The sequence below is a fragment of the Ovis canadensis genome, chromosome 1, assembly GCF_042477335.2.
Source record: "Ovis canadensis isolate MfBH-ARS-UI-01 breed Bighorn chromosome 1, ARS-UI_OviCan_v2, whole genome shotgun sequence".
Lineage (NCBI taxonomy): Eukaryota > Metazoa > Chordata > Mammalia > Artiodactyla > Bovidae > Ovis > Ovis canadensis.
Window position 1 is genome coordinate 266060592 of NC_091245.1, and position 142753 is coordinate 266203344.

Sequence of the window (142753 nt, forward strand, 5' to 3'; positions counted from 1 at the left end):
TTGGTCTGTTAGCTGGCTTCAGCAGGAGGCAACAGAAGAAGTGGGTCGATGACGCCCTGCCCTCTCCCTTAGGGAAAGACAGAGGCCCTTCCCTTTGACCTTGGTAAACCCTTGAGGTTTGGGACACTGGGGAGGGAGAAGGACACTCTCGGGACACAGGACAGGGACTTCCTGCTGATTGGACAGGTGGCTGCTTAGGAAATTAGTCACAGATTTACAAGAGGCATGGCCCCCATCCAACTCTGAGTTTACAGAAAAGTCTCTTCCCCTGAAGGATACACCAGCTCTGGCCCCTAAACTAGCATTTTGAATAATTTTAAAGCTTTCCTAGGCACTCTGGAAGCCACCCAAAATAAATGGGAGTGTCCTCCTTGCAAAGGGCTTGCAGTGAAGTCAGAACAGTGGGATCTACATGTGTTTGCTGCTACAGGTCTGCATACGAATTAGGCTGTTGTGTCCTATTTCTGGAACTGAGATCATCAGTTTGCAGGGGAATCTACTCACAAAGGCAGACTTACTACTGAGTCAAGCCAAGCCAGGAGGTCATTTGAGTGCGTGAATCAGCTCGGTATTGACTTAGGTTCCCAATGTTACCAGGGCAGTCACCTTGAGACCCCTGGATGAGAACACACTCTGAAACCCACCCAGAAGCCCACACAAAAAGAAACCAACTGGCGGGCGGCCATACCCATTCACCAAAGAACTGGGGTGATGATAGAATGAGATTCTCACAGGAGTGAGGTGGTAAGCAGCCTCTCCCAGTGGCAGGTCTTAGCATCGTCATGAGTGAAAGTGAAAGTCGGTCAGTTTTTCCAACTTTTTGCAACCCCATGGACTATACAGTTCATGGAATTCTCCAGGCCAGAACACTGGAGTGGGTAGTCTTTCCCTTCTCCAGGGGATCTTCCTGACCCAGGAATCAAACCAGGGTCTGCTGCACTGCAGGCAGATTCTTTCCCAGCCAAGCTACATGGGAAGCCCCATCATCGCAGGTGGCTGGACCTAAAGTACGCAAACCCCCACCTCACCCCACACTGTCCTACTCAGAGCATCCTCAGCTCTGATGACATCACTCCATTCCTCTTTCAATTGGGCCTGTGCACCAGGACGAGCTCTGAGAACGAGGAACGCGTGGTCTAGAGAGAGCCAAGGTCCTGGTGCAGCAAAAGGGCCCGAGTCCCCCAGGGCACGTGTCAGTCACCAGGAGCCCTTACCAGGTGAGTGACCTTGAGGGGCCAGCCCGGGTCACTCAAAACCTTGTAAGTGGAAGATGGGTTAGAGGGCAGGAAGTTTGACAGCAGCCACGGTCCTGCAGGAGAGACAGGTTAGAGGTGGCAAGAGGTCTGTCCCTCCCAGCCTCAGAGCCCCGGTCGCTCCTGTTCCTGGGGTGGGTCTGGCCTCCAGCGCTGAGCCAGATCCCCAGGGCTGCAGAGCCAACTGCTGGGGTCACCCCCTGCTCACATGGGCTGCATGGGGCAGAGGCCTCCTAGGGTCAGCCCGAGGCAGCCCTTGCCTCAGAAAAACCATTTCAGCATCGGCAAGACCCTTAGTACCTCTTTTCATGCTAATTAAGCCAAGGTCAAAATTTCAATACAGGCCACCAGCTTTTTAAAGGAGAATGGGACTGCCAGGTCACAGAAAAGCATTCACCCCCTGAAGACTGTTGAATGTCCTCTCGGCTCCAGGGCGAGGGGCACCCTGCTGAAGGTCCCCACAATCCCCTCTTTCCCCCAAAACGGCATCATATAGTGGGCAGACGGCAGCAGCAACAGGGCACAGGGGAGCAAGGGTTACAGCAGTGCTGCTGCTTCTCAGGGGACAACGAGACAGCCCCGGGCTCTGACGATGGGCCAGACCCCAGAGGACTCGCCAGGCCTGGGCTAACCATTGCTCTCGCGTTCTCATATTCTCCTGTCAGTCTTCAGAATGTCTCGGAACAGGGGTTGCCACTCTTTTTGATCAACAAGGAGGCAGGCTCGGGAGGACATGCAAATCACCCAGGTCTGCTCAGCAGGAATCACAGAGGATCCGGGGGTTCCGGTACTCTGGGGAGGAGCTCCCCACCCCTGGTCCAGAGATCCAGGGATTCAGGAAGAAGCTGTAGGTGACACCTGAACGGATGGGATGTAAGAGCTGATCTGGGGAGAACAGAGGGAGGGACGTTCTTGGCTGAAACGAGGAGCAAAGTCACAGCAGAGTGTCTGGTGTCTTTGGGAGATGTGGGTGGAGAAGGACAGGACAGATGGTAGATGCCCGGTGTGCCACCCTGGAGGTGGCGGGAAGTCCCCAAGGAGGCCAGCCAGGGAACTGATGGGGGCAGATGGGCCTGATAGAAAGATCCAGAAACCCACACTCAGGAAGGATCGGGAAGAGAAGGGAGGCAGGGGACCAAGTAGGAGGCCACTAAAATGGACAAGAGAGGACGGAAGAACAGCTTGACCCACCAAGACAGTCAGTGTCCATGAGAAGGTGACAGGGGAGGCCAGCTGAGGACCCTGGAGAGCAGGGTGACTCCGCACCACCGAGGAAGCAGACCTGAGTGTTTGTGTGGGCCCCGAGGGCTCCCGGCACCACACCCAGAAGGAAGACCCGCTCCTCCCCATCCAGCCACTTCGAAAGCAGGAGAATTGCTGTCCCTTGCACACAACTTACCATTTAACTCTTCCTCTGTTCCCCATTTTATGGCAAAAATACCATCACAGCATTTGAAAAACACTTTTAAAAAAATGCTTAGAACCCTACCACCCTAAGCAAACCATTTCGCCTTCTCTTCCTGAATCGGTTCAACCCTCTGCTAGGTTTCACAGAGCTTAACATGGCATGTAAACCCTGCAGAGCAGGAGCCGGTTCCGTCCACAGCCAGGCCTGCAGCACTGGGTATGCGATTCATGCCGACAAACAGGTCGGGCCTGGAACGAAGGGCCAGTGTGTCCTGACCCACCGCCTCTGCAGATCCTGCTCTGACACTGGTGGGCTCGTAACTTCCCTCGGCCTCTACAAACTCGTCATCACTGTCGGCCTGGATATTCCCTCTGGCAAATGTGCCACAATCTAATTAGCTGTCCCGATCTTTGGAAATTCAGGTCACATCTTTATTTCTTTTTTTAATCTTTCTATTATAATACATACCTCCTTTCTAAGCCGATAAGAAATCCAGAAAGCTGGCGGGAAAAGCAGAAGAGTTTTGATTACCTAAACGTGTAAAACCACATTAGGAAGGTATTACAAATGAAGAGAAAAGCTTGTAGAAAATATCTGTAAAATATACGATAGTCAAAGGGTTACTATCCTTTGTATATAAGGAGCCAGTGGAAATCAATGATGAGGAAAATCTCAGCACCCAGCTCGTAGGCAACAAGATAACAGGTAAGAGCAGATGAGGGCACCTGTGTCTCCACAACCCCCCTGGGATGGCCATTGCGAAGGGGTGGATCTCCACCTTCTGACCTGGTGGGGCTGTGCCTTCTCTCCTGTGCCACTTGAAATATTGACAACTAGTAATAATTTTGTAATTAACAAAACCATAAAAAGAAGTAAGTCAATATGTGCATAAATCAAATATTGTACCACCGAAACTGACACTGCCTGTGCATGAAAGCTTCAGACAGGCTAAAGGGCATATCCTTTCTCTCACTCTAGGTGCCTCCTGGCAGATGGCTTTCCCAGAAGGGGAGAGCAATTTGGAGGGGGGGGTGTCCATTTGTTATACAGACAGAAAGCAGGCTGATTCCTCCAAGAGCATCCTGTGTGTGTGTGTGTGTGTGTGTGCACTTGCTTAGTTGTGTTCGACTCTTTGTGATCCCCTGGACTGTAACCTGCCAAGCTCCTCTGTCCACGGAATTCTCCATGCAAGAATACTGGAGTGGGTTGCCATTTCCTTCTCCCAGGGATCTTCCCAACCCAGGGATCGAAACCGAGTCTCCTTCGTCTCCTGCATTGGGAGGCGGATTCTTTACCATGGCGCCACCTGGGAAGTAAAGCATCTTACCCTTGACCTGTTGGTTGATGTTAGTCCTCTCCCGTAGTGCTTCCAGACCCCTTTTAACATGCTCCAATCCCTTGAACAAGGCCTGCCCGATGCCTTGTATGCAGTAATCACTAATGCATATTGCTTGTTTGACAAATTCACTTTGTGGTCCCTACACGCCCGGATCAGAAGAATCAGCACAGGAAGTGGTTGGATTATTTTCAGAATAGTCATTAAAAACACCAGTTAGAGCCAAGAGAGAACAGGCAGAGGCTGCCCTTGGAGCTTGTTCCAGCAACAGCCCGCTGACCCACCCAGTCCAGGGGCACTGCTTGATCTGGCCTGGCCACACTAGACAGACGCCTCCTCCCACTGACAGCTACCCGCTCTGGACTTTTCCTGAGGATTCCGAATTTCCTTCTCCATCTCTCCATCCTTCTTGAAGGTCACCTTCCCTGGGGGGACAGGGCAGGCCCTCCACTTTCTCCTCACTGTGGCTCAGCTCCCTCTCGCCAGGGATGAAGGGCTGGTGTGGGACCCTGAGACCAGCATCCAGCTCCTCAGGCCACAGTCTTGGCCCTTCTAATCTGTAGTGAGTCTCTGATACCTTAACTTGAAGTTCTTTTTTTTGATGAGGTTCTTATGACAATTAGGGGTGAGCTCTGCATACAATGGCAACCCACTCCATTATTCTTGCCTAGGAAATCCTACGGACAGAGGAGCCTGGCAGGCCACAGTCCATGGGGTCACAAAGAGTTGGACATGACTGAGTGGCTAATACTTTCTGCATACAAGGATGGGTCCTGTGCAAGCTGGATGACACTACAAGGTGTTTCAGCACAGGGGGCCAGAGATGGAGGCTAGACCTCCCGAGGGGCTGGCTTTTCACCTGCATGAGCTCCTTGACTTCTGTCCCATCCCTGGGAGATTCAGGCATAATCTGACACCGCAGACAGTTGGAAATGTCCCTCCCTGTGGCTCCCCCAGGACTCTGAACTCAGTGGCCAAGTTCCCACGAGACCCCCCAGGCCTCCAGCTCCACCCCGGCTCCTCATCCCAGCCCCCGGACCACCCGGCAGAAGCAGGCGCTTCCTTGGGCTCTACCTTGATTCTGGGAACTTTCATTTACTACAATTTTGGTGGCCACGCCAGGATCAGGAATAGAGGTCAAGAATACCCCGGGACAGATGTGGTGTATGCAGAGGGGAGGGCTAGCTCCTGGACCCTTACACCAGGGGCCGTGCAGGGTGAAAGAGTATGAATTTAGATAGAATCCCATTTTTACGGAAGGAAAGGGAGACAAGACACAGATATAATGTCACTGTAAGCACTGACCCTTAATGAAAGAGTGAAAAGATCTCCAAACTGAATGCAGAATCCAACCACTTCTTGGGACTTCGCTGGTGGCTCAGCAGATAAAAATCCAGCTGCCAGTGCAGGGGACATGAGTGCAATTCCTGGTCTGGAAAGATTGTACATGCTGTGGAGCAACTAAGCCTGTGTACCACAACTACTGAGCCTACACCCCCAAGCCTGTGCTTCACAACAAGGGAAGCCACTGCAATGAAAAGCCCACACACGGCAAAAGGAGTGGCCCCCGCTAGCTGCAACTAGAGGAAAACTAGAGGAAGCCTGTGTGCAGCAATGAAGACCCAGTACAACCAAAAAAAAAAAAAAAAAATCCAACCACTTCTCATCCCCATGGCCCAAACCACTGCCACTCTTCCAAAGATTATGGTCTCCCCTTGGTCCTTCCCATCAGGGCATCTCCACCCAGCAGCGGCTAAACCCAAAAGGACCACCTCCCTCCTCTGCTCAGCCTCCTGCACGGCTCTGTCCAAGAGAGTGGAACCACGCCCCTGGTATGGCCCAGCCAGAGGCCTGCCACTTCCTGGCTCTCTGACCCCACACCCTCTGCAGGCCCCACTCCACCACCCCCACCCTTCACTCCTACGGGACAGGCCTCTGCCTGGGTCTGCTCCCTTTGCTGAAAGCCTCTTTCCTCTGGTGGAAATGGACCCCCTGCTCCCTCTCTAAGCCTGTGTGCTCCTGCCCAGCCACCCTCCCAGTGTCAGCTCTGCACACCCCACAGCACACCCCTTCCCCACGTGACGTTCCCCTTTGTACTAGTTATTATCCAACATGCTACATGTTGCATTTATTTACACTGTCTCCTCTGTTTCCCACTAAGACGCCAGCTACTCCAGGCCTGGGATTTCTGTTTATTCTCCACTGAATGCCCAGGGCCTCAATCAGCGCCCACACACAGCAAGGGCACCACTGATAGATGAAGGAACCTTGGCTCCCAGGGGGCTCAGGGATGGAGTAACTGGACACAGCCTAGTCAGTCAGATACTTATGGGGCAATTACTATTCTGAATATAGAATCAGCCAGGCAGTATAAGGACCCCACCACCACCAGTGGTGTCACAGGACCTCAACCTCTGATCAGTGCTTGTGACCCTACAGAGCTGCATCCAGCCTTTGGGCTCTAGAATAATATTGTCTGGGTGAGCAAGGTCAGATGACAGTAAGACATGGAGGATAGATAAGTACCGGGCTAATGAGCCATCTGCCGGGCAATAAGGTTTCCATGCCAGGCAGCACAATAGCTCTGCAGATCAGTCTCCAGATAAACCCAGAGAACATCAGAACGTTTGACAACAAAACTAAGCTCTAATAACAGCACTCACTCCAATCTTTGGGGATGCTCATGTGTATGCTAAGTCACTCAGTCGTGTCTGACTCTGTGCGACTCCATGGACTGTAGCCCACCAGGCTCCTCTGTCCAGGGGATTCTCCAGGCAAGAATACTGGACAGGGTTACCGTACCATCCTCCAGGGGATCTGATACATTTCATAATTGTGAGTCAAGTGGCCAGCTGTGACCACCGAGGGGGTTTGATCCTCCAACCTAAAGTCCTCCTAGTTCCTCCTCTCGTCCTCAGCCACGTCTAAAGCAAACCATGTGGTGCCCAGGCTCTGACATGGTCCCGTCACTGCACTGGAGACAAGAGCAAAACCATCATCATTCCTTGAGAGCCAATCAGCCCTCCCACCTCACTCCAGAGCAGGCAGGGGACATGAAGTGACATATGCTGGACCATCCAAATCTGAAGATGATGACCCCCACGCTGCACAGGGCTCCAGTCTGGCCAGCTCCCCAGACAGCCAGGAGGAGTCTGGAAAGCCAGTGACCATCCACTAGGTGAGGGCCAAATGGTCAGAAAAGGAAAAGCAAAGACCACTGGTTGTGGCCATGGCCAGCCTAGCCCAGGCAGACAGGCAGGGAGGAAGGAGACCATGTGCCCCAGACACTCTCTCAGTAAGCAAACCCCAGACATTCAACAGATGGAAAGCAGTGGCTTGGAATTCTCTTAAAATGAAACAATAATTGCATTCTCTGTCTGGTTTTTACACTGGCTTCCAAAAGCAACAGGCACTGAAAGCCCTTCAGCATCACCGCCCTCCCCCAAACTTGTTCCCACCCCCAAGAGAACTGGGGAGCTGCAGAGGCAGTCCCCACTGGGATCTGCAGGTCAAGAGCTGCCTGTAATCCCTCCCTTTTTTCCCCCACACTCCCTGTAGCAATTAACAAGGGGGGTGGCGACCAGAACAGTGCTGAAGCCAGCAAATAGCGGGTGGCTACACGAGGACAGAAATAAAATTGCCATTTCAGCTCTGGGTTCAGCTGGAAGAGGCGATCACTCTCGAGGGTGTACACAAACTTAGGGGAAGGAGGTACCTGAAGGAGAAGGAACTTTTCCCATCTCCTACTGAAATTAAATAAAGATGGCTCTCACAGCAGGGAAAGATGGACCCAGGGGATTCCCCCAGGCTGAAGTGGTCCTTGGGTCACAAATAGCTTAGGGACCCATGCCAGCCAGGTGCCTGCTGATGGATGATGGAGCATCCACTGGCAGCAAAAGGGTCCTAATGCAGCACTGTCTTTGCAGGGAGGTGACCAGCCCTGCAGCCAGGGGGGGTCGCTATGGGAATCTAGTCACCTGAGAGGTGACCAGCCCTGCAGCCAGAGGGGGTCGCTATGGGAATCCGGTCACGTGGGCAAGCGACTAGCTTTGCAGTCAGAGGGAGTCACTCACTATGAGCACCTGTCCAGAGGGCAATCGGAGACTGGCTACCCACTTGGCCCTGATTCCCAAGGCGGCTGGAGTCAAAGGGACGATGAGGGGGCGTGCCTTAAAGTGGGAGGGGAGGAGAACGGAGTGTAAACCGGGGAGAGAGGAGACAGGGGGCGGGAAGGAAAAGGAGGGGAGGCGGAGGAGGAGGAGCCGAGCCCGCGGCCCCGCCCGGCGGCGCGCTGGTTGGCTGGCCCCCGCGTCCGCCCGCCGCCCGCCCCCTCCTCCCACGCCCCGCCCTCCCCGCGGCGGCTGGCGTCGAGAAAGTACAGTAAAAAGTCCAAGTGCAGCGCTCGGCAAGATGGGAACCGGCTCCTCCAGCTACCGGCCCAAGGCCATCTACTTGGACATCGATGGACGCATTCAGAAGGTAGCCCCCTCCCCAGCCTCCCGCGCCGGGCTGCGAGCGCCCTCCCCGCGCGCCCCTCGCCGTGCCCGCCCGCCGGCAGCTCCTCCCCGGTGACCGCGCGGGGTCGCGGTGGCGGGTGGGGGCCGGCCAGGGGGCGCCGGCGGGGGAGGGGTCCGCGGTCCAGCGCCCGCGCATCCGCGGAGGCGGCTGCGGCCTCCGACAACTTGGGCGGGGGGCGGCGGGGCTCCGCGGGGCAGGTGTCCCCACGCGCGGCCCGGTGGAAAGGGGCGACCGCAAGGGGAGTATTTTTTCCTTTCCTTGGGCAGAGCTTTCTTTGTAACAAATCTGATTAGGCTGAGTTCCGACGTTCCGAGGCTGGCCCATTAAGCCTTTCATTTCCGGTGGAAGGACCCTGGAACAGTCGCCCCAGGAGCCGGTGGGCAGACCCGCGGGACGGACACCCCGGACAGGGGGGGGCGGGGGGTGCCTGGAGCTCGAAGCCCCTGCGGGGGCCTGGCACCGCTTCCTGCCTAGCGGGGAGCAGGTTGGGGTGGGTGTCGCTGGAGGCTGGCACGGCAGGGGCTGTCATCTCCCACCCCTTCGGTTCCCCATCCCAGCAGGTGGGCAGCCCTGAGCCTGGAGGGGGTGACCCGGGCTGCTTCACCTCCTGGGGACTGCAGAGAGACCTGATGACCCTCCGGATGAGCTCTGCATTCAGACCATCTCCTGCTTCTGATTGGCAGAGAGGGACAAAAAGAGCTGGCTTGGAGGACGCTTCCCTAAGCCCCCTCTGAGGTCCTGGGGGGTGGGGGAGAGGAAGGCCACAGTGAGGGAAATGCTCCAGCTGGACACCAGGGAAGCCGTGCATCCGCCACAGCTCACTTTGCTCTTCTCAAGGCGCACCCAGAGCCGGGAAGCAGGAGGAGATGCCCCAGCCGGGCACAGAGCAGGCTCCAGGGCTTGGGTGTCTGGGGTTCTCAGACACCCTCTGCCAGCAGCCTCACTCTCGCCCCATCCCCTGCTTGATCCCAAGAAAGGAGAAGTATGGGCTCCCCTTCCTCCCCCCCGTAGCCCGCTTCATTGGAACCAGATAATGGGGAGCAGGGGCTCTGAAGCGAGGGCAAGTGGTCACCAGGCGCAGGACTCCCCCAGGTCCCCTGGCTTCCAGGACTGGACATCTGTGAGTGCACAGGAATTTAACAGCCTCCCCAGAGGGAGAAAGGGCCCTCCGCTGAGTACTCCCATGCTCCAGCATGGGCACGTGTGCACAGACATGCGCACATGGACACACACGTGTGCACATGCATCCACACACAGTGTGCACATAAAATGTGTCCACACACATACACACAGGCGCACACATGTGCACACACCGCATAGAGACACACAAGCGCACACAGGCAAACATACACACATACACACAAGCACACACAGGCGTGCACCACATATAGACACACATATACACACAGGCAGACATACACACAGGCACACACACAAGCACAAACACACACACATGCACACACACAGGCAAAGATGCACACATACACACAAGCACACACATGCACACACCACATATAGACACACAGGCAAATATACACACAAGCGCACACACACAAGCACAAACACACACACATGCACACACACAGGCAGAGATGCACACATACAAACACACTCATGTACACACACAGGCAAAGACACACACATACACACAAGCACACACAATTTTTCTATCCCAACAGAGGAAAATTATCAAAGCTCGACCCCTTTTATCTTTTGAAAGAGGTGAGATGAGATGCTGTCAGCATCAGAAGTGACAGTTCCCTCCCAAGAATGTCCTGAAGGTTTCCTGGAGAAGTCCAATGGGATGTGGGTGCCAAGTGGAAGACAGGCTTCTGAGGGAGGGGAGCGCTGAGTGGTGGGCTTGACTCGGCTGTCCTTGGGGACATTTTGCTGCTGAGATACTCGAGGTTCTGGTGATCTCCACAAAAGCATCCAGGCAGGCAGTCCTGGGAGACAGTGAGCACCTGTGTTCAGGAGCGGCCAGATCTGATATGGAGTGCCAACTCCACCGCTTTCTGTTATCCTGGACACCTAACCCTGAGCTCTCCTGAGCTGGCCTCCAGGCCAGTAAGGTGGGACAAGAGCATTGTCTTTGTAGACTGTTGTGAACAGTGAAGGAGGCCATGTAGACTGAGTGCCTGGAACCCTCTGGAACACAGCAGGTGTGATGTTCTCTGTGGTTGGTCCATGCCCTTTGATACAAATGAGAGGAGGCAGACCGTGGTCCTCAGACCTCAGCCATCACTTTCACTGCTGCTTGACCTTGCTCTGTGTCCTCTGCCTTTGCCGCTGGTGCTAGGGGACTGGGGGGGGAGGGCTCCTGGCTGCACCTTTAGCCCTGGGGAGAGCTGGATCATCTGGGGTTCCAAGGGTGTGCTAGAAGTCCTAACCCCCAGCCTACCTCACACTGACACCCAGCAGCTCAGTTGGGACTTTAAATCCTGGGCTGAGAGCTCCTACAGAAACGTTTTCAGTGGCCGCGGTTTCTTAAAGTCCCAGGCGCTGGATTAATTCCCAAAGTTCCCGGCATGCCGTTGTGCTCTGTCTTCCTTTCATCCATCCCTTCTCCTCTCTGGGGAAGTCACTCTTGAGGGGAGAGCCTGGGGAGGCGAGGGGGTGGGGGGTGGGGGGGTGGGGAGGTGGGGACCGTCGGCCCTCGGCGGCTCCCACGTTGTTTCTGCACTCCGTCCCTCCAGTTCTCCGGCTTCTGGTCCTTCCTGTTCCCCCCAGGGAGGGCCCAAAAGGGGAGAAAGAAGGTAACATTCAGAGCAGCGGCTTCTCGGACAGTATCTGCTCCAGCACGGCCTGGGGGGCAGATCTAAAGTTGTCCGAAGGGATGGCCTGCCAGCGTCCCCTCTGAGGATGTACCCTAGGGATAATGCTGTAGGTGTTCCAGATTCTTAGAGAAACTGGTGGCTCCCTGGTGACTGGCTCCCTGCTTCCTTGGTATGAAGGAGACTCGAGCACACAGGTCACATCACCCCCCCAGGTACTCAGTGCGGGGCCGCCACAGGGGTCTGGGGTTCCCTTGAAGGATCCATATTCCATCTGCGGGCTTTTCCTGCAGAGGCTGTGCATAGGTGGCTTGGGGGCGGGGTGGGCAGACGGGGCTAATCTTCCCGGGTCTGGGTCCTTCCTGGGTCTACCCAGAAGTGGCCTCCAAGGGGACGAAGAGGCATGCAGGGAGCCAGTCCCTCCTCGGGGCCTCCACTTCCAGCCTCTCAGATCTGGATTAGTTCCCTAACCTCCCTCAGTCACGTTTCTCCACTGCCGCGTGGGGATGCTCGTCGTCCTGCTTGTTGCAGGAATCAGAGTGGACAGGGCAAATCACTCAGTTATCCCAAGTGTTCACTGAGCAGCTGCTCCTTGCTGAGGGCTGGGGTCCAGGGTGAATGGGGCATTCATGGCGCTCAGTGAGACCCACCAAGCCATGGCCCCTTTGCATACCCTCCCCCATCCTGCTCCCCCCGGGAGGGACAGACTGAACTGCTGCTGTTGCAGGGCGCCCGGTGAGGGACGGGACACAGCAGGACCCAGCTTGTGGAATGGGCTGATGCTGGCTACGTGTGGGTTTCCATGAAGAGGCTTCCTTCCTTAGGGAAGACCAGCCTGGTTGGGAAGGGGCCCTTTTCCCAGGCCAGGCAGCCTCAGGAGGACCCGGCCTGCGACTGCTGAAAGGCCAGGGCGGCAACCTCGCGCAGCCAGCTGCATCTCCACACACCCGTCCATGTCTCCTGGTCCGCCACTTGTCGGGGGCACAGGTGGGACCTGGTACCACTCGGCACCAGCTGAAGGTGGAGGGAATGGGAGCCGGGAACCCTCCTGTCAGGACTCCCCTCTGGAGCTGATGCATCTTACCCCCACCCAGAGGGCTTGCTGTTTCTCTCCAAGGTTTCCCCCACCTCAGAATCTGCTCCTTTCTCCCACCCGCCTCCAGAGGAGGGTTGGGCTTGGCTGGGTTGCTTGGGGCAAGACAGATGATGCCACTGGCATCAGGGAGCTTGAGAGACTCCTGCCTGGTGGCACGTCTGGGTGTGGGTTTGCCCACCTTCTGAGGGAGGCCGAGTGAGGCCTTTGTGGGATCCCTGGCCCTGGGCTTGGGCTTAGTGAGAAGCCTTGTCTGGGCAAGAGCAGTCATTCTGGGGACCATCATAAGTGGCGCTGAAAGGGATCTATTGGTGCATTGCCTGTCTAGCGATGTCCCCCCACCCCACCACCGCCACAGGAGAGCCCCTCACCAGGTGCTCTCAGCCGCTCTGAGCTGCATCCCCACCTCGCTCTATAGCTGGAATCCAGGTCTCAATGGGCATCGGCCGCTTGAGTTCTGCTTGGTTGTTTCTGCCCTGAAACAATGGAACAAATGAGAAAAACCTGGAAGGAAGAGCAGACAGAGCCCTGGGAAGTTGTTGAAATGTCAGCAGAAGGCTGTTCCCAGTTCCCGACGGTTGGTTGTGGTTGGGTCCCCCCACCTCCGTACTGGGACTGCTCCCCCTCTTGCCCCTGGAGCTAAGCCCTCCTCTGCCGAGGCTCCTCTCCATGTGGTGCCTTCCTCTCAACCTGGCTCTGTTGCCACTTGGGGCCCCGGGCCCTGCCCTGGATTCCTCGGGAGCCAACAGTTAGCCCCTGTGGACCTTCAGGGCCAGGCCGCCATCCCCTCCCCAGCGACTTCCCTGGGGCTCAGGCCCTCCTCCCTGCTCTGGGGGGCCTGGCTCTGCCTGCCCTGCTACAGGCTCTCCATGTACCCCGTCCTGCTCCAGCCCTGCTCCCTCCAAGGACGTCAGCCTCGCCGGCCTTTGGCACAGACACAGGCTTTGGCCTTTCAGGCTGGCTGCTCATCTTCAGGGCAGTCCTGTCCTCTGTTTGTTGAAGGGTGCCCCTGCCACAGTCTTGTCCAGTGTGGTCAGCGTGGCGAGGCCTGGAGTCCTTCCCTGGCTCATGAAATGTCTCCCCTCCTGGGATGTCTGTCCAGCCACCTGGCCAAGCCCAGTGGAGGGTCCCTTTCAACCTCAGACGTTTGCTTGGCTCGCCTCTCACTCAGACCCTCCCTTCCCTGCCCATCGTCAGGGTCTTGGCTCATCTGTGCAGGGATCGTCTGAAAAACCCTCCATAGTTCTCTGGGCTTTGCTGCTGTCTGGGTCCTCACATAACCACCAGGTGGATGGCGGCTCCCCTTGGTCGTCCTCCAAAGGAAGTCCCAGCAAAGTCATTTCAGTTCAGTTCAGTCGCTCAGTCGTGTCCGACTCTTTGCAACCCCATGCAGCACGCCCGGCCTCCATGTCCATCACCAGCTCCCGGAGTTCACTCAGACTCACGTCCATTGAGTCAGTGATGCCATCCAGCCATCTCATCCTCTGTCGTCCCCTTCTCCTCCTGCCCACAATCCCTCCCAGCATCAGAGTCTTTTCCAATGAGTCAACTCTTCGCATGAGGTGGCCAAAGTACTGGAGTTTCAGCTTTAGCATCATTCCTTCCAAAGAAATCTCAGGGCTGATCTCCTTCAGAATGGATTGGTTGGATCTCCTTGCAGCCCAAGGACTCTCAAGAGTCTTCTCCAACAACACAGTTCAAAAGCATCAATTCTTCAGCTCTCAGCCTTCTCCACAGTCCAATTCTCACATCCATACATGACCACAGGAAAAACCATAGCCTTGACTAGATGGACCTTTGTTGGCAAAGTCATTTATCTTCCTTTAAATGTTCATCATGTAAGAGCTTTAAAAGGATATTTTGAAATGGTAACACAAGCTATGGAGAAGGCAATGGCACTCCACTCCAGTACTCTTGCCTGGAAAATCCCATGGATGGAGGAGCCTGGTAGGCTGCAGTCCATGGGGTCGCTGAGAGTTGGACACGACTCAGTGACTTCACTTTCACTTTTCACTTTTGTGCATTGGAGAAGGAAATGGCAACCCACTCCAGTGTTCTTGCCTGGAGAATCCCAGGGACAGCAGAGCCTGGTGGGCTGCCGTCTATGGGGTCGCACAGAGTCGGACACGACTGGCGCGACTCAGCAGCAGCAGCAGCAGCAGCCACACAAGCTAATTGCAGCCAAGGAAGCTGGAGAAAGGGGGTCATTCCACACCCTCTGGGGGTTTCAGTGTAAATGGGGGCAGCCCCAGTCATCATGGGGCAGAGACCCTGCCCCTCGCCCGCAATGACCCTGTCTCCAGCTGGGCTGTGAACGTCTCCATTTTCAGTCTCTCTTCACCACATAGATCAGCCGCTAGGGTGCAGCCACCTGACTCCAGAGGGAACATACCCGTGCTCCCCAGTATGGCCTCTCAGGCGCAGGGTCTCATGCGTTCTAGCCCGAGGCCACAGGGAACCCAGGAGGCTGCAGATCTCCCTCCTTCCCACGGGCTATGGTTGGAGGCCTCTTAAGCCAGACACTTCCTGACACCTGGAGGCCCTGGGAGGGGGTTGGCCGGGGGCCCGAACCCCACTAATGCCATTGGGGTTGACGGATAATGATGTGGAGACCTTGTAGGCTGAGTGCAGGGGGCAGGGCTGCTCTCCGCAGTCACCTACGTGGTGGGCGGAGGCCCTGGTGCTGGACACAGCATCTCAGTGCCCAGCTCTGCCAGGGGAAGCCCCCAGGGAGGTCACCTTCTCCTTGATGAGGTGGGTGTGATGCTGGAGCCCCGCCCCCCATGGGGTGATGCAGATGGCTCTGAACACCACCCACATGGAGCCCAGGGCAGAGCTGGCCCCCTGCAGAGGCTCAGTGAGTGCATCTTGTCCCCTGGCCCCCCTCCCTGTGCCCGGGACCTATCCCCTCGGAGACCCTGGAAGGAGCCTGGCAGTGCCTCGGTGTCAGTTCCGTATCTGTGAGCCCACTACGACAGATAATCTCAAAGAGGGGGCAGTGCCAAGGCCCTGAGGCCCCGGGGCCCACTGCCCAGGCAGCTCCTTCTCCAGCCTGGCAGAGGCGATGCCTATTGGCAGCAGGGCTACCTCATGCCCTGAGCGAAGGCACCAGTGGTCTCGCCAGAGCCCTTGTGGGCTGAGGGGCTGCTTGGCCTCAGAAACATGCAGAATACAGCCCCGGGCATCAGGGAAGAGGAGCACAGGCAGAGCGCCCTGTCAGAACCAACGTGCAGATAAGAGGTGAAAGGGATGCCTCCAGGATGCTGAGCCCTGTGCCAGCCATGGGGGCCCAGACACCAGCCCGGCTATGGGCAGCGGGAGCTGAGTGGACAGGTAGCCTCGAGTCACTACAGGCTGGGACCCTGCACCTCTGTCCTGGGTTTACTGTCTATGATTCGCAGGCTGCACTCCTGGGGCCTGGGGGGGTGGGTGGACTTTGGCAAGAAGGTCTAAGAGGGTCCCCAGAGGACTCAGAGGGACCTTAGGTGTCCTTGTGACAAGTAGCCCAGTCCCACCCCACTGAAGGATTTCTCCATGCTCTGTCTCCACCCCTCCCCACTCGGGACAGACAGGCCATGAGATGGAAGAGGGGCCCCACAGCCCTTGCCTGGGTGGGACAGAAGCCTGGGCTCCAGGCGGGGATGGCTCACAGCCAATGGAAGGGGCACGTCAGTGGCCCAGCTCGAAAGGCGTTGACATGGAGCCTCTTGCTCGGCTCACCGGGCTGTTTCCTCATGCTTTTGTGGCTATTTGCATTTCCAGGGTTGTGAGTCTTTCTGTGAAAAGTGTATTCTAAGACCATGCACACCTGAAGATACAGCTGCAGGAGTCTAAAAAGTGCCTGCATGTCTCCCTGGGCACCGGTTTACAGCTGCGCTGTGGGTCACTGCACAGTGCGTTCAGCTGCCTTGGAGATGGCACCGAGCATTTTCAGTCTCAGAAAAGTAATGTCTGCCGTCGATGGTGTGGTCGCGTGCCTTGGCCCTGCTCCTGCCTGCCTGTCCCCTGCACCGGCTCCACCACCTCTGCCAGGTGCCACATCTCCTTCTTGATTCCCGGAGCTCTTCACCCAGTGGGAACTTTTGCCCAAACAGAAACTTTCAGCACCTGACTCTGTCTGTTGGTGCTCAGTTGCCAAGTCCTGCCTGACTCTTTGTGACCCCATGGATTGCAGCACGCCAGGCTTCCCTGTGCATCCCCAACTCGCAGAGCTTGCTCAAACTCATGTCCATTGAGTTGGTGATGCCATCCAACCATCTCATCCCCTGTCACCCTCTTCTCCTGCCCTCAATCTTTCCCAGCATCGGGGTCTTTTCCGGTGAGTCAGCTCTTAGCATCAGGTGGCCAAAGTATTGGAGCTTCACCTTCAGCAGCCGACCTTCCAATGAATGTTCGCAGTTGATTTCCTTTAGGATTGACTGGTTTGATCTCCTTGCAGTTCAAGGGCCTCTCAAGAGTCTTCTCCAACACCAGAGTTTGAAAGCATCAGTTCTTCAGCGCTCAGCCGTCTTTATGGTCCAACTCTCACATCCATATATGACTACTGGAAAAACCATAGCTTTGACTGTATAGACCTTTGTCGGAAGAGTGATGTGTCTGCTTTTTAACTCAGTCTAGACACGATTAAAGAAGACCCTGAATGTTCTGTTCATTTGGGTTCAGATTCCCTGCCTAATACTTTTTTTTAATTTTTAAAAATTGTAGTAAAATACGCATAACATACAATGTTACCATCTTCACCATTTTACGTGTACTGTTCAGAGGCGTTAATTCATTCGCGCTGTTGTGCAACCATCCCCACCATCCATCTCCAGAACTTCCGCATTTCCCCAAATGAAACTCTGTCCCCACTAAACACTGCCTTTCTGTCCCTGTCCACAGACCCTGGCACCAGTGGCTCTGTCTACTGTCTCTGTAAATCTGACTTCTCTGGGGACCCCCTGTAGAGGCGGGGGTGTCATATAGTATTTGTCCTTTCATGGCTGGCTTCTTTCCCTGCGCATCACATCCTTGAGGCTAATCCAAGTTGTGGCAGGTGTCAGAATGCCCTTCCTCTTTAAGGCTGAGTCAGATTGCCCTGTGGGGATGGACCACATCTTGCTGACCCATTTATTCATCAGTGAATCTGCCTGCTATCTTGTAAACCTGAATCATTTCCCCTCTTCTCTCCTCAGTTTGCAAAGAGTAGGTCTGTTGCAGTGGTGCATTATTGTGTCTTCTGGAAAACGTTGTGTTCCCAGAGTCCTCCCGTTTTCCAGACCTGGTTGTGTTCATCTCGGGCGGGTGTTTGCAGCGTGGTCCATGAAGTGTGATGTATTGCAGGCGGGGATGAGAGTAAACTGTTCAGGGAAGACAGATGCTTTTCCGATTGCGATTACACTCAGTCCGTTTACCGGCAGCATGACATCAGCGTCAAGAGCATCAATTCAGGGAGGGGTGCAGTTTGTGTGCGTTTGTACCTGTGAGTGTGCAGGCAGGTTATGTGCCTCAGTGTCTTCATCTGTGTGCTGGGGGGAAGCAAGCGTCCACCTTGAAGGGTGGCTGTGATGAAATTCAAGTGTGTATGCCCTGTGCTGAAATGGGGTGGCTCATGGTATGTGCTCTGTAAGGTCACGTGGTTTTTATTTTTATTCATCTGTGTCACGGATTTGAGTTGCCAGATCTCTGTGTCTTGTTGGGGGAGCCTTCCCGAGACCCCTGGCCTTGTGTGTCTCCCCATCGTTCCAGGCCCAGGGCCGTGTCCAGGCATGCCCCGTGGAACGAAGGGCCGGGCCAGCCCCACGGGTGCGTCCCGCTCAAAGACACTGGTGACTGTGTTCCCCAGATTGGCCCCCAGGCCACACTCCTTCCCCCATTCTTTCCAGGAAAGACGAGACCGGGAACGCCTTTCATTTATCCTCCGACTGTTTGAGGCGGCGCTCTGTGGGGACTGCAGTGAGGAGGGAGGGTGGGAAGAGGGGACATGACCCCCCAGTGCAGGCTCTCGGCTTGGATGCACCGGGACCACCAGCCCGGGTAGTGACGCGGGGCAGCCTGCGTGTCTGCACACGCTCCAGCTGCATTAGCGTTTCTAGGCCTCTGGTTCATTTATTCTGCTGGAAGGAGTTGTAGAGATACTCACAAACACTTAACAGTAATTTTCTAGGCGGAAGAAGCCTTTTTGTGGAAGTGAGCCGTGTGTGGAGCATGCTTGGCCAGTCACTGGCCCCTGTAGCCTGGGGGAACTCGCTGTCTTCCTTTGTCCACTAACTATACCCCCAAACCCAGGCCCTCCGCCCCTCGAGTGCAGCCTGGGAGAGCTGCCTGGTCCTATGGGTGTTCGGGGTAGGGGAGCTTCAGGGAGACAAAGTCAGAGCCCACCCGTGGATGGTGGGAGTTAGGACCATTTGTCACAGGCAGATCCTCCTCAGTTTAGCCCAGAGAGAACACAGCCGCAAGGCAAGCGGCCACCACCCTCCCATCACCATGCCCAGCCCCGCAGGCTCCGGGTACCCGGCTGCTGTCCAGGGGACTCAGGCATCCCTGAGGCCAGCTGCACATCATATTGATTCATTCTGTAAGCAGAACAGTTAGCGGAACCCAGTGACTCAGGCTGCCTTTATCCTCACAGCTTCTGCCTTGGGGAGTTTTTGTTGTTGTTTTTAGTTTCACAGCGTTACAAATCACAGAAAAAGAGGCCATGCATTTGACACGATCATCTAGAGATCTTCAGCAATCTCTCCACCTGCAGTTTACATTTGCAAAAGCAGCTCACGCTGAGTGCCGTTCCTTGTTACGTAAAGGCTGACTGTCAGCCGCAGCAGCCGGGTGTGGCTGGTGGCTTGTCTGGAGCCTGTCTGTTGCACGCCCCAGTTCCAGAGTGCTTTGGGGAGCAGCCCCCAAGATGTTTTTGCTCAGAGTTGTGTTATGTAAGCTTCACAGGGGGAAAAGTTGAGATATGGGCAGTGCTTAAAGACTCAAAATTAATGGTCATACATACTCTAAAAAAAAATCTCTCAATGAAGCTTCTTATGTAAGCCTCAAATGTCTTACCGTCGCTGTTAATAACAGAAAAATCGAAAGCTGGGAGCAAATACAAGGAGCACTGAAACGTGTGACTCCAGGGATGGCCCAGGATGCCCCCTGGAGCCACGAGGATGTGCAGCCGTGGCCCAGCATGCATGGGAGGCCGATTCTGCATGTGGCGTTTTGAAGGCTGAGCCACAAAGAGCAGAGATGAGAGATGGCATCTGTGCCCTCTGGGCAGAGACGCACAGAATGTTCCAAGGAATGAGGGTGTGGAGGGCACTTCTGGTGGCCAAGTTATAATGGGGAAACGTGTAGAAGCAGTGAATTCCCTCCAGGAATGTTTCTTGAAGCAGCGCTGGTGGCACTGATGGAAAAGGTGGATGAGACGGGTCACAGCCTCGGGGAGTGGAGAGCACACACCTGTGCAGGTGACGCCTGGGTGGCGGAGGAGCAGCAGCCTTGTGGGTGGGTGGAGGCCGAGGGCGGCCCTTCTCAGCGCGAGACTCAGGTGCCCATCCCAGGCGCCTAGGGTGTTAAGCTCTGATCATCGGGATCCGAGTCTGTGGGCTTCGGTAAACAAGTCTGGAGGGTGTGGGCTTCATGAACTGCCAGACGCAGCTGATGTTCTGAACTACGGACATGTTGAGACTTCCTTCCACCTGACCCCTGCTCCCTGCGCCCCCATATTCCCCCCCCCCCGGAACGTGACGGAGTGTGGAGCTCCACACCCTGGTTTTCCCGACTCATCTTATGCCCAGTCGCTCTCCTTCCAGTCCCTTCCCCGAAGCCCAGGGCCTCTCTTGGGATGGAGGACCCTGGGTCTCTCGTGTTGGTGCTGTAGCCGGGGCCCTCTCTGGGTCTGGGGTCTCTGACTCCGTCTCCAGCCCTGCGGTGACCCCTCCAGCTCCCACCCTCCTCTGCAACACCAGGCTTGGCTTCTGGAAGGAGCCATGGGGGTATCAGCTTTCAACCAAGTGCCGTGAGCCCCAGGCATTAGACTTTAGGAGCAGTGTACCCAAGAGGAACTGTTTGGCTCGGTGCAGAGGCTGCTCGGGTCACACGGCCTCCACATGCTGGTTGACATGGGTGCCGTGCAACCTGGGACAATGTGGGTCTCAGTGTGGCCCGGGAGACACTGCCCGGCCAGTGTTTCCTCGAGGACAAGCACCCCTGAAAGTTCAGCAGCACCGAGCAGAAACCCTGATCTTTGGAGGCACTTATAGCACCTGTAGGGGGGCCCTTTGGGGTTTTCTCTGGGTGGTGGACACTGGCCTCTGGCTGGATAAGAAGCTGGACAGTGGGGTTGGAGGCTACCATTGCCCATGCCCAGAGACGTTTGTTTTCTCGCACGAAAACTAGTTTTTCTTTTTCTTTCTTTTTATTTTGTATTGGAGGCTAGCTGATTAACAATGTTGTGATAGTTTCAGGTGAACAGCCAAGGGACTCAGTCATACACATACATGTATCCATTTTCCTCCCCACTCCCCTCCCATCCAGGTGGCACATAACGTTGCATGCTCAATTTTTCTAATGAAATTTCAAACAATAAAAAGAAAAGGAAATACAGCAGGGGATGGAGGGAAGAAGGAAGGCCTCTCTCCACTGCACTTGGAAGCTCGTCGGCTCCCCCATGCCCCACGGCCAGCTGTGTTCAGCAGCCTGCCTTCCCCGCCTCCCATCTCGATGTGATCACCGTTGCTCACCAGGGTGTCTGTGTGATGGCCCAGGTTCCTCTGGCCAGTTCCTGTCCGCCCACGTTGTCACCTCATCTTGCCTTGTTCCTGTGGGTTCCCAATGTTTTGGTGAGTTGTGTCAAAAGATCGGCCATATTCTGACCGCACCCGCCCCCCCAACAACCTGTGAATGGACTATGTTTGGAAATAGGTTATTTGCTGATGTAAGCAAGATGAGATGAGATGGGGCTGGACTTGACTGTCCTTGAAGAAGAGGGAGGTGTGCCTGTTCAGAGAACAGATGGTGGAGGCAAAGCCTGGGCTGATGCGTCCACAAGCCAAGGAGCCCCGGGGGTGCTGGCCACTGTCCAAACTGCAGAGAGAGAGCATGGATCCTCCCTGAGAGTTTTCAGAAGGACCCAAACCCACCGCCACCTCTATTGCAGACTTCAGCCTCCAGAGCTGAGGATGAACTTCTGTGGGTTTAAGCTGCCCTTTTGTGGTATCTTGTTATTGGGTTGACCAAAGATTTCCTCCTGGTTTTTCACATCATTGTACAAAAAAACCCAAAAGATCTTGGCCAATGAATACAACAGCCCCAGGAAACTCATACAGTTGCCTAATTTTAACTTAATTACCTCCTTAAAGACTTTTCTCCGAATACAGCCCAGAAAGCCTGGACCCTTCTCTGGAAAAGGCTGAAAGGCACAGCTTCCCTAGACACCCCAGATCCCCGGATCCCCAATTCATTCCTGCCAGGAAGTGATGATGGAACCGGATGCCTGCTTCCCATGTCTGCTGAGGTCTGACCTGAGCTGGAGGGAGGGGTCCTTCCCGCCTTCTGGTCCTAGGTCTCATTTTCACATGGTTTCTTCTTGTCTTTTGCCCTTGCCCAACCCCCGCGTTCTTCATCTGCTTTGAGACAGGGTGGGAGAGACTGAGTGTTGGGACCAGGCTCCTCGTGGATGGTCCCCAGGGCCCCAGGTCCTCCCCGGCACCTTCCCTTTTGCACTCTTCCCTGCCCTGGGACACCTAGGAGCCCTGAGCCTGGAGTGGATCCCCGGGACCACATTCAGAGTTCTGCTGCAGCAGAGCACTGGGCTCTGAGTCACGAGCTGCCTCTCACTGGGGTTAGAGCTCGAGAAGGAGAGCAGATTCGAAACCTTGGGAAACGTCCTCACCTCCAGCCCTGTCTCAGCACATTTCTTATTCTTTTAGTTCGTCGCTTTCTGCATTTTCAGTCGCCTGTGATCCATTATTTATAACAATGAAGACACCAGAAGTGAAAAAAAAAACAGAGTAACCCAGAGAGATGGCAAGAGTGCTGAGTGGCTCAGCCGTGACAAATGGGTTTCATGGGGAGAAGGCGGCTGCCGACTGGGTGGGAAATGGGCCCTGAGATCCCACTGAGCCCGAGGAGGCGGGGGTTTATAGCGTCTGGATGGCTGAGTCCTGCTGGTGAACATCCCTAACCAGGACGGAAGTCCTCCAACTGGGCACTGTTCCCTCCAGCCTCTCCACCTCCCTGCCCCACACCCACAGCAGCTCTTACGGAAGCAGGGGAAATCACAGCCTTTGACCCTCCAAGCCATCAGTGTCTTCTCTCTTCAACCTGTCCTTCCCTGGTCCAGTCCTGAAGCTTTATCCCAGTCCTGTATGCACTCCACACTTCACATAGCATCAAGGACTCCTCACTGTTGTTCAATCGCTCAGTCATGTCCCACTCTTTGCAACCCCATGGACTACAGCACACCAGCGTTCCCTGTCCTTCACCGTCTCCTGGAGTTTGCTCAGACTCATATCCATTGAGTCGATGATGCCATCCAACCACCTCATCCTCTTGCCTTCAGTCTTTCCCAGCATCAGGATCTTTTCCATTGAGTCAGCTCTTTGCATCAGGTGGCCAAAGTATTGGAGCTTCGGCTTCAGCATCAGTCCTTCCAATGAATACTCAGGGTTGATTTCCTTTAGGATTGACTGACTTGATCTCCTTGCAGTCCAAGGGACTCTCAAGAGTCTTCTCCAACACCACAGTTCCAAGCCATCAGTTCGGCACTCAGCCTTCTTTATGGTCCAGCTCTCTAAAGAACTCCACCTGCAAAAGAGATTCCAGCCATCCCAGAATGAAGGTCAAGGGTGCCAGATCCCTGGGGCGTCTGTAGCAAATCGCCACAAACAGAATAACCAAGAAGAACAGAAATGTATTCTTTCTCAGTGCTAGAGGCTGAAAGTCCTAAATGAGCTTCACTGGGGTCAGAGTCAAGGTGTTGGCAGAGGCCCTGGGGGAGCATCCGTTCCCTGCCTCTTCCCGCATCTGGGGCTGCGGGCAGATCTCCGCTTGTGGCCATAGCCCTCCAGTCTTCAAGGCCAGTATCCTCCAGGTCGTGTCTGCCTCACACTCTTCACATCACTGTCTCCTCTGTGTGTTGTTAGCTCTCACCCCGCTTCCCTGGTGACTGTGATTTCACTTAGGCCCACCTACATCATCCAGCGGAGAAGGCAGTGGCACCCCACTCCAGTACTCTTGCCTGGAAAATCCCATGGACGGAGGAGCCTGGTAGGCTGCGGTCCGTGGGGTCGCCAAGAGTCGGACACGACTGAGCGACTTCACTTTCACTTTTCACTTTCATGCATTGGAGAAGGAGATGGCAACCCACTCCAGTGTTCTTGCCTGGAGAATCCCAGGGACAGTGGAGCCTGGTGGGCTGCTGTCTATGGGGTCACACAGAGTCGGACACGACTGAAGCGACTTAGCAGCAGCAACACATCATCCAGGATTGTCTCAGGAGCCTTGATCTAAGCACACCTGCAGAGACTATAGGGCAGTATTCACAGGTTCCCGGGGTTGGGGGGAGGGTAACTCTCAGGGGCATGGACTTCCCAGGTGGCTCAGCAATAAAGACTCCGCCTGCCAATGTCGGAGTCAGCTTTGATCCCTGGGTCAGGAAGATCTCCTGGAGAAGGAAATGGCTACCCATTCCGGCGTTCTTGCCTGGAGAATCCCATGGACAGAGGAGCCTGGCAGGCCACAGTCCATGGGATGATAAAGACTCGACTTAGCAACTAAACAGCAACAATGTGTGGGGTGTGTTCAGTTGCTCAGTCATGTCCGATTCTTTGCGACCCTATAGACTATAGCCCGCCAGGCTCCTCTGTCCATGGGATATTCCAGGCAGGAATACTGGAGGGAGTGGGCCATTATTCAGGGACTGCAGGGATGTCAGCTACATGGTTGTAAACACATTCCAGCTTCAGCTGGCCCCACGTTTCCTGGGCTCCGCAGGCTCTCTGCATGTGGTCGCTGTGCCCTAAACCCCACGGGATCGCTGGTCTGGAGTGTGCATGGGGCAGAGCGAGGGGGTCGCATCTTCCCTGCAGCCCCAGCCCGTGCCCGTGCTCCTGTGGTCCACCCGACCCTCCCAGCCAACCCTCTTTCACAGACATGTCCCGTCTGCCCTTAGTTTCATGTGTGATGTGAACATCACCGCATCTCCTGCCCCTGGCAACAGGTGACAGGAGGGGCTTAGATGTCTCTCTGCTTCCCCAGCAGATCTTGCTCTGCATTTGATTGTATTAACTCGTGCCATGCGAGACCAATGTGCCTCTCAAATGCTCTTGCCTAACAGACGTTTATTGAAGGCCTCCTGTGTGTTGGACCCCAGAGAAGGTGATGCTAGAGAGGTGATGTGCTTCAGAACATCAGCCTCAAGTCACCCTCCCACCCCCTGGGTTGCTTTTCCCATGGCCCAGGTTTCAGCAGAATGGAGTTTGCCTCCACCAGTGTCCCATGCTGCTTGTATGATCTTGGGCCTCAGTTTTCACATCTGTAAATGGGGCTGGTACCTGCCTGGCACACGTTTGGATCACGCTTAACACATCCCAGAAGTCTTGGGAAGTGTTCTATAGAGGCTGTGTATCTTCCCTACGTAGCAGATGAGGAAGGTATGCATTGAAGAGGGTAAGGCGTTTGCCCATGACCCTGGAGTCCATGAGAAGCAGAGCCGGTAAACCAGGAGGGCTGGCTTCAGGCCCGTGTGGCGACTGTGCCTCTCGGGGAGAAGGAATCTCACCCATGGGGTGAGGTGGTCATCCCAGCATGTGGGGCTTAGGGCAGAGGCTGCCCAAGGGAGCCCCCCAACACCCTGAAGCAGGTGGAGCTGGTGTTGTCCACTCTGAGGATGAGATGTCGGAAACTAGAGATGTTGGGAGACTTGCCTGCAGTACATAGTTTATTCGAGAAGGAACAGAGTCAGGTCCCGATGCCCAGCCTGGAGGCTTTTCCTCGGCGGGTTCCTCCCGGCCTTGCAGGCTCTGCAACGAGGTTGGGGTTTGGGGCCTATCTCTGCAGTCACCCCAGGCTCACCCTGTCACAGCTCCAGGAGGCTTTGCACGGCATATGCTGCCTCCCAAGTGCATCCATGATTCCTGGCCTCACCCACCGCTGGTCTCCGTCATCTGAGATGGTTTATCACACTGAGCCGCCAGCTCCTCCCCGCTCCCTCGCTCTGACCATCACCTGCCACTGGACTGGCAGCCGCTCTTCCTTTTCAACCCTGCTCACTTGCTATGTGACCTCGGAAGAAGGGCTCCTCCCCTCTCTGAACCTTAGTATCTGCAACATAGGAATAACAGTCCCCACCATTAAAGCTTGCTTTAAGAATTGAAGACAAATAAGTGGCAAGAAAAGGGGACCATTCTCTCTTTCTTACACATACACACACGTATATACACACACTTGTTTTCAAGTCAGGATCCACAGGGTGCATCTACTTGCCGTCACCCTTGGCCTCTTTCTATCCATTTTTTTCATCCCCTTTGCGTTCCTTGTCATTTATTTGTCAGGGAGGACATATTACTTACGGTCCTCAAAACATGCCCGAAAGATAGATCTCTGACATCTGAGAAATAATAAGGGAAATTGTTGTCAGTTTTCTTTGCATCTGACAGTAGTACTGTGGCTTATCTTAAATCCTAAGAAAGAGATCTTATATTTTAGAGACCCACGCTGAAACACGAGCACGAAATAATATGTCCAAAATGAGCTTTCAGATAACCCTGATGGAGGGAGAAGCTGGGAGACAGAGAAGGCAGGATGGATCTCGTGTTGCTAATTGTGGAAGTTGGGAGGTGGGCACTGAGGTTCCGTTATGCCAGGCCTTTGGCTTTTGTAGTAACAGAGCATTTCCATTATGTATAAAAGTTCTCTTTTTTTTTTTCTTTTCAGGGAACGTACGTAATGTGTCTGGTTCATAGTAATAAACGGTAGTTTTTTGTTTTTATTTGATATGTTTTCAAATGACAGGGCCAGAAAAATACCTCTTAAATTGGAAAGAGAAATGAGGCCTAATTCAGATTTTATCTTAGACAAAGAAGCTGTGATTGCCTGCCTGGCGGTTAGCAGTGATCCATTCTGAATGTGACACTGTTGTAACATGCTCTAGAAACAAGGGGCAGGATGGAATGAACATTATATTCACCTTTATGTATGTAATTTATAATTTGAGGTAGACGGCAGAGGAATCGCAGATATACATGGATGGATGGGGAGATAGCCTACAATCTTTCCTCTGGTGAAAATGTGTATTTCTTGAGGGAAGGTAAAAAGAAAGTTAAATATGGGATTTGGATCTTGGTCTCTTTGTAGCTTGTTTTATATATTAAACACTCATAATTCCCAGGTGCTGAAAAAGCAATAAAAATTCAGCTTTCAATTCCCCCAAAGATAGCAAAACCACCACTGAGTTGGCGTTCAGCTCTCCTAACAGCTGGCCTGGTAAATTCTAACTCGTGGAGCTGGAGCATGGGCATCGGGGCCAGACTGAAATACTCTGGTTTGCTTTGAGGGAAGACGGAGCCCTATAAAAGCTTAATAGTTTATAAAAGCTATAAAAATGAAGCATGGTCTGATAGACAAAGGAAAGGAATTTGGATTGGTTTGTCTTCTTCCAAGAGTGGGGTCCAAATCAATATTCACTCCAAGTAGGTGGTTAGAAATATCAGTAATTTAAGAACAAGGCAGACAGAATATAGACACCGCTAAGGGGGAGTGACAGCAGAAAAGAGGCCAAGTGACCACCTCTGCTTCCCATTAGGACCAATGTTAAAGTCTCATTTCAGCACTGCACGCATCTCTGGACTTGGAGCCAGGTGGCCAAGTTTATATCCAGGACCACACAGACCTGGCCAGGCCAGGTTCTCTCTGTGTCAGAGCTCTCATGTGAGAGCTGAGGGGACGATGATGCTCCAAGCTTAGGAGGTCCCTCCAAGGACCCAGGGTCACAGGATGTAAGACGCTTGGCTCAGGTTTTGGCCAGAACGTGAACTCAACCACGTTAGATGTTGTTGGTGGTGTTGGTGGTGATGATGATGGAATACGGGATGGTGGTGGTGATGGTGGAGGCAGAAGAGGAGGAGGTGGTGGTGATGATGATGGAGTATGGGATGGTGGTGGTGACGGTGGAGGCAGAGGAGGAGGAGGTGGTGATGACGATGGAGTAAGGGATGGTGATGGTCACGGTGGGGATGGTGGTGGTGACGGTGGAGGCAGAGGAGGAGGAGGTGGTGATGACGATGGAGTAAGGGATGGTGATGGTCACGGTGGGGATGGTGGTGGTGACGGTGGAGGCAGAGGAGGAGGAGGTGGTGATGACGATGGAGTAAGAGATGGTGGTGGTCACGGTGGCGAAGGTGGTGGTCACAGTGGAGGCAGAGGAGGAGGAGGTGGTGATGACGATGGAGTAAGGGATGGTGGTGGTGATGGTGGAGGCAGAGGAGGAGGTGGTGGTGATGATGATGGAGTAAGTGATGGTGATGGTCACAGTGGGGATGCTGGTGGTGACGGTGGAGGTGGGGGTTGGTGATGATTCAGGTGATTGCAGTGGTGGTGTTTAACCTAAAACCAGCAGGTGCAGAATTTGTTCTCAGCATGCTGACATAGGCAGATGCTTGGGCACCGATATCCCAACATAGGAAACCACCCAGAGATGCTGACATGTTGATGTCAAGGCTGTGTGTCCTCGGCGCCTCTTGCTTGGGGAAGTGGCCTTGGCACGGTCAAGGGGGTGCCTCTCCATCTCCAGGGAAGATATCTGTGAATTTCAAGGGGCCCTCCTGTAATCACAGCTGCCACTTAGCTGAGCACTTACTGTGTACCGGGCCCTCTGTATGTCATGATGAAGCCTTCACCCTGGTATGACAATGCTCACTCTGCAGGGGAAGAGTCAGAGCCTCAAGGTTAAGAATCCTGCCCTGGGCCAAGCTGGAAAAGGAGAAGCTGGGCCTGTAGTCACTCCTCTGACTCCTCCCCATCCACCCCTCTGCTCTGCATGTGTCTGGAGCAGTACACAACCCTGGCACCAGCTCAGGGTCATCCTGGCATGTGAGACTCTGGGAACCTCAGGGGCTGCAGCCAATCCAGGGCCCACTCCGTCAGAGGGAGCCAGCTAAGGGCAGTCACTCACTTACTGTCCTTGCTCTCAGGTGCCCCCTCTGCCCTGAGGACCAACAGTCAGTGCAGTGATTTGTATAACTTTAGCAACAGAACTGGTTTTTTTTCTCAAAAACTTTACATATAGTCCTATAATATAAAGCTTATACAAACAGTTAACTGACTGTATTCAGTTCAGTTCAGTCGCTCAGTCGTGTCCGACTCTTTGCAACCCCATGTATCGCAGCACGCCAGGCCTCCCTGTCCATCACCAACTCCCGGAGTTCACTCAGACTCACGTCCATTGAGTCCGTGATGCCATCCAGCCATCTCATCCTCTGTCATCCCCTTCTCCTCCTGGCCCCAAACCCTCCCAGCATCAGAGTCTTTTCCAATGAGTCAACTCTTCGCATGAGGTGGCCAAAGTACTGGAGTTTCAGCTTTCGCATCATTCCTTCCAAAGAAATCTCAGGGTTGATCTCCTTCAGAATGGACTGGTTGGATCTCCTTGCAATCCAAGGGACTCTCAAGAGTCTTCTCCAACACTACAGTTCAAAAGCATCAGTTCTTCGGCACTCAGCCTTCTTCACAGTCCAACTCTCACATCCGTACATGACTACTGGAAAAACCATAGCCTTGACTAGACGGACCTTAGTCGGCAAAGTAATGTCTCTGCTTTTGAATATGTTATCTAGGTTGGTCATAACTTTTCTTCCAAGGAGTAAGCGTCTTTTAATTTCATGACTGCAGTCACCATCTGCAGTGATTTTGGAGCCCCCCAAAATAAAGTCTGACACTGTTTCCACTGTTTCCCCATCTATTTCCCATGAAGTGATGGGACCGGATGCCATGATCTTCGTTTTCTGAATGTTGAGCTTTAAGCTAACTTTTTCACTCTCCTCTTTCACTTTCATCAAGAGGCTTTTTAGTTCCTCTTCACTCTCTGCCATAAGGGTGGTGTCATCTGCATATCTGAGGTTATTGATATTTCTCCTGGCAATCTTGATTCCAGCTTGTGTTTCTTCCAGTCCAGCGTTTCTCATGATGTACTCTGCATATAAGTTAAATAAGCTGGGTGACAATATACAGCCTTGACGTACTCCTTTTCCTATTTGGAACCAGTCTGTTGTTCCATGTCCAGTTCTAACTGTTGCTTCCTGGCCTGCATACAGATTTCTCAAGAGGCAGGTCAGGTGGTTTGGTATTCCCATCTCTTTCAGAATTTTCCACAGTTTATTGTGATCCACACAGTCAAAGGCTTTGGCATAGTCAATAAAGCAGAAATAGATGTTTTTCTGGAACTGTATTAGTACTCATTTATTCTGTAAATTCAAATGTACAGCCCCCACTGGAGAATTACTGGGAACAGAAAGGTTCCTTGTGTGAGCACTGAGTTTGGAATTGGGGTTTAGGCTGGCAGCCACAGGCTTACATTGGCATCAGCACCAGTGAGCTTCATCTCATTTCATTGACCCCCAGAAGTCTGCATGAGGAGGGCCCTGGCCTGACCATCCTGCAGCCATGGACAGGCCTGAAAACCCCAGCAGGGCGGCCCTACAACTCTCTGGCCAGGAGACATGTAGATCCGAGCCACTAGGGTCTCAGGACAGCAGTCGTGGGCAGCCTCGCGGGTGCTGACTGTGTGGACCTGACACCCAGGATGACATCTCCCTCCCCAGATGTGTAGGTATTTAAGTTATTACAGCTGCATAACTTGCTTTAGAGGGGCTTCCCTAATGGCTCAAATGGTAAAGAATCCATCACAATGCAGGAGACCAGGGTCCCTGGGCAGGAAGATCCGCTGCAGAAGGGAATGGCAATCCATTCCAGTATTCTTGCCTGCAAAATCCCGAGGACAGAGAATGATGTGGGCTACATCCATGGGATTGCAAAGAGCTGAGCATGACTGAGTGACTAATACACACACGCGCACACACACACGCACACACACGCGCGCACACACACACGCACATACACACACAGTTCAGTTCAGTTCAGTCGCTCAGTCATGTCTGACTCTTTGCAACCCCATGGACTGCAGCACACCAGGGTTCCCTGTCCATCACCAACTCCAGGAGCTTGCTCAAACTCATGTCCATCGCGTCGGTGATGCCATCCAACCATCTCATTCTCTGTCGTCCCCTTCTCCTCCCACCTTCAATCTATCCCAGCATCAGGGTCTTTTCCAGTGAGTCGGTTCTTCACATCAGGTGGCCAAAGTATTGGAGCTTCAGCTTCAGCATCAGTCCTTCCTATGAGTATTCAGGACTGATTTCCTTTAGGATTGACTGGTTGGATCTCCTTGCAGTTCAAGGGACTCTCAAGAGTCTTCTCCAATACCACAATTCAAAAGCATCAATTCTTCAGTGCTCAGCTTTCTTTATGGTCCAACTCTCACATTCATATGTGACTACTGGAAAAACCATAGCTTTGACTAGATGGACCTTTGTTGGTAAAGTAATGTCTCTGCTTTTTAATATGCTGTCTGGGTTGGTCATAGCTTTTCTTCCAAGGAGCAAGCATCTTTTAATTTCATGGCTGCAGTCACCATCTGCAGTGATTTTGGAGCCCAAAAAATAGTCTGTCACTGTTTCCATTGCTTCCCCATCTATTTGCCATGAAGTGATGGGACCAGATGCCATGATCTTACTTTTCTGAATGTTGAGTTTTAAGCCAACTTTTTCACTCTCCTCTCTCTCTTTCATCAAGAGGCTTTTTAGTTCCTCCTCACTTTCTGTCTTCAGGGTGGTGTCATCTGCGTATCTGAGGTTATTGACATTTCTCCCGGCGATCTTGATTCCAGCTTGTGCTTCATCCAGCCCAGCGTTTTGTGTGATGTTCTCTGCATATAAGGCTTCCCTTGTGGCTCAGCTGGTACAGAATCCGCCTGCAATGCTGGAGACCTGAGTTCAATCCCTGGGTTGGGAAGATTCCCTGGAGAAGGGAAAGGCTACCCACTCCAGTATTCTGGCCTGGAGAATTTCATGGACTACACAGTCCATGGGGTCACAAAGAGTCAGACACGACTGCGCGACTTTCACTTTCGCTCACTCTGCATATAAGTTAAGTAAGCAGGGTGACACTATACAGCCTTGACATACTCCTTTCCCTTTTTGGAACCAGTCTGTTGTTCCATGTCCAGTTCTAACTGTTGCTTCTTGACCTGCATACAGATAGGTCAGGTGGTCTGGGATTCCCATCTCTTAAAGAATTTTACACAGTTTGTTGTGAGCCACACAGTCGAAGGCTTTGGCGTAGTCAATAAAGCAAAAGTAGATGTTTTTCTGAAACTCCCTTGCTTTTTCGATGATCCAGCGGATGTTGGCAATTTGATCTCTGGTTCCTCTGCCTTTTCTAAATCCAGCCTGAACATCTGAAGTTCACGGTTCACACACACACAGTTGCTTTATAATTAGTATCTAAAGGAGTTTACATAGACCTACTTAAAGAAAGGAAACCTGTCACAGCGCTGGCAGACCAACGCCCCCTGTCCTCACTCCAGAGCAGTGCTGCTCAATCACCCCCCTTCCCAAATTTGGGACATAGCTCCCGGGAGATGGTCTTGCCCCACCTGCTGATCTGGACCCCTGGGGGACCCGCCCAGGCTCCCTGCAGCCCCCTAGGAGGACTCTACCTACACCCATCCTGGTCACTGAAAACCTCACTTGGGTGGGGTCTGGAAGATGCATGGGTGTGACGGGCATTAGGTTAGGGTCTGACGCTGTAGAGATTCTTCACCAGGAAGTCCCGCTGTGTGGGCGGTGAGTCTTAACTGGAACTGGTGGGGAGTGGTGGTGAGGGTGGTGGGAACCACCTTCTGTGCAGCCCCTTCTGTGTGCATGGCCTCGGGTCCCCCAGGGCCCATGGCCAGTCCCTCCAGCCCCATCTCAGCCTGAGTCCCTGCAGCTGGCACAGAACCCTGGGACCTGCTTCTTTGTCCATCCCGGGAGGTGCCCGGCTTCATCCTCCCCACCCTGTCCGCCCCCCCCCACAGGGTCCCTGCCTCTCCCTCCCTTCTGGTTTTCTCTGGTGCTTCCGGCTCACACAGCAGCTTCCCCCATTCCTCTCCAAATGCTATTTAAATTCTGAATTTTGTCCTCTGGCTAACTGTCATTTAATTTTCTCATCCTCTTGGCTTAAAGCCAGAGTATTCTTTCCAAATAAAAATGGTAAAGACCTTTTTTTCCCCCTCTCCCAAGATTCTTATGTAAATGCAGCGCAGCCTGCTGTTAGGAGGGAATATTCATAAGCCAGGTCTGTGATTGATTATTAACATCAGCGTCTAGATCTAGATCCTTTTTGGTTACAAAAACCCCACATATTCATTGTAGAGTATTTGAGAACTACAGAGCAGTATAAAAAAGAAAAGAGAAGAACCCTTTCGCTCACCAGAGAGGAGAAACTGCTGCAAACATTTCAGGACCTCTCTTGCTGGTGTTGTCAGCAAGATGGAGAGGGACAGGGTCATCTTCTTTAACATAATTTTTTCTTTTGATCATTGTCACTCAGCATGACAGAAGCAGCAGTGTTCAAAATCATGGTTTTAATGTATAATGTTACATCGTGGAGACTTAGTTAAGATGCAATTGATTTGTTGTTTTGAGACGTTTAGCTTAATTCCATTTCTCAGCAGTAGTGAACACGAAAGGAACACCTCTACTAGCTCTTCGCTTGTGAAGGGCCCGTGCAAGGCAGTGGTTTGGACCCAAGCCTGGGAAGTGACTAGAACACTGTCTAGCACTTCATAAATGTGTGGGGTTTTTTTGTTTGGTTTTTTTTGCCACACAGCCCAGCGTGTGGGATCTTAGTTCCCTGACTAGGGATCGAACCCATGGCCCCAGCATTGAAAGTGTGGAGTCTTAACTACCAGACCACCAGGGATGTCCCCATAAATGCTCTTATTATTATTAAAGTTTGCTGTTAGTTTTAGTTTTAGATTAAAATTAAAATTTTGATTAAAATCTGTTTCTGGAAACGAGATTCTGGGTCAGAGGGCACACATGTGGCCACAGTTCTTCCCAGCAGGGCCACCTGGGCACGTATTCCTCAAAGGGTGTCCCTCTCTCCACCCCCAGCCACAGCTGGTGTCTTCACTTTATCGGATAAGCCCTTGGGGAAACATGGAGATTAGCGTGTAGCTGTAAGCGATACCATGGAGGGATCTGGGCCCTTCGCCCCGTTTCCCCCCAGTGTGACATCCTGCAGAGTTACAGTCTGGCGTCATGGCCAGGATATTACAGTGGGACAGTCCCCCGCCTTATTCAGACTTCCTCATTTCCTTGTGCTTGTTTGAGGGCGTCTATGGAGTTGTACAATTTAATCACATGCGTAGGGTCTGGTATCCTCCCCCAAAGTTATGGCAGAAGACAGTCCAGCCCTTTCACAACCACACCCACCTCCTTCCTCCACCCCGACCCCTACCCCACCCCAGCGCTGTCTGTTCTCTCTAACTTTGTCATAGCAGAAATGTCATATGAGTGGAGCCATCCAGTATGTAAGCTTTGGGGGTTAACTTTTATTCACATAGCGTACATCCCTTGGGATCCGTCTCAGCTGTCTAGATCAATAATTCATCCATGGTGCGGATGGACCAGAGTTTGCTTAACGTTCACCCGTTGAAGGACATCTGGGTTGCTTCCAGATTTGGGCTCTCCGTCCCTTTGTCGTTCTTGCCAGTGTGATGATTTTCCTTCCATTTCTTGGAGGCCAGCGTGGCTATTTTTAGAAGTCAGTACCCTCGTTTGGTTGGGTGGAGATTTCTGATGTCAGTGGGACATGCATAATTCGTCTTCATCAAGATACAAGAGTAAATACAGCTGTGGTGAAGTGTTAAATTTAAGATGCTGGGGGCTGAGATCCATAGTCCACGTGGATGGAGCAAGGAGGGGACCAGAGCCTCCAGGTCTGATCAACAGAGGAGGAAACAGAGCTGGGAACCACCTGGAGCAGCAGAGCTCGCCATGTGCCCTTGGGAAGGACAACCTGCCTTTCTCCCCTCCCTCCTTCAGGACCTCACATCCTGGTGTCTGCAGACTCCCCACCCCAACCACTCTCTTCTTCAGCTGTAGCCGTTTAAAATCACTTCAGGGAAAAAAAAAAAAACTGCACAAGAATTATAATTAGGAAGATTTTGCTCAAGATTCGTTACTCCAAGTTCAAAGATGCTCTGTGAAATTTGTTGCTAAGGCAGTTGATAAAAAATTTCACATTCAGCATGAGCGTCACAGCAAGACAATGAACGTAATTGCATGTTTTACAACCAACCCCCAAAGCACAACTTACCTGACACAGATAACGTTTAATGACTTTGAAAGGGAAGTAATGCCATCCTGGTTTATGAGCCCTGTGAGATGTCTCTCTCAAGAAAAAAACTGTAGCCGGCCTCGCAGAGAGAATTCCCAGGGACACACTACTCTCTCGGGAGGTCTCCGACCAGCCCTCGTCCTGCCTGGTGCCTGGTCCCTGCCCAACATCCACACACTGAACTTCTCTTTAGTGATTGCAGTGGGTTTTGGCTTTCCCAGACTGCAAAACTCAGCCCAAACCTAAATTGCCACTTGGTTATCTCATTTGTCCAGGACTGGGAGCATTTCATAGCATGGAGCCACAAATGTCGAGTGAGAAACCCACAGCTTCCAGTGGTCACTGACTTTAAGCCAACCCAAACTAGAGTTTGACAAACCCAGCAAGAAATGTTCTCAGCAGCTGCAAGGAAGTGTCTCAGATAGAGTTAGGAAACCGAGCTCAGGGCACCAGGATGTGGAAGGGCGATCAGAGGTTGTCTTAGCTCTCTCTCAGCTTTCTAGGTTGCTCTGCTGTCTTAACCACTGCCCCTCGCATGTGGGCTCCCAGTTACTCAGCAGGGAAATAGTGTCCTCGGCAGCCACATTTGGGCCGAGTAGATGCTGAAATGGCCAGAGTTAATGGGGCAGGGACCATGACAAGTCATTTTCACCTGTGGAGCCCAAAGGGAAGGATGCTACACCCGATCTTTCTTGTGTTTGAACGCCCCAGCCACTGCCTCCAGGCTCGTTCTGTGCCCGGACTGCCTGGAGCCAGCCCTGGACTCCTCCATCCGCCATCTTAAAGAGGGGGAAGCAAAAAGACAGAGAGCAGGTAATGGACATTAATACCAGCATTTTGGGAAACTTTCTTTTAAGAAGTTCCCCTGTGTGAGTTTCACATGTGGGTTTCAAATTGTGTGTGCCGGGGCCATAACCCTCAAGTGCGTACTGCAAAAATCAGAGCTGACACTGGTGAAGACGGAACACAGCATCTTTTCATAGCAGCCAAGACTGTCATGGGGCTGGCCGGCCATGTACCGACAGACAGGGGCAGGGAGTGGAGTCAGAGACCCAGCGGACAGCGTCTGAGCTGCATAAAACCCTGTGTGTCACAGTCCAGGAGGCTTCCCCACAGCAGAGTCCATTGCTGAACTGATGGCCTGGTCACTGCACCAGCCACTCCAAACTGGAAGATAGGACTGCTGCTGCTGCTGCTTAGTCACTCAGTCACCTCTGACTCTTTGTGGCCCCATGGACTGTAGCCCACCAGGCTCTTCTGTTCATGGGATTCCCCAGGCAAGAATTCTGGAGTGGGTTGCCATTCCTTTCTCTGGGAGATCTTCCTGATCCAGGGGTCGAACCCAGGTCTCCTATGTCTCCTGCACTGACAGGCAGATTCTTTACCACTGAGCCACCAGGGGAACCCGAAAAATAGTACACTTTGGGCTTAATTCTGCACCCTTCAGATTCACACACATGCACGCACACGCACTCACACACGCAAACACGGCAGGTGAGCCAGATCACAGCCTGAATGGAGAGGCAGACTCAGGGGAGCCCTGGAGGGGTCCATGAGCCAAGGTGGGGAAGTGGACGCAGGGCCCTCTCAGGAGGTGGAAGACCCTCCCTGTTGGGACAGGTCCAGCACGCATGGGTGGGGCTGCCCCCGTCTGTGGGTGAACCTCAGGGCCTGTGCAGCTCCCTCTGAGGCCTAGAGTCCCACCCTTCCCCATTGCTGGGTGACCTGTGTCCTGCTTCCTGCCCACCCCATCAGAATCGGTTTCCACTCCGGGTCATCTCAGCCACTTTGTATTCACGCAGGTCCCCTCTCCCGTACAGTGTCCCAGTGCTGAAACACGTAGCGGTGTCTCCTGGCAAGACGTCCTGGTTGGAACCTGTCCCGAGGAACGTGAAACCCCTCCTTTCTGGCTTGTTTGCAGGAAGACCACAGAGTGCCCGCCAGGAGCTCCGCTGGGCAATGATCAAATCTCTATCCTCCTAACCTCGAAACCAGAAACTCGATTATCTAAGCTTCCTGGGGGCTTGGACACCATCCGTCCACCTGCTTTTCAACACATGGACAGCAATGTGTGGCTGGAACATGGGAACTTGGGGGCTGCTTTCTGCATCCTCCCCTCCATGAACCTCTGAAGGGGGTCTCCCAGGGGACAAAGAGGAAAACACAATAGGATCCCATCCCTGAAGGAGACCTCCAGACTCAGAATGAACAAAAAGTCACCCCCAAGCCTTTAGAAACTGCCGTCCTGTCTCTCTAACCCCGAGGCCATCTGGACACGGTTTGGCAGCGCTCTGACCATCTGTCGCACAGTTGCCAGTGCTGGTTTCTAAGTGTGTTGGTGAAGGTGCTGTCGGTACCAAGAAACAGAGCCGTGCTGGTGCCAACTCGAGACACTGGGCTCTCCTGCCGCTCCCCCTGCCCCCTGTGATCTGGCCTCCCTCCCCTCTCTTCTCCAGGGCCATTCCCGCAGTGATCTCACGGGTGGCCAGTGTGGTCGGCCTGGGTCCCTTACCCTGGGACTCACCCCAATTGCCACCAGCTCCAAATTGCTTAGTAAAGTCGGAAAGATCCCCTGGAGGAGGCAGTGGCAACCCACTCCAGTATTCTTGCCTGGAGAATCCCATGGACAGAGGAGCCTGGCGGGCTACAGTCTGTGAGTCGCAAAGAGTTGGATACGACTGAGCAACTAAACACACACACACACACAAAGAGCCTGTGTTTGGGTCACATGTGTGCACTGACCAGAGGGATGCCTGGGCTGTGGTCCTGGCTACCTGACCGCTTGCCGGCTGGACCCAAGAGACCCTTGTCCACCTCTGTGTGTTGCTTCCCATGGGGATCCCTTGGAATGGGGCTTGGTAGGTGGTTGGCACTCCCTGAGTGCCCATTTCCTGACTCTGCAGGCAACCAGTAGGTTCCAGCACCAGAGTTCCCTGTGACCTTCCCAGGTCCCAGCTGAATACACAGAACGATCAGCGTTCTGCAGACAAGAGGCCTCTGGGTTCTCATTTGTTTCTCTTGTCTTGTGTTCATATTGCAGAGCTGCCAGTCAAACCCCATGGAAGGGTTGGGGTGATCCGTCGTGCTTACTGATGAACGGCAGCCGGTTCTGCCTCTAGTCGGATGGCAATATAAAATCTTTATTCCTCTGTTAATCTTGCTGTCTCCACATCTCACTTACAAGTTTCATTTCACCAACACTTTTTTTTTTTTAACTGCTGTTTATTTCTGGATCGAGGATAAGGGATTTGCAGTATGATTCAGCGTGGGAACAGAGAGCCTTGTGCCCCCCTGACCAGGCTGCCTGGGGGATCTTCCCACGACAGCCACTCATTTGTGGGGCACGGGCTGCTTTCCCACGCCAGGAACAATCCGTCTAGGCCAGAAGCTTCTCCTGGCACCTGGCAAAGAGTTGGGCTGTCCGGGCGTGCCCCACGTTAGATTTGCGTGATGCTGATGTTAGGGTTCATGTGATGTTCCACCCCTAGCTTCTTACCGGTATTGTCCCCACTAAAGGCTTCTCAACTCTTAATAATAAGGTGAAAGCCTGATCAAACACACATGTAAAGTGGCCACACATCAAAGAATTTTACCCTAACAATGTCTTAGCTGAAGGAGGAAACTGGTAAGATGTCACAACTGGTTCAAAAGAGAAATCAAAGAACCGGGCATTTCTGTACAGTAGAGGCATGCTGAAATGGATTTACAAGTGGACACAGCATGGTTTCCCACTGCAGTGGAAGACACCCAATGCAGTCTTTTCTGCTTATTCCTGATTTCCTTCCAGCCCCCCACCCCCCAGCCCGGTGTAAAAAATAATCTCTAAGCCTGTTCTGGACACAGGAGAAGGCTGGTCTCCTCCCTGAGTTGAGCTGAATCGGTCACAAGGGGCAGCAAGAAAGGCAGTGTGCCCTGTGGGCGCTCCTGGACCTGTTTTGCTGGAAGCCTTCATAATTGGGCTTTTTACAGCTTCTATTATTTGCTATCCCGAGGCTAGGAAACCATCACAAAAGACTCTCGCCTCTAGATTTCAACAACGGTGCTTATAAAGTTGAGCAAACTCACTTCTTGCCGAGGTCCCCCGGATATTCCAGGCTCTGGGTCTGTCTTCCCTGGGGAGGGCCTGCTCAGCCATGACTTCCTGGAGCCACACTACACTCCTGACCAGCAGCTGGTCATGACCTGCAAGCCGCCTCGCCCCTTTCTGGAATCTCTGAGCAAATCGGATGTTCACAGGCAAAGCTGCCCTACCCTCCACCCCTGCCTACCCCTGCCCTTTACTGGGGTCTGGAGAAAACCCACAAAGTCAGTCTGCACCAGACGGACATGAACTTCAGAAAGGTTCAAACGGGAAAGTCAGAAATGGCCCCTTGTCAGTAGTGGGGTGGCCGGACTCCATACCTCACCCAGCACGGACACAGCCCTAAAGCCAAGGCGTGAATGAAAGCCTGTGCCAGGGGCCCTGGAGGTGTGCTGTCCTGAGAACACGGTGGATGAGGCAAGACCCTGCTGGCAGTGGAGCTGGGAGGCCCCATGGAGAAGCTGCGCCAAGTCCTGATGGCTGGGAGGAAGAGAGGGGAGGAGAGCCGCCGGCAAGCGGGCCCCTGGAACCAGAGAGGGCGGTGGGGTGGGGGGGTGCCCGTGGACTAGAGTGAAGCGGGGCTGAGAGCTTGGCCAGGACACAGGCTCCAGGGACCCACTCCAGAACCTCAGGAGCGCAGCGGGGAGGTGGACCTTCCTTCTACCGTGGACGCACAGGGCAGCAAAGGCTTCTGCCCAGAAAGGCAGCACCACCAGGCCTGAGATCTAGAAACTGAGGCAGGGTGCTGGGGCGGGAGCCTGCAGGGCCAATGCAGGGGTGCTGCGGGGGTCCTGGTGGACCTGCTCTGAGCCAGGACGGTGGCCGCTGGGTGGACAGTGCCCATCAGTGGCCCCGTCACTGGGGAGTGCAAACACCGCCTGGGGTGGGGGGTGGAGTGGGCAGCCTGGATGGCGGTGCTGGCTGTGTCTCAGCGTTGCCAGGCCAGTGGCACACAGGAGCTGTGGTAGTCAGGGAACGGCCACGTTTGTGGGGAAAATATCTGCTTGCTCTATTTCACTCTTTCCAATTAAAAAAAGATGCAGACTGATCTGGCTGAAAAAAAAAAAACGATGCTCTGGGCACTGAAAAATCCCCACTCTGTTCAGCATGGCTCTGCCCACGTTCAGTGGAGTGGCTCTGCCCGCTCCTTTTGGTGAGCAGAGGGGCCTTACAGCCATTCCCAGGGAGAACACTGAAGGAAAACAGCTATTGTGATGAAAACAGGAGCCTGGGCGGGGACTGTCCGTGCACCATCCAGCCTTGGAGAACAACCGCAGGCTGTACTTGAAGCCCCCTCTCCCAGGGAGCGATTCTGGAGCCCACGCTCACAGTCGAGACCCCTCGGACAAAAGGTGCAGATGTGAACGTGTTTTCTCTCCTGTCCAGCGGGGACTGGACACCCAGGCCGGGTGCAGATTTAATTGCATTGCGTGAAATTCGTTCCCTGTATGGACCCACGGTTCCAACCACATCCTTTCTCATTGTGATTCCCTGTCTGATTTAGTCCTGCAGCCCCAGTCCCCAAATCCTAAAAGGCAATCTTTTATTTTTAAGCTAATGACCTTAAAATTGTTTTTTAACATAATGGCCCCAGAGGTCGTTGGAGCTCCCCGCACCCACCCTGCAAGATGGGGTATCATTAAGCCGAGGTTGTGATGGTCCATCAGACGTCACCAGTGGAGCGCAGGGCAACATGTCACCTGTAAGTGAGTTTACCTGGGTGACAGCATTGTTTCTCACAGTTCTGCAACGAACAAGAGAGTCATGTTTTTCTCAGCTTGTAGAAGTCAACTCAGCGAGATGTGCATATAGCATTCCAGAGCCCACAGTGATTTTGGTTTTTCTTTGTAAGATTAACCTGCAGGTCGGGAGCAGAGAGGACCCCCTGGAATCTGACATCACTGTGGAAACCAGCTGCCCACTCTGCCCACCCCTCACAGCCGTGTGCTTCTGTTTTTGCAGGTGGTCTTTAGCAAGTATTGCAACTCCAGTGATATTATGGACCTGTTCTGCATCGCTACCGGCCTGCCTCGGTGAGTGACTCAGAGTCACCCCACCAGAGGGTTGCCTTTAAATTCACCTGAAGGGGCAGGTACCTGGGAGGCCGAGTGGCTGAGTGTAGGGGATGGGAGGCCTGGAAAGGTTGATGGACTCACCTTGCACCTTGCACATGGGACCTTTCAAATCAATGGATGAGTCCCTGGAGGTTTCGGCCACCGTTGCTGGCTGCCCACCAACAACCATAGCTGTGTTAGCGGAGTGAACCATTGGGCAGGATTAGGCAGAAACTGCTATTTTAAAAGTTTCTTTTTTTCTTTCTTTCATTTATTCTTTTATTTTGGGAGAAAGGATAAAAAAGAGTGGTAGTGTTTAGGCTGTGGTCCCCCAGATCAACATTTAAGAAAAAAGCTGATGTCAGAAATAAGTTGAAAAGACCAGAAACGTACCCTTGAGAACCACAATCAGCAATTTGTTCTAGCAAGTGAATTTTCTATCCTAACTTCTTGACTATAGAAGGTAATCAGGAATAACTTTGGCCTGCAATTAACTTTAAAGTTACGACTCAGGTCAAGGAGGGTGAGAAGGAAGGACAGTCAGGACCTTTCAGAGTCAGGTGAGAAAAGGAGAGTCAGGTGATAGGTTACATGCCTGAAATTATAGCAAGTGGCAGCTTGGAGCAGCAAGAAATGGCCCACAGTTTGGGGCATCTTTTGATAAGCAGTGTGCTAAGAAATAAATATATATTTCTTTTTAGAACAATCCTGGGATTCAGGTGTCACTGCCACGGCACAAATTTTAAAAATACACAACTGAAAACCAGAGTTAAGTCATGTGATTAAGCCAACACCTTGGGTGAGAGGCCCCCCAGAGATGGAGGTTAGAGGAAGATTCAACTTATCCTCTTAAAACTGTTTAGTAGGAGAGCTTTCTGCCTGTTTAGATGGACTCCCCCAGGAAATAAAAGGGAAAAGGAAACCCTGAATTCATCACCAGCTGATATAAGTGTTCCTTTCTACTTTACCACAGTTTTATTGAGCCTCCTAACTCAACAAATTAGACTCTCTCCAATTCCCATTTCAAATGACTTACACATCTGCTGAGCACTTAAAACTGCACGCGCAAACTGTAATTCTGCTACCCAGCTGAGGGCCAGAGTCTTGGGGCTGAGCACTCAGAGTGCCTTGGGCAGGACCGCCTGGTGCTCAGGTTCCTACCTCAAGGGAGGCCCAGATTCAAGTGTGCACCTAGGAGACAACATCGGGGTGAAGACAACGGCTTCTCCTGTCTTCCAGGAACACCACCATCTCCCTCCTGACCACGGATGATGCCATGGTCTCCATTGACCCCACCATGCCCGCCAATTCAGAACGGTAAGTGGCTGGCAGGCTTCATCAGCTCTTTCTCGCCATGACTGATAGCTCTCTGCAGGCACGGCGGAGTCTCCAGGGCTGTTTCCGTAATGCGCGGATGCAGGGAAATCCGCGTTTAAACCAAAGATGGGAGAGTCAGGTAGGAGACTTCTGGTTACCGTGCGGAACTTGTCACTTCCCAGGAAAGCAGCAGCTCTAAGCGTGGCCAGGGGCCTTGCTGGGGGCCCACAGGCGCCCTCCGAGAGGGCAGCTACACGTGGGGAAGCCGAGAACTAAGTGACAGCGTCAGAGCCGGCCCCTGTCCACCAGAGCAGGAGATTCCCTGACCAGAGCCCCTGGTGACACTGGGCATTGACCCCTTGAGCAAGTCCTGGAGTTGTCAAGTGCTGCCCACCGACTACTCTGCCCAGTGAGGGGAGGAGGCCTGGGCACTGGAGGAACGGAACCAGGAGACGCCGGAGAGGTAGAGGCTCGGGCAGTAAACACATCTGTGAACAGCAATAGAACAGCCTGGCTGCTTGTGGCCAGAGGGAAGACAAGGACTGAGCAGGGCCACCCACTCGCGCCCCGCCCTCTGCCCAGCAACCGGAGTCCCCGGTGTTCCCCACTTTATATTTTCAGTGGGGCCAGGCAGAATCCAAACTGCATTCCATGCAAGGCTGGGAGCGGGAGCGAGATTGGGCATGGGATACCCCTGGGGACCCCTGCCTGTTGCTCCTGCTGCTCACTGCATCCCCCTCTGAGCGACACAGGTCAACCCAGCCATCTGGGTGGACTGATACAGCTGCTCCAGCCTGCAGGAGGGGGCGTACCCAGGCAGACCTTCTCACGTCCCAGCCACCGGAGGGCCCCTGGCTGCCTGATGGCAGTCTGGAAATATTTAGGCTCCAGGGATGCAGTCCTTGGGACCTCTGATGTAAGTGCCCTAAAGTTTCCCCCGACCCAAGGTGTGTGCACATCTGAGCTGAGCAAACGTCAGTTATCATTCGGGCCTGGGTGCAGGGCGCCCAGTCACCGGCAAGGACTGCCAGTGAGAACTGCCAGGCTTTGGTGCAGAAAGCCAAGGCAGTAACAAACCCCGGGAAGTACAAAGTCCTGTAACGTTCGAACCACCTCCACTGTCCTTTGAGCTCAGTGGTGGGCGGCCAATACTGTCCTGCCCTGAGCACTGGGTGCTTCTGCCAGGCCTCCCCTCCCCGTCCTGCTGTGTCCATCAGTCTCCTGAATTTTTAATTGCATCATCAGGAGTTTCTGCTCCCACGTGCTCTGGTGCTGATTACGCTCTGATTATCGGCTCCGGGCTCCCCGGAAGGAAGAATGCTAATTGAATCCCCAAAGACTCCAAGGACATTGTTGTAAATTGCAGCACCAGCTCCAGCCTGACCCAGATCTGTATTCATGAGGAAAGGCACGAGTGATCTGTCACCCCCGACGTCCACAAGATAAAATGATGTCATCAGAGGGGAAGTGTCCTGTCCGTGCGATCTGGTCTCTGATGGAGCAAAGCTGCGTGTGTCCTGAGTTAGTTAAAGCAGTTTGTAGGTTGTCTATTCTGTTTTGTCACTTCATCATATCTCGTTTGGCACTTTATTCTGTGCCAGCCCTTGTCAATGGGGTGCAGTTTTGTTCCCCAGGAGACGCTGAGGGAAGTCTAATGTTTTGGCTGCCACAGCGGGGACAGGTGTCTAGCACCCAGGGGGCAGAGACCAGGGCTGCTGCTCCATGTCCCCGAGCCCAGGGCCAGGCCCACCCCCGACCCCAGACTCACCTGCCTGAAGGTTAATGGTGCAGAGGCTGGGAACTGGTATTAGTGGTCCCCACAGCTTTCTCTTTGCAGACCTATGCACTGCCCCCAGGCCACCAGCCTCGTGTGCATCCCCAGGAGCTGGTTGAAGCAGAACCCCTTCTCTCCTGCTCCCCAACCCCTCCATCTGGTTCCCTAGGTCTGGGGTGGGGCCCCAGAGCTGGCATTTCTGCAGGTTCCCAGGTGGTGGTGATGTTGGCCGGGACCCCTTTGATCACCATTCTGACCACTGAGCATCTCTGTCTGCTGCCTTCATCCACTCCCTGCAAGTGGGGTTGTGGACCTTTTCCATTTTTGGAGCTACCCCCTCCAGCTTTTCCCCATCTGTGCTTATTTTCTTGCTCTCAGCCCTGAAGAGGCAGTATTCCCAAGGTTTCACACCCGAGCCCCCACCCAGGTCTCCCATCTGCTCCTTTGCCTCCTGCTCTCCAGTGCCACCGTTCCAGCTGCCCCTGGGCCGTCCTGCCCATTTTATATGTGCGTAGTGTGATCTAGCCCAACAGAACAGTGACCGTCAGCCCTGCCTGAAGGTTTAAACCACCAGGGATCTTCAAAAAGGTGCTGATGACCAGTCCCCCACTAGGACCTAGTGAATTCAGATTTGTGAGGGATTTATTTTTAAAGCTCACCTGGTGATTCCAGGGTTTCCCCGGTGGCTCAGTGGTCAATAATCTGCCTACAGTGCAGGAGGCCCACGTTCGATCCCTGGGTTGGGAAGACCTTCTGGAGAAGGAAATGGCAACCCACTCCAGTATTCTTGCTTGGAGAATCCCATGGACAGAGGAGCCTGGCGGGGTACAGTCCCTGGGGTCGCAAAGAGTCAGACAGGACTGAGGGACTAAACCACAACCACAAAGGTGATTCGAACATGCAACACCAGAATCACGGATGTAAAGTGTGGGAAACCTAAGGAACTACCCTTGACCCTGGGCGGGGGCTTAGCCCAGCGGTGACCAGAAGGTCATGTCCAAACACAGGGTTTCCCTTTTTGGAAAGTGCTGGATGAATTTTGCTCCTTCCCAGAAGATAGTCACATCAGGTTGTGTCCCTCCAGCTTCCTCCATCTCTGAAGACCCTGCAGCCCCTCAGCCTTGCCAGCCTGGTCAGCGCCTGTCCACCCCCCACCCCCACCCCCGCCAGCCTCAAGACTCAGGAACCATCTTGCAAGAGGGGCTCCCTGGGGGCACCAGATGATCCGCCTCACCTGCCTTCTGTCCAGTTCATGCTCTCATGGGGCGCTTTCACAGCCTTTTCTCCAAATTCCAAGGACTCTTGACGGTGATCAGCTGGATACCAATCAGGAATCAGGGTCCCAGTTGCCCCGTCTCTTATACTAATCTTTTCAGCTCGTTTCAAGCCAAATTTCATGACCTTCTGACTCTCTCTTCAAAATACTTCTTGCCTTAATGATCAGCAAATGTTTCAGACTAGCAATTTAAATAACCTGGCGTATATTCACCTAAGTCTGAGGGGCTCCTATCAAATAGTGGGCTGAGTGGCTTCCTCTTTCTTTCAGAAATGGTAAGAAAGCTGATTGCTAACCACCCGATTCCTGAAAACCAGCAAACGCAAGTAGACACGTCCCAACTTTGCTCAGATCCTGCTGAGAGGGACCGAGCATCTGGTCCTTGCTGGACTGGGGACATTCTGGGTCCCATGATGTCCCACTGACAGGCACGTTGCCTCCTGAGAACACCTTCTGTTTCTGCCACTAATGCTTCAAGACCCTCATCAAAGGAGAGAAACAGGCGCTTAAATAGTTCAGGGAAAGATGGGGTGCAGGGCAGAGCATGTGGAGGAGGGCACAGCACGCGTGTGACACAATCGCTCCTTTAGGTCCAGTTTTAGCCAAGCTGTGATGCGCAAGGTGTCCACTGCATGGAATGGCTGAGCACTTGCATGGGTGGCGTATGGGACCACCTACGCCAGCTGGGAAAACGCCTCCTGGATTCCATCCTGGCTCCCACTAAACGTGTTTGAAAAGACACAGTTACATTTCAGAAAAAGACAAATACAAGTTCAAGGCAAGTGGAAAGTGGTTTATGTTGAGGGAGAAATAATGAAGCTGCAACTCATTTTCGGGCCGAGGCAGGAGTTTATTCAATTGTGGAAGCGCCGTGACTGGTTCTGAGAACACCCTGCCATTGAGAATCAAGAGGATTAAGGATGGAGGAGCCAAGTGTCATTTTGCAGGGCCCAGCTGTGGTCAGCGTGTGCTGGGATGCACGGCTCTGCCTCTCCCCCTCACCCACCTCCCTCACCTGCTCTGCTGGTTCACCACCACTTCCTGCACCCGCATCAGGCCTGTGGGGAGGAAGGGAGGAGAGACAGTCTTGTGGCCACAGAGGAGGGGGAGAAAAGAGAAACCGGGATAAGGGGGAGGGAGGGAAAGCACCAGGCTCCCTCTGTCCCCACGGCCCCAGCGTCAGTGCTGCTTATGGGGGAGGGGTGCAGAGGGAGGAGGAGAGGGGGGTGGTGACGGTCACCTCACCGTGGCTCTCCAGCCTCTCACTTGGTTACCCAGACCCCAGACCCTCACTCCTCTCCTGGGTGGGGCCAACACATGGCCCGGAGCATGCCACAACTGGTTCACAGTCAGCTCCATGCACATTCGTGGGGTTTCAGCGAGCCCCCCTCCTGGAGCTCTGTCTCCCAGAGTCTGCAAGCTGATGAAGCTGACGCCTGCTAGGGTGGGGGGAACCAGGGAAGATGAAGTCACCCTGTTCAGCCTGTCGGTGTTGAGGACCAAGACTGCTGGTACTACCTTGGCCGGCCCCTCCCCGCCACGAGCTCAGCAGGTGGGACCACACTTCACACTGCAAGGGTTCTGAGGAGGGTGCTCTGTGATCTTCCAGGACCCAGATACCATTACTGTGAAGCCTCTGTAGTGAAGGTATCCACATCCCAAATAACCAGCTTCCAGGGGTCTTTGGAAGAGGCCCTTTCTCTAGGCAAGGTGCTTCCATGAGGAGGTCTGGGGGCCTTGCCCCTCCATACGCTTTTCCAGGAGGAATCCCTCATTGGGAGGCCAAGATTTGAGACCCTCGTGGAGTTGTCTGTCCATCAGCCATAGTGCCACGCAGCTGTTATTTTTATACTTTATCGGCATTTTACACTGCAGACAATTTTTTTCTGTGGCCTGGAAACCATTAAACCACAGGTATGACCCCAATTAATGCTGGTGGCAAAGGACCCACCTGCCAATGCAGGTTAGACGTAAGAGACGTGGATTCGATCCCTTGGTCAGAAAGATCCCCTGGAGGAGGACACGGCAACCCATTCCAGTATTCCTGCCTGGAGAATCCCGTGAACACAGGAGCCTGGTGGGCTGAAGTCCGTGGGGCCACACAGAGCCAGGCGTGCCTGAAGGGGCTTAACTCACACCCAGGCTCGGTGTTTGGTGCGCATCCTCCCAGCGCCTGCCCTTTCTTCCTCCAGGGCTTAGCTGGCTGTCTGCCTGTGACCCTGTCTCTTGCTTCATCTCCCTAATGAGGTGTCGTGGGCATCCCTCCACCTCGGTACTTGTACACTGTCTCCATCTCTTTAACAACCTTGCGACCTTCCACAGTTCAGCTGATGCATCTTCCACCCCCAGTGGAGACGAGCCTGAGTATTTCTTATTCATTCGAAAGGCAGCAGCCATGTCCTTTCAAGGTGTACTCGACCGTGGAACGTCGGGTCCGTGAGGGCAAAGCCTTTTTGTCTGGTTCGCTGTTATGTTACCAGAACCCAACCACACTGAGCACTCGGTGAAAAAACTGTGCTGAATGAATGAACAAGCGGCATATGAAGATACCCCAGTAGGATAGGGGTGCCCAGACTCCAGGACCTAATACCTGGTGATCTGAGGTGGAGCAGATGTAATAATACTAGAAGTAAAGTACACAATAAGTGTCATGCACTTGAATCATCCCAGAGTCCCCCCCCTCACCTCCCCCGTCCGTGGAAAACTGTCTTCCATGAAACCATTCCCTGGTGCCAAAAGGTTGGGGGCCGCTGCCATAAGAATCAAAAGAGTCAATGCTTTGATTCCTAGATTCACCTGATGAGACAGTGGATTTTAAACTTGACTCCATGCAGCTCGGTTGCTCTCCCCAGGGTGCCGGCAGTCCATACTCCCACCAGCAGTACTTGTCAGAGTCTTGATTCCCTGTGCCCTGTAGCACTCTTGGCATCAGGTTCTAGAATTTTGCTAAACCGCTGGGTAAAAAAATAGCCTCTTTGTTGAGGTGCCTCTCTTTATTTTTGTTAACTGTTGTCAACCATTGCCTGTTCCTATTCTTTGCCTGTTTCCCATTGACTTAATCATCTCCCCCCACCCCCTGGGGGGTCCTTGTATGTCAGAGACCATGACCTTCAATCTGGTGACATCACCAATATTCTCTCCCCACCCCCGTGGGTCTCTTGATTACTGGTGATGACATCACCAAGGTGCCAGTGCATTTTCACCTGAGTTATTGACACCATCCTCTCTTGTGTGCATGGGGGATGCTGTCACCAGGAGCTCAAACCAAGCCAAAGTGGGAGAGCCTCCTGCATCAGCCAGGTGTCAAGGCGGACCAAGGCAACTCTGCCGTCCCCGCCGCATTCAACGTGCTTGTTTTATTAGCCAAATATGAACATAACAGAGGGGGTCCATTGTTGAAATAATATATTTAAATGTTGAGAATTTCTCTGAATGAAGAAGCTCAGAACCACCAAAGAAGCTCATTTTTTTAAAGGACCTAATTCACTGATGAATTCTAATTCAGCCCAAGTGCTTATCTTTTGGGCCAGATGCGCGTGGACATCTTTGACGGCGTCTTAACAGTGGAACTGCCTTCTCTCTTGCAGAACTCCCTACAAAGTGAGACCCGTGGCCATCAAGCAACTCTCTGGTAAGGCCTTGCTATCATTTTTTAAATTAAAAAGACATAGGAAGCTGTAGGCTGCCCCTGGATTGAATATGTATGAGTTAAGCGTTGAATTGAAGCCCGGTGCCGTCACAGAATGTAAAGTCACATACTGCTGTTAAGGCAGCCATGCTGAGTCCCCCCCAGGTGCCCAGCCCCCCAGAATGCCCTGTCTTGACAACCTAGCAGACACGGGTGACACCCCACTCCTGTCTCCCTGGGCCCAATACCTGTGCTGTCCATTCAGACTGTAACGCGAGAAGTCCAGCCCTCAGGATGCCTCATAGACTCAGTGGTGTTGGTTTGTTAAAGTCCCATTGCCTTCTGGATCTTGGATCACTCCTATTTACGTATGACATGCGTAATAATATGCTCCTATTTAAGTGTATCTTTTGATAAGGCTTTGAAAGTTTTATCCATCCTTGTCGACTGTCACCAAAACCAAGACCAGGAATGTTTTCATCACCTAAAAATGTTCTCTTGTGCCTCTTCCTGCTTAACCCCAGTGCCTCTGTTGCAGGTCTGTGTCAGCCACACCCTCTCACTGAGACCACAGGTTAGATGTGTCTTTCTGAGACTTTCATAGAGAAGAAATTACACAAAATGCACCCTTTTTTGACCCAAAGTTGTTTTTGAGGCTTGTATGTATCCTTCTTTCCTTTTTATTGGCGAGTACCATTCCAGGTGTGGCTGGTCCGCAGCTTATTTATCCATTCACCTGTTGAAGGACATCTGGGTTATTTCAGGTTGGGAGCGTTTATGAATAAGGCGACTATGAGTATCAAAGAACAAGCATTTACAGGGACATAACATTTTTATTCCCCTTGGAGTCAGTGGGACTGAATGGATTACCGGGTCATGTGGTTTAGTACATTTTTCATTTTATTAAAAAAATACATATATACTTCCATGCAGTTTCTTTCCTTCTAATGATCCAGATCTAATGTGCTCTCCTTCTTCTAGCTACTGAAGGAGGAAGCTTGGCTCATTGATTTTAGATCTTTCTTTTTTTATATAATAACATAAAGCTAGAGATTTCCCTCAGAGCATACTTTAGCTATATCTCACAAATTTTGATGTGTTGCATTTTCATTTTTATTCAGCTTAAAATATTTTCTAATTTACCTTTGTTATGCTCCGAGCCCGTATCTCCGAACCGACCAAGAGAGCGAGCAAGTCCACCACGGTAATGCAAGGGCAAGAAGGGAGTTTATCTCTAGCGCGCTAGGGCCCAAGTCTCATCCCACACAAGGGAATCCGACAAGAGCCCCGAACAAAGGAGTATGGCAGCTTATATACAGGCAGTTCTTTGTCTCAGTTACAGGAGTAGCTGGCGTTACATGATTGGCCAGGCAGGATGAGCGCATATCCTGTCTCTTTCTGGTAAACATGACTCAGGTCCTAGAGCCCGTCGTTTGGTCCCTAACACCTTGTAGTTCTTTTTCTGATCCATTTGTTATTTAGAAGTATATTATTTAATTTTCAAATATTTGGGTATTTTCCAGTCATCTTTCTGGTACTGATTTCTTTTTTAAAAATTTCTCTTTGGCGGTGCTGGGTCTTCGTTGCTGCGTGAGGGCTATTCTCTAGTTGCAGCATGGACTTAAGGCACTGCCTTCTCTTGTTGCAGAGCGGGGGTTCTAGGTGCACGGTCTTCAGTAGTTGCAGCTTGTGGACTTAGTTGTCCTGTGGCATGTTGAATCCTCCTGGACCAGTGATGGAACTCATTGCCCCTGCATTGGCAGACAGATTCTTAACCACTGGACCACCAGAAAAGTCCCTGGTATTGATTTCTGGTCAATCCTTTGTGACCATATAACTTCAGTCTTTTTTTATTTACTGAGATTCATGGTGTATCTTGGGACTTCCCTGTAGCTCAGATGGTAAAGAATCTGCCTGCAAAGCAGGAGACCTGGGTTTGATACCTGGGTTGGGAAGATCCTCTGGAGAAGGGAATGGCAACCCACTCCAGTATTCTTGCCTGGAGAATCCCAAGGACAGAGGAGCCTGGCGGGCAACAGTCCATGGCATCGCAAAGAGTCAGACACGACTGAGCAGCTAACGCCACCACCTTGGTGACTGTTCCATATACACTTAAAAAACAGTGTGTACTGTTGTTACTGGGTGAAAGATTCTATAAATGTCAGTTAGTTCAAGTTGGTTGATAGCGTGTAGTTCAAATTTTCTGTATCTTTACTTATTTTTTGTCTACTTGTCCTGTCTATTACTGAAGGATAAGAATTGCAATATCCAACCCTGTTGTGGATATGTGATTTCATTTCTTAGTTCTCTTGGGTTTTGCTTCATGCTTTTTCTGTTTCTGTTATTGGGTACATCCTTGGGATTGTTGTGTCTTCTTGATGAATCAACCCCTTTATTCTTATAAAAATTTGTGCTTTACCTCTGGTGCTTTTTGGTGACGTCTTCTTTACCTCATGTTACTATCACCACTCTAGCTTTCCTGTACTCAGTGCTCCTAGTTACATCCCGTTCCCTCTTTTTGACTTTTAACATGTTTATATTTGAAGTGGATTTCTTATTAGTTCTGGCAATTTCAGCTTTTTGGTTATGTTTTTGAGCCCTCTACAGTAAATGTAATTATCCATATGTGTGTGTGTGTGTTAGTGGCTTAGTCGTGTCCAGCTCTTTGTGACCACATGGACTGTAGCCCTCCAGGCTCCTCTGTCCATGGAATTCTCCAAGCAAGAATACAGGAGTGGGTTGACATGCCCTCCTCCAGGGATCAAACCGAGGTCTTCCACATTGCAGGCAGATTGTTTACCGATCGAGCTACCCAGGAAGCCCAGTTATCCATATAGTTGGGTTTAAATCTACTGAAAGTTTTTAAGCTTTACATTTACATTATATTACATTTACATTAAATGTAATTATCCATATAGTTGGTTTAAATCTACTTTCTTGTAATTCATTTTCTATTGGTCTCATTTTTCTTTTTTGATATTTTCCTCTCTTTCTACACTTTTTGATGCTGAACATTTCTTAATTCCATTTTTTTTCTTCCACTCTTGACTTATGAGCTGTGCTTCTTTGTTTTATCCCTTTGTGGCTGTTCTTGGTGTTCAATATGTAGCATCAGCTCATCACAGTCTGCCTTTAATTATATTACTCCACTCTACAGAATACAAGGTTCTCAAAACAGTGAGCTTCCGTTTCTCCTGCCTCATTCTTTGTGCTTTATCTCATACTTTTTACTCCTACTCATGTTCTAAACTCCATAATACATGGTTATCATTTTTTGCTTTCAATAGTCAATTATATTTTCTCTCATGTCTTTGTATATCCATGTTTGCATTTTTTGTTTTGTTGTGGGTCAGCTGGATTTTGTTTTGTCCCATTAGAGAGCATGGGCTTTGTCATGGCAGATAGTTGAGTTACTTACAAGTGGGTTTGATGCCTTTGAGACTTGTCTTTTAGCTTTGCTAGGTCAGTTCTGGAGAACCCTTGCTCCAGAGAGAGTTCCATCTGGTGGCTGAGGCGCCATCCCTGTGAGGTCTCCACTGACCTCCTCTGACCACCACACATTCTGCATTCCAGCTCCTTGAAGCTCAGATATTGGAGATGAGGCTGGGGACACTGGATAAAGGTCATGGAGGCCTTGGAGGCCCATGAGGAGTTGCTGCCCTGATTCCTGTGTTGGGAGGGCAACAGAGGCGGTGAGGAGTGACCAGACTCTGACATGTCCTGAGGGAAGAGTCATGCTTATCTCCTGGCCGGGTGGAAGTGGGATGCAAAAGAGCGAATTGTCAGAGAAGCCTTGAGTTCTGGCCTGAGCCACGGAGAGGGTGGCACTGTGGTGCTGGAGAAGACTCCTGAGAGTCCCTTGGACAGCAAGGAGATCAAACCAATAAATCCTAAAGGAAATCACCCCTGAATATTCATTGGAAAGATTGATGCTGAAGCAGAAGCTCAACTACTCTGGCCACCAAATGCGAAGAGTCGACTTATTGGAAAAGACCCCGATGCTGGGAAAGATTGAGGGCAAGAGGAGAAGAGGGTGGCAGAGGATGAGATGGTTAGATAGCATCACTGACTCTATGAACATGAGTTTGTGCAAACTCCAGGAGCTAGTGAAGGACAAGGAAGCCTGGCGTGCTGCAGTCCACGGGGGTCACAAACAACTGGATATGACTTAGCAACTGAACAGCAACAACATGGCGAGGGTGGAACGGCAGCCCCATGAGAGTGTGAGCTGAGGGTCAGTCTGGGCAGGGGGAATGTGGTTTAGCCTCTTGGACCTCAGTGTCTGGTAGACAGGCCTGGAGGAGCTGGCACATCTGAGCTGGGTGTGATGCCTCGGCACTGGACCTTCAGCGTGGCGGGTGTTCCGCAGCCACAGACCTAATGAGCTCCTCCGTGGGTGGCGCTCCACAGCCACGGGCCCAATGAGCGCCCTTGGGAGGAGAGGACTGCGAACTGAGCCCTGAGGCCCCACCCTGGGGACTGGATTCCCTGGGAAGGATACTCGCGACTTGACACCACCAGAAGAGGGGCCTTTTAAGAAAAAAGAGGAGAAAAAAACACAAGAGCAGGTGGATGAGATAGGGATGAGCTTCAGGAAGGGAAGACAGGGCCTGGCAGTGTAATCAGGTATTTGCAGGACTGTCTCTAGGGGAAGAAGGCAGAAGGATTTCCGTGTGACTCTCTGCCCTTTGGAGCTTGCTTGTGGGAGTTTTGACTCTGTGGCTCTCTTGTGCAGACAGCCTCCACCTCCCATCCAGTACCACCCAAACCGGCTGCCCATGGCCTCCAGCCTTTACCCTGGCTCGGTGACCGGTCCTGGCCGCACAGCCCTGAGTCAGGACCTGTCAGGAGTCTCACTTGCCCTTTAGTCATCAGGCCACATACACAATGGTGGGAAAAAGAACCCCGGGAGAGGACATGGGAGCCTTGTGCCCAGACTCACAGGCAGCTACCAGGCCTCTGGGCCTGTCCTGTCCAGAGACCCCCGCCATCTTTGCTGAGTCACACATTTCCATAAATGCTCCTGACAGTCCTGGTGGGGCAAGCAGTGTAAAAATGCCCCCCAAGTCTTGCTGCCCTGCGATCCATGGAATTCTCCAGGCAAGAATCCTGGGGTGCACAGCCATTTTCTTCTCCAAGGGATCTTTCTGACCCAGGGATCGAACCTGGGTCTCCTGCACTGAAAGCAGATTCTTTACCATCTGAGCCACCAGGGAAGCCCATTTAGATATTAGGAAACAGTGTAGAGAAGAGTTTTGTGCAAAGCATGGCTTTTCATAAAAGAGACGGGCTGCAGGGCCTGTCTTAGGAGCAGGAAACAGCCCCCACCCCACGAGGAAGGGCCGTGGAACAGCTGTGTCCTCCAGAACAGAGGACCCACACGACCCGCTCCCCCGCCACCACCGTACACTGGGAAGGTCTGTTTACCAGCTCCGTTTCAGAAAAATGTTCCCTTTGCCGCATCCTGGGAGACAGTCACACAGAGGGACTGTTTTTCCCTTTTATGAGTAAAATAAAAGTTAACGGCAGCTACAAAACTTCCATGCATCTTTTTTTATGATGACAGCACTGTTTCTTTTGAAAACCGTCAGATTATTTGTCATTTTTATATGATGTGAGCAGATTAAACAGTGGGCTTTTCCTAATTCTGGAATACATGACTTTAGCCTCCAACCCGTGCACCGCACCCACTGTGTACCCCCACCTGCCGGTGGGGAGCGAAGAGGGCAGATAACCGTCGGAGTAGGGCCACTGCATTCTAAACCCCATGATTAGAGCTCCCATGGGGAGGAGGGGTCCCTGGAGAGGAGGGACCTTTTCCCTTGTTGACTGAAGGCTGCCAGAGCCCCTTGCCGAAGTCAGGACTGAACGGGAAGCTGAAAGAGTTTCAGGGAGGGGCCCCAGTGCTGCCCCTAGGATGCATGGGCCGCGGGGAGAGGAACGCACGTATCAGAAGGCCAGCCACCAACCAGAGGCGGATGTGCTGTAAAGGCAAAATACACACAGAATTTCGCAGGCCCAGTATGGAGAAAAGGAATATAAAATGTGTCGTGGATAATGTTTATGTTTCATGTTTTCTTATCAAGATGTAATTCACATAGCATGAAATCCTCCATTTTCAAGTGCACAAATTCTGTAGTTCGTAGCGGTTTCACTCTTGTCCCAGCATCACTGCCCACTGATGCCAGAATGTTTCCATCGCCCTCAGCAGAAGCCCCATAGCCAGCAGAAGCCCCATAGCCTCCAGCAGCTCCTCCTGTCCCCTCACCCTGGCAACCACTCATCTGCCTGCCGTCTCCACGGACAGGCCTGTTGTGGACGTGTCATATCATGAAGTATGGGGTCCTTCCTGCCTTATTTCACTTGGCCTGATGTTGGCAGGGTTTTTCTGTGTTGCAGTGAAGGTCGGCGTTCACCCCATCTTGTGGAAGAGCCACGGGGTATTTATTACTCACCAGCTCATGGATGTTGGGATGCTTCCACTTTTTGGCTACTGTGAATGATGCAACTGTGAACTTTTGTGGGCAAACTTTCCAGGGGATGGTACATGTTGAAATGAGATATTTTTAAGATAAGTTGTGTTAGGTAAAGTATATCAATTAAAAAAGCAAAAGAGCCTAGCCACCTTGGAGGAAGGGTCTGAGATAAGATCGTGTGTGAACTAAGAACTCCCTTCTCCGAGTTAAGCCCCCTAACTTCAGACTTTCTCTGCAAAGGGGGCAGGCTATAGTCTCTGAGGACTGACACCCCAAGAAGGGTCCTCCTGGTAAGAGAGGGAGTGATGGACTGCCCCTCGGGGGGACGGATACCCACCAAATACGCAGTTGCCCAAAGGGATGCAAAGCGATGAGCTCAGCGCTCTCCTGTACCTGCTCCTCTACTCACATTTCCCAGCTTAGCCTTTGCTCCTCGCTTCCCCTTCCCCCAGCTTTCCTGGGATCACCTCCAAGTGCCCTGCTGGCGCCCGAGTCTTTGTCTCCAGGTCAGCTTTGGAGGATCCCAGTCTAAGAAACAGGGACTGCCCACCTACCCTCGTTCAGTGGTCAGTTGGGTGAAGTGGCCTCAGGAAAAGCGAGCCGACCATACTGCACTGCCGTTTCCCTGCAAAGCAGATGTCAGGATGCACAGTTCTGAGGATAAATGAAGTAATTCACGCTAACTGCTCAGCACGCTGCCTGCCACTCGGGGAGCACTCGCTAAATGGTGCTATCATTTAAAATGCCCTAAAGGGCATGTTTGCATGGCTGACTGCATCTCTCTGGAATTGTTGAATTTTAATAGAGCAGGAGTGCTTCCTAAGGCCTGAAACTACACACGGAGGTCTGGCTCGCTTTTCCCTTGCCAGTCAAGTTAACGCTTGACATTTGAGCACAAGCATGTTGCTTAGAAGCAATAATAATGGTTCTTAATAATATTTTCTATTTTTAGTGCAATTTCATGGCCCACAGCTCGGTCATCCTAGCCTTAGTCATCTTTACTTGCATTCTTTTGAAAACAAAAAGGGTTCAGCATGTGAAATGAAGTGCTCCCACTCTCCTGTGAGGTTTCTGAGCTTAGTCCACTTCTGTTTTCCGTAGCTTTATGGAATCGCATGTTCACACAATCTGTGGGGTGGTCTAGCCAGCTTCAGGAACACTGAGGACATCACTGTCAGCAGTGTGGCAGCAAACAGAGATACTGAACACAGAATCCGCACGTGATGGCAACAGAATCTGGTCCAGCTGGCGGGTGGTGTCCACGGGCTCCACATCCACAGATGCTGAGGACCGACTCAGGATACCAAAATCATCAGCAGACTTTGGTATCCTTGGGGGGCGGGGTCTTGGAACTCATCCCCTGCGAATACCGAGGAACCACTATGTAGTACCTCCGGGAGGCAAACCATTCTCTCTGCCTCCAGGCGTCTGTGACAGCCACACACCCCACGCATACGTCCGTGTCTCCCTAACTGCGCTGAGATGCACACACGTGAAGGGTCCTCTGTCATGAACTTTGATGAAAGTGCGCAGCCACCACCCCAGCCAAGACAAAGAATGTTTCCATCGCCCCAGAAAAGATTCCTTTGTGCTTCTTTTCAAGTCAGTTCCCACACACCATCAGAAGCCTCTGTGTGACTTCTTTCACCACCAGCAGATTGCTCCTTCCTGTTCTTAAATTTCACGAGAACGTGCTCTTTTATGCCTGCATTCTCTCCTTCAGAATCGTGTTTTTAAGATTCACACATGTAGTTTATTTACTTTGTATCTCTGTTGTTGTTTAGTCCCTAAGTCAATGTCCATCTCTTTGCAACCCCATGGACTGCAGCATGCCAGGCTTCCCTGTCCTTCACTGTCTCCCAGAGTTGGCTCAAACTCACGTCCATTGATGATACCAAGCCTCTCATCCTCTGTCACAACCTTCTCCCCTGCCCTCAGTCTTTCCCAGCATCAGGGTCTTTTCCAGTGAGTCGGTTCTTCGAATCAGGTGGCCAAAGTATTGGAGCTTCAGCCTCAGTCCCTCCAATGAGTATTCAGGGTTGATTTCCTTTAGGATGGACTGGGTTGATCTCCTCGTGTCGCTGAGTAGTATTCTATTTCATGAGCGCGCCATAGCTGGCCAGTAATTCTCCTGTGGATGGACATTTCCAGCTTGGGGTTTAGCTGTGGTGAGCATTGTAATGTCTTCTTATACACACATTCATCAGTTACCTTGGGTAATACCTAGAAGTGATGCTAGTCCATATGGCTAACTGTTTTCCCAGGTGGCAGTACTATTTCATGTTCCCACCAGTAGTGTATGTGTGATCCGGTTGTCATATCCAACCTAACACCAGGCATTCTGAGTGTTTTTAATTTTAGACATTCAAGTAGGCGTAAAATCTTATTTCTTTATGGTTTAAATTTACATTGCTCAGATGACTTAATAATTGCTGAGCATGTTTTCCTGTGCTTGTTGAGTACTTGAATATCTTACTTTGGGAAGTGTCTATTCCAGGCATTTTGTGCATTTTTTAGACTGTTGTACTAGTTTTTATCACTTGTTGTTTAGTCACACAGTAGTGTCTGACTCTTTTGGGACCCTGTGGACTGTAACCCACAAGGCTGCTCTGTCCATGAGATTTCCCAGGCAAGATTACTGGAATGGGTTGCCATGTCCTTCTCCAGGGGATTTTCCCAACCCAGGGATCGAACTTGGATCTCCTGCATTGCAGGCATTCTTTACCACTGAGCCACCTGGGAAGCCCCAGTGTTTACCACTGGTTTATGGAAAACCATATATTCTGGATGCACTCATTTGTGAGATGTATATAGCAAATATCTTTTCCCAATTTGTGACTTACCTTTTTCATCTTCTTGAAGCGGTCATTTGATGAGCAGAAGTTTCTACGTTGATGAAGTCAATCACGCAAGTTTTCTTGATGTATAGTACTTCCTGTGTCTTCTTTAAGAAGCCTTTCTCTACCCCAAGTCATGAAGATACATTTTCTGGAAATTTAGGGTTATAGTTGGTATATTTTAATTTGTGACCCCTTTCAAATTAATCTTGTGTATGGTGTGAAGTAAGGGGTTGACAGTATTTTTTTTTCCATACATGTATCCAGTTGTCGTAGCAAAAAGAACCACTTTGGCATGTTTGTTGAAAATTAATCGAGTCATGTGTGGGTCCCTTTCTGGGCTCTGTTCTGTTTCGCGCATCTGTTTGTCCTGACACCAAGACCACACAGCTTCAATTGCTAGAGCTTGGAATCCAGTAATCTTCCACATCTGTACTTCTTTGGGGATTATTTTGGTTCCCTGGGTCATTTTCTTTTCCCTACAAATTTTAGAATGAAGAATCAACTTGTCAGTTTCTTTCAAAAAGTCTTCTCTGAGTTAGACTTGGATTACATTCAATATATAGATTAATTTGGGAACAATAACATCTAAGCAATATTAAATCTTCCAGCCATGAGCATGGTACATCCCTCCACTCAGCAAGACTTAGAGCTTTCAGGATGAAGGTCCTGCATACTTCTTGTTAAATCTGTTTCTCAGCATTCTCTGTTTTCTAGCATAAGTGAGATCTTAATTTCCCATTTGTTTGCTTCTCTTTTATAAAAACTACAGGAGATATTTGTATATTTTTAAAATGAATATTTTATTGAAGTATACTTGCTTTACAATGTGGTGTGTGTTAGTTCCTAGTGCACAGCAAAGGCAACCAGCTCTATGTACACATATATCCCCTCTTTTTTGGATTCTTTCCCATTTAGGTCACCACAGAGCACTGAGTAGAGTTCCCGGAGCTACATAGTAGGTTCTCATTAGTTATCTATTTTGTCTATAGTATGAAAGGGAAAAGGAGAAAGATATACCCAACTGAATGCTAAGTTCCAGAGAACAACAAGCAAAGATAAGAAGGCTTCCTTAAATGAACAGTGCAAAGATATAGAGAAAAACAATAGAATGGGAAAGACTAGAGATCACTTCAAGAAAACTGAAGCTCAAAGGAACATTTCATGAAAAGATGGGCACAATAAAGGACAGAAACAGAAGCAGGTAAGGACCTAACAGAAGCAGAAGAGATTGAGAAGAGGTAGCAAGAATACCCAGAAGAACTATACCAAAAAAGGTATGACCTTTTGACCTGGATAACAATAATGCGGTCACCTAGAGCTGGACATCCTGGAGTGTGAAGTCAAGTGGGCCTTAAGAAGCATTACTACTAACAAAGCTAGTGGAGGTGATGGAATTGCAGCCGAGCCATTTAAAGCCCTAAAACATGATGCTGTTAAAGTGCTACTCTCAGTGTGCTAAGGAATTTGAAAACTCAGCAGTGGCCACTGAACTAGAAAGGGTCAGTTTTCATTCCAGCCCCAAAGAAGGGCAATGCCAAGGAATGTTCAAGCTACTGCACAATTGCACTCCTTTCACATTCCAGCAAGGTAATGCTCTAAATCCTTCAAGTTAGGCTTCAACAATATGTGAACCTAGAACTTCCAGATGTACAAGCTGGATTTAGAAAAGGCAGAGGAACCAGAGATCAAGTTGCCAAAATTTGTTGGATCATGGAGAAAGCAAAGGAGTTCCAGAAAAACACCTGCTTCTGCTTCATTGACTATACTAAAGTCTTTGACTGTGTGGATCACAACAAACTGTGGAAAATTCTTAAAGAGATGGGAATACCAGACCACCTTATCTGTCTCCTGAGAAACCTGTGTGCAGGTCAAGGAGCAACACTTAGAATTGGATATGGAACACCTGACTGGTTCACAATTGGGAAAGGAATACACAAGGCTATGTATTGTCCCCTTGCTTATTTAACTTCTATGCAGAGTACATCATGCGAAATGCTAAGCTGGATGAATCACAAGCTGGAATCAAGGTTGCTGAGAGAAGTATCAACAACCTCGGATATGCAGATGATACCACTGCAGTGGCAGAAAGTGAGAGGAACTAAAGACCCTCTTGATGAAGGTGAAAGAGGAGAGTGAAAGGTTGACTTTAAACTCAGCTTTCAAGAAACGAAGGTCATGGCATCTGTCCCATCACTTCATGGCAAATAGATGGGGAAAAAATTGATACAGTGACAGACTTTATTTTCTTGGGCTCCACAATCACTGTGGATGGTGACTGCAGCCATGGAATTAAAAGATGCTTGTTCCTTAGAAGGAATGCTATGACAAACCTAGACAGCATATTGAAAAGCAGAGACATCACTTTGCCAACAAAGGTCCATCTAGTCAAAGCTATGGTTTTTCAGTAGTCATGTATGGATGTGAGAGTTGGATCATAAAGAAGGCTGAGCACCAAAGAATTGATGCTTTTGAACTGTGGTGCTAGAGAAGACTTTTGAGAGTTCCTTGGACTGCATGGAGGTCAAGCCAGTCAATCCTAAAGGAAATCAACCTTGAATATTCATTGGAATGACTGATGCTGAGGCTCCAATATTTGGCCACCTCATGCGAAGAGCCAACTCATTGGAAAAGACCCTGATGCTGGGAAAGATTGAAGGCCAAATGATAGGGGTCAGCAGAGGATGAGATGATTAGATAGCATCATCAACTCAATGGACATGAATTTGAACAAACTCCAGGAGACAGTGGAGGACAAAGGAGCATGGTGTGCTGCAATTCATAGGGTTGCAAAGAGTCGGACACAACTTAGAGACTGAACAGCAACGATCAATACTGTGTGTGTGTCAGTCCCAATTTCCCAATTCATCCCCCACACACACCCCTTCCTCCTCGGTAGATATTTGTGTATCGACATAGGATCTTGTGACATTGCTTATTAGTTCATGTTTTATTTCTGGTTATTTTACAGAATGGTAGGATTTTTCCATAGAAACAATCATATCTTCTAATAATAAAGACAGTGTTACTTCCTACATTCCAGTCTTTGGGGGTTTTATTTCTTTTACTTATCTTATTGCATTGGTTGAAACTGCAATACAAGACAGCAGACATCCTTACCTCATTCCCACCATAAGGAATATGCATCCACTTTTTTACCGTTGGGTGTGACATGAGATATAGATATTTCATAGGTGTCCTTTATCAGATTGAGGATCAGAGTTCTTTTTGTCAAATGGTCTTTGACAAAATTCTCTGTTAAATTTTGCCAGATGTTCTTTGTGTACCTACTGAGATGGGTTGAGGAAGTTTCTTTTTATTCTTAGTTTTCTAAAGGTTGTTTTCTCAATATAAAGTGAAAAGTGAAAGTGAAGTCACTCAATCATGTCCGATTCTTTGCGACCCCATGGACAGTAGCCTGCACCAGGCTCCTCCGTCCATGGGATTTTCTAGGCAAGAGTACTGGAGTGGGTTGCCATTTCCTTCTCCATATATAAACAGGTGTTAAGTTTTGTTACGTGTTCTTTCTGCATCTGCTGGGATGACATGATTTTTTTTTCTCCTTTATTCTGTTAAGATAGTGAATTATAGTGACTGATTTTCAAATGCTAAAACAGCTTTGCATTTCTGGGATAATTCCACTTGTATTCTCAGGAAGTATTCCTAGGAAAATATTTGGGAAGAAATTTAACAAGAGGTATACAGATCCTCTACTCTGATATAAGATGTATTCTCCTTTTATATATTGCTCTATTTTATTTGTAATAATATGTCAAGGAGTTTTTGTATCCATGCTTATATGGGATGTTGGCTTACGCCATTTTTCTTGTGATGTCTTTGTCAAGTTTTTATAAAATATATTGGGAGGTTTGCTTTTTTCTCTATTTTCTAAAAGGTTTTATGTAATTTGGGTATTGCTACTGCTGCTGCTAAGTCACTTCAGTCATGTCTGACCCTGTGCGACCCCATAGACAGCAGCCCACCAGGCTTCTCTGTCCCTGGGATTCTCCAGGCAAGAGTACCTATATTCATTTGTGTGTAATGTATTTCTTGATATGCTCAAGGTTAAGTTTATCATGGTACCTTTTTTTTTGATCTTGGGTTTGGTTTCCTGTTCCTTCTCTTCTTCCTTCTCTTGGATTCATTGGATAAATTTTGTATTCTATTTTATTTCTTCTATTGACTCTTTTACCTCTACTTTTTAGCATAACTTTTAGTTGGTTGTTATACTTCACTATGTATCCTTAACCTTTTTTTTTTAATTACAAGCTTTCTTTTTTTGAAGATCCAATTAAAAAAGCAAAGTTGTGTGAAAAGCAGGAAGAGTTCCCCCATATTCCCTCCCTATACACTCACACAGCCTCCCCCACCATCAACATCCTGTCTTAGAGCTTTACATACATTGTAATCAGTGAGCAACACTGACGCGTCATTGTCAACCAAAGTCCATAGTTAATATCAGGGTTCAATCTTTGTGGTATACAGTCTGGGTTTTCAGATGCATAATGGCCTGCATCCACCACTACAGAGTCATACAGAGTAGTTTCTCTGCCCTAAAAATTCTCTGTGCTTCACCTGTTCATCTGTCCTTTCCCCTGGACCCCTGGCAACTACGAATCTTTTTAATGTCTTCATAGTGTTCTTGCCTGGAGAATCCAAGGGACGGGGGAGCCTGGTGGGTTGCCCTCCATGGGGTCGCACAGAGTCGGACACGACTGAAGTGACTTAGCAGTGATGCCTTTTCCAGAATATCTATAGTTGGTATCATACAGTCTGCAGCCTTTTCAGATTGATTTCCTTCACTGAGGAAGTTTCCTTTATACCTTGTCATAGCGTCATAGCTCATGTCTTCTTAGTGTTGATTAACGTTCCATGAATATCCTGTAGTTTGTTTATTCCTTCACCTACTGAAGGAGGTCTTGAGTGAGTCAAAGTCTGGGCCACTATGAACAGAGCTGCTGTAAACATTTGGGTGAATGTTGCCATTGGTTTTCTCCTGTATTTATTTCCTTCTTGGGTGCACTGGCTCTTCTTTGCTGTGTGCAATGAGAGAGGGCTGCTCTCTGGCTGTGGTGTGTGGGCTTCTTATTGCGGTGACTTCTCTTCTTGCAGAGCCACAGGCTCTAGGGTGCTCCGGCTTCAGTAGTTGGGGTGCATGGGCTTAGTTGCATCAAGGCATGTGGAATCATCCCAGGGATTGAACCTGTGTTCCCTGTACTGGCGGGTGGATTCTTAATCACTGGACCACCAGGGAAGCCCAGTCATTTGTCTTTTATTGATCTTGGATCCAGGATTCTTCTTCTTCTGCCTTCTTGTGGGTTTCAATTGTTTGGGGTAAATACCCAGGAGTGCAGTTGCTCAATCGTGCATTTAATTTTTTAAGAAACCACCAAACTACCTTCCAAAGTGACTGTACTATTTTGCATTTCCACCAGCAATGAATGAGAGTTCCTGTTGCCCCGCATCCTCACTAGTATTTGGTGGTGTTGGTGTTTTTGATGTTTTTTTTTTTTTTTTGCTATTTTTCAATTCTAATAGGTGTGAGTGGTATCTCATTATGGTTTTAATTTGCACTTCCCTGATGCTATTGAGCATCTTTTCATATGGTTACTTGCCACGTGGATATCTTTTGCTCTTGAACTGTCTTTTCAGATCTTTGCCCATTTTTAAATCATCCTTAACTTTTTAGTCTATTTAAAATTAACGTTGTACCACTTCACATAAAAAGTAAGGACTTTTTAACATAGAATTCCTCCCCACAACCTTTGAGCTATTGCCGCAGTTCACTTTCAGTTCAGTTCAGTTCAGTTCAGTTCAGTCGCTCAGTCGTGTCCAACTCTTTGCGACGCCATGAATCGCAGCACGCCAGGCCTCCCTGTCCATCACCAACTCCCGGAGTTCACTCAGACTCACGTCCATCGAGTCAGTGATGCCATCCAGCCATCTCATCCTCTGTCGTCCTCTTCTCCTCCTGCCAGCATCAGAGTCTTTTCCAATGAGTCAGCTCTTCGCATGAGGTGGCCAAAGTACTGGAGTTTCAGCTTCAGCATCATTCCCTCCAAAGAAATCCCAGGGTTGATCTCCTTCAGAATGGACTGGTTGGATCTCCTTGCAGTCCAAGGGACTCTCAAGAGTCTTCTCCAACACCACAGCTCAAAAGCATCAATTCTTTGGTGCTCAGCTTTCTTCACAGTCCAACTCTCACATCCATACATGACGTCTATGCTATACACTGAATGCTTGTGTCCCCCCAAAATTCACACGTTGAGATCCTAACCACCAGTGTGATGGCATTTGGGGGGGGGGGCCTTTGGATGCTGAGTAGGTCATGAGAGTGGAGCCCTTATGAATAGACTTCAGTTCAGTTCAGTTCAGTTCAGTCGCTCAGTCATGTCCGACTCTTTGCGACCCCATGAATCGCAACACGCCAGGCCTCCCTGTCCATCACCAACTCCTGGAGTTCACTCAGACTCACATCCATCGAGTCAGTGATGCCATCCAGCCATCTCATCCTCTGTCGTCCCCTTTTCCTCCTGCCCCCAATCCCTCCCAGCATCAGAGTCTTTTCCAATGAGTCAGCTCTTCGCATGAGGTGGCCCAAGTACTGGAGTTTCAATGAACAGGATTAGTGCCCTTATAAAGGAGATCCAGTATTCTTGCCTGGGAAATCCCATGGACAGAGGATCCTGGTGGGCTGCAGTCCACGGGGCCACAAAAAGTCAGACATGACTTAGCGACTAAACAACGAAAGAGACCTCAGAGAGCTCCCTCGTCCCTTCTGCCCTGTGAGGACAGTGGAGCAGTGGCCATCTATGTGCCTGGCAGTGGGCCCTCCCCAGACACTGACTCTGCTGGTGCCGTGATCTTGGACTTCAGCCCCAACACTGTGAGAAGCAAATGTCTGTTGTTTACAACCCACTGAGTCTCTGGGCGTCTGTTCCAGCAGACGGAGCAACTAAGACAATTTACATCCATTATAAACTCCATAATACAGTATTGAGATTTTTAAACAGCCAGCTGTCTTTTGAAGAAATGATTAAAAGAAACTTAAAGATAATTTTTTTTGCCAATTCTGCTGCTTTTTTCCTTTTCCTGTAGATTCCAACTCCTGAGTAGTGTTACAGCCCTTCAGCCTGAAATCTTTCTTTTTTCTTTTAACATTTCCTGAAGTACAAACTGCTAGTGACTAATTCTCTCAGCTTTTGCCTCTCTGAATTTGCCTCTGTTTTGCCCTCATTTTGAAATCTTTTTCAGGGTATAGGTTGCTGCAATCAGGGTTTTGTTTTGTTTTTGTATTTAGAAGGAGTCTAAAGATGTCCATTTTTTTTCTGGCTTCCACTGTTTCTGATGAGAAGTCAGCTTTTATTGTTTCATTTTGTTGTTATTGTTCAGTTGCTCAGTTGTGTTCAGCTCTTTGCGATCCCATGCACTGCAGCATGCTTCCATGGGGGCAGGACAGCCAGCTTCCCCGTCCTTCACCGTCTCCCTGAGTTTGCTCAGACTCGTGTCCATTGAATCCATGATGCCATCCAGCTGGCTCATCTTCCGTCATTGTTCCCCTGCAAAGGTGTCCCGTTTCTCTGGACACTTTGAAGGTGTTTTTCCTTTATCCGTGGGCTTCAGCACTTAGACCCTGCTTTGCCCTCATTTTCTTCTGGCTTATCCTGCTTGGTGTTCTTTGTTGAGCTTCCATGGTGTATAAATTTGTTTTCATTAAATTTGTAAACATTGTCACAATTATTTCATGAAGTGTATTTTATGCTCCATTCTCTCCCCTTTCTTTCTGAGACTAGTTACATGTAGTTAGAACATTTGTTCTTATCCCTCAAGTGACTGGCTCTGTTATTTTTTTAATGTTCTTTTCTTTCCGCTCTTCAGATTGGAGAGTTCCTGATGATGGATCCTCAATTTCCCTGACTGTTCTTCTTCAAACTGCTATAAGCCCATCCATGATTTTTTAATGTCAGATATATTTTTAAATTCAACAATGTCATGTTCTTGCTTGTAGATTCTCCTCTTAAGATCCCCTATCTGTTTACCACTCACTAGCATCTTTGCGTTTAGTTTTTGGGTGTACTGCATGCTCAGTCACGCAGTCCTGTCTGACTCTTTGTGACCGCATGGACTGTAGCCCACCAGAGTCCTCTGTCCATGGAATTTTTCAGGCAAGAATATTGGAGCTGATTTCCATTTTCTCCTCCTAGGGATCTTCCCAACCCAGGGATAAAACCCCCACCTCCCATGTTGGCATGCAAATTCTTTACCACTGAGCCACCTAGTTGGCCAAAAAGTTCTTTTGTATTTTCCCATAAGATGTTATGGAAAAACCTCCATGAACTTTCTGACTAACCCAATACTTATAATTGCCACATGAAAGGCAATTATAAGTACATGCTCATTTCAACCTCTGTGTCATCTGGGGTTTTTTTATTTTTAATTTATCTTGTGCAGCCTCTACAATTATGCAGCAGATGGGGGAGAACCTTTGGTTCTGCTCAGTTTCTGATAGAGTTTTGCAAGAGTCCTCCTGTCAGTCCTCCTGTCAGATGAGGCCTCCATCATCCATCACCTTCTTCGATCAGAGTTGACCCTAAGAGACTTCTTGCTGACACCCATCTTCTGGGGTCATTTTGCACACCGTCAAAGCCCAGACACAGTGGTCCACGGTGGACTCCCTGTGGCCTCACCGTAATGCTACTTTCCCACAGGGTGTCCTATCACCAAGACACATGAGGTTATCACATAATGGACAAAGTCCCGCCAGCATGTACCGTCAGTCAGCGGCTACTTCTCAGCTTCAGATTCCTCTGAGGGTGTCCTTCTCTCTTCTCACCATCATACCATGGTGGCAGAGGGCGGGGGTATGTTCTCAGAGAGGAGGCCAGTATGCAGAATGTCTTTGCCCTCATGGGTCAGCGAGACACTGCCCATCTTCATTTTTTTTATGTTGATGCCTTTTAACTTTTATTGTTAATTTATTTTATTGGCGTATAGTTGCTTTACAGTGCTGTGCTAGTTTCTTCTGTGTATCAAAGTGAATCAGTCACATGTATACGTATATCCCCGTTTTCTGGATTTCCTTCCTATTTAGGTCACCGCAGAGCATTGAGTAAAGTTCCCTGTGCTCTACAGTAGGTTCTCATTAGTTACGTTTTTTCTGCATAGTAGCGTATATATGCCAGTCTCAGTCTCCCGTTTCATCCCACCCCACCTTCCACCCTCGCTGTGTTGCAAATAAGTTCATCTATTTTTATAGATTCCACACATATGCATTAACAGACAATATTTGCTTTTCTCTTACATTTTTAGTGATAAAAGGTACAATTCACAAAGAAGATAGACATCATAAACCATTAGACACTTAAGAACAGAGAAACAAAGGTACATAAAGCAAAAATCAGAAGAAATATAAGGGAAAAGAAAAAGATATATAATCACAGGCGACACTGCCCGTCTTTGCAGCCCACGTGGGAACATGCCTGGGGTGCACCAGGGGGTCTGGCCGAGTCACACCGAGGCTTTCTCGCTACATCAGCAGCCGCTTCAGGCTCTTAGGAGCCTTACATGATCAGCATGTACAAACCATTCAGAACAGTGTCTGGAATCTAGGAAGTGCTCCATAAAGACTGCCGTGGTTGTTGCAATCATGAAACAATAAAGTTGCATTGCTGTCTGTCCCAGGAGCTACTCCCTCTGAGACATTTTTCTCAAAAACTGAGCCTAAAGGGAGAGGAGGGCAAAGGGAGGAATTGTGCCCAGACATCTGAGGTCAGACTCAGCTATGCAGAGCTCGAATCCCAGCTCCAGAACGGAAGGGGACACAGTCCAGTTCCTGCCGCCGAGGGCTGGCGGGTCTGCAGCGAGCCTGCAAGGGCTCAGCCAAGACAGCTATGTAGGAGACACTCTCCCCACATCAGATACGGTCGCCAGGGCCCCAGGGTCCCCTTCGCTTTCTTTGTCTCATCAGAATGGCTACCAGGAAGTGAAAGCATCTAGACGAAGCCACACTGAGCATCGCCTGGAACATCCCTTTGGCCGCCAATAGCCGAGGGTGATTTCTTGGCAGGACAAACAGAGGAAACGGTGCTTGTCCCTTTAAGCAGGGAGGCCAGGCCACTGTTCATCATCCCACTTTATTGTGCTCCTGGGCTGTAAAGGAAGCGCCCTCCTTCTGCTCTTTGTTTTATGACCTCCATAAACAGCGAATTGCCATGACTGTGCCCGGGGCTAGAATGGCCTCGCTGGCTGGAGGGGCCAGGAGAGCAAAAGTGGAGCAGAGGTGAGTCCCCCCCTTCTTCCCTGGAGAGGGGCAATGCCACCCTCAGAAGGAGGGGTGGGAGGGGACAGACAGGAAGTCCCCTCCCGGCCCTACCTACACACAGCTCTGGAAATAAATGCACCCCCAATATTCAGGGTCTCAGATGGGGGTGATTTTCTCTAATGCAAAAGCAAAACGTGCCCTTATGAAGGAATATCCATGTTTTTAGAAAAAGCTTTGGGAGGGAGTCAGTTAAGTATATTTTTTGAAGGGTGCTCAGGGCTTTGGGTGAGACGGATAAAGTGAGACAGTTTGTGCATCATACTGACAGCATGGAGACACAGTAAAAATATTGTGCAACACTTATACAGATGTATCAGGAGAGACTGGGACTCACGGTGGACTCCAGGCAGCACACACGTGCCCACAGGTGTTACTCATGACGCTGTTGGGGGTTGAGTTTCCAGAACCCGTGCCGATGTCCCCAGGCCGCCTCCCTGCAGACACAGTGTGGGGCCAGAGTGTTATTAGGGCTGTGGTTGTCTCCCATTTGCCCTCAGGAAGGATGGTACATGTGCCAACCAGCCTGGGTGTGCGGAGGATGGAGGAATGGCCGTGGACAGTCCAGCGTTCTGTCCACTGTTCTGTGCCACCCAGCACGGCATGGAGAGAGCAGTACCTGTCCGCTGACTGGCCTAGCTGGCCAGGGCATCGCCTTCAGCTGACCTCTGAAGTAGGAATTGGAGGGTTTGGCTGTCTTGTCAATCAGTTAAACCTGACTTTTATGCCAGTCTGCGCTGCAGATTTGTCTGAAGCAAACAATTCCTGGAAGGGCTGGGAGAGGCGGAGGCGGGTTCCTTGAAGCGTGCACAGCAGCAGAGTCGGGCAGCAGCCTCTGGCACCGGGGGAAGGCAGGCATGGATGCTGTTCTGGCCACTCACGGGGGCAGCTGAAGAAACACCATGGGGAAGGGTACCCATCCTGCCAGCCCACAGGCAGAGTCCTGCCCACAACCCCCACTGGGCAACTCTGCACCAGTCTCCAGGGGGTGGGCTGCTCCTGATCCCTCAGTTCTGGCCCAAGTCAGGTTGAGGGCCACCCTGATAGAGAGCCACAGTCTGGAAATATCCATAAAACCCAGTTCAGATGCTGCCAGACTGCAAGATGGTTCTGGAACTAAACGCAACTGTTCCGTAATGGGTGGGAGACTCTGCTAGCCCCAGCATCTACCCAGCAGGGCCAGTTACCCAGGAGGTCAGCGGACGAGGCCCCCAGCATATTTAAGCCAGTCCTGTCTAGGTGTGAGCAGGGAGAGAGCAGCCCAGACCTGCAGAGGCTGGTGACGAGACCTCTGTGCTGACGGCTGACCGTTTGGCCTTCATTAAATCTTTGCCTTAGTTAAAGCCGTGGGCACTCATTAAATCGTGGTGAGCTTGGAGTAGCATCCTAGACATTCAGTAGCATGTCCTAGACCTGGGGACACTTCTGATGATACGTCAGCTGTTCTCACGGAGCAGAGTCTTCTCTGGAGAACACGTGGGTCACCCGTGGCCGTGGGCCGCCTCCGCCGCAGCCTCTATTCTGTGAACCAGCAGGCATTCTGCTGACTCCTGTTCTCTCAGTCTTACTTTCTCTCTCGGTTATCTCAGAAACTTCCAAAGGCTTTTCAACAGTCCAGTAGGACACCAGCATGACCCCTCGCAAAGACCCCCAGTCATGTCCAATCTTGAACTGCCAGCATCCCTGGTGTGGATGGTTATTATTATTATTTTGACAACAATGACATTTTGTGTTGGGGCATAGCCAGTTAACAATGTTGTGATAGTTTCAGGTGAACAGTGAAGGGACCCGCCATATATATACATGCTTCCATTCTCCCCCACCTCCCATCCAGGCTGGCACATGCCGTTGAGAAGAGTTCCATGTGCTATACAGCAGGTCTTGTTGGTTATCCATTTTAAATATAGCAGTGTGCACATGGTCTTCCCAGAGTCCTCAACTATCCCTTCCCCCACCCCGGCAACCATGAGTTCGTTTTCTAAGTCTGTGAGTCTCTTTCTCCTTGGTAAGTTAAGTTCGTTTGTATCATTTCTTTTTAGAGTCTCCATATGCGGGATGCCATGTGACATTTCTCCTTCTCTGTCTGGCTCACTTCACTCAGTATGACACTCTCTAGGTCCACTCATGTGGCTGCAAATGGCCTTATTTCATTCTTTTTAATGGCTGAGTAGTCTTCCACTGTGTGTATATATATATATATATATATATATATATATATACACCCCACCTTCTTTATCCATTCCTTTGTTGATGGACATTTAGGTGGTTTTAATGTCTTGGCCATTGTAAACAGTGCTTCAGTGAACATTGTGGAGAATGTATCTTTTCGGGCCATATTTTTCTCTGGATATATGCCCAGGAGTGGGATTGCAGGGTCTTATATGAGCTCTGTTTTTAGTTTTTTTAAGAACCTCCATACTGTTCTCCATAGGGGCTATACCAATTACATTCTGTGGCTGCTTATTCTTAAAGCTATCTAAAACTCTCAAAGCAGAAGCACTTGAATATACTTTAATTTTTAAAATTCTGTATATGCCACGCAGTATCTAGCAAAGAGTGGGTTTCCTACAAGTGGTGCTAGTGGTAAAGAACCCACCTGCCAATGCAGAAGAGATGGGGGTTCGATCCCTGGGTTGAGAAGAGCCCCTGGAGAAGGAAATCGCAACCCACTCCAGTATTCTTGCCTGGAGAATTCCATGGACAGAGGAGCCTGGTGGGCTACAGTCCATGGGGCCGCCAAGAGTCAGACATGACTGAGGTGACTTAGCACGCACATACATACTGTCAACTTTTCCTGATACAGTGTGGTTTGGCCACCAAAGTTGGGACTGACTCATATATGCAATTGAAAACTACTTGTTGCCCCTAAATCCAGGAATTTAGGGCTACCCGAGGCTTCCAGAGGCCCTGGGGAACTGAAAAGCACCTTCAGGACACTGTAGGAAGGATGCTGCGGCTTCTCAGCCTGGACATGGTTCCCTGCACCCCCCCCCAGAGTTCAGCCTGTCACCCCAGGGACCCTGAACACACCAGGGAAGGCACTCAAAGCAAGAGAAGGTTTCACAGAGCCCGTAGCTGCCAGCAACCCTCAGTGATAGAACAGCTGCTCAGTGACCATTAGTGATGGAACAACACCTGTGGATGCCAGGGTCCCTTAGTCATGTTTCAACACCTATGCCTGCTGCTGCTTGGAAGAAAAGCTATGACAAACCTAGACAGCATATTACAAAGCAGAGACATCACTTTACCGGAAAAGGTCCATAGAGTCAAAGCTGTGGTTTTTCTAGCAGTCATGTATGGATGTGAGAGTTGGACCATAAAGAAGGCTGAGCATCAGAGAATTGATGCTTTTGGATTGTGATGCTGGAGAAGACTCTTGAGAGTCCCTTGAACTGCAAGATTAAACCAGTCAATCCTAAAGGAAATCAATGCTGAATATTCATTGGAAGGACTAATGCTAAAACTGAAGCGCGGGTACTTTGGCCACCTGATGCAGAGCTGACTCACTGGAAAAGGCTGATGCTGGGAAAGGTTGAAGGCAAAAGGAGAAGGGGGTGGCAGAGGATGAGATGGTTAGGTAGCATCATCGACTTAATAGACATGAATCTGAGCAAACTCTGGGAGATAGTGGAGGATAGAGAAGCCTGGCGTGCTACAGTCCATAGGTAGCAAAGAGTCAGACACAACTTAGCAGCTGAACAACAATGGCTATTGGTGACCCTTAGTGACATAACAGCACCTGTGGCTGTCAGGGACCCTTAGTGACAGAATGACACCACCTGTGGATGCTGGCAACCTTTAATGACATAGTATAGCAGTGGTGACAGCTAAGGCAGGAGTGCGCACCACCGGCCAGGCTCTGCCCAGAGTATTCTACACACAATTTAAGTTCAGAACTCCCCTGGGAGGAAGCAGTGGCCTGCGGCAGGAATTCCAGTGCACTGGGGTGGGGCGGGGGAGGCACCCACTTCCTGAACAGGCTGTGTTTATGGATGTGTGGGTGTGGTTGGCCTTTTGCACAGAGGCATTTTTTTCTTTGCCCTTTCCCCTTACCCAGGAATGTAGATTGTGCAGGATCTGAAGAAGCAGCTCTGGGCGAAATTACAGAGATGGCAGCAGAATAAGTGCCATGACCTGGGCACCGGCACCCTGGGGCTCTCTCCCTGCCAGCTTACCTTTGTGCCTGTGCCCTTTCTGAAGACATCAGATTTGTTGACATGGGTGGCACATGGGCTGAGGTGTAGCTGTTACATGGACCGGCATGTGAATATCTGACCCTTGAATTCAGCCAGGAAAAGGAAGGTATGGGATGAAGTGCTTGAAGTAGAAATTAAATTTCAGCATCAAAATCCTGTGGTTAAGACTTCCAGTGCAGGAGGTGCAGTTAGAGCCCTGGTCGGAGAGCTAAGATCCCACACACCTCTCAGCCAAAGAATCGAAATGTAACACAGAAGTAATACTATAACAAATTCAATGAAGACTTAAAAAATAGTCCACATCAAAAAAAAAAAAAATCTTAAAAAAATCCTGTAATGTTCAAAGGAGCCCACCTCAAAAGACAAGGGAAAATTACTCCTTAACTTTTTCTTTCCATTCTATCTATTAAATTTTTTGTTAAACTTTTTTTTAAGTCATTATACAATCACATGCAGTTGTAAGAAAAAATGCAGAGACCCAGGCACCCCGTACCCTTTTTGCTGGTACGGTAACATCCTTCAGATGGCAGTAAGATCTCACCCCAGACACTGCTGCAGTCCAAGCACAGAGCATCTCGTCCCCCAAGGGGCCCTCGTGCTGTCCTTCTATGTTGTTCAGTGGCTAAGTTGTCGCCAACTGTTTGTGACCCTACAGACTGCAGCATGCCAGGCTTCGCTGTCCTTGACTGTCCTGGAGTCTGCTCAGATTCATGTCCATTGAGTCGGTGATGCCATCCAACCATCTCATCCTCTGTCACCCCCTTCTCTTCCTGCCTTCAGTCTTTCCCAGCATCAGGGTCTTTTCCAATGAGTCGGCTCTTTGCATCAGGTGACTAAAGTATTGGAGCTTCAGCTTCAGCATCAGTCCTCCAGTGAGTATTCAGGACTGATTTCCTTTAGGATTCACTGATTTGATCTTGCTGTCCAAGGGATTCTCAAGAGTCTTCTGTAGCACCACAGTTTGAAAGCATCAATTCTTTGGCACTCAAATTTCTTTTTGATCCAACTCTCACAGACATACCTGACTACTAGAAAAACTGTACCATTGACTATACAGACTTTTGTCAGCAAAGTGATGTCTCTGCTTTTTAATAGGCTGTCTAGGTTGGTCATAGCCTTCCTTCCAAGGAGCAAGTGTCTTTTCTATAGTGTCATCCAGATCCCTTTATCCACCGCCCCTTAACCCTTGACACTTACTAATCTGTTCTCCATCTCTATAGTTTTGTCATTTCAAGAATGTTGTATAAATGAGTGAGTTTGGGGATTGACTCAGCATAATTTTTTCACTCAGCATAATTCTCTAGAAATGCATCCAGGCTATTATGTGTATCACAAGTTCAATCTTTTTTATTACTGAGTAATATTTCATGGTGTGGCCGGAACACAGTTTGTTTATTCATTCATCTACTGAAGGGCATCTGGGTTGTTTCTGGTTTAGGGCAATTGAAAATAAAAACTGTTCTGAACATTGTGTACCGACTTCTGTGTAAACATAACCTGTCACTTCTCTGTCCCAGAGGGCAGGTGCAGGTCGTACAGTAATTGTATATTTAGTTTTGTTAAGAAACTGCCAAACCCTTTCCCAGAATAGCTGTTCTGGTTTACATTCCCACCAGCAGTGTGTGAGTAAGCTAGTTTCTCCACATCTTTTCCAGCATTTGGGGTTGTCACTTTTTTTATTTTTATTTTTTTAGCTTTTTTGATAAGTGTGCAGTGATATTTCAGTGTGGTTTCCTTTGCATTTCCCAATGACTCATGTAGCTCAGCATCTTTTCATGTGCTTATCATCCATCTGTATATTCTCTTCAGTAAAATGTCTGCTCATGGCAATCCCTGGTGGTCCAGTGGTTAGGACTCAGGGCGTTCACTGTGGGGGCTGGGATTCAATCCCTGATCAGGAACCAAGATCCCACAAGCCAAAACAAGCAGATGAATAAATGTCTGTGCCCTGCCCGTTTTCAAACTGAATTGTTCTGTTTTTTTTTACTGTTGAGTTCTTCCTATTCTTTTCACCGTCTGTTTTCAAGTCTTTGTCAGATACATGATTTGCAAATATTTTTTTCCCCAGACTATATACCTTTTAATCTCTTAGCAGAATTTTTCCCAAAGGAAAAGTTCTACCTTTGATAAAGTCCAGTTTATCAATTTTCCCTTTTATGGATTGTTTTTGTTGTCAAGTCTGAGAACCCTCTGCCTAGCCCAAGAATCTGAAGATTTTCCTCCATTTCTTTCTAAGTTTTATAGTTTCCTATTTTACATCTAGAGTCCACTTTGCCTTTGTCGTTGTTACCCAGTCACTAAGTCATGTCTGACTCTGTGACCCCATGGACTGCAGCATACCAGGCTTCCCTGTCCTTCACTATTTCCCGGAGCTTGCTCAAACTCATGTCCATTGAGTCCGTGATGCTATCCAGCCATCTCATTGTCTGTCAGCCCCTTCTCTTCCTGGCCTCAATCTTTCCCAGCATCAGGGTTATTTCCAATGAGTTGACTCTTTACATCAGGTGGCCGAAGTAGTGACACTTCAGCTTCAGCATCAGTCCTTCCAATGAATATTCAGGGTTGATTTCCTTTAGGATTGACTGCTTTAATCTCCTTGCAGTCCAAGGGACTCTCAAGAGTCTCCTCCAGGACCACAGTTCAAAAGCATCAATTCTTCAGTGCTCATGTTCTTTATGGTTCAACTCTCACACCCATACATAATTACTGGGCAAACCATAACTTTAACTCTACAGACCTTTGTCAGCAAAATGATATCTCTGTTTTTTAATATGCTGTCTAGGTTTGTCATAGCTTTCCTTCCAAGGAGCAAGTGTCTTTTAACTCCACAGATGCCTGCAGTCACCATCCACAGTGATTTTGGGGTCCAAGAAAATAAAATCTGTCACTGCTTCCACTTTTTCCCCATCTATTTGCCATGAAGTGATGGGACCAGATGCCGTGATCTTAGTCTGAATGTTGAGTTTTAAGCCAGCAATTTCACTCTCCTCTTTCACCCTCACAAGACTCTTATGAAAATGGTAGGTCTCACCATTTATATCTTTCTTTTACCAGAGTTTTGTAGTTTTCAACACACAACTTCATCATATGTTTTATTTACACTTAAGTTATTTGAATTTTTTCAAGTGTTTATAAATGGTGCTGTGATTTTAATTTCAGTGTCTACATGGTCATTGCTAATGTATATAAATACAGTCAATTTGTATATTTATCTTGTATACTGTGACCATGTTGAACTCACTTATTCTATTTTTATATTTTGCTGAATTCTAATTGCTGATATTTTGTTAAGAATCTTTGCATTCATATTAATGGCGGATATTGACTTGCAGTTTTCTTTTTTTGTTGTCTTTGTTAGATTTGGTATCAGGTTAATACTAGCTTCATAAAGTGAATCAAAAAACGTACCCTTCTCTTCTGTTGTCTAGAAGACATTGTTGAATTCTTGAAGGACTGATTCATTCTTCTCTAAATGTTTGGTAAAATTCTCCAGTGAAACCGTTTGCGCCTGGAAATTTCTTTGGAGGGATTTTTTTTAAATAAGGACAGTTTCCTTACGAGTTGCAGACTGTTCACATCGTGTGCTTCATGTTGGAGGAGTGCGGTGGGTCACACTTTTCTCGGATCTGGTCCATTTTTGTCCAGGATATCAAGATTCTGTGTTTAGAGTCATGTCTCGTGTTTCCTTGTTGCCCCTTTTGAGGTCTGCAAGGTCCGTAGTGCTGTCTCCCCTTTCATCCCAGACACTGGTGATCTGTGTCTTCTCTCTGTGTTTCTTAGTCTTGCCAGAGATTTGTCAATGTGTTGATATCTTTAAATAACCAGTCCTTTGTTTCATTGATTTCCTGTGTTGCTTTTCTGTTTTCTGTTTCACTGATTTCTGCTTTTTATTATATCCTTCCTTCTGCTGTCCTTGGGGGTTTATTTTTGCTTTTCTTTTTCTAGGTTCTTAGATTATGGCGTTAAGAGTTTCCCTCTCTGAGAATGCAAGCATACAGTGCTATAAACATTCCTCTCAGCACTGCTTTAGCTGTGTCCCACCGCTAAATTTTCATGTGTTGTATTTTCGTTCTCATTCTACTTGGCAGAAAACAACAAAATTCTGTAATGCAATTATCATTCGGTGTCTATTTTTGTATCCCTAAGATTTCCTCTTTGACCCATGTATTACTTAGAAGTGTGTCCTTTAGTTTCAAAGTGTTTGAAGATCTTTCTGTTACTGATTTCTAGTTTGATTCTCTTAAAGGTCACAAACCATACTCTGTTTGGTTGTGGTTCTTTTAAATTTGTTGTGGGTTTTGTGTGTGTGTGGACCAACCTATGGTCTATTTTGGTATATGCTTCATAGGCACAGGGCTTCCCTTGTGCCTCAGCTGGTAAAGAATCTGCCTGCAGTGCAGGAGACCTGGGTTTGATCCCTGGGTTGGGAAGATCCCATGGAAAAGGGAAAGGCTACCCACTCCAGTATTCTGGCCTAGAGAATTTCATGGACTGTAGAGTCCATGGAGTCGCAAAAAGTCAGACACACCTGAGCAACTTTGACTTCACTTCAGAGGCACCTGAAAAGAATGTGCATTCTGCAACTGTTGATGGACTTTTAAATATATCTCAAGACTGAGACAGACCACTAACTCTTCAAGGTTATGTGATACACTTTTGCCCAAGATTTCAGAGTAAGTGATCTAAAATACTACTACGTTCACCAAGGAGGCCTGTGAAGCCTTCTCACTGGTGGGTCTTGTCAATGGAGCCACCATTTTTCTTCCCTGGGGGGTCTGGTCCTCTCTGAAGGATAGAACTTTGATCAGCTCAACATGTGGCTCAATAAAGTTTCCTGGCTGACATTTTTAACCCTTGCATTTCCCAGAGATATGATGGGACATCGTTTTCCTTCTTCTCATCAAGTCATAGGATGCTAAAGCCGGAGGAAACCATGGGTCATCTGGCCTACTCTTTCCTTTGGCAGGTCCTAGAGGTTATTTTAGATTATTTTTTAAATACTTCTGTGAAATTAACATAAGTTATTATAGAAGTATATTAGATATAGAGAAACAAAAATAAGGAAAAAAGCTTATATATAATCTTACAACCAAAAAGTAACTACTATTATTATTTTGGAGTATACTCGCCCAAGTTTTAAGAAATGAAATCACACTGTATTATGACTTTCTTAGTTTTATAATAGGCATGAACATTTTTCTAAGATATTATTTCTAGTAGCAGAATATGTTTCCACAGTACAGATACACCATACCACATTTAAATGGTATAAGTGATGTCCATTTGATGGACATATAGGCCATTACAGTTTTCACTGTGTTAAATAACGTCGTGATGAACATCTTTTGTGTCCATATATGTGGTTTTTCCTAGAATTGGAAACAATAAATCAGAGCACGTGAACATTTTTAGCTTTTGAGCCCTGTTGCCAAATTGGATTATTGGGGATTTTGTTTGTCTGGACAGGCTTGGCTTGGTTTTGATTTGTGTCGGTTTTAGAAGCTATATGGAAGCTTACATGAGTTCAGGAGGAAGCCTTGTTTAGGTCCCCAGAGTTTTAGGGTGTGAACTAAACTGTCACCTGGAACCAAGGGGAGAGCCCACCCTTCCCAAGAGCATAGAGTGGCTGGAATGGTGCCATGCATTCCGCACCTTTCTATGAGGCATCCTGAACTGGGCCCGGTCAGGAAACAGGAAAATGGGCAGCTACATACAGCCTGGGGTCTGAACCTTGTAAACCCAGCCGCCCAGCCCAGTTTTATGTGCCAGGCAACAGAGGGACAAACTCGCTCACCCCAGCTGCTTCCTCTCTCTGGGACCTACCGTGAGAACAGTGTGTGTTGCACTCAAAATATGCCTTGAACTTTCCATCATAGTAATTGCCCCCATAAAATGGACCAGGTCACCGCATGAAAGTGTCCCGTATTTAAAGACCAGTCCTGCCTGCTTTTATGGCTGGTGCTGACTGCAGGAGGTTCACAGCCTAGCCACTCTGCTGAGGCACCACTGAGAGCTGTCCCAGGGGAAAGGGCCTCTGAAGCTGGACGGGAAACCTGAGGCCCAGGAGAGGCCCTGCTGCTGACCAGTGGCCAGAGCACCCCTCCTCCCAGGTACCCAGGCAGCTCCTGGGTACGGTGTTGGGGTTCAGCCCATGGTCCACAGAGTGCACCCTTTTCCATCAGTCTTTCTTTTCTCATCTGCAGAGAAAGAAGAACTGATCCAGAACGTGCTGACCCAGGTGGCAGAGCAGTTCTCAAGGTACAGAATCTGGATGCATCTTTTCCAGGGCTGGGTACTCTTTCTCTTCTTGGTGGGTGGGCCCTTTGCGTTGAGGCTATCTCAGCCGGCAGGCTCTCAGCCATCACTTCCCCGGAGAAGCTACCTGCCCGGTGGGGTCCTTTGGGGAATTCTGTGACTAAGCCAGCATGCCTGGGGTCCAGGAGATGCTCTCCTGCTGGTGCTTTCAGAGTAAGAACCCGTGTTGCTGAGAATGTCCTCAGCTGGCTCTTCTGGGGCGAGGACTTCAGCCTACAGGAACTGACAGCAGAGATCCCGTGTGGATCTCTGGCTCACTCTTCATTCTGAGTTATTCTGCAGTTCTGGAGTCAGTGCTTTGCGTTTTCTCAGTTACCTCCTATGGCACCTTACTGCCCCCGGGTAGTTGAAATGGGGAGAAGGCACAGGGTATTTTCTTAAAGCCCAAGAGTTGTTGAACTGAATGGGTTGGATCCCAGAGGAGGGCACACCAGCTGCCTAAGGTGTTCTCTGCCCAGTGGCACAGGGTGTGTGTTGGCGAGGTTGAGGGGTGGGGCGGGGGTGAGTGCTGGTCCATGCCAGGGGTGAGCAGAGAACCCAGGTCCTCCCCAGAGAGCATCTGCTCACTAGCCAGGTATGGGGAGTAATCATGCCCACTCTGTGTTCCGGTCTTAAAAAATACACCTTCGAGATAATTCCAGAGTGTGTCCTCTTCGTCCTCCCTGCCCGTCTCCAACTCCCAGGAGTTCCTTAAAAGCAACTCCTCTGTTTGGGCCCCTCACCAGCCCACCGTGGGCCTCACCATGGCAAGGAGCCGGCAGATGTTGACTGAACCTACTTTAACTTGGAGAATTTGAGGAGTTATGTTGTTTTGTTTTTTTCCTTCCCAGAGCTTTTAAAATCAACGAGCTGAAAGCTGAAGTTGCAAATCACTTGGCAGTGCTAGAGAAACGCGTCGAATGTGAGTGGCGTGTTGATGCCTTTTTGCTGATGTGTCTTTTAACCCTAGTTTAAATTAAGCCACTTAAGCCATGGTGCGTGATGATGGCAGGGGAGGTGAGGCTCAGAACGAATGTCTTGTCTTTGTGAAATACTCAGTACTTACCTTTGAAGTTAACAAAGGTTAGAAGAGTGATGAATCTTAAGCATTTTATTCTGTTTTAAAAGTAACCCAGTAACTCGCAACATGTTAGAAGTACACAGTAATTTGCAATAAGAGTGCAGAGGAAACCACGGGGCTTCCTAGACCGGGCCTGCCCGGAGAGGAACCTCTGCAGAAGAGCTTGTGTGTGTCCCTTTCTACATAAATGAGAACACAGCAACCCGTACTCTGTGGTTTCACAGTTTTAGGGGAAGATGTCTACTGAATGACCACCAAGGCCTGACTCAGTGATCAAGTAGCTAAAACTCCGGAAGATAACAACTTCCAGGCAGTCACCCTTTGTGTCCCACCCGTAAAATAAGAGGCAGTGCTTGAATTCCTTGTGGTCCACAATTCCCCGCCCAGGGCACAAAGAGATGGCTCTTTGTCAGTGTCAAGGCTAATGTCAAGGTTAATGGCTCCTGGGCACTGCATTTACTGACTTGCGGCGTGAGTAAACAGACTCCAGACATGAGGCTATCAGGATGGCATCGCAGCCTCTACCTGGCTAACTCATTGAAGGTCCGCTTTTCATACCTTGTATGAACTGCTTGGTTTTTTCCAAGAAAAAAAAAAATCACGATTGTGTCCAAAACCAATTCGCCTAAAGAACTTGAATCGTGATTTACAGTCACCCTTTTCAAAGTGCAGCAGCGTTTTTTAAATCCATTTGGTCATTAGAGCTGCAAAAACAGTTCTACCTTGTCCATTGACAGTGAAAGAGCCAAAGAGATTAAGCGACCTGCTTGAGTTCATTCAGCAAATTGGAAAAGTAAATACCGTAAAGAAGGCTGAGCATCGAAGAATTGATGCTTCTGAACTGTGGCGTTAGAAAAGACTCTTGAGAGTCCCTTGGACTGCAAGGAGATCAAACCAGTCAATCCTAAAGGAAATCAGTCCTGAATATTCATTGGAAGGACTGATGTTGAAGCTGAAGCTCCAGTATTTTGGCCACCTGATAGGAAAAACTGACTCACTGGAAAAGACTGATGCTGGGAAAGATTGAGGGAAAGAGGGGAAGGAGTCAACAGAGGATGAGATGGCTGGATGGCGTCATCAATTCAATGGACATTAGTTTGAGCAAACTCCAGGAGATAGTGAAGGACAGGGAAGCCTGGCATTGTGCAATTTATGGGGTTGCAAAGAGTTGAACAAGACTTAGTGACTGAACAACAAGCCCTGACATCCTAGGGCTTTCACCAGCACCTTTCACCATGAGAAGCTGGGGATTTGAGGGGAAGCTCAAGGAAGAGCAGTTTAGAAAGCTGCTGTAGCAGCTGGCCTTGTAGCCACTGCCACAGACACCAGTTGTGGCCATATTGAGCAGAAAAGAGGTTTTGCCTCTGAGGAATTAGGCGGGGGTGGGGGGGGTCCCCTGGGTGCTGAGAGTGTCAGGACGAGGCTCCTCAGTAGCTGTACAGCAGGAGCAATGCCCCATACCCCACATAGAGCTGATGTTGTGAGGACTCGGATCTGGCAGATCTGAGCCCCAGGTGTACAGTATCCCCAGCATCCCAAGATCAGTGTCGGGACCCCCCCATAGCTCGTGGCCACTGCTGCAAACATCAGCTGCAGGTCCAGAGTCTGGACAGAACGGACCCCATGCCCACACACAACACACACACACCCCGCGCCCTACCCCTGCCCACTGTAGGGAAGGCCAGAGAAACTGAGTATGTTAGTTTCCTGTGGCTGTCATGTCAAAGCACCCAAACTAGGTGGTTGGAACAACAGAAATGAATTCTCCCGCAGTCTGGAGGCCAGATGCCGAGGTCAAGGTGCCGCAGGGCCAGTTCCTCCTGGAGGGACCCTGTCCCGAGCCTGCTATGGCTCCCAGGCTGCCCACGGGCTTGGCGTGTGGCCGTCACTGCACTCAGCCTCCCCCTGCCCTCCTTTGCACTCAGGTCTCCCCTACCTTCCCGCATCAGGCACCTCTCTCTGGATTTTGAGCCCACCCTCACCCAGGACGATCCGCTCTCAGGATCCATCTCCTGAACAAGTCACACTTGCATTCTGGGGATCAGGATGTGAGCCTCTCCCTTCTTCAGTTGCTCAGTCATGTCCGACTCTTTGCAGCCCATGGACTGCTGAATGCCAGGTTCCTCTGCCCTTCACCATCTCCTGGAGTTTGTTCAAACTCATGTCCATTTAGTCGGTGATGCCATCCAGCCATCACGTCCTCTGTCGTCCCCTTCTCCTCCTGCCTTCAATCTTTGCCAGCATCAGGATCTTTTCCAATGAGTTGGCTCTTCACATGAGGTGGCCAAAGGATTGGAGAAGCAGCTTCAGCATCAGTCTTTCCAATGAATATTCAGAGTTGATTTCCTTTAAGATTGACTGGTTTGATCTCCTTGCAGTCCAAGGGACCTTGAAGAGTCTCCTCCAGCACCACAGTTCAAAAGCATCGGTCTTCAGCACTCAGCCTTCTTTATGGTCCAGCTCTCACATCCGTACATGACTACTGGAAAACCATAGCTTTGACTCTATAGACCTTTGTTGGCAAAGTGATGTCTCTGCTTTTTATTACACTCTCTAGATTCATCATAGCTTTTCCCCATGTCATTGCCTGTCTCTTACGGGGGCACAATTCAACCCACTGCTGTGAGCGTTTGCTGTTTCATCTTCTGCAGTGGGAGGCAAGCCCCACTTCCCACCAAGCCCCATGGGGTAGAACTGTCCACACGTGGGAAGTGGTTCAGGCAGAGATCACAAAAAGCGTTCACTGCTGAGTCACTGCCTACACTTAAGAGAAGAGCCGTCTTCCAGTCACCACCTGGGGAGCAGATGCCTGGCGGGTGGAGGGGGGCGGCAGGTGCCTCCTGCTTCATCCTCCTCTCCTCCAGCTCCACTGGCCCCTCCCTGTACAGAAGCCAGCCCCAGGCCTTCCATTCTTTGTACACAGGCGGGTTAAAGAAGCCGTTAATTAATTTTCAGAACTCCTGCCGAGAGCTGTGAGACCGAGGGCTTCCGGTCTCTGGCCATGAGAGCAGCAATCAGGCAGAGAAGTGTCTGTATTTTGCCTTCAAGTGGCTCGTGGATTGAGGACCGTTAAAGGACAGAGCCCCAGTAACCGTCTCCCCGGCCTGTCCTTGCCCCAAATCCTCCAGAACTAGCTCGAATCTCCTCCTGGGGCTCTTGTGTGAAACACGGGAGTCACACCCATGCATACAGGTTACCTGGAAGACTCAGTCCAGGCTCTCGAGATCGCAGTTACTCATGTTTTCACTAGTTGTGTTCATTCTGGCACCGGAGACCTGGGCCCTGAATGGGAGGGATGGAGGGGGCTTGCATTTCTCAGGGGGAGGGGAGGGTCAGGGTTAGGGTTCCAGGCGCTTTGGTCAGCTGGATCGTTGGGGTTGGGGGGCCCTCTGGGCTTTGGGTTACCCCCAGCCCCATCTTAGTACCTCTGCCCATGTCAGCCCCCAGCACCCCCACCTCCTCCTGGCTGCCCACCATGCACAGGAATGTGGGGGCTCACACACCGCAGGAGGTGGGTCTTGTGCCCCTTGAACTCCACTTGGCTTTAGGCCTGTCCTCTCCTGGCGCTTGTGGCTGACCGCTCCCTGGCTCCCCAGGCTCCACCGTTAACACGGAAATGACCACAGTTGCCTCACCTGAGCTGAACCCCCAGGGCAGGAGGGTATGAGTTCCAAAGAGCTGCCCAGACGTAGCATCTGTGCCTCCCCCAAAGACATCCCAGGGACCCTGGAATCGGACAGGGGAGGCCCTCTGGACAGGGATCTGGCCGTCAGACCTCTGCCATCAGTCACTTGGGGAACTAGTCACCCCAGCCTCTCAGAAGGTCAGTTCCAACCCTGCACTGCTGCCAGAATCAAGTCAGCCTGTGAAGGCTGCCAGGCTGCTCCACTAGGCCACACGTGGACACACACACACACACATACACACAGAGGAATACACACACAGTGCGGCACACACAGAGCGGCACACACACAGAGACACACACAGAGGCATACACACACAGACACTCAGAGGGACACACATACAGAGCTACAGAGGCACACACAGATACACACACAGAGGCACACACAGACACACATACAGAGGCAGGCACACAGACACACACACACAGAGGCACACACACAGACACACATACAGAGGCACGCACACAGACACACACACAGAGGCACACACACAGACACACATACAGAGGCACACAGACAGACACACACACAGAGGCACTCACACAGAGACACACACAGAGGCACGCACACACAGGCATGCACACAGACACACAGAGGCACACACACAGAGGCACACACACACAGCTACGGAGGCACACACACAGACACACACACAGAGGCACGCACACAGAGACACACACAGAGGCACGCACACACAGAGGCATGCACATAGACACACAGAGGCACACACACAGGGGCACACACACACAGGGGCACACACACACAGAGGCACACAGAGAGACACGCACACAGACACACACACACACAGAGAGGCATGCACACAGACACACAGAGACACGCACACAGACACACACACACAGAGGCACATACACACCCATACATGTAGACACACACAGAAACATGGGCACATATACTCAAAAATACACAAACCCTTACATACATACACATATGAACAGACATGCGCGCCGTGCTCACGCGCATACGTGCTGTGTCTGCTGTGTCTGAGCTGCTACTGACTGTTCTCTGCTTCTGAGGTCCAGAGAGGCACCAGCTAGAACTGCCCATCTGTAAACCACGTTACATTGGTTTGACTTGTGTTTGAATGGAATTTCCTGCTTTTTTTTTAACCTTCTCAAGTGTTTTTTTGGAGTCAAATATAAATTTTTCTGTGGCTCTTAATTCACCTTAAAGGCTTTCCTTCCTTTTCTACAGAATGTTTTCCTTCTTCGGGAGGCTGGGGTCTCACTTAGATGGAAGGCTGTTTTAAACACAGGACACCCCGGGCCTCCTCTAGCTTCCCGGCTGGAGGTGAACCGTCCAGGGCACCCCCACCTCCCTCCCTCCCTTTCTTCTTGTTTGCAGGACAGGCCCGGGCACCCTGCAGGCACAGGGCAGCCCTGCTCCCATCCAGCCTTTGTCCTTGTCCATGCGTGCCACCTGCTTAGTCGCTCAGTCATGTCTAACTCTTTGCGACCTCATGGGCTGTAGCCCACCAGGCTCCTCTCTCCATGGGATTCTCCAGGCAAGAATACTGGCATGGGTAACAGTTACCTTCTCCAGGGGATTTCCTGACCCCGGATCAAACCTGTGTCTCTTAAGTCTCCTGCATCGACAGCTGGATTCTTTACCACTAGCGCCACCTGAACCTGAGTTCCATCCCTGGATCAGGAAGATCCCCTGGAAAAAGGCATGGCAACCCACTCCAGTATTCTTGCCCTGAAAACCCCATGGACAGAGGAGCCTGGCGGTCTACAGTCCCTGCCCAGGCCTGGCCCCAAACCTAAAGACTGGAGAGCTGGCCCCAGGGGCCTGAGTTCACAGCCAGGTCGAGCAAACGACCCCAAAGACTGAAACCAAACCTTGCTTTTCTTTTTGTCGCTCGGGAAATGTGCTTTATGCAGATTCCTTAGCAGAGTTCTTGGCAGAAATGCTGAAACACGGCTCTATTCCTACGTGTCTGTAAACGATTTCCAAAGCTCTGCAGCCCCACCAGGGCCTGGCCTGCCCACAGTAGCCTCTCAGAAGAGCCCAATGGGGCTGGTTGGGGGAGAGAACAGGACAGAGCTGCCTCCGTGACCACCCTCTTGCTCCTGCCCACTGAGGCCCCATTCCTGAAGCCAGCATCACTCTTAGCGAATCATTCCTGAACATTCTCCTCCAGGGTGGCTGTGACCTGCAGAGGCCCATGGAACCACTTCTAAAGTCCGAGAGAGGCCAGCAGAGTCCATGTGATGCTCAGGCCGCTAGTCTGGGGCTCTGGTCTGTGCCCAGCTGTGTTTAAAGTTTGGGACTGACGAGTGGGCCGAGATATGGGCAGCTGACATCTGTCCCCACCATGGGGCCTCACTATGTCGCCACAGGACTTGGGGGAGGGCCAGCACAGTCGGCCTTCTCGCTCCCCCAGGATTTTCCAAAAGGGAGCCTGGTGTCCAGCGAGGCCTGGGAGGGACTGCCCCAGGTCTGTGCGTGCCTGCATCCGCCCAGTGCCTCCCGGCTTCCTCCCTGCGCTCTGGTGCTTTAATCCCATGACACGTTTTCTCATCCGTTGATGAATGCACTTTTTGCCACCTCATTGCTCACCGTCAATTTCCTTGGCAACCAGACTCCATTTCATAAACATTTTTGCCATAAATTCTGGATCTCTGAGATTCAGATAAGTGATATCATACCATGTAGCCCAAAAGACTGAATCTTAACATCACCCCCCAATAAATGGCCAAGGAATCTGATCTACATCAATTCCAATATCCACTCGATCAAACATCAGGCAGCCACCAAGAGCCGTGAGCTAGTGGGCAGCTGCTAACAGGAGCGTCCTTGACCTTGATGATGGAAAAAAGCAAATGAGAAGACAGAGCGGCATGATCCCCAAATTATTCTTTAAGAAATTTTTTTTGATGTGGATCATTTTTAAAGTCTTTATCTAATTTGTTACAGTATTGTTTCTATCTTACGTTTTGGTTTTTTGGCTTCAAGGTATATTGGATCTTAGCTCCCCGACCAGGTATTGAACCCTGGGCCCCCTGCATTGAAAGACGAAGCCTTAACCACTGGATTGACAGGAAAATCTTCTGTCTTTTTAAAAATAAGAGTAAATAGATAGATATTAAGAATGCACTGGGGTGGGAGAGAAATGCCTGGAGGGATACACACACACACATATATATAATATATTGTTCAGTCGCTCAGTCGTGTCTGACTCTTTGCAATCCCATGGACTGCGGCGCGCCAGGCTTCCCTGTGCTTCACTATCTCCTGGAGCTTGCTCAAACTCATCTCCATCGAGCTGGTGACACCGTCCAACCATCTTATCCTCTGTCATCCCCTTCTCCTCATGCCTTCAGTCTTTCCCAGCATCAGGGTCTTTTCCACTGAGTTTGCTCTTGGCATCAGGTGGCCAAAGTATTGGAGCTTCAGCCTCAGCATCAGTTCCTCCAATGAATATTCAGGATTAATTTCCTAAGATTGACTGGTTTGATCTCCTTGCAGTCCAAGGAACTCTCAAGAGTCTTCTCCAACACCATATAATAGTAAATGAATTCCCTTCTGGCCCAGTGGGCTCATGGATAGATTTTTAAATACTCTTCTTTGATAGGCCCTGTATTTGCTCCATTTTCTGTAGTAGTCATAGGTTATTTTGTATTCAGAAAAGTGATGCTGGAAACATAATGAGTGTAACCGTGGACCCTGCCTGGCAGGGCACCGCTGCCCGGTTTGGACTGTACAGCATGGTCTGTCTTTTCCCCACATGGATTCCCTTTTTGGATCCAAGTCTATGCCACATGCCAGGTCCCTTCTCCAGCTGTATTCCCCTTTGTGAAATGTGCTGCCCTTCACGTGTTAGCAGCCCTTTCCTGGGCCCCTTCCTGCCACTGATGTTGACTCCACTGTATGTCCCAGTGACAGACACGGCTGCAACGTAGTCCCCTCCTCCGAGGGGTGAGCATCTGCAGTGGGACCGAGGCTGAGGCATGCCCTGAGTGTGAGGCGTGCACACTCCTGGCCCCAGTGCAAACCTTTACGATGTGTGTTGCTGCACTCCTTCTTGGGAGTGGACCCAGGCTTCCGTCCACCTCGTAACAGGGTGGTGCAAGAGAAGGCTGAAAGCCTCCGACCCCAGAGGAGGATGTGGGGTCCCAGCAGGAGCTCGGAGTACCGATGTCATTTCCTCCACCCCTCCAGCTCACTGCCCCGCGTCCTGGTACCGAAGGGAGGAGGTGGTTTTTGAGCCTCTGCCTTGGCATCCCACATGGCAGAGTCACCAGGACCAGATTCAAAGATCACATCCTCCAGATTCCTGCCACACAGACGGAAGGATGCCGTGGTTTCACAAAGCCTGGCCCCCGCTCGGCCCCGACCCTGAAATGTTTAGAAAACCCGCCCAGGGAGGTTCTAGTTCCTGCCTGTCTGCCCAGAGCCCAGGGCGGTGCTGGGAAAATTTCCACCGCCATGAGCTCCAGAGCTGCTGACAGCTCCTCCCGGCGGGAGGGGATTAATGGAAACCAGCGGAAGTCACCGAGCTGCTCTGCTTTGTTTTTCTTTCAGAAATCATCTGCATTTTATTTTTAGCCATATTCAGAGCCACGCTGGATGAAAAGGGGGATGCGTGGCATCGTGGGTAGTATCTTTTTGCATAAAAATCGAGGTGTGATTACAAAGTAACAAAGCTCATCTTTTTTATTTCTTATGAACTGACTCTAGTCAGAAAGCCTTTCCAAAGCTGGCAGCATTTCTGGGCTAAATATGCACCTGCCAAGTGTGTACGTTTTGAAGTTGAATACTCGCTTGTGGGTGTAAGCGCCAGTTCATCCTCTGATGGAAAACAAAATAGTAGTGTGCTGACTTAATGGGACCCCCCCTCGCCCCAGCACCCCGGAAGTATGATCAAGCCTGGGGCCCTTCTCCTGGCCTGTTCATTTCTCACCATTTCAGGTCTGGACTTCACCTGGTTAACTGCTCTACAGGATCTTAAAGTGCAGAGCTCTTATCTTAATGAAATTTCCATTCTTGCTGGGAAGCTGTGATTTTGCCCCCTGAAACTTCCGTTGCATTTTAATACCCTGGGAACACTTAACCCCCCTTTTCTTTGGGGGATAAAAGACGCTCTGTCCCAGATCCTCAGCTGGTGCTTAGGGGTATGGAGAGAAAGCAAGAAGTGGGTGAGGGCAGAGTGGAGATTCATGGAGTGGGGCGGGGGAGGGGCTTCCATCCTAGAGGGACAATGGGCCTGAATGCGATGAACAGGCGTGTGTTTGGGGGCAGCTGTTTCAGCTGAGTGAGTGGGAGGCCAGAGAACCAGCAGGGTGGGCGGGAGTGGGAACCAGTGTCTGAGCCAGCCTCCCCTCCTTCCCACCGCGTAGTGGACATGGGAGCCGTGGTAACCCCCAGTTACCAGCCTCCCCATCCTTCGCGTGTATCCATGGTAACCTCCTTGTTTCTCTTGGTCCCCAGTGGAAGGACTAAAAGTGGTGGAGATTGAGAAATGCAAGAGTGACATTAAAAAGATGAGGGAGGAGCTGGCAGCCAGAAGCAACAGGTAAGGTGTGCACCGGGGGAGGCGCAGGCAGACGACTCGGGGAGAGCACTGCGTAGCCATATGGGGCGGAGGGGGCCCTGGGCTTTTTTTTCCCCAGAAGCGAGGCTGAAGAATCTGGTTCAGCTGGGCTTGAGTGGGCACTGTCTGGGATCTGCTTTTTAGTTACACAGCTTTCTTCTCATAAAAGAGAGGATATGGCTGTGGGAGGCGGGGAGGATGACGTCACACAAGAAGAGAGGAAGCATCCTACAGAAAATGGTTAAGATTCACACCCTCGGCTTGAACAAAGTCGACATCGATTATTTTGAAAAAGGGATCAATTAAAGGAGAAGGACCTTTGGCTTCCAGAGGACGCGTGTCCTGGGGCCTCAGAGGCCCCGCTTCCATATGGACGTCCTCACAGTGCAGAGTCAGAGAAGGCAATGGCAACCCACTTCAGTACTCTTGCCTGGAAAATCCCATGGACAGAGGAGCCTGGTAGGCTGCAGTCCATGGGGTCGCGAAGAGTCGGACATGACTGAGCGACTTCACTTTCACTTTTCATTATCATGCATTGGAGAAGGAAATGGCAACCCACTCCAGTGTTCTTGCCTGGAGAATCCCAGGGACAGGGGAGCCTGGTGGGCTGACATCTAGGGGGTTGCACAGAGTTGGACACGACTGAAGTGCCTTAGCAACAGCGCAGAGTGGCCAGTTGGGGGAGCAATACCACAATCTAGACACAGAAGTCACTTGTCCCTCAGAACGAGCGTCCCTCCATGCGTGCCCCTGGGGAGCCAGGGTGAGGTGCCCAGGCTGCCGAAATCCATGAAAAAAACACCCCAAGCACTTCTTGGAGAGTGGGGTTTCGGGTGCAGCTGGACCCCTGGCCAAACTGGGGTCAAAGCAGAGGTTCAGGTTGGGGGTGGAGATGCCCCGTTGGCTGAGATGACGTGGGACATGGTGCATGTGTGGGGCACTGACTGTGTGCAGGGCTGTGATGGGTGCTCTCTGAAGCGACCAGCTCCGCCTGTCTGCCCTCTGGGGTTGCTTCATGCCCACGGTCAGCCAGCCAGAGCCCACGTGGTGACAATGTGGCCTGTCACCCCCAGAACCCCATGCCACTAAGGTGGCTGAGGTTACGTTGGGCCTAATGGGACTTAGCAGGACTCCTGGGCCCACTCACAGCCCTGTGCAAACACACTGGATCATCTTACAAGGCCACCTCACACCCTGAAGGTCATTCCCGGAATTTTCAAAATCGAGGGCAACCTGCTTAGTGGGGAGGGTGGCTGAGTGCGGGGCCTTTGGGCCAGGAGGGGACAGGGAAGCTGGTGGTCCTGACAGAGAGTGAGGCTGGCAGCCTTGGGGTGGGCTCAGGACTAGCCTGATGGGCTCAGAGCCGCATTGGCATGTCTTCCCAGGACCATGCCATGTTCACGTCATACTTGTCATCTAGTTTGGATTCTCTGAGACTAGCCTGGGACTGGCTGCCTGTGGCCCAGTGCCATGTCTGCTGCAGCGAGAGGGGACAGGGGTGCATTCTGGGCCCCATCCGGCACCTTCCGTCTGTGGAATCGCCTCACTCACAAACATGTTGCATCCATGGAGCCCACAGAGCACTTGTGGGAGACAGGTTGGCTTTTGTGAGGTGTAGTTGGTTCCCAGGTGGCGCGGTGGTAAAGAGTCTGCCTGCACCGCAGGAGATGCGGGTTTGATCCCTGGGTCGGGAAGATCCAAACTAGATCCCCTGGAAAAGGAACTGACAACCGGCTCCAGCATCCTTGCCTGGGAAACCCCATCGACAGAGGAGCCTGGCGGGCTGTAGTCCGTGAGGTTGCAGAGTCAGACGTGATGTAGCAACTGGGCACACAGGTTAGCTGAAGGTGCGCGCAGTAGGAAGGGGTTTATAATGCAGCCTCTCAGCCCTTCTCAAATAACTGACTCCTGCCACCTTCCCGGAACAGCCAGGGTGAGTCATGAGCCCCCACCAGCCAGGCCTGCCCCCGCCAGGCTGCAGGCGCCCTCGTCTGTACAGAGCCCGCTGCGGGCAGGGGCGAGGCAGTGCTTCCAGTATGGTCTCTGGTACTGGCCGTTAGGATCGCAAGAGAAAAATCAGAATTTCACCCAGGTTGTGTTAGTTTCCTGCGGCTGCTATAACGAAGTACCGCTAACGGAGGGCTGAAAACAGTAGTTTATTTCCCACAGTTGTGAGCGTTAGAAGTCTGAAACAAAGGTGTCAGGAAGGCCGGGCTCCCCGGGAAGGCTCTCAGGGGACCTGTTCCAGGCCTCTCTTCCAGCTTCTGGGGGTGTTGGTGATTCCTGGGGCTCCTTGGCTTGCAGAGCATCACTCCAGGGTCTGCCTCTGTCTCCACATGGCCTCTCTCTGTGTGTCTATCTCTGCGTCCAAGTGTCCCCTATTGCCAGTCAACTCACACGGATGTGAGAGCTGGACAGTAAAGAAGGCTGAGTCCCGAAGAATGGATGCTTTTAAACTGTGGTGCTGGAGAAGACTCTTGAGCGTCCCTTGGACTGCAAGGAGATCAAACCAGTAAATCCTAAAGGAGATCAACCCTGAATATTCACTGGAAGGACCGATGCTGAAGCTGAAGCTCCAATACCTGATGCACAACCTGATGCGAAGAGCTGACTGATTGGAAAGGACCCTGATGCTGGGAAAGATTGAGTGCAAGAGGAGAAGGGGAGGACAGTGGATGAGTTGGTTGGATGGCATCACCAATTCAGAGGATGTGAACTTGGGCAAACTCCATGAGATAATGAAGGACAGGGAACCCTGGTGTGCCTCAGTCGGTGGGGAGGTTGGGGCTGAGGGTGGGGGCAAAGAATCAGATATGACTTGGCAACTGAACAGCAGCAGTCATACTGGGTGAGGGGTCACCTTCCTCCAGCATGGCCGATCTGAACTCATTACGTCTGTGACAGCCCTGTTCCAAATGAGGTCACAGTCAGAGGTGCTGTTAGGACCTCAGGGTATGAGGACACATAGGGGACATAACACACCGCGTGGAGAAGACCTGCCTGATCTCAGAGCACAGGGGAGATGAGATGTCCCCTGCAGGTGCCCCTCTGGGGCAGAGACAGCTGGGCTCATCCAAGTGTTGAAGCCCCTTCCATATGCCGCCCCCTGCCAGAAGTGCATTCTTGGAGCTCACAGTGCCGCGGTAATCCAAAGAGGCGCCCTCCCTGTGTCGTAACCAAGTCTAGAGCGATGTCATCTCAGCCAGCAGTTTTCACAGCAGCCATGTAGGTGAGAGACGAGTAATTGTAATTGTTCATTCAAAAATAGAGTAGCGTGAAGTCTCAAACATTGCCGATACAATCGGAAAAAGGAAATCTAGCCTCCTGGGCATAGGTCTGATCCGCAGCAGCATCACCCACCTGGGACCCTGGCCCAGGAGTCTGGCAGCCCCTTGTGCCCCGTACAAGCAGCCCTGCCCTTTTCTATATGGAGAAATGGACTCAGACGGAGGGTAAGTCCTTTGCATTGCCCTCAGTCTCTGTTGATGTCAGGGTTCCATCCTAACTAATCACACAGATGGTCAGGCCATTCAGCATCCCGGGACCTGGCTTGTTACCTGGGACCAGCTTTGTTACTTGGGATCACACAGCTGAGCAGCTGTTTCTGACGATGTCAGCCCAGCTGGGCAGTGGTCCTGCCTATGGTGGGGCTGAGAGAGGAACAAAGGTCCCAATCTGGGTGAGCCCAGCTCTGTACCCGCTCAGGTGGTCAGTGAGTCTGAAGTGATGACCACCTTCACCCACCCATGAGCACACCACAGTGTGGCCTTGGAGCCAAGGGTCAGCATGGACCAAAACCATCTTCCCCCAGGGAATAACAGGATAGTGGTTGGGTTGGATCAGACTCAGACCCACAGACACCCTCAGAGCGGGCAAGAGTCCCCTGAGACTCAGGCCTTGAGTTTCTCTTGGCTTTTCCCCAAGAGGAAAGAAGGCGAATTGCCCACCCAGCTGTAGGGCAAGGTCCGACCCCACTGAGCACTTGTCCACAGAGTGGAGCCGGAAGGTTCATCCCAATGGGGCTCTGCGAGAACCCTCAGGGCAGCATCCAAGGACCCTGGAGCCTACCATCTCTGCTTCTGTCCCAAACACTGGCCTTGACCACTGGGCTGAGCCCCAGGAGAGGGAGGGCTGGGAGCGCAGAACACAAAAGCAAAAGCCAGCCCCAAATAGAAAAGGAGAGACACCATGCCAGAGGCTCTGTCAGCTGGAGGATGCTGGTTCCCGTGGCAACGGGCACAGATGGAGCTGGCAGGGGCACCTGGACAACGTGGGCAGGCCCTGGCAGGACCTCCCAACGCTGGGGTTTTTGAGCAAGCAGAGAGATCCCAGCAGTCAAACCATCCTGGATGGCAGAAGCTCACGCAGCCCTCCTGGGAAAGGTGCACAACCAGCCTGCCCAGCATGCGTGCGGATGTTGGTTCAGAAGAGGTTAAAAGTACGGGAAGAATAATGACAATGCTGCATGTGATCTTCAGAGCATAGACAAGTTCTCACTGCTTAGATGTGTGTCAATGGAAGTTCTCATGTACAAGAGCGACCCCGGACGTCATCTGGTTGGCGCGTTTTCCTGGTTCGCTTTGTTCCTCTTTTGCTCCGGCTGTCTTAAAATCTCCCTCCACACGCGAAGCTGTCCCAAGCACCTCGGATGAATCTCCCAGGCATCGGGTGGAGGGAAGATGTGGCACACTGAGAAGATCACACTGAGCCCCTTTTTCCAAAAAGGAGCAGGCGTGTTATTCTGAGTTTGCACGTGGTATAGCCTCCTCCTCTAACCTGCAGACAATACTGGTGGTGGGGAAGAGTCGGTAATAACTGCAGCAACCACAGTGCTCCCAGCTGAAATCCAGTCCAGAGCTTCCCAGATGTTCTTCTGTGTACAGAGGCCCAGTTTTGAAAAACAAGTATGAAATACCGTGTTGTAACCTTTTTTACACTTACAGAATTGTAAACAATCAATAGATCAAAATGCAGCCTCAGACATTCTGAAGGCTGTGGTCCAACACTCATTCTCACTCACCAAATGAATGGGTTCTTTTCTTGGTAAATTGTTTCTCTATTCCTTTTCAGGATATACTGTAGGCAACGTTTCTTTTTCCCTTTTCACCCCACATTCCCTAGCTACATATAATACTTGTAATTAGAGATGATATAACAGACCTCCCTGTCACAATACCATAATGATTTAAATTATTTCCCACTGGGGGACATTCAGGTAGCTTCTACTCTGGTTTTTGCAGCAGTAGATAACGCTGTGGTAAATACTTTTGAGCCGTTTGCTTGCATCTAATTCTTTTCTTAAGGTAAATTCCCCAGTGGAGGCTTGCGGCTTAAAGGATATGAGTTTCTTTATGGCTTTTACAATACGATATGAATTGCTCTCCCAGGAGATGAAACGTTATTTACAGACCTGCACGGGTTTCTGTGTTGGCCCTGTCCCCTATCTGGGAATCTCACACAAGGCAGGAGGGGGCAGAGTTTAGACACCCCCGGGGTTCCCTGTTTTGAGGGGACTGGGAGTTCCTTCACAAGGAGTTAAAATGCCCAGACTCCTGGAGCAGCCCCCACCTGCAGCCCCCAGATGTGTCCCCACAGGCCAGCACTCGGCCCTGACGTTAGAAGGGGGCTTCCCTCCAAAACCAGCGGGCTCCGTTTGTTCCGTTCTTGTTGCCTCGATGTTAAACGGTGAAACGAAGTCAGACAGCAAATTCAGCGTGTGTGTAAGGTGGGGTGTCCTCAGAGTCCGTCACAGGAGGGGGTTGATGGCCTGTGGTCCACCGCACCCTGGCACCCAAGGAGGATGTGCTTTTGGAAGAGGTTGAGCTCTCTGAAGCATCGGCATTGCGTTTGTGACACATTAGTGGAAAAGGCAAGCTGCCAGAGAGCGAGCTCCGTACAATTCCATCCTTGTTGAGAAGGACTGGGGGCTGCCCATGTGTGTCCATGCCGAGGAAGGTTCTGGAAGGATGCCCCGAACTTAACAGAAGGCATTTCCAGGCGTGAGATTTAGAGGAAAGAAGTGGGTAAAATGGGACTTACTAGTTTTTTAACTTCTATGGTTTTTTAACTTTTTAGAGTAAACGTGTCTTACCCACATCATGAGAAAAAGATTTTTAGAAGCCTCTCTAAAGTGAAGATGATGTATTTTCTGAGAGCTCAGTATCATCTCAGGAGGTCCAGCAGGGGTCCTTGGGGTTTAGTAGTGAGACATCTCTGGCTCTGTGGCTTATCTTTCTGGAACAAATAAGACGAAAGCAGTTTGTGGGGTTCAGGTTGGATTGAGTTTGGGGTGTTTCTTAGCAGTGTCAATTATGTTATTTATTATCTACTACATGCGGGCAGTGTGCTAGGTTTTCTTCATGGACTAACTCTTTTTTTATGTATTTTAAACTTTTTGTTTTGTGTTGGGGTAGAGCCGATTAACAGTGTTGTGATGGTTTCAGGTGAACAGCGAATGGACTCAGCCATACATATATATATCCATTCTCCCTCCCTCTCCCATCCAGGCTGCCATGTAACATTGAGCAGAGTCCCCTGTGCTATACAGTAGGACCTTGTTCCTTACTCATTTTAAATATAGCAGTGTGCACATGCCCATCAACTCTGGGGCTTGTTGTTTGGGCTCCAATGAGGTCCCCACAGTTAGCTGCCCAGACTACACCAAGCCCAAGGTGGCGGTGCCAGAAGTAATCTTTGCTTTTCTCTTCAGGACCAGCTGTCCCTGCAAGTACAGTTTTTTGGATAACAACAAGAAGTTGACGCCTCGACGCGATGTCCCCTCTTACCCCAAGGTAAGATGACAGCCTGCCTGTGAAGAAACCACCATCTGTGTCCAGAGCCTCAGGGCACACACCCCCACCCACCTCTGGCCCCACCCAGGGCCTCCCTGGCCTCCCAGCCCCACTGCAGTCTGCGTGTTTGCAAAGCCAGCTCTCGCCAGGGCCCTGGCCGTGGCATGCTTCTGTTATTCTTAGGCAGAATATATTTTCTCGTTGACGTTTGTTTAGCAGAAGTGGTCCCAGACCACAGCTTACTGCCAGGAGATCATAGCTCCTCGCTGGTATCCACTCAACCCCCATCGCCAACTCGGTGAACAAACGGTTCTGACACTCAAATGTTACTTGAAAGAACTTTCATTTTTAACTAAATTATTTATAATCTGCTTCATTGCATCTCCCATCCCTGAAGAATAGGTAATTATTACGAGAAGTTTTAGTTTTGGGTCACAGAGGATGTATCAGTTACAGGAGAGAGGCCCTTGTTAGAGCAGGCAATGCCCTGGGAGTTGGGAGGGTCTTCAGACAGCTACAAAAGACGAGTTCCATGACTGTGGTCCTCCATCTCACAATGCCTTCAACTGGAGACTGAGCGGGATGCTGGCCCAACTGAGTTTTATATATTTGCCCACTAAGATCTGGGCTTTGCCAAGACCAAGATCCTCCAGACGGGGGCAGGGGGCTGGGGTTGCTGGCCATGCACAAGGCCAAACCCCCAACTCGCCACCGTTCCCACAGCAGCAGAGAGCCTTCCAGAGCTGCAAGGGGTCTCCCTGCCTCGGATATGAAAGACACACTGAATATTGTCCAAGGTCATCACGTGGACCCAAGTGCCCTTTCCCACAGGAATACACGGCGCACCCCTTGGGACCCTGCCCTGGGAGTCACAAGGCCCAGCCTGGGTCCCGAACAGAAGGCACCCATCTTCCAAAGAGGTTCCTTCTAAAAACACAGACAGAAAGACCTAGGAGATGACTGGATTTAATTCCAAACGCCGTGACTGTCTTGTGTCCACAATCTTCTGTTTCCTCTGACAGCGTAACCTAAACTCCGGTGTTCCATAGAACCCAGAAGCTGTGCTGTTAGCCCATGGCTGAACTAGTGACAGGTTCCGAACACAAACCTCAAAATAGCTTCCTAGCCAGCATTTGAATGCATGCCAGACTCTTTCCCCTCGATTTCCCTTTATTGTATTTTTTAAAGTCAGGTTTCTCGGGGTGTCACTAGCACACAGTAAGGGTCACCCTCCGCAGGTGTGGGGCACTGTCAAGTGTGACAGGCTTACACGGCCACATGCCCTCCACCACGATCAGGGGTGAACACCGTGTCTCCCCCAGACGCCCCCTCAGCCCCTGCTCAGTCCTGAAGCGCTCCCCCAGCCCCAGCCCCCACCGGTGGGGGGTCCGTCCCTCTAGTGTTGCCCCCTCCAGAACTCATGGGTGTGGTCTCGAGAATGGACTTTGAGGTGTCCTGAGAGGGGTCGGGACGACGTGGAGAAGGCGTGGCAGGCCTTTGTGCAGCATAGAGGCTGGAGCCAGCTCACACTACTGCCTGTCCCTCCAGTACCTGCTGTCCCCTGAGACCATAGATGCCCTGCGGAAGCCCACCTTCGACGTCTGGCTCTGGGAGCCCAATGAGGTGAGTGAGTCATTGGAATGGGCACCAGCCTCGGGGACCGGACGGGAGGCATCCCCATCCCTCTTCTCCTTTCTCTTCTCTTCCTTTTAACTTGCTTCCCCAGTTTTGCAGCCAGGTGCCCCTTGGGCTCGGGAAGGCCCTGAGCCAGAATGTGAGCAGCGGAGCCTCACACCAAGATCTGGCTGCTCAGAAGCGCCCCCATACCCCACCACCGGGCCACATCCTGATCCCCCAGGGCAGCTGCCGAGCTCCCGTGGGAGTGAGCCTCCAGGCTTCGGGATTATTTCAGGAGGGGGCTTCCACTTGAGGTCCCGCTGAGAGTGGTCAGCCTGGGGAGCTGTGAGGACTTGAGGACCCATGCTGTGTTGCTCGGTCGTGTCTGACTCTGTGACCCATGGACTGCAGCCTGCCAGGCTCCTCTGTCCAGGGTATTGTCCCAAGCCAGGGATCGAACCTGGGTCTCCTGAATTGGCAGGTGGATTCTTTATTGTGTGAGGCACCAGGGAAATCTTCAAGGACTCAAAGTAACATCTTACAGTACGACAGTTCTTTTAAATTTCCCTTTTGCTGAGAAAACACAAGCATGGGGACGGTTGTTTGTTTAGTCTATTACCTAATAATGTCAGATACACCCTCTTCTCTCTGAACCCCAAGAAATCACAAAGCCGCATAGCCCTCAGGCCACCGAAAGCAGCGGATTCTCGCCAGCTTTTCGGTCACACAGGAGCACAGAAAGGCTCACGCTGTTGGACAAGAGCGGCAGAGCGACTTCCCTGCAGGTCCGGGAAATGATCGTGTACCCCAGACTCTCCTGCGTGAACCACTGTCACTCGTGTGGTCTCCTGGGGTAAGAAGAGCCCCAGCAAGAGGGGCGGGGAAGCACAGATCTCACCTCCACCCCATCCGGTCCACCCTGAGAAGAGCAGCTGGATGGCACGGGTGCTCCAAAACATCCAACCAACCAGCACGCAGGACCGGAGCTGGGAGGTCAGTGAGGAGGGGCTCTTCTAAGTGTCACCTGCCGGATCAGTGCTTGATCGAAGATGGACGTGGAGCAGGGCAGGAAGAGAAGAGTCAGGTGTTCCAGGAGAAGCATGATGACCTCTTATCCCAGTAGCTTCCGCTGAAGAGGGGACCCTGCTGGCCTGTCCATGAGCAGGTGGGCCCATGGGAGCTTAGAACACGCACCCCTGTGTTCAGCAAGTGGGCAAGTGCGCTTTGAGCACATCTCACGCTCCCTGTAGTCATGGTGACCTCAGCCCACAGGGAGAAAGAGCAAAGCTGGGGCCCTGATGGCAGAAGCCTGCCATTCCTGTCTCCACAGAACACAGGCTGCTTGTGGCCAGAGAGGGAACGCTCCACCTTCATGTCAGAGGTGGAAGGATCCCCGCATCCACCATGGGGAGGCAGCCTCTCTGCCCTCGTCACTCCACCTGTGGGATGTATGAGCAGGTGCTGGCAGGGCAGGGCTAAGGGGAGGGAGGCAGCCCCCCTGCAGGTGTGCTTGGCCTGAGTGGCCGTCGTCTAGCCCCAGGGTTTCACCAGCACACCTCCACGACCCCAGGGAGCCTTGGGAGGGTTCCATTGCTTCTGTTAAGTGTCTCCCAGCCCAAAGTGGCAAACCAGAAGTGCTCACCGCCTCTGGGGGTGCCATGAATTTTGGAGTATGAGCAGCAAAGATGAACAGGTACAAGGACACATCTCAAAGCTTCAGCAGACCGAGTGGCCCCCAGCACTGCATCTGGCCACCCCCCGAGAAATCAGAGCTCCCGGGTGGCAGTGGTTCACTTCCTCCCCTCTATGCAGGGGTGATGTGCCCTGCATCACCCAGGGCCCAGCCCAGCATCCTCTGATCACAGACCAGACTGGGAGAGGACCCCATGCTGCTCCACTCTCGAGAGGACCAGCCTCTGAGCGCTCCCCACAGCGCTGCATCTGCCCAGCCCCACCTTGAAGGCGGGACCTCGCAGTCATCTCATGCGTCCTCCACGCTCACCATCACCCAGCTGCCAGCCCAGGACCCGCCGCAGCGTCCACAGCTGCCGTCATGGGAGCAGATGTACAGACGTGTCCCTCCTGCTCCGAAGCCACCACATAAGTGGCGCCAGATGGTTTTGTCTGCCGATCACCTCCGCCTCTTGACTCTGATTTCACAGCAAACATTTCAGCTCTGCAGGGTTGCCTGCAGCCGCGAGTTGGGCCAGTGTGGCAGGGAGCAGGGGTGTGAGAGCCACAGCCCCTCTGGTCCAGGACGGTGGGGGCATGAGCAGCTCTGGACGGCTAGACCCTGACTAGGTGCTCATGCTGCCAGCCAAGCTGGGGTGACCTGGCCACCAGCCTGGACGCCAGCCCTCGCACCACAACCCTGCACTCCCCACGCTCTGTCAAGGGGACAGTCTGTGTCTGGGCTGTCCCCTCAAGGAAGACCAGCGTGTGGCCCCTTCAAGGACTTTCCATCTGGACATCCTCCTGGGCCCCCACTGCAGGGCTGGAGTGTTTTCCAGTTTCCCAAGTGGGTTCTTTGTGATGCCACACAAGTCTTTGCTCCCAGAGGTGTTCCTTCCACGGCCAGCTCATTGACCCTTCATTGTAGGACTGGCTTTGCAAAACTTCCCCTGAATTGCAGTGTTTGTAGTTCTCATATATTTTGTAACAAGAAAAAGTGTTTTTTCAGCTGCACTCCCTGAATAGGTCTGCTGGGGCTGCCATAGCAAATGCCGCAGACTCGGGGGTTAAATAGAAAGCTATTTTCTCACAGTCTGGAAGCTCGACCTCCGAGATCCAGGTGTGGGCAGGATGGTCCCTCCCGAGGCCTTTCTCCTCCGCGTGTCGACAGCTGTCTCATCCTATGTCCTCATAGGGACATCCCTCTGTGCGTGTCTGTGTCCTGATCTCTTCTCATAAAGACACCTGTCCTAGCAGGTTAGCGCCTGCCCTGGTGACCTTGCATAACCTTAATTACATCCCTAATGGTCCTCTCTCCAAACACAGTCACGGAGGGACTCAGGGCCTCGACAGCTTGATTGGAGGGTCACGATTCAGTCCTTAACACACCCTTTTTGGGAAGAGAAGGTTGCCTGGTGAACAGAGCAGATGGGAAGTCTGTGCAGACACCAGGGCAGGGCAGGCACTGGGGCTGAAGGGCACAGGTGTGGGTCCCAGGGCGGGGAGCTGGGGGACAGGGGCTGGTGTCCTGCTAAGGTGATCCTAAGTCAGCCCCACTCTGAGACCTCCCATCTCCCTGGGCTCTTCTCTCAGAAAGCAGAGCCCACTTTGTCAAGCTCTCACTTTTTAAAGATCATTTAATCTTCTTCTTGGCTTGATTAAGCTTCAAAGTTCTGAGTGGCATTTAAATAGATTGCAACAGTGACAGTAAATCCTCTCTGGGCCTGGAAGCAAAATCAACATCAAGTTGAACAGGGATTTCTGTAGAAGTCGGCTCAGTGAAATGAGGTTTGGGAAGGAGTGCTCCCCAGAAGGAAGCTCGCCTTCCAGACACTTCAGTTCATGCATAAGAAAGTGCGTCGTCCCAGCGGGGGCTCTGGGGGCCCAAAGAGACGGGTTTGGGATGAATGAGTTTCTGTCAGTGCTGCTCCTCGGCTCCTCAGCTCCCAGCCTCCGGCTCGTGCAGGGTCTGCGGGAATTGGAGGTGTCTCTCAGAACCTCAGGCCAGGATTCTGACCCACCGAGTTGGGTGCTTGTGTATATAAGTCAAGTCACTTCCAGTGTGGTTATTTGGAGATAGCGTCATTTCATCTGGTCACTGTCCCTCCTGTAGAGAATGCCATTGACTTCTAACCCCGACTGCTCTTTCAAAGCCCCCACACCCCTTCTGGGGGTCCTGAAACCGCCTAGTCAACAGGCTTTGGTCCTGGGCCCCCGGGAGGGGAGGACTCCCCTGGGGCCCAGCCTGCCATGCTGCTGACCATCCTTCTGCCCCTGCGCCCGCAGATGCTGAGCTGCCTGGAGCACATGTACCACGACCTGGGCCTGGTCAGGGACTTCAGCATCAACCCCATCACGCTCAAGAGGTGGCTGGTGAGTGTGGGCCCCTGCTGGCCCCTGAATACAGTTTCATCGAGTTTCCCGGGAATGGACCGTGGGGACCTTCCTTTGGGCCTGGGCTTCCTACAGACAAAGGCCACACTCCTGTGAGAATCCTGCAGGGACCCATCCCCCACCAGACACTCTCTGCTCCTAAGCTTCTGTCTGTGAGCGAGAAAATAGTAGGAACCAGGGAGAGTCAGGTGAAGAGTGTGTTCTAAGCAGCATGTGTGTGGGGGGAGGGGGTGCTATGCAGGTGTATACATGTGTGTGCCAGTGTGTATGGAGTACGTGTGTGAGTGCTGGTGCCTGCATCATGGGGGGCTGTGCGTGTGTCCATGTGTAAGTGTGTGTGTGCGTGTGTGTGAGGTGTGCATGTGGGGGAGGGGTGTGCATGTGCAACTGTGTGTGTGTTTATCAGCAGATCTTTCCTTTTAATAAAATGCTGCTCAGAGCCAAATGTTAGAAGGCTGTGGAAAGGGACTTCCCTGTGGTCCAGTGGCTGTGACCCTGCTCCCAGTGCAGGAGATCCGGGTTCCATACCTGGTCGGGGAACTAGATCCTGCATGCTACAACTACCGACACAGCCAAATAAACAAATAGGTTTTTTAAAAACCTGTGGAAGGTTTGAGGTGGCTGGGGACCTGGCACCCCACGCGCAGCCCCCTTGCCATCCCCCCAGCTTCACACCCCACTGTGGGTCCCCTGGGGACACCTTCCCCTGTGTGGCCCTTGGACACCCCTGGGCCCCTCATCCTCACCCCCAGGAAGCGGGAATGCAGTTGGATGAGGACCGGGTGGGAGTCGAGAGTTGGCATCGGGGAGAAGGTGCGGGGAGCTTGGGGAGGGTGGGCGGTGGGCACAGGGCGGACCGTCTCATCCCGCAGCTGTGCGTGCACGACAACTACCGGAACAACCCTTTCCACAACTTCCGGCACTGCTTCTGCGTCGCCCAGATGATGTACAGCATGATCTGGTGCTGCGGGCTGCAGGTGGGTCTGCGGGCGTCCCCCCCTGGAGGGAGCTTAGGGCGGGTCGGGGGCATCTCCCCTGGAGGGAGCTTAGGGCGGGTCGGGGGGCGTCCCTCCTGGAGGGAGCTTAGGGCGGGGCTGGGGCCTCCCTCCTGGAGGGGAGCTTAGGGCGGGTCTGGGGGCATCCCTCCTGGTGGGGAGCTTAGGGCGGGGCTGGGGGGCATCCCTCCTGGAGGGGAGCTTAGGGCGGGTCGGGGGGCATCCCTTCTGGTGGGGAGCTTAGGGCCGGTCTGGGGGCATCCCTCCTGGTGGGGAGCTTAGGGTGGGTCTTGGAGGCTTCCCACCTAGAGGGGAGCTTAGGGCGGGTCTGGGGGGCATTCCTCCTGGTGGGTAGCTTAGGGCAGTTCTGCAGGGCATCCCTGCTGGTGGGGAGCTTAGGGTAGGTCTGGGGGGCATCCCTACTGGTGGGAGCTTAGGGCAGGTCTGGGGGGCATCCCTCCTGGTGGGGAGCTTAGGGTGGGCCTGGGGGGCATCCTGCCTGCAGGGAGCTTAGGGTAGGTCTGGGGGGCATCCCACCTGGAGGGGAGCTTGGGGCAGCAGCTCCTCCAACACCTGAGGAAGCACTGCCCCTCCAGTTTATCAGTGAACAAGTGGGTGCCCACCCTCCACCCCAAGGAGAGGCGCATTCTCCACCACCAGGCCAGAGCTGGGGGAGCTTCATCTCCCTGTGTCATTGCCCCACCCCCCTGCCAGCCCCTCCTCACCCACCAAATCCTCTCTCCGATCCAGGAGAAGTTTTCGCAAATGGACATCCTGGTCCTGATGACTGCAGCCATCTGCCACGACTTGGATCATCCAGGCTACAATAACACGTATGTACATGGTCCTTTTCTCTTATCAAGGGCACTCTGGGTGTCAGAGTTGAGCTTTTCAGCTCAGCCCCCTGCCAGTTCCCAGCAGGAGCTGTCAGTGAAGCACTCCTGAGCCCACAGCTCCACTCCACCACTGTAGGACTCGGCCTTCCTGCCGAGGACTTTGTCCAGAGCCGGGCCTTCCCGGAAAGATGCCTAGAGATCCCCAGACCCCAGGAGGCTGCCTCAGCCCGTTGTGGTCCTCTGTGTCTACACAGCAGAGCCTGGCAGCAGCAGAGCTCCCTGCCCCCTGCAGCAGGGAAGGACGTTCACACACCCGTGGACCGGGAAGGGCGGACCCCCGCCCAGTCTCTGGATCTCACTCCCCTGAGGGCAGCCCCACCAGCCTGCTTCCAGCAGGAATGAGACAGAACAAGGGCAGTGACACAAGAACAGGGTATGGACGCGAGGAGGCAGGGAGGGTCCAGGGCAGGCCATGGGGCCAGGAAGATGGGCCAGGCTTTGCTGGAACATTGATCCACTCCTGCCTCGGGGTGAAGGCAGAGTCCCCCCCCATGTCCCTGCCAGAATCCAGGCTGGGTGCTGCTGGTTTGTGTTCATAGTGATACATTGGTTGTTCTATGGAGTTTGTGTGTTTGTGTGTCGAATTTTACCATGTGGGCAATGATGCCCAACATGTCTGGGAAGCATGCTATTGCTACTCAGGACCAGAGCGGATTCCAGGATACGGACGTCCCTGCCCGGAAGAGGAGGAGGTGTCCCCATGGGCATCCACTCCCTCAGTTCACACTCAGATGCTATGCTAAGCACAAGCCAGCCACAGGCCTTGCCCACAACATCTAGCCTTCCTCCCACATCCTACGGTGTCTGCAGGGTGCCTTGGCAAAGGCCTGACCACCTCAAGGGCACCTCCTCAGGGAGGACCTGAGGCTCATTGGTGGTGTCCACCATTAGACTGTAACAACTTGGGAGTATCTAGTCAAAGGGGCAGCTGAGACCCAGGAGAGCCGGGAGGAGTAAGTTCCCGGCACAAGCAAAGTGGGATCCTCTCCAGCAGCCCCATCGCCTCCAGCCTCTGCGCCAGCACGCATGCCCCTGCACCACTGCGCCCACTCACATGTGAATGCAAGTACCCGAAGGTTCTTTCGCTCTCCAACCCCAGGTACCAGATCAACGCCCGCACGGAGCTGGCTGTCCGCTACAACGACATCTCGCCCCTAGAGAACCATCACTGCGCCGTGGCCTTCCAGATTCTCAACCAACCCGAATGCAACATCTTCTCCAACGTGTCGCCAGAGGGCTTCAAGCAAATCAGGCAGGTGTGTGGGGTGATGCCGCGCCCACTGGGGAGTGGAGGTCCCTGGGGGACAGTGAGCCCCACCAGAGAGGAGATGCCCTCTCTCCCTGTGCCTGAGGCTCCCAGGAGCTCCCAGTCTCCCACAAGGATCCTGGGGGGCCGGCCCTGCTTCCACGCCTTCTCCAAGGCCAGGTGACAATGCCCCAGGAAGAGGTGTGTGCTTGGCCTGCATGGGCAGTGTTTCATGGACCTTCAAGTCATGACTACCATTTAATTTAACCCTTTGAGATACGTCCTTTCTCATCTCGCAGCCCAGGAAACTGAGGCTGACACAGACAAGGTCACTTGCCCAAGAAAGCAGGTCCTGGACGGACACGTCTGGGACATCCAGCCCGGCAGAACCCCAACCACTGCCCCTAGGCCCTGCCCTTGTCCCCCACTGCCCCTGACCAACCAGCCTCACATCCCACTTCAGAGAAGAGACCTTTCTGCTCCTGGGTGCACATGGGACGGGGAATGGTGGTGGCCACCTGTCCAGAGACAGAGGCTTCCAAGTCGCCAAAGTCACACATACATTGCCCATACACACACAGCAGGTCTCACTGAGCACAGCCCTGTGCCCCACCCTCTGGCATGTTCAGAGGAGGGGCAATGTCAGAGCGATCCTGGAGGGATGAGGTGGGTTGAATGATAGCCACCCCCACTAAAAAATTAGTCAAGTCCACCTCCTGACCCCCGAGGAGCTGCGAATGTGACCTTATTTGAATAAATCTATGTAGCTATAATTAAACTAGGATCTTTAGAGGTTAGCTCAGATTATCCACATGGACCCTAAATCCAATGGCAAGTGTCCGTGTAAGGGACACACGGAGAGACACAGAGGCCGCGTGACAGCAGAGGCGGAGACGGGAGGGTGTGGACACAAACCGCGGAGCCCAGGGGCTACCAGAAGCAAGAGGCAGGGAGTGGACCATCCCCGGAGCCTTCAGAGGGGGCACCTTGGTTCCTAGACTTGTGGCCTCCAGAGTCATGAAGAGATGCCTCCCTGCTGCTCTGTCCCCCGCGTGTAGCACTTTGCACGGCAGCCCAGGGACTCGGACAGGTGGGAGCCACGTCCTCCTTGTGGGAGTCCACACAGTGTCTCAGTGGCCTGGCTTCCAGACACACTTGATAAAGACACACTAGAGCCCAGGGCAGGACACGCTCCCTCCTCCTGGAGACCGACAACCTCGCCTTAGCAGACAGCTGCAGGCCTGTTCCCATCCTTTCACTTCCAGGAAATCGGTGCTCAGCCAGGGCTTAACGACAGGCCTTGCTGAGTCACCGATTCCTGGTGCAGGGCCCTCCTGTGTGCTGCCCCTGATGACTGCCAGGTGAGGAGCCCTGCCAGGAACTCAGCCCAGGGCATCCAGGCAGCTGGCCCCCTCCCTTCGTGTGAGGAGCAGTCAGAGCAGGAGGGGACACGCCCCCAGGGAGGTGCCCTGCCTCCTGCCGCCCACACAGGGACACACTGCTGCTCCTGCCCCGGACACCTTACTGACTTTAACGCTTTCTGGGGGTAAAATCCATTGTCCCAGTTTTCAGTAATGTTTTGTCCTTGAGTATCTTGAGGGATAACTCATCGCAAGAGTAGATCCTTCACTAATAACAATTAAATCCTTACCAAGAAATGGCACAATTCAGAAAGCCAGTGATGGCCCCTCCCCAAGTACACTGTTTATCTGTACTGACTGATTTGAGTTCCGTACTTGATGTTTCTGGTGTTGTTTTCTTGGAGAAATAGATCATACCCAGCACAGAGGTGTGCTCTGTAAATATTTGTGGGATGGATGGATGAATGGATGGATGGACAAGTGGGCGAATGGATGGATGGACGGATAGATGAGTGAATGGATGGATGGTGGATGAACAAGTGGGTGGACGGATGGATGGATGGACACTTGGATGGATAGATGGATGGATAAATAAGTGAACAAATGAATGGATGTTGGATGAGTGAACAAGTGGATGGATGGGTAGACAGATAAATTAATGGGTGGATGAGTAGGTTGATGGATGGTCATGGTTTCTAATTACTTCTACGAAACTAACATTTGGTTAACAAGATCATAAAATATTTGTATTAAAAACATTTCACTTTTGCTTACAAACTTGTTAATAGAAGAATGCTATTATTTATCATCAGACTGTTCCCAAGCAAGATATGCACGTACAGCCACACACAGATTAGATAATAAGAAAAAAGTACTCTTGGAAAATGGGTCATTGACCTCCAGCAACAAGTTCTAGGAGGAACAAACCGTATATCTAGATTAGTGAACTGGCAGGAAACATTTGTCCTTGGCTAAAACCGTCTGGACTTCACAAGGAGACACGCTGAGCCTCTTCTCTGCAGCTGAATGCTCCTAGTGGGCCTGGACTCGCAGCCTTCTCTGGGGACACAGCCTGCATCAGGCACCCTTGGGCTCAAACCCCAGCCTTCCACTCGCCAGCTGTGACCTGGGCAAGCTCCTTAGCCTCTCTGGGTCTCAGTTTCTTTATAAAAACAAGGACAGTACCCGCCCCTGGCACTGGCATGAGGTCTGAATAAAGTAATGTGAGCAGAGGGCTCCTCATACAGTGGGTGCTCACTAATTATTGGGATCATGCCCCGTGTTAACTCTTTGCTTCCACTTCTCAGGGAATGATCACGTTAATCTTGGCCACTGACATGGCGAGGCATGCAGAAATCATGGACTCTTTCAAAGAAAAAATGGAGAATTTTGACTACAGCAACAAGGAGCACATGACCCTTGTGAGTGGGCTTTTCTTCCTTCTCTGGGGGCTGGTGGGTGAGCCCCACCCCCCAGCTCAGACTGGGGGCCAAGAAACCAAAGGAAAATGCATACCCTCGCCTGGAGTGAGGTATTAGGTATCAGCAACACCAATTTTCAAAGTCCCAGTGCTTAGCAGGGAAAGCCCCCCAACTCCCAGTAGGACCCCTTCTCCTGGTTAAAGGAATTCCTTTCCCATCCTTCCATCTCCTTCAGATTTGAATGTGATAAGTGGGCGAAGGCAGCCCCAAATGGGGCCCAGCCAACACGGGGGAGTGCCAGGCTTGGGAACAGAGGGCAGAATCCAGGGCCACCCTGACCTTTGTGTGACTGTGCTCTCACAGGCCCACCACACCCCCTTTAACCAGCAGGGCTGTGGTTCCCACCCCTGCCTCCCCTGTGGTGTTCAGACCATGGGGTGCCGATGAAACCCCCCGGTGGTGTTTCTGGGGGCTCCAAGTAGCCTTGGTCCTTTATGTCTCAGCATAGAAAGAATTCAATGAGAGGCAAAGTTATAGATGAGAGATTCGGACAAGATGCTTGTGAGGCTTACAAGTGGGTGGATGAGAGGATGCCACCCCCTGAGAACTTGGTGGGCTCGGTTCTATAGTCAAAGGGAACGTAGGGAGAGCAGAAAAGACCACCTTCTTCCTCGTTCTGGAATGGACATCATGCTTCCAGCATGAGCTCCTCCTCCACGTCAGGTGGGGTGGGGGAGTTTTCTTGTCCCTACACGCTTAAGCCAGGACGGTCATGCAGCACAGAAGAATGATCTCAGGTCACAGTACAGTGAGGGCCTTTCACTTTGAGATGTCACCTTTCCATAAATTATTGTCTTTTATGTGTGCAGAGTATGTCCTAGGAGGCATTAACTTACTGAGCTCACTGGGCAGGATGTGGGTCACACGCCACCGTTGTTTTTTGTTTGAGGGTATGTCCCCAAGCTTCTGTAGCATGGTTTTCTTGCTAAGCAAGCTTGCTTGGTTTTGTGGTTAAGAAAACTGACTTTCTTGGGTGATCATTAACTTACAGGGGTCTCGCATATTTTTTTTCTCTACGTATAATCCATTAGAGCGTGTGTGTGTGTGTGTGTGTGTGTGTGTGCGCGCACGCATGTGTATGTTCGGTCATATCTGACTCTGCGACCCCATGGACCATAGCCCGCCAGGCTCCTCTGTCCATGGGATTCTCCAGGCATACTGGAGTGGGTTGTCATTTCCTTCTCCAGGGGATCTTCCCGACCCAGGGATCTAACCCATGTCTCTTGCATCTCCTGCATTGGCAGATGGATTCTTTAGCACTTGAGCCCCCTGGGAATTAACTATTTAATCACAACTTTTCCCTTTACTCTGTCCCTATCACCGAGGCCGGTGGGCACGCTCCCTGCTGCTGTGTGAGGGTCCCCTTCACCCCATGTTTATAACGCACTTCTTCAGTGCTCAGGAGGCCCACTGGGTTTCTTCTCATTACCGTTTAAACCTCTGCCTCCTGACAGCGCTATCTGTCTATATTTTTTATGTATTGTCAAGATCAAAGAGATACTTCTGAGCTTTGCAGAATGTGGTTCATAAGACAAAATGTCCGTGTGTTAAAGGCGCTTTCCTGCTACTCAAGCCCCTCCAGGAAAGAGTCTGATCCGTGGGGGTGTGGTGATGCCCCGTTCTCCTCCCCTTACAGTGGGAAGTGTGCCCTTGCAGGGGGAAGGGGGCACAGCAAAGCTCAGTTCCTCTCCACCTGCATTGCCCACCTTCCTCCCTGCCGGCCTGTGATGACAAGCCCAGACCCAGAGCCAAGCAACGTGTGTCCCATGCTGCACAGCTGAGTCCAGGTCTCTTCTTTCAGCTGAAGATGATATTGATCAAATGCTGCGACATCTCTAACGAGGTCCGCCCCATGGAGGTGGCAGAACCGTGGGTGGACTGTTTGTTGGAGGAGTATTTCATGCAGGTAAGAGTGTCGCAGGCCACACCTCCCGGGGCTCTTTAGCCCCAGGGTTCCTGTTTGAAATGTGACAGAGGCACCAAGGTGGCCAGTGTCAGCGCTTCTAGAAGCCTTCACAGCAGGGGCACGCCAGAAACGCGTGGGGTTGTAATCTGAAACACGCAAGACAGGGATGAGCAGGAAAAGCTGATGTCAAATTGTCACCATGTTAGCAACCCTGTTACCACTGATTAACTCCCCCACCCGATGGGAGCCTCCTGCAGGGACTGGAGCCCCTGGGTGCATGAGACCAAACAGTTATGGCTGGGGACACTCTGTGACAGGAAGCAAAGCCAGCCTAAGACAGAAAGTGTCAGAAGGGACAATAAACCTCTCTCTAGAGCAGCTTGATGAGTCTGGGGTCAGGATGAGGGGTTGCAGGCTGGGGGGTGCTGGTCTACAAGCTGCTCTGCTGCTGAGCAGCCAGCAGGGCCTGGAGCTGTTCTCCCCTCCCCTGGACACACCATGCAGGCTCAGGGGCCCCTGGCTGGCACTTAGAGCCTCCTCATCTTCCACGTAGTCACTACCTTCTGTGATGCGGGTGATTCTGCTAGCATGTTAGCTGTTTTTCTCTTCCTCTGAGAGCAGTGATCCCTGAAGCTCCCAGATTCCACGAGTGTTTCTTTCTTTAACATCATGTTCGGTACCTTCCCTGCAGAGTGACCGCGAGAAGTCAGAGGGCCTCCCCGTGGCCCCATTCATGGACCGGGACAAAGTGACCAAAGCCACAGCCCAGATCGGCTTCATCAAGTTCGTCCTGATCCCGATGTTTGAGACAGTGACCAAGGTGAATGACCACCTCCACGAGCTGCTGGCCCAGCAGGGAAAAATACACGTGTGCATTCACATGGACACACACACACACGGACACACTCACAGACGTGCACTCACATGGACACACACAAAGGGACACACACAGACCCACGACATACGCTCACACAACACACACACACATATACTCCCTTGGACACACACTCCCATGGACACACATTCACACACTCCCATGGACACACAAACACACTCCCATGGACACACACTCAGACACACACTCACAGGCACACGGACACATACTCAAACACACACACATATGCCGTAGCCGCCTACCTGACACTCACCTGAAGCCCACCACACCTAACACCCGCAAGTTCAAACAGACCACCCGCCACCCCTCCTGGCCTCTGTGCCCAACCCCCAGCCCAAGCCGCAAAACCACAGAGCCTCTCACTGCCCCTCCCTGGGCCAGGCGGCCCTCCTCCACCATGTCTCTGGAGCCACCCCAACCCCCCCGCCCAGGGCACCAGCAGGGCCTTATCAGCGCCTCTCATCTCTGCCTTCAGAAGGACTTTCTGACCTGCCCGCCCCCGTCTGCCCCACGCCCACAGCGATCACCACTTTAATCCTCAGTAAGGAAGCAGTCTCTCCTGAATCTTCCATGGCTCCCCACTGCCCCCAGCACAGGGCAAACCACCCGCCTTGCTGGACAGTCGCCCATCCTCTTGGGCACTTCGGCCTTACCGGAGAGCCCCATGGCTCCTGGTCCCACCTTCTTCAAGCCTCCACCTCTGAGCCCAGCCTGCCTTGGCCTGGCCCCGCCGTGCTGTTCTCAGCAACCTTCCAGAACTACCTCAGCGTACCCTTCCTGAAGCCCCACAACACCCTTATCCCACAGGCGGCAGGTGCCGGCCAGCAGTGGCGATGGTGGGCCTGCCCTCCTCCCTTGCAGGAGCAGGTTGGGGCTGGGGGCTGTGTGCACAGGGCCCCGGGGGGCAGGGAGGCAGGGGATGTGCCTCCTGGCACTGAGGAGGTGGCTCCTCAGAGGGAGAGGCAGCCCCCTCAGAGCTGAGTCTCAAAGACAAAGCATGCTCACCAGGTGGACCCAGGGCCATGGGCACTGCAGGAGGGAGGCAGAGCTGCAGGCGGGGCCAGGCCCCAGCGTGGTGCGGGCAGAGGGGGTCCCGGGCCACGTGCAGGGTGCCTTCACTCCACCCACCCATGGCTGCCCGGAGTCTGCTGGGTGAGGTTGGCGAGGTTGGCATTTGGGAGAAGAGAGTCCGCGGTGGGATCTCGGGGTTCTGGGAGGCAGAAGGAGGGAGCGGCTTCTGCTGGTCCTCTTGGAAAGTGTGAGAACAGGAAACAGCGGGACTCGGAACAGGCAGGTGGGGTGCTCTGTCCCCGACAGCTCTGTCCCCGCAGGCTCCCAGGAGCCATTGAGCAGCCAGCCTCGAGCACCTTGGATTCTGCCCCCGCCGTGACCCTGATGGAAGCTCGTCTCCCAGGTGGCTGGTTTCCTGCGATGCACTTCCTGCGAGGATGACGGCCTGTTGACAGCCATCTTTTCTCTCACAGCTCTTCCCTGTGGTTGAGGAGCTCATGCTGCAGCCGCTGTGGGAGTCCCGAGATCGCTACGAGGAGCTGAAGCAGATGGACGATGCCGTTAGGGAGGTGAGTCGCCTCTGTGAGGGCCTGGGCTCCACAGGCCCCACCCCGCTCGGCCACACAACGGAGCGCATCTGTCCCACAGAGACTCCAGGCCCGATGCAGAGGTGTTCTGTCCTCAGGGAGCTCACAGCATGGGAGACACAGAGCCTTGGGAGGAGTCTGTGGTGGTCCACGGGGGTTCGAGGACATCACAGCCTCTGCCACCTGCATCCCCTCAGAGCAAGTTTCTGGCCCCATGCAGTCCCTCCCCTCCTCCCAGGGCCGACTTTGTTCAGAAGCAAGGCCATGGAAGAGACTCCCTGTCTCTGGAAAAGCCACCACCACACCCAGCCATGGACTCTGCTAGCACCTTGAGGATCGAAAGACCCAGAGTGGCTCTAGTTGGCTGCTGGGGTTGGTCCTGTGTTTCAGGGAGGCTCAGAGCTGGGGTGGAAGCTTTCAGAGAAGCCTGCTTCAGGGCCCCCTCCCACTTGGGACCCCTGGGACCTGCCCCTGTGACGTCCAGTCACTCAAGTCTGGCCTCCCCTCCATCCACACTCCCTCCCCCTTTCTCTCGGGTGCCCAGTGCAGTGGGATCCACCTCCCTGCTGCTGTGGGCTTGGTCCCCACTGGGCCTTGCCTGGCACACCCCACCCACACCGAGGGCCCCCTCCCATGCCATTTGTTCTTCATACTCGCTGCAGGCAGAGCCCCTACCCTGCCTTTCAGCCAGGAACTCCCACAGTGCCTTGCTGAGCCTCCAGGTGGCTCTCCTCTCAACCTCCTTTGTGTACGATGCCAGACGCACCGTGGTGCTTTCGGGTCGATGGGCAATCCCAGCTGGCAACCAATTTCTCTAGTCGGATTTTCCTCCCAGGAAGTCACAAAACCCCCAAAGCCTAAGAGTATATGATGCAGAGAACAGATGTAAGAGGAGACGTCCCCCAGCCACGGCCTCTGACAGGAGGGCTGATGGTCCTGGTCCCCCTGGTCCAGCCTCGAGCCGACACTGCAAATGCCTCAGCCTCCAGGTCCCAGGCTGGCTGCCCAGAAGGCCACTAGGACCCTCCACGGCCCCTTCCTGCCCCCAGAAAGAGCTGACCCACCAAAGAGGTGACAGGGCCATGGACTCAGCATCCAGCCAGTGCTCTGGGGCTGCCCCTGCAGCCGGCGAGAGCTCACTGTCCAAGACCGGACGGAGGCCACATGGTGAGGCTCCACGGCCGGGAAGGGGGACCGTGCAGAGCTGTGGCTGGGAAGCGCCCCCAGGGCACGTCTGCTCACATGTCTTAGCACCTCCTGTCCCAGGAAGCTTTTGAGCAGACAGGCAGTCACTCATTCACTGTCCGTCACCTCCTGTGTGCTCTGTCCTGGTCATAGCAGAAGGCTGAGAGCCTGATGTCTGGGAGCGCCACGTCAAGAGAGAAAAGCAGAGACCTCGGAAGACAGAGCGAAGGTAACGCTGTTCTGAATGATGTCTCGGTTGCTGTTCAGTCACTCAGTTGTGTCCAGGTCCATGAGACCTCATGGGCTGCAGCAGACCTGGCTTCCCTGTCCTTTACTCTCTCCTGGAGCTTGCTCAAACTCATGTCCATGGAGTCGGTGATGCCATCCAGCCATCTCGTCCTCTGTCATCCCCTTCTCCTCCTGCCTTCAGTCTTACCCAGCATCAGAGTCTTTTCCAGTGAGTTGGCTCTTCACATCAGGTGGCCAAAGTATTGGAGCTTCAGCTTCAGCATGAATAGCTAAATCTCAGTCCTTCCCATGAATATTCAGGGTTGATTCCCTTTAGGATTGACTAGTTTTCAGACTGAAACGGGGACAGCGTGAAAAGCTGGGAAGGACGGAGGAAGGGAAGGAAGGGAAGAAATCTGTATGTACAAATGTCTTTAAATGGAACATCTCTTCCTAGCATATAATCGTTACAATTAGGCTCTGAAAGAAGGAGTCATGCCTTAGTTAACGGAAAATGATCAATGATTAGCATCAGTCAGTTCAGTCGCTCAGTCGTGTCTGACTCTTTGCAACCCCGTGGACTGCAGCACACCAGGCTTCCCTGTCCATCACCAACTCCTGGAGCTTGCTCAAACTCATGTCCATCAAGTCGGTGATGCCATCCAACCATCTCATCCGATTAGCATAGGTACCACTTATAAGAGAAAATATTTTTCAAAGCTTCTCAGAAATAAAGTCTTTGCTTATGTCACGACAAGCACATCCTCTGTACTTGTGGGTCCTGGCTATTCATTCAGTCCAGGCAGAAGGCAAACCACTTCACTCAGTTGCCATGGGGTCTGGTCACACCACATGAGTCCAGGCTTTGCTCATTACCAGCTGAGTGACACCCACAGGTGTCTCAACCTCTCTGAGCCGCAGAGCCCCAATCTCTAAACTAGAGGTAATAATCCCATTCTTCTTGTTTTAGCTGTTCAACGAGCAGAGAATCTGATACAGAAAAATTGCTCACTGTGTGTGATGCCGTGAGATTTGTGGTGTTGCCAGAGCATTTTTGATCCCACCAACACAAACCAGCATCTTTTCCCTTTTCCAAGCAGACCGTGCCTGAAGAAAGCAGAGGGCTGCAGACTGCAGCTCTGGACCCAGCCGGCCGAGCTTCGCAGGATTGTCCATGCAGGAAAAAGTGATCCTGAGTGCCTGCCACCACGAGATCGTTTTCTAAGAACATTTTGTTCACTGATACAAAAAAAAAAAAAAAACAGGACTTCACAAGCTGTACAGAATTTTTATTTTTAAACTGTCTTTTAAATAATATATTCTTATACAGAAATGGGTCTGATTTTTTTTTTGGTGGAGTTGGGTATCCTGGGCTGCTTCAGGAATCTCCCCAGTGCCCACGTGAGACAAGGACACTGTGCTCTCCTCACCTGTGTGTCTTAGAGCGATGGCCTGAGTGACTTGCTGAGTGCCTCCATGTAATTCGGCATTAGATGTTAGCTCAGTGCCCGGAGCATTGGGGACATGCCTGTCCTTGTGAGTTGCTAGGGGGATGTTGGAGGCTGTGCTCGGGGACACGGGACTGGAGGTGGCTTGGTCAGGCTGCAGGCAGTGTGAGCCAAGAAATCCATGTGGGACACAGACAACCACAGGCTTGAGCCTGTTTCCAGGGGTGGGGATTCCACATCAAAATGGGCAGGTAGGACAAGGAGCCTATTTACTCAGCACATTTCAGGATCCCTGTCTCAGGGAATGATGGGCCCCATCTCAGGTCCTTCTGCTGCTGCTTCTGTTTTAGGGACAAGCACTGAGGATGTTCTGGGTGGACTGGTGCCCACAAGGGGAGACCCAGCCCCATCTAGTTCACAGCCCACCCCCTCCCCTTGTGCATTTAGACCCCTCAGTTCTCCCCAGAGGTGGGGGTTCCATCTCTGTCCCCCTGATAACATCTGCTCTAAAAACTGACTTTAGGGGCCATTGGCATAGTCTGAGCTCTGTGAACATTTCATTTGTGTGTTGGTTCAGTTTCCTTGGAGCATCTGTTCCCTCTGGTGAACTCCAGAATATTACTTATTTGAATAATTCATTTTTGGGCTGTGAAATGTTCCATCTCTTCTTGAGTTCAGTTCTGTACCAGAGAGGGACCTTGGGTTCCACATCTCTTCTTAGTTTTGTTTATCATTTTAATGTTGCTGAAGCCACCACAGCTTAGGTTAAACTACAACCCAAACTTAGCAGGTGTTTAGATAAGATGCCTTCAGCCTGCGTGTCCTCGGGTACCGGCATTTTATCATCTGCTGTCCCCATCGGTGAGGCTGTGCTCTGAACAGCACCTTCTGTCTGCTGCGTGCTGAATACCTGGCTCACCAAACTCTGCCTCAATCAAGTTTCCCACGGTGATTACTGAATTTAACACTTGTGCACACACATGCACATCTGCACACAATCACGCATGGGTCCACACACATGGCTACATAAGCATACATGTGCTTGCATACATGTATACATGTGTCCACATATGGACACTGAGGCCCCATACACATGTTTACGTATACATGCAGCATACATACATTGCTTACATATACACTGAGCCCTGTACACACATGCTTACATATACATGTGGGATATGTGCAACATACATACACGTTTACATGTGCACTGACGCCCCATACACATATGCTTACATGTACACTGAGGCCTCATACATACGTGCTTACATACACGTGTAGCATATACACAACACAATACACATGCTTACATAGCCATCCAATCACATGTATGATCCATGCATACACACATAAACATGCATGTACAGTCACACATGCACAGGTGCTCACACACATAATGCTTAGGTGTGCAATGTAAACATGATCACTTGTGCATACGTGGACATGTGATCATATTAAGGCATATGTCCACACACGTGCATATACATAATCACAGATGTCCATGGACACGTGATCATACATGTTGTACACGTGTGTATATGCACACATATACACTTATATTCATACAATCGCATGTGCACTTGCGTGTATACACACTCTAACACACTTCCTCTGCCTTACTGGGTGTAGGTTACACCAAGTCCTGGAACAGGGAAATCAAGAAAGAAGAGGAGAGACTCCTGGCAGCGCCTGCGACAGTCCAGGTGTTTGTGTCAACAGCCTTGGCTTCCTTAATGGGATGCCTTAACGGCTGCCCCAACCGCCAGGCCAGGGGGCCAGGCTGCACAGCAGAAGGCGAGTGGTGGGTGGACAGAACCATCGTCCTTGCCTTCCCCAGTCCGGGAAAAAATCGTCTTTCATGAAACCCATCCTGGTGCCAAAAGGGTTGGGGACCACTGCCTTAGGGCATCAGGGGCCCACTGGATGCTGTTCCCAGCCTTCTGCTTCAGAAGTGCTTCCACACTGCAGGAAGATCCTACGCCATGAGCTGAGCCATGGGATTGCTGAGGCCCCTTCCTGAGTCGCCTCTCACATGGAGACGTCCCCCCCTTTAAATTGCAGAGAAGCTGCCAGCCAGCGCCCCACTGCACAGACCAGCCCCAGAGCCCACGAGCCCTGTCCACCCAGGTCAGCCTGCATACCGGGACCCGGAAGGCCTCCTGCCCAGGGACACCCCACATGCTGGCCGAGAGACCACATACCAAGTGCAGGGTGAGAGGAGGAGGTGGCCTCCCTCTGATCTCAGTGGAGGATAAAGCTGAGCCTCACAGGGAGCAGGTGGCGGAGACACAGCAGTGTCCTGACCTGCACGCAGCACGTACAGCGAGACAACCGGCCTGTCCTGCTCCCCAGTCACAGCTCCGCCACAGTGTGTTCATACAAGGGGACAACACAGCGCTATTTTCTACGGTATCTCTCCCCAAGAACTTCCCCGAGCATGGGTCAAACACTGGGTCTTGGTTCTGAGAGCGCTCTGCCCTGGGAACCCAGCTCATGCCATCAGAAAAGGCCATGCAGCTGCTTGTGAGTTCAGCTGTGACCTTGCCACCAAGAAGGGAGAAAGGAGAGGTGTCTGTCTGCATGGTGTCCCTGTGGCTGCATACCCCCGCCCCATCTCTCAGACCACGACATCTCCTGTGGGCTCACCCATCCATGGGCTCCTCCATCTGTGGGTTCACCCATCCGTGGGTTCCTCCACCCATGATATCTGAAGCCAGAATGACGTCTTTAGCTAAATCACATGGGAACATCCATTCAGCGTGAGGGTTGAATGAACACTAAACACACACAGTACTTCATCCTGAATAAACAGCCATTAGAGGAAGATAAACAGCCACCAGTGGGAACTGTGGGCTCACAGGTTTCCTCTGGCGAGAAGAGCGGCTGCTCTACGGGGCCAGGCATCACGGAGCTGCCCCGCCCGGTGGGTCAGTGGCCACAGGAATTGCTGCATCCTTCCTCACCCCAGGGCAGCGGAGGCACCGGTTCCCCACCTCCACTCAGGAGAGGGCCCCAGACATGAAACTTCACTCTTATTGCTCCTCCAGTGTTACCGTGAGGGGAGTTTTTACAATTCAAACCGAAAGAATTTAACTGTAATTTGTCTAGAGGGCAGGTGAAACCATCGCTCTGGATTTTGAGGGGACATTCTCCATTAGGAAAGGAGGGTCTAGCAAGGGTGCTAGGGATTTGGGGTCCCCTGTGTCTTCAGGCAGTTTTTCCCGGAGGCAGGCTGGGTTTCCCACCCACCTCGGGGAAGACAGAGGGCCAGTGGGTCCCACAAAGTCTCAGGAGCTCAGGGGTGGGTGTCTCTGGTAGGAGACAGCTTCTGGTGGAGGGTGGGGGGTGAGTCCCCTTGTCATAGGCTAAGTTATAGCCCATGAAATTTATCATCTGAAACCCTCACTCCCCAGCACCTCAGAAAGTGGCTGCATTTGGCGGTAGGATAGATAAAGAGGTAATTATGTTAAAATGAGGTCATTGGCGTATATCCTAATCCACTACAGCTGTGTCTGTATAAGAGGAAGGAATCACCACACCAACGCGCACAGAGGGACACGGATGGACAGATGGACATGTGGGGACGCAGGAGGAGATGGTCTCCACATGCCCAGGAGAGAAGCCTTGGGGGATCAGCTCCGCCCACGCCTTGACCTTGCAACCTTCCCACACAGCTCCCATCACTGTGTCCAGGTGGCCAGCATGGGGCCAGCACACTGGAGAACTCAAGACAGAGTGAAACGGGGACCCTGGGCAGCCCCAGAATGTGCTGCAGCCCTGCAGCCGCCCCTCCTCTCTCCGGATCACTGCTTGTCCATCGAGAGTCCTGTCCAGCACCGGCGGTCTCCACAGAGGTGTCCGCTTGGGCAGAGGCATCAGCTGCACCCCCCAGAGACACCTGGCCAGGCTTCCCCAGCCCCGAGGGGCCCTGAGAGCCGGGAGACAGGACTGAAGGCATCAGGACAAGAGTGGACGTGCTGAGATGAAGGAGGCCCTTTGGAGATGCCCAGGAGTCAAGGCCATGTCCACCCTGCTGGGCCTCCTTGCTCAGGGGCCCCTGATTCGTCCTCAGCCAAGGAGCCCAAACCGAATCCCCGCCTCAGAGCCTCTGCTGCAGAAGCCGATTTAGGTTCCGGCTGAAACGGGCAGACGGGTAGACGTCTTCTTATTTTTCCTGTAGTTTCCAAATTTTCTACAGCGACTGGTTTTACTATTCTAAATAAATAAATTTTATTTATTAAATGGGGCATGGAAAAGGCAGGACTCTCCATGGGGAAATTTTGGTGCCCGAGGTGGGAAGTATAAGGGGCAGAGGGACTTTCCCATCTCAATCTCTGCACACATGCCCAGTGCCTCACACCCCGGGACTCTCAGTGACCCCAAAGCCAAATAGTGGCCCCGGGTTCTCGGTGACAGACGTGCCCAGGGTTTGGGGACCAAACTGTATTTTCCAAACCTTCACATACACAGGTAGGAAGAAATTCCTTCCCCTGATTATGTTCTGGCTCTTCCTTTTGAAAAAAACAGGACCCCCTCATGGCAGCACCAGCAGGACAGGCTTGGCCCCCGCTGCAGGCACCACCCTGCCCTTCTCTCGCTCCCCCACCCTTCACGTGCGCTGAGGCCCCTTGGTGTCTACCCCCTCGGCGCTCTGGGCCAGCAGAGAAACCAGAGAGGAGCCATGTCCAGCAGCCCCGGGGTCCATACACGGCTTGTGGCACACAGGGTGGCTGGAACCCATGGCCCTGCTGCCCCCAGTGATTTGGGGTGACTCATGTTGTGTGCAATGACCTTTAATCATTGTTCTAAAATGGTTTGCCAAGACCCCACACACTCTGGGGCGACTCTGGTGACCACTAACAGATTACGGTCTCAGACACTTACCAATCGAAGGAATGAATTTTGAGATTGTGGTCGTTAACCTAGACAATCACTAAGAGGAAAAGTGCTTCGAGGTGTGTGTGTGTGAGTGGTGGGGGGAAGCGCACTCTTGCAGGCATGTATGTTTGTGTAAGCATGTGTGTGACTGTGTGTGTGTGTGAGCGTGAGGGGGCAAGGTACACTTACAGGCACATGTGTGTGGGGGGGTTAGCATGTGTGTGTGCGCACATCTGTGAGTATATGTTGAACCCACTTCCAGCTGAGAAGAACAGTGCCCCAAAGATGGAACAATGGCACACATCCACTCTTGGCACAGTTTTCAGACCTGGCAGTGAACGGGGCAAAAACAGGAACATCTGGGTTTCATTCAGGAACAAAGGGACAGGTGTGAAGAGAGGCAGTAGAGGGGGACATGGTCCCTCCCGGGCAGTGTCCTGCAATGATTTGTGGTCATGAGAACTCTCAACTAATTTCTACTGTTTTCCTTAATAGTATTAATAATTCTACGAAAGCTTCAAGATGCACTGCTGCTGCTGCTGCTAAGTCACTTCAGCCGTGTCTGACTCTATGCGACCCCAAAGACGGCAGCCCACCAGGCTCCCCCGTCCTGGGGATTCTCCAAGCAAGAACACTGGAATGGGTTGCCATTTCCTTCTCCAATGCATGAAAGTGAAAAGTGAAAGTGAAGTCGCTCAGTCATGTCCGACTGTTCGCGACCCCATGGACTGCAGCCTACCAGGCCGTCCATGGGATTTTCCAGGTAAAAGGACTGAAGTGGGGTGCCATTGCCTTCTCTACCAGCACTGCCCAAAAAAAGAAGAAGAAGAAAAAAAAAAAGAGTTGATTCTCTCACAGTTGAGGCAGCCATAAGTCCAAAATCAAGCTGTGGTCAGTCGATCTGCAGACTGTAGGGGAGAACCCTCCGTCAGCTCTTCCCAGGTCGGCAGCTGCCAGCAGTCCTCGCTAGTCCCTGGCTCATGGGGCGACAAACACCCCAGTATCTGTCTCCCCGTCACATGGCCTTCTCCTCTGGTCTCCACGCCCAACTTTCCTTCTCCTTCTGAGGACACCAGCCATTGGATGAGGGCCCAGCCCAACCCAGGTTGACCTCACCTTCACTTATGGCATCTGTGAAGATATTTCCAAATCAGGTCACACTCACAGGTATAAGCGGTTTTGATCTTTGAGGGGAGACACAATTCCACCCCCTACGCCCTCACAGTCTGAGCTTTCCCATCTGTCCATTTCCACCTCTCTGGCTCGTTGTGAGAATTAACTCAACAGCCTGTGCCAAGCGCTCTGCAGAGGGTGGTATCCAGCTCTCCTTGAGCGTCAGGTACCCTCAGGAGCTGCCTGCCCTGCCTCTCTCATGGCTTAAGGCATCACTGCAGAAGGCCGTCAGTGATGTTACCCCCTAGCAGGGGGTAGCTCTGTTACTCGGGGGAATCTTCTCTTGATCAGGCTCCCTCAGAAGAGCTAGGATCCAAAGAAGGTAAAAGGCAAGTGCCTGTAAGGAAAGGAGACCAGCAGATCCAGGGCAGAAGCAGGGGTGGGCCAGTGGGGTCTCTCTGAGAGGACTGGGCACTGAGTAAAGCGTGACTCAAAAGAGGAGAACTGATTGAAACAGGTCAGAATGAAAAGGATGGATGGGACATAAAAATCCAGGAAAATAAATAATGACCCTCTGCTAGATCAAACTCAAACCTGAAATGTCACCTTCAACCAACTGGATACAAACGGGAAGTATGTCAGTTAGACCTAGCTGTGTAACAACCGCCCTAAAATTTGATGACTTGAAACAATGTTCGGACTTCCCCGGTGGTCCAGTGGCTAAGACTCCATGCTCCCAATGCAGGGGTCTCAGATCTGGGAACTAAGGTCTCACATACAGCAGGGAAGACCCCTCATGCTGCACCTGGTGCAGCCAAATACATAAATAAATAGTTTATAAAAGGAGAAAAGGAGAAGCAACAGCATTTATTATTAATATTTCTCAGGGCTTCGTGGGCTGACCAGCCAGGATGGTTGGTCTGTCCCAGCTCAGCTGGAGCTGGCTGGGTGTACATGGCCTTGCTCACACATCTGGCAGTGCTTGGCATCAGCTGAAGTTGCAGCCACACGTGTCTGTCATGGTGTTGCAGGTTAACAAAGTGTGGTTTGTTGATATGGCAGCAATGTGGTCCCAGCAGTGAGAGAGCGTGAACCCCAGGACCCAAGTACTTTCCAAATCTGATCAAGCCTCACAGTCACCCTGTCCCCTTAGCCACAGCAAGTCACTTGGCCATGCCTGGATTTAAGGGGTGGAAAACTAGATTTTTCTTCATGACAGAGCTGCCAAGAACACAAGGCCTTTTGCTGTCCACCAGAGCGGGGACGACTGTGGTGTAGAACACAGCTGGCCTTATTCTCCAGGCTCCTCTGGACACCTGTTTCCTCCTCGACCACCAAGCTCCCCACCCCATCAGTTTTACTAACCCTCCCACAAGTTACTTGATTTCAGGTGTGAAGGCACAAGACCAGTCCTATGGAGAGCAGCTGAGAAGTTATCGTCACATCCCAGGGCTGTGATTCTAGATTGTCCATTGAGGAGATTCAACTAATAAAGCTCTTGAAAGCTTCCCTGTGGTCCTTGGAGTGACTGCCCCAGGCCCACTGTGGGCTCTGCTATCAGTGTGCCCCCAGTAATGATGGGTCTGTTTGTCCCAACTATGAGAATCAGGTAAGCCTTACACCCAGCTGGCCAAGCCTGTGAGCAGGCTACAACTGGTACTATTTTGTGTGTGTGTTAGTTGCTCATTCGTGTCCGATTTTTGCAACCCCATAGACCTTAGCCTGCCAGGCCCCTCTCTGTCCATGGGATTTCCCAAGCAAGAGTACTTGAAGTGGGTTGCCATTTCCTCCTCCAGGAGATCTTCCTGACCCAGGGATTGAACACAGGTCTCCTGCATTGCAAGCTGATTCTTTACTGTCTGAGCCATCAGGGAAGCCTAGTACTATTTCATCTCACCAGAATTTATACATGTTTGTTTATTCCACTGAGCCACCAGGGGTACTTAATAAAAGTGTAAAGGATTTTAAGACATTATCCTGCAACAAAAGCCTGTAATCAAGGGATTCTTAAAAATGAATGTAAGGTTTTATATTGAACCCCTAAAGGCTCACAAAAAGTGCCATATTTGGCCTTTCAAATGGTGGGAGGGCAAGGTGACTGGGAAGTTCAAAAATTTAGAGTTTTCAGGCAGCCGTAAGACAAGCAGATAATAGCATCTTAAGAGAGGGAGAAACTTCAAGTAAACCAGGAAACATCTATAGGCTTTGACATGCTGCAGCCGAACAATTGTGTCTCCAGGGCATTTCGTTTTACTGGAAAGTGCTTATTAAAGAGTGTTAGATTGGGCAAGGCAGATACAAATGGTTTGTACATTCCAATCCCTATTGTGTTGAAGAAAAATGTTAAAAGGTATTTCACACCTTACTTCTGGGTGAAATGACAAGCGATATTTTTCTAGCGCACTTTCCTCATTTTCTACAATGAACGTGTATCACTTTTTCATCAGCAGATAGCCATGAACAATACTATATGTTGATGGGGTAACTTGGCCAAGACTCAGGGGCTGGGCAGATGGTAGGTAAGAAGCTGGCAAGACTGGATCACAGCCCCTGTACATGGAACCCAGAGCCCAAGCTGTCAGCAGGGGCATTTCCAAGCCTCTAAGTAGGTGGTAATGGTTTTCTTTATTGTCTGAGAAACCCAGCCCCATAAAGGTAAAAGCGGCCCCACTCTCAGGTCAGGAGCCCCACCCTGGACACCCTGCAGGCCATGGAGTCCGAACTCCCCACTGGGACTGCAGACAAGGGGTGTCTCCCAGGACTCCCCAGATGAGAGCGTGATTATGGAGCGGGTGTTGAGGGCTTAATTCTACTGAGAATCGCTGGTGCATAGTTAGAGGTTTAACTGCCCAGAATCAGTCATGCAAACTTGAAATGAGTGAGGTAAGTGTGAAGTCTGTGGGAATAAACATGAGGGTTGAGTCTGCTTCTTAAATAACTGCCTCGTATTTATTTTTATTCTCTTGGGCACATTAGAAGTCTAAACTTGCTCATGACCTTCTGCACCTACGTGGCACCTGCCTGATACAAGCAGGTGGTCAGACTCCTCATTCCACCAGGACCTTCTAGGTCAGGTCAGGTCAGCCCTTTTATTAGAATTGCAAGAAAAAATCCAATAAGCGTTAGGAACTTTTTTCAGAAATCTCATTCTCCGAAGCTAATCTCTGACGAGTGAGCTGTCCTCACTGGTATCTCAAGAAAACACCTGAGTTCTGGGGCAGGGGTGAGGACCGCAACCAGGAAATGCAAGGGAGGCAAATTCTCTGCTCCTTGATGGTACCCAACCTGGGCAGGTGAGATGTGCCAGGATGTTTGATGAACACGAGTGAGGGAGTGAATGATGAACAACTGAGAGGCAGATTCTAGGGATGTTTATGCAGCTAAGCTAGTGGAATCATCGGGTCTACTGGTCAAGCTTTCCTCTGAAACTGTTACTAGCACAGCATTAAAATTGGCTTAAAGAAAGCTTGGAAGGGCGAGTGGGAATAGAGATGCGTGGATCTCCCTGAAGATGAGACACTCATTTCTGATAGGACTTCACAAAACCCCCTGGAAAAAACTCATGGAGTTTTCTTGATCTGCTGTGATGGGCTATCTGCTGCTCCAGCTGAACAGATTCTCCACGTGTTTGTCTTTAGGAAAAACATGTCTGCTTTTGTTCAGAAATGAAGGGGTATAAAGAAGGCACACATGACTGCAGAAAGACCAAAAAGCATGTTTCCCCCTGTTCATAAAGGTTTCTCTCAGTGGCAAAAGCTGCTCTCGCTGCTGCAGGCGGTTTCAACAGAAATGGACCTTCCTCTGCCTCCGCTCAGGCCACTGCATCCCAAACCTGGCTGCTGACAACCGAGGGGACAACTCTGCTGCCACAGAGTCAAGCAGCCCCCAGGGAGAGGGGCAAGATGATGTAAACCCATGAGGTCTGAGCTTCTGTCTTTATCAGGGTATCATCCTTTCTGACTGAAGCTGGCCTGTGAGTCATCGTCCATCACTGCCTGCATCCACAGGCTTATGGGGGAAGACCCCTTGCTGCCGGGGCAGTTAGTCACTTTCACCGAGTGCTGCTTCCTGGGGAAGGAAGACCCCCAATTCCTGGAGGGAGCCCCCCCCCAACTCAAGGTGAGGCACCTGGGTCTGGTCTTTCTGGGGTCCAGTTAAGGCTATGGACACAGCACCGTAGCTCTTGGGGCCTCCATGGGGTGGGCCTGGCCCCCACCAGCCCCTCCAGCTGAGTCTCCTGTGTGTGTGTGCTAAGTTGCTTCAGTCTTGTGCGACTCTTTGCGACCCTATGGACTGTAGCCCACCAGGCTCCTCTGTTCATGGGATTCTCCAGGCAAGAATACTGGAGTGGGTTGCCATGCCCTCTTCCAGGGGATCTTCCCCACCTGGGATCGAACCTGCCTCTCTTATGTCTCCTGCATTGGCAGGCAGGTTCTTTGCCACTGAGCCACCTGGGAAGCCCAGGATCTCCTTCGGTCCCTTTGAATGCCACACCAGTGGAGTCAGTGCTGACCAGAACAGGAGGCCCTTGTCATCACAGCCGAGGGTTCAGTGACCAGTCAGTACACAGGCTATGTCCAAAGTCCTGAAGACTCTTTCCAGCTCGAGGCCTGTCCTCACCCTGGGACACCCTCCCAGCCCGCGGGCTGCCCCCAGAAGCAGCATTCACAGCCAACAGGTAAAAGATTTTCTCTGCAGGGAGCCTTGCTGGGCTCACATGTTCATGCCCCAGGCTGATCCAGCCTGAATTGCTGAGGGCCTAGAGGGAGAGAGCAAATTAGCCAAGATGGCAGTGGTCAGGCTCTCTTGCCCCATGTTTTGTAAATAGTGATGTAACAGCTGAGATCATTTACAGCGCTACTCACGTGCATGGTGGTGTGGCCCCATATAAGCGCCATCTGGGACGCTCTAGTAGGAGAGACAAGCCTAGTGCTGTGTTAGCCGTTAGAGAGTAAAGTGTGTCCGAGTTACAGCTGCATCTGCTGCACCAGCCAGGAGAGAATCAACACGTCTGCAAGTTCCTGAGGTTCCTTGCGTTTTCTTCCAGCTTCCCCACCTGTGCCTTGTCTACCCTGGGTTCAGCCAAGTGTCAACAGAGAGACAGGACCCAACTGGGTCAGCCGGTGCCCCCGCGAGGTCAAAGGGATGCAGAATTGGTCTGCCTCACTGAGAGTTCTCCCATTTCTGGGACGGTGAGGAACCATGTGCACTCCATGAGATTAGCTTCTCTCTGATGTTACAACCAAGAAAAATTACTTTTTTTTTTTTTTTTTTACCACACCACACAGCTTGTGGGACCTAAGTTCCCCGACCAGGGACTGAACCTGTGCCCTTGGCAGTGAGAGCAGAATCCCAACCACTGGATTGCCCCAAAAGGACGTCCCCAAAAGAACTTTTTTTTAATTAAATTTTTTATTTTGAGGCAATTGTGAGTTCCCCTGCAGCTGTAAGAAAGAACACACAGGGCTGCCATGTGGCTTTTACCCAGATCCCCCTGATGTGGTAACATCTTACAGAAATCTGTACCGAATCACCACCCAGCTGTCAACATGTTGACCAACACAGTCCAGACAAGTAGCATTCCACCCCCATGAGGAGCCTTCTGCTGCCCTTTCATAGCCTCACCCTCTTTCCTTCCACCTCGCCCCCACCCCCTGACAACACGTAGTCCATTCTCCATCTCTATAATTGCATCATGAGTGTTCTATAAATGAAGTCACACAGTACGTGGTCTTTGGGGGTTGACTTAGTTAACTCAGCATCATTCCCTGCAGGTTAATCCAGGTGCTTGTGTGCAACAGGAATATCTTCCTCTTTAAGAGATTTTTGTGTACCTACTTTTGTGTGTGCTGGTCTCCGTTGCTGCGTGTGGACTTCCTCTAGTTGCAGGGAGCAGGGGCTATTCTCTAGCTGCAGAGTGCAGGCTTCTCATTGCAGTGGCTTCTCTTGTTGTGGAGGACGGGCTCTAGGACACACGGGCCTCAGCAACTGTGGCTCCCAAGATCTAGACATTCAGCTCAATAGTTGTGGTGCCCGGGCTTAGTCGCTCCACGGCACGTGGGATCTCATTAGACCACTACCAGGGATCGAACCCGTGTCTCCTGCATTAGCAGGCGGATTCTTTACCGCTGAGCCACCAGGGAAGCCCAGGAATTTGTTCCTTTTTATGGCTGAGTCGTGCTCCACAAACTGAGTATGTCACAGTTTAACTGTTTGCCTGTTGAAGGGCATCTGGGCTGATTCCAGTTTTTGGCTGTTATGAATAAAGCTGCCTCAGACATTCACCAACATACTGTGCATGAACATGATATTTCATCTCTCTAGGATGAATGCCCAGGAGTGTATTTATTAGATCATGTGCCGAGTGTATGTTTGCTTTTATAAGAAGTGGTCAAATCATTTTCCAGAACGGTTATACCTACACCTTTCCACTAGCAATGGCCAAGTGGCCCAGTTCCTCCGGACTTTCTTTAGTATCTGGTGTTGTCACTGTGCAGTTTTGCTTTGGTGAGAGGCCACTGTGGCTCTAGTCTGCATGCCCGTGATGGCTAAGCACATCTGCAAAGATGTGCTCCGTGTATGCTCATTAGCAAAATGTGTGTTATGTCTTTGGCTCACTTTCAAAGCTGTTTGGGTATTGTTGTGGCTTTACTGTTTTTATTGCTGAGTTTGGGGAGTTCTCTGTATATTCTAGATTCTGTCAGATACGCAGTATACAAATATTCTCTCCCATCTGCAGCCAATCTTTTCATCCTCTTGACAGCATCTTTCACAGAGCAAATATTTTTTTTAATATTTTTTTTAATTTATTTGGCTGTACAGGTCTTGGTTGCAGCATGCAGGATCTCTCATTCCAGTATGCAAACACTTAGTTGTGGCATGTGGGATCTAGTTCCCCAACCAGTGATTGAATCCAGGCCCTGCACTGGGAGTGTAGTCTTAGCCACTGGACCAAGGGAAGTCCCCAAATATTTTTAATTTTGATTAAGTCCAAATTATCCATTTTTCCTATCACTAATGTTACTTTTGATATAAAGTCTAGGAACTCTCTGCCTATCCCCAGATGCTGAAAGTTTTCTTTTTTTATTTTTTTCCTGAAAATCATATGGCTTTACATTTTAATCCAGTCCATTTGGGGTTCCCTTTCCCATGAAATGTGAGGCTTAGTCTGAGGCTTGCTTTTCTCCCCCACGGATGTCCAATTGCTCTAGCACCATTTGTTGACCAGGTTATTGTTCCTCCAAGAAATTGCTTTTACTCTTTGTCATAAGTCAGTTGGGCATATTCGTGTGGGGTCTATCTCTGGGTTTTCTGTTCCATTCCTTTGATCTCTGCATCTATGCCTTCACCAATATCACAATCTCAATTACTGTAACTACAAGTCTTAAAATCAGATGGACTGATTCCTCTCATCTTACATTCTTTTTCAAAAATATTTAGCTGTTTAGCTTTTTGAAATACTTCCCAGATGGGGCAGTGGTAAAGAATCTGCCTGCCAAGGCAGGAGATGCAAGAGACACAGGTTCAATCCCTGGGTTGGGAATATCCCCTGGAAGAGTAAATGGCAACCCACTCCAGTATTTTTGCCTGGGAAATTCCAAGGACAGAGGAGCTTGCCGGGCTACAGGCCACAGGGTCACTCAGACATAACTGAGTGTCTGAGCACGCACACCCACTTATGTTAGTTTTCTTGCTGTTTCTTGGTGGCTAAGTCATGGCCAACTCTTTGCGACACCATGGGCTGCAGCATGCCAGGCTCCTCTGTCCTCCATGATCTCCTAGAGTTTACTCAAACTCATGTCCATTGAGTCGGTGATGCCATCCAACCATCTCATCTTCTGTTGCCCTCTTTTCCTCCTGCCCTCAATCTTTTCCAGCATCAGGATCTTTTCCAGTGAGTTGGCTCTTCTTGTTTTTTTACCTTTCTATATAAATTTTAGAATCATATTTTCTGTATCTATAAAATACTGTCCGTATTTTGATAAGAATTGTATTAAACATATACTTCAACGTGGGGAAACCTGACATCCTTACCGTACCACCTCCTGCAGACCTTGGTGTGGGGCATGGGCCATCTGGCCAGGAGCCTGGCTGGTTGGGGTGTGTTGTTGCCATGGTTACCTCAGAGCCTTGTAATTTCCAGGCCTAGGAAGTTCTGTCTACTTATTCTGTTGGTTACTCAGCAAGAGGCGCAGAAATCTCTAGCTGTAATTGTGGTTTATTTCAAGGTTCAGGTCTTTCAGGCTTTTCTTCATGTGTTTTGAAGCTCTGATGTTAGGACTGACACATTTAGGAATGTGATATCTTCTTGATAGCTTGACCCCTTCATATTTGTGTAATGTTTCTCTTTATCTCTAGTAATAGTCCTTGTACTGAAATCGACACTGTCTGATATTAACACTCCAGGCCACGCTTGGCCTTTGCAACAGTCCATACTCTGTCTGTGGAGTGTTTTTCTCTCTAAATAAATCTACTTCTTACCTATCACTGTGTCTCTGAATTCTTTCTGCAATGAGACATCAAGAACCTGAGTTTCATTAGGTCCTGAAATCAGCTACGCTAACTCCTGCTCATCATCAACACCACTGGGGACATCTTCTGTGCCATTTCTTTGTGACAATTTTTTTTTTTTTTGGTACTAACAGGAGAAATCGATGGCACCCCACTCCAGTACTCTTGCCTGGAAAATCCCATGGACGGAGGAGCCTGGTGGGCTGCAGTCCATGGGATCTCAAAGAGTCAGACACAACTGAGGGACTTTACTTTCACGTTTTACTTTCATACATTGGAGAAGGAAATGGCAACCCACTCCAGTGTTCTTGCCTGGAGAATCCCAGGGATGGGGGAGCCTGGTGAGCTGCCATCTATGGGGTCGCACAGAGTCAGACATGACTGAAGTGACTTAGCAGCAGCAGCAGCAGCAACACTTCGTTGGGAGACAACCTTGGAATTGATAGCATCTAAAACTGAACGAAGGCCTCCACCCAGGTGGAGGACTGTGACTGCAGGTTGAGCACAAGCATGTGAATAACATGGTTGGATGGCATCACCAACTCAATGGACATGAGTCTGAGCAAACTCCAGGAGATGGTGAAGGAGGGGGAAGCTTGGCATGCTGCAATCCATGGGGTCACAAAGAGTTGGGCACAACCAAGTGACTTAACAAGTGTGTAGACACCAGACTGGTTGGAACCAGAAGCCTGATAATTGAGGTGCATGGAACACCACCCTGTTCCCTCCCCACCAACCAGGCAGAGGAAGGTCACACACACTGCAGCCCTTCCTCCAACTGTTCATAAAAACTCTTCCCTGAAATGCTTCATGGAGTCTGGGCTTCCTGAGCACAAGCTACCTGTTCTCCTTGGTTGGTCCTGCAATAAACCTTTCTCAGGGTCAAAAAACAAAAAGCACTCCAGCCTTTTTTTTGTTTTTTAATCTACACAGTATATCTTGTTCTGTCCTTAGAGCTTCCCTGGTGGTTCAGACGGTGGAATCTGCCTGCAGTGCAGGAGACCCAGGCTCGATCCCTGGGTTGGGAAGATCCCCTGGAGAAGGGCATGGCAACCCACTCCAGTATTCCTGCCTGGAGAATCCCATGGATGGAGGAGCCTGGTGGGCAACAGTCCATGGGGTTGCAAAGAGTCAGACATAATGGAGCAACTAACACTTTCTTTTTTCAATCTGTCCTTATACTTAAAATGACTTCTTCTAGATAGCGTATAGAGAATAGCACTCATAACACATGGAACTGAATGTTTTTTAAAAGCTAACAAAAATTTTAGATCTATTTGTTATGATTTATTGAAATAAAAAATTAACACAATGATTATACAACAAACCAGACACAGCTGAAGAGAGAATTAATGAACTGGAGGCTAGATCTATAACATAGGCAGATAATGGTTAAAAATTATTAAAGAAAACTTTAGACAAGGCAGATACAATGAGAGGCTCTAACACATTTTCTAAGAGGGTAAGGAAGAGGCAATATTCAAAGACGAGAATTTTTTAGACTTGGAAAAACTGTACGAAACTGCACTTTTGTTGGATATTGCATTACAAGCTGGTTATAGGAGTGGATTAAAGTTAATAGAGGATTGTTTTCTGTCATGTTAAGAAATCTGGGGACTTCCCTGGTGGTCCAATGGCTAAGACTCTACACTTGCAATGCAGGGGACCCAGGTTCAATCCCTGACCAGGGAACTAAGACCCCACATGCCTCAATGAAGATCTTGCATGCCGCAATTAAGATCCAGTACAGGCAAATACAAACAAATCTCTTAAAAGAAGAAGTCTGCAGATTGGCAGTTGTGGGTCAGACATGAGATAAGCCTCTTGCCAGTCTCACAACTCCTCAAGGCCCCAGTGGTGTCTCTTTGAAATGCAGTCATCATCAAGGAGGATAATATACCATCTTACAGTTTCCTAGGAGGAGAGACACCCAAGCCTCAGTTGGCACCCAGCTCCACATCACAAATCCTGCCTCCAGTCACCAAGGTAGAAGCAACTGAGCAGCTTCATTCTAGAAACATGACTATAATGGGTTACTAGAGATATCAGTCTGCGTCACTACCTGTCTGACTTATAGCAGGCCGGTTGTAAGATAAAAGGATTGGTTCCTATAGTTTGTGGGTCAGAGTTCTTTTCTATATATGATCTGGCCGTTGTCTGTTTATATATTCAGTCTCTCAGCATTCATCATCAAGGTCATCTCATGGTCCCAATATGGGGACAGTAGATCCAGCCATTGTGACCACATTCTAGGCAGAAAGAAAATAAGCTGAAGGTCAAAGAGCATGTCTCCTGGGTGAGTCTCTTTGCAGGACTTTTCATCATGAGGTTCCTCCCAAATACATTTGCTTAGATTTTTCCAGTACTCCCCACCATCAGGGAGGCAGGGAAATGGGGTTGTTTACTTGGCCCAAGAGTGCTCCCCTAAAATGAGACCTGCTGAAGGAAATAAAATGAGAATGGATACAGGACAGGCAAATGGCAACCTCTTTTATACCGTCAGATTGAAAAAATGGAAGAATAAATCTGTCTTTAAAAGTGTATTTATGAAAAATGCATCACTGAACAGAGTCTTGAATGTATTCTTCAGTATAAACTGTTTTACAACAATTATGTTAATAAAGGGCTGGTTGATCATAACTCTTCCTAGTCAAGGTCACAGGCTATAAACACTCCCCAGGGTCTCCTCCAAAGCCCTCCATCTCTTAAATCCTTCTATCCCCAGGGCACTGAGGCAAAGATAGAACAATCTGAGTATACTGATATGAACACAAATTGAAAATTGCTCAGCTAAAACAGAATAGTTTAAAGAAACGATAAATTCAGGGATTTGGTCATTTGGCAAATTGACTCTTGCAATTGCCCAAGAGCAAGAAGTGAGTTCAAGCAGAAGAGAACATCATGGTGGTTGAGGGGGCAGAGGAGGGGGCGGGGTCTGTCCGAGATTTCCGGGGGCTTCCCTGCAGCTCAGAGGGTCCTGCCCGCACTCAGGGGGAGTCCCAGGGCAGGAAGGTTGGCTCCACTGAACAGCGATCGCTCTCTTTGAGGTGGGCAATTTACGTCCTTCTGAAAACAAGGAAATGAAATTCAAGCTGAAAAACCTGAGTTCAGGAGAGACAGCAAATTCTGAAGAAATGCAAGAAAATGTGTCCTTTGCACTTTTGAGACCAAGTGTGCTGTTAAATGGGGCCCCTTGGCAACCAGGAAAGCAGGATGAACTTCACTGGGGAAAACACTTGTGGGAGGAAAGAGGCCGGGAAAGGGCGTCACAGCCTTCTCGGCAGCCCCTCTCCCCCGGCCTCTGGGGCAGGCAGCTTTCTGTCCGTTGCAACCACCGTCTTGGGAAGTGAGGGAGCCCACTGCATGCACTTCCCTCCCCTGTGAGGGGGCCAGGTGCTACATGCACACGTGCACTTGTGCACCCACCCAGTCGCACGTGTGCCACATGTGTGTGCACACACACACGTGCGCGCCACTCGCCGTCCTTCCCTGGGGTTTTCCATTTTCTCGCCTGCTGGGACTGGATTAGGAGGTGCTCTCTGGTTCTGCTTGGTGTGATCTGTTCTGCACTTTCCTCAGTGCAGCCCCATCTGCAGAGCCCGTTCCTTCCATGTGAGATGCAGGTTCCCACCCGACTCAGGGAATACTTGGGGTCCTCCTGCCACCAAGTCGCCCAGAGAAAAAAAATTGTTTGCAGTCCTCCATCAGAAACTTATTTTTCCCATTAAGGAAACGTCCATCATTAAAATGCAAAATGGAAAGAAGGAGGGTGCAAGCAGTAACTTCCAATCAAGAAAAAAATCAAAAGTGCCTCTGATTCTGGAAGAAGGGAAAATGGAAAACCTCAGGGCAGAAAGAAGTCTTGCCTGGTCCTGATTTGATGGAAGAGTTGGAGGCATGAATATTAAGAAGACAGAATAGGAGAGTATTGGATTGGAAGCTTTTTAACGGAAAAAAAAAAAAAGAGTTGGTGAGTTGATGCATCATTGACAGCTCGCTGGGAATCAGTTTTCTAATCACACCAGACCTGGGTTCAATCCCTGGGTTGGGAAGATCCCCTGGAGAAGGGCAGGGCAACCCCCTCCAGTATTCTTGCCTGGAGAATCCCATGGATAGAGGAGCCTGGTGGGCTACAGTCTCTGGGGTCACAAAGAGTTGGACACAACTAGCCACACAGCACAACACTGATAAGAGAGCTTTGGGAGGAAGAGATCGAGTCCCAGTGCAGGCTGGAGAGAGCCACAAAGCACATCTCTCTTGCACGACCTTGTGGTGATGTCCTTGGAAAACCGCTGACTTGGAGAAAAAGAGGCCTCAAGGGGGTGGTAGGAAGGCGCTGGAGAGGGAGGCAGTGAAGATGGGCTCCCAGGGCACCGGCCACAGGGCAGTGATTTCTGCTGAGATTATGGGTTTTGCCTGGGAAGCCAAATAGCCAGGTCCAAATTCAGGATCGATTATTGCTTCCCAGGTGGCGCTTCCCACCTGCCTGCCAATGCAGGAGACATGAGATACAGGTTTGATCCCTGGGTGGGGAAGATCCCCTGGAAGAAGACATGGCAACCCACTCCAGTATTCTTGCCTGGAGAATCCCATGGACAGAGGACTACAGTCCATAGGGTCTCACAGAGTCAGACGTGACTGAAGTGACTTAGCCTGCATTGCTAACCTCCAGGGCTTCAGCTGCCCTGCTTTAAAGGAGGGAACAGAATTGCATCCATCTGGTCATCAGAATTGAGCAAGTGAATCTCCAACGGCCAATGATGTAGTCAATCATGCTTCAGTGACGAAGCCAGACTAAAAAAACCCACAGAAGGAGTTGGAGATCTTCCAGGTCGACCTGACCAAACAACGGGAAGGTGACGTAACTCACCTCCACAGGGGAAGAGACTCCTGTGCTCAGGACCCCTCTGGACCTCATCGTGGGAACCTCCTCCCCTGGCAGTTCATCTGTGGCCCTTATGAAAAACTGGCAGATGTGAGTAAAGTGCTTCCTGAGTTCTGTGAGCTGTTCTAGGAAATGATTGAAACCAAGAAGGGGGTGGTAGGACCCCCTGATTTATAGCCAGGTCAAAGTGTGGGCCCCTGGGGACCCACTCCTTGGGGTTGGCATCCACAGTGGGGCTCATCTCTTGAGGCTGAGCCATTAATCTGTGGGGTCTTAGCTAATGCTGTATGCATTACAGCATTAACTCAGCATTACAGCATTTTAACTCAGACCTGAGTTAAACTGTGGGACAGCTGGTGTCAGAGCTGGAGAATTGGTTGAAATGGGGAAAAACCCACGTGTTTGGCATCAGAGTGAAGAGTAGGGAGTCAAAAACAGAAGTTTCTCTTTACGTAGAGACTGGAAGCAGCCTGGTGACGGGCTAGGGCTGGGGGACAGGGAGTGACTCTTAGTGGGTGTGGGGGTCCCTTCTGGGCAGTGAGATGTTTGCAACTAGAGAAGGTGGTATTTGCTCAACACTGAATGGACTAAATGTGACTGTACTCATTCCTGTGGTTAATTGCTATGTATATTTTCAGTGAGTTGTGGTCTCTGCTCTCAAGACTCAATCTACTTGAGAAGAAAAAGCATTGACTCAGCACACAGTCTGTTCCTGCAGGAAGCAATGAAGAGAACAACCCCAGCCCATCCTCAGCTGCAGCCTCGGTCCCTCCGTTTGGCCCAACCTCTCCGGTCACTTCAGTTCTAAGATTGGCTGAGGACAGCCTGCCGAGGTGCCCACCCTGACCCAGCTCTTTCCCAGGGCCTGCTTGCAGGTATGTGCTTTTCCTTATTCTCTGGGTTTAGGTTTTTTGCTCCATTTCTTTTTCCTCTACTCTTTGAGAGGTACATGCTTAACCCTGCTCTAGTTTCTCAGTGGTGCCATTGTGTTTTTAACTGTACACTCAGATTAACAAAATCTCAAATTACTAACTCTGCCCTCCTGCAAAATGTGAACACCTCGGGGTCTTTTGCTCCAGTTGTCGCCTTTCATTTGTGTGTTATTTTTGCCCAGTGTCTTGGAATCTACTCTGGCGTTTTAACAGCCCAAAGTCGACTGTGACCATTGTTACTTTTCACAGTCATTACTCTGTACATACACCACTCCTTTCGTCTCTCTCTGCATCTGAGCATTCTTCCTCTGGCTGTCTAGCTCCTTTGATGGTTAACTCCCTTTGTTTTCATTTGAAAATGTCCTTTTTTTCCCTGCAAACTTGTGAAATAATTTGGGCTTCCCTGGTGGCTCTGATGGTAAAGAATCTGCCTGCAATGTAGGAGACGGAGGTTCCATCCCTGGGTCGGGAAGATCCCCTGGAGAAGGGAATGGCTACCCACTCCAGTCTTCTTGCCTGGAGAATTCTGTGAACAGAGGAGCCTGGCGGGCTATTGTCCATGGGGTTGCAAAGAGTTGGACACGACTGAGTGACTAACACAAAAACCTTTGCTGTTGAGACGTCAACTGTTAGTCCATCATTACCATCAGGGTCATTTAGCTTTTCTCTCTGTGTGCTTTAAAATGAGTACCTGAGCATGGTGGGAAAGCCACAGAGAGGAATGAGGCAGAGATCAGGCAAGAGGAATTTAAAATGAACCCAAGTATAAAATAAACTTAATTTTCACATCTGAAGATGGGCTGGAGCAAGAAAAAATTTAAAAAGAGGTGGTATGGGAGGAGTATGATGAGTGGAAAGCCAGTGGGGAATGAATTGTTCATTGGTTTTTCTTGCTCTGTTCCTCTTATCTGTGGCTTGCTGAGTTACTCTGGGGCTGGGGCAAGTGGACCTAAGAACAGTAGACCTTGTGTGGTTGCTATGAGGACAAAATGAGTTAATATTTGTAAAACATTTAGAGCAAGGTTTGACATATAATTTTTTATATGTTTATTAAATAAGCATCTTCCTGCTGTTATCCTTGGTGCAGTGCCTCGTGGGCCAAAATGGCTGCTGGAGCACCAGCCATCACGACTGCATGCCAGAAAGGAAGCTAGGACACAACATTTCCTCTCACTTTTGGGAAATGCAGTCCTCTGGCTAGGCAGCCACATGCCCAGCTAAATCAGGATTCTATCATGGAGGAGAGACAGTCATTTTCATCATATGCTGCTGAGCATTCATCACACTAAATAATGTCATTTTTCTTTAATGACAAATCCCCATCTTCATTTTAATAGGATCTTTCTACCTGAGTCATTTGTTCCTTCTCTCCTTAGGACATTATGCCAGAGAAACAATCAAGTGTGTTCATCCACATCCCACACACTACCTCAGGCTCCCTGGAAAAGCCCACCCCACCCGCTGTAGCTCAGTTTCCATGAATGACTTTAGGGGAAGCAGAAGAAACACACCCCCAGCCCCCAGCCCACTCGGAGGGGGCACACCTGGTGGGAGAGGCTGGACCGATGCTGAGCCTGACCACTCCTGTCCTTCCCACCTTCATGACTGAGTGATTCATTGCGAGGAAGAGGTAGTTATTCCACCGTGGTTTTCCTTCTGTAACAAATATCCTGTGTTTTATCAAACTGTGGTACTAAAAGAAAAGAAATAGAATATTGGAAAGAGGGAAATGGTGTGTCTGTATGGGAGAGGAGAGATGGGTAAAAAGCCAATCAATCTAAAGGAAAGGGGCGGGGGGGAGGGGCGCGAAAGGAGACGCCAGTGAAAATGGATGCATTAGATAGAAAACACCAAACAAGATGGACAGCCTTAGTGCTAAGGGTCCAGTAATTACACTTCTTGTAAATATAGTGGGCTTGTCAGCTATAAGACAGGTTTCTTAGAGTAGAAAAAATACTGCCATCTGCTGTTTATAAGAGACTTACCTAAAATATAATGAAGAAAAGGATTAAGGGAAGAGTTGGAAATAGACCAAGAAAGAAAGCTGATACCGCAGTGTTGATACCAAGTGGCTTTGCAGCAAAGACACTAAATAGAGATAACGAAGGTCCTTGTTTGTTAGTAAAAGGAACAATTCCTTAGGGAAGACAAACTTTGTGAGCTGCTGGGTAAATGTTTTCAAAGTATAAAAAGCCCAAATACATGGATGAAATTAATAGGTCCTCAGCTACTTCCCCTCCCTCACTTAATAATTAAGTCTGAAAGCCAGACTGGGCAAGGCAGTGGTGGAGCCCAGAGTGTGGGTGGGGGGCTGCATGAAGGGCAACACTGAGGGGCACAGGAGGGCACCTGGGGACCAGCCGGGGAGAGGAGGGGTCTGTGCTGGTGAGCCCATGGTGTCAGCAACCTGGCACAGGATTTTGGAGTCCAGCAAAATGAGGATGCAGCCATGGGGTGTGGTCCTTGTAGGGCCCTGATGCAGAGTTCCAAGATGCAACATGTACTTATATAGACATGCACCCATGTAGAATGGTGTGTATTCAGGCACCTATTTCCTTGCTGTGTCCCGAGAGGCCTCTATAGCAATGAGCACATCCAGCGCCCAGATCTTGGTTTCCAAATACCACTCTCCAGTATGTGGAACCAGCACCCCTTGGAGAAATAGCTGATGCTAGGACTTAGGAGAAAGGAGCAGGATGAGCCTGAAATCTTTTTGTATCAGAAAGAGTGCAAAGAATGATCGAACACAGCCAAAGAGATGCAGGAGGTGGGTCGAAGCCACTCTCACTGGCCAAATCAGGCACAGTTTCAGCTTCTCCACATCTCACCAACACTTGTTTTGTTTGCTCATTTTGGTTATAACGACCATCCTAATGGGTGTGAGGTGGTATCTTACTGCAGTTTTGATGTGCATTTTCTTAATGATCAGCGATGTTGAGCATCTTTTCATGTACTTATTAGCCATTACATATCCTTAGAGAAATGTCTACTCGAGTCCTTCATCTATTAATGAATCACGTTGTTTTATATTAATCCCTTACCAGATATGATGTGCAAATATCTTCTTCCATTCTGTAATTGCCTTTTTACTCTGAGAGTGTCATTTGCACAATTTTTTTTTCAGGTTTTTATTTAAAACTTATTGTAATGGGGTCCACTGCAAAAGGAGAGGGTGAAGGGAGGGGAACTTTCAGGGGACACAGGAATACAATGCCAAGGCTAGGGCCATGGCTTCTGTTGGGAGGAGAGGGATGAGAAGAAAAGGCCAGGATTGGAGCTAGGGGCAGGGGTGGGGGAGAAAAGGGGGAGACACTGTGGCTGCATTCCCCCACCCCCAGGAAGTACCTCTAGTCCCCAGAACCACCCCTCACCTACCCTCTAAGAGTCCACCTCCTGGCCTACCTCTGGCCCTAGTGGCTCCTCCTTTTGATCCCTTTGACTTGTTTTCCCTGACAGATGCTCAAGAAGGATGATGTTCAGGGCCTGACCCCAAACAACCCCACCTGATGCAGGCACAACCTTGGCCTTCCCTGTTTCTGCCCTTTCTCAGTCCTCACCTTTCCCCTCTGTGGGACAATCTCTGATTTTCCTCCTTCCTCTTCCCCTCCCCCTGACAGGGGGCAGTGGAAAAAAAGCACTGCCTCTCCAGGGAGGGGCAGCAGACTTCAAGGGAGAAGTCTCTCAAACTCCTGGAAGGACAGGGCAGGGGTGACAGGGAGGGAAGGGGTGAGGCCAGTGGCCACTGCTGTCCTCTGATGCCCCTGCCCACTGTCCAGGGGGCAGGTATGGGGACAGGTATGTTGGGGGTCAGGTCTAATAGGGAGGAGAGAGGGGCAGGAGAAACGCATTGTTAAAACCTAGCGAATTCCACTAAGAAAACGTTTCTTCCTCCTTTCCCTTCTGGAGGCTCCTTGGTGGGGGAAGTAGTGAGGAGCTGCTGTGAAGAGGAGATGGTGCCCAGGGACCCTTCTCCCCTCTCCCCCACCCCACCCTCCCCAACCTGGAGCTCACCAGGTCTGGGAGGGAAGTGGCCGAGAGCTCACAGGCACCCCGAGAGGGAGCCCACAGCCATGGGCAGGGGGGCTGCCGCTGCCATTGGACAGGCCTCACCTGTAACTCTGTTGCAGAGCTCTCAGACATGGTAAGGGCCCTGGCTGTACAGCTTCATGCGGCCCGAAACAGAAGCTGAGCTCGCATCTCGCCACACACATGACATGGCACCATCTCCACATGTTGTCCCGTGTGTGCCTGTAGTCCATCCTTCATAGCAAAGCCTGCTTCACATTTCTCTCATTTGAAGGGCTGTTTATGCACAAACTTTTCACAAAGTCAAATTTGTCTATTTTGTTGACCGTGTCTTTTCTCTTATTGCTGGTGTCATATCCAAGAAATCATTGCCAAATCTAAAGTCACGAAATTTTACCCCTGTGCTTCCTTCTGAGAGTTTTATTGTTTTAGGTCTTAATGTAGATCTTTGCTTCATGGTGAGTTAGTTTTTATATATGGTTTAGGCAAGGACCCAACTTAATTCATTTGCATGTGGGTATCTAGTTTTTCCGAATCCACGTGTTAAAAAAAACTGTCCTTCCCTCATTGAATGGTCTTGGCACCCTTATCAGAATCATATGACCATATGTGCAAGTGTCTATTTCTGGGTTATTCTATTCCATTAATCCATATGTCTGTCATTATGCCTGTACCACAATATTTTGATTTCTGTAGCTTTGAAATAAAGGAGTGTGAGTCCTCTGGCTCTGTTCTTTGAGATTATTTCAGCTAATTGGGCTTCCCTGAGATTCCATGTGAATTTTACAATGAGTTTTTCTATTTCTGCAAGCACAGATTTCTTGGAATTTTGACAGTTATTGCATCTATCACTTTGGGTAATATTGACATGTTGGCAATACTCAACATTCCAATCCATGAACATGGACTGTGTTTCCATTTATTTATGTCTTCTTTAATTTCTTTCAGAAATGTTTTGTAGTTTTCACTGTGTAATGCTCTCACTTTCTGGGTTAATTCCTGAGGATTTTTTTCTTATGCTATTATGAATGGAATTGTTCTGTAATTTTCTTTTCAGATTGTTAGTTGTTAGTGTATAGAAATGCCACAGATTTTTGTGTGCTGACTTTTTATCCTGCTACTCTGTTGAGTTCATTTATTAATTCCAACAGTTGTTTGGGGAGTTTGGGATTTTTTTTGTGGAATCCTTGGGGATTTCGGCATATAACACCATACATCTGCAAATAGAGACAATTTTACTTCTTCCTTTCCATTTCAAATACCTTTTTCTTGCCTAATTGCTTTGTTTAGAACTTCTAGTACTAGTTGAATAACAGTGGCAAAAGTACCCTTGCCTGTTTCTGATCTTAGAGGAAAAGATTTCATTCTCTCAGCGTTGAATGTGGTTTGCACCATAGGTTTTTCATACATGGCTTTTATTATGTTGAAGTAGCTTCCCTCTAGTTTGTTGAGCGTTTTATCATGAAAGGCTATTTAATTAAATTTTTTTCCTGCATTGAGATGATTATGGTGGGGGAGGTTCCTTCATTCTGTTAATGTAGTGTAGTACATTGATCAATTTTCATATGTTAAACTATCTTGCTCTCCAGGAATAAAGCCAACTTGGTCATGGTGCGCAATCCTTTTAACAGGCTGCTGAATTCAGTCTGCTAGTATTTTGTGAAGGATTTTTACATCAATTTTCAAAAGGGATATTGCTCTGTAGTTTTCTCTTACAGCTTCTTTTTTTCTGACTTTCGCATCAGGGTAATGCTGGTCTTATTCTATAAGTTAGGAAGTTAGGAAGTGTTCCCTCCTCTTCAATTTTTTGGGAAAAGGTTGAGGACTGATATTACTTCTTTGAATATTTAGTTGAAATTACCAGTTAAGCCAATAGGTCCAGGGTTTTCCATTGTTGGAATTTTTTGATTATTGATTCAATCTCCTTACTAGTTATAGGTCTACTCAGATTTTCTATTTCTTTGTGATGTAGTCTTGGTAGGTTTTGTGTTTCTAGGAATTGTCTACTTCATCTAAGTTATCCAATCTGCTGGCATACAATTATTCACAATATTCTCTTAAAATCTTTTTCATTTCTGTAGAATTGTAGTCAAGTTCGCACTTTCATTTCTGATTTTAGTAATTCGAATCCTCCCTCTCTTTTTCTTAGTCTATCAAACTGAAGGTTTGTCCATTTTTGATCTTTTTGAAGAACTAACTCTTGGTGTAATGAATTTTCTGTTTTTCTATTCTCTATTTTAGTTTATCCCTGTTCTAATTTTTTTATTACTTTCTTCTTTCTGGTAGCTTTGGATTTAATTTGTTCTTCTTCCTAGTTCCTTAAGTTAGAAAGGTTGTTGACTTGATATCTTTCTTGTTTAATGTAAGCGTTTTATAGCTATTAATTTCCCTCTTGGCTTTTCGCTGCATCCCATAAATTTTAGTACGTGGTGGTTTCATTTTCATTTGTCTCTAGTTATAGTCTAATCTCCCTCGTGACTACTTTGATCCATTAATTAAGAGTGAGCTGTTTAATTTCCACAATTTCATGAACTTCCCAGTTTTTCCTTCTGTTACTAATTTCTAACATTATCCCACTGTAGTCAGGGACAGTCTTATTGTGTTATATCTATCTTTTCATATCTATTGAGACTTAATCTGTGGCCTAACACATGGTCTGTCCTGGAGACTTTCCCATGTGCACCTGAATGTATGTTCTGCTGTGTGTTGTGTATATGTATGCAACATCTAGCTGGTTTTTTGCATTGAGTCCCCTATTTCCTTACTTATCTTCTATCTAGTTGTTTTATCCACTATTGAGAGTAGGGGTTTGAAGTCTATTACCATAGAACTGTCTGTCTTACCATGTGAAAGTGAAGTCACTCAGTCGTGTCTAACTCTTTGGGACCCTGTGGACTGTAGCCCACCAGGCTCCTCCGTCCATGGGATTCTCCAGGCAAGAATACTGGAGTGGGTTGCCATTTCCTTTTCCAGGGGATCTTCCCGACCCAGGGATCAAACCCAGGTCTCCCGCATTGCAGGCAGATGATTTAACCTCTGAGCCACCAGGGAATCCCATGGTGAGATAGTTATAGTAAGATAGTTATTTTTAGATAGTAAGATAATAAGATAGTTATCTTACCATATAGCTATCCTTAATTCTGTCAGTTTTTGCTTCATACCTTTTGCTGGTCTATTATTAGGTATACAAATGTTTATAACTGTTAGAGCTTCTTGCTGTATTGAACATTTTACTAATATATAATGTCCTTCTTTTCCTCTTGCAGTCTTTTTTAGTGTTTTGTTTTTTTTTTAAATTAGTACAGCCTGTAGTATTTTGGTTACTGTTTGCATGG

At 50.7% G+C, this 142753-nt stretch overlaps 1 protein-coding gene and 1 non-coding gene across 5 annotated transcripts; both read left to right on the plus strand.

Moving 5' to 3' along the window:
• The first annotated feature begins 8030 nt into the window (after positions 1 to 8030).
• On the plus strand, positions 8031 to 114958 carry PDE9A (phosphodiesterase 9A). Of its 4 annotated transcripts, none has more exons than XM_069581692.1 (19): positions 8031 to 8476; positions 40836 to 40906; positions 42167 to 42244; positions 48882 to 48925; positions 78953 to 79007; positions 79895 to 79965; positions 89259 to 89343; positions 96071 to 96152; positions 97701 to 97775; positions 101727 to 101813; positions 102707 to 102811; positions 103580 to 103662; positions 104825 to 104981; positions 107640 to 107753; positions 109615 to 109719; positions 110411 to 110539; positions 112099 to 112194; positions 113551 to 113626; positions 114726 to 114958. In XM_069581692.1, exons 1-19 carry the CDS (start codon positions 8072 to 8074, stop codon positions 114734 to 114736), a joined length of 1929 nt encoding a protein of 642 aa, XP_069437793.1. In that variant the 5' UTR covers positions 8031 to 8071; the 3' UTR covers positions 114737 to 114958. The 4 variants fall into 4 exon arrangements, with proteins under 4 accessions (XP_069437793.1, XP_069437802.1, XP_069437822.1 ...); XM_069581701.1 differs by having other exon boundaries at positions 8045 to 8476; positions 113554 to 113626; XM_069581721.1 differs by lacking the exons at positions 8031 to 8476; positions 40836 to 40906; positions 42167 to 42244; positions 48882 to 48925 and adding an exon at positions 68076 to 68514 and having other exon boundaries at positions 113554 to 113626.
• A 16236-nt stretch (positions 114959 to 131194) lies between these two features.
• TRNAA-UGC (transfer RNA alanine (anticodon UGC)) lies at positions 131195 to 131267 on the plus strand. Its single transcript has one exon. It is a non-coding gene; the product is annotated as a tRNA-Ala (tRNA).
• Positions 131268 to 142753: the final 11486 nt, after the last annotated feature.

Bases quoted from the DNA above. Each gene is read 5' to 3' on its own strand.
- PDE9A (XM_069581692.1), top strand. From the start codon at position 8,072: ATGAGCACCTGTCCAGAGGGCAATCGGAGACTGGCTACCCACTTGGCC. The intron at 79,008-79,894 runs GTACAGAATCTG...TTTCCTTCCCAG, and splicing joins GTGGCAGAGCAGTTCTCAAG to AGCTTTTAAAATCAACGAGC. The intron at 101,814-102,706 runs GTGAGTGTGGGC...CTCATCCCGCAG, and splicing joins TCACGCTCAAGAGGTGGCTG to CTGTGCGTGCACGACAACTA.